The 144,179-nt window shown below is 41.7% G+C and overlaps 14 protein-coding genes across 14 annotated transcripts; 13 read left to right on the forward strand and 1 right to left on the reverse strand.

The window, feature by feature from the left end:
* Positions 1–1,994: 1,994 nt before the first annotated feature.
* Positions 1,995–3,918, forward strand: LOC138350939 (sperm acrosomal protein FSA-ACR.1-like). Its single transcript, XM_069302395.1, has 4 exons — positions 1,995–2,087; positions 2,510–2,623; positions 2,716–2,865; positions 3,811–3,918. Exons 1-4 carry the CDS (start codon positions 1,995–1,997, stop codon positions 3,916–3,918), a joined length of 465 nt encoding a protein of 154 aa, XP_069158496.1.
* Positions 3,919–4,485: 567 nt separating this feature from the next.
* LOC138350940 (sperm acrosomal protein FSA-ACR.1-like) lies at positions 4,486–6,130 on the forward strand. Its single transcript, XM_069302396.1, has 3 exons — positions 4,486–4,638; positions 5,263–5,492; positions 5,920–6,130. The coding sequence occupies exons 1-3, from the start codon at positions 4,486–4,488 to the stop codon at positions 6,128–6,130; spliced, it is 594 nt and encodes a 197-aa protein (XP_069158497.1).
* Positions 6,131–6,567: 437 nt separating this feature from the next.
* LOC138350941 (sperm acrosomal protein FSA-ACR.1-like) lies at positions 6,568–8,557 on the forward strand. The gene is made up of 3 exons (XM_069302398.1): positions 6,568–6,660; positions 6,753–6,926; positions 8,420–8,557. The coding sequence occupies exons 1-3, from the start codon at positions 6,568–6,570 to the stop codon at positions 8,555–8,557; spliced, it is 405 nt and encodes a 134-aa protein (XP_069158499.1).
* Positions 8,558–27,846: 19,289 nt separating this feature from the next.
* On the forward strand, positions 27,847–28,557 carry LOC138350942 (uncharacterized). The gene has a single exon (XM_069302399.1). It carries the CDS (start codon positions 27,847–27,849, stop codon positions 28,555–28,557), a length of 711 nt encoding a protein of 236 aa, XP_069158500.1.
* A 2,386-nt stretch (positions 28,558–30,943) lies between these two features.
* Positions 30,944–31,702, forward strand: LOC138350943 (uncharacterized). Its single transcript, XM_069302400.1, has one exon. The coding sequence runs from the start codon at positions 30,944–30,946 to the stop codon at positions 31,700–31,702; it is 759 nt and encodes a 252-aa protein (XP_069158501.1).
* A 2,576-nt stretch (positions 31,703–34,278) lies between these two features.
* LOC138350944 (uncharacterized) lies at positions 34,279–35,037 on the forward strand. Its single transcript, XM_069302402.1, has one exon. It carries the CDS (start codon positions 34,279–34,281, stop codon positions 35,035–35,037), a length of 759 nt encoding a protein of 252 aa, XP_069158503.1.
* A 1,988-nt stretch (positions 35,038–37,025) lies between these two features.
* LOC138350945 (alpha-(1,3)-fucosyltransferase FucT-like) lies at positions 37,026–37,448 on the forward strand. The gene has a single exon (XM_069302403.1). The coding sequence runs from the start codon at positions 37,026–37,028 to the stop codon at positions 37,446–37,448; it is 423 nt and encodes a 140-aa protein (XP_069158504.1).
* Positions 37,449–37,591: 143 nt separating this feature from the next.
* Positions 37,592–37,939, forward strand: LOC138350946 (uncharacterized). Its single transcript, XM_069302404.1, has one exon. It carries the CDS (start codon positions 37,592–37,594, stop codon positions 37,937–37,939), a length of 348 nt encoding a protein of 115 aa, XP_069158505.1.
* Positions 37,940–43,666: 5,727 nt separating this feature from the next.
* Positions 43,667–44,377, forward strand: LOC138350947 (uncharacterized). The gene has a single exon (XM_069302405.1). It carries the CDS (start codon positions 43,667–43,669, stop codon positions 44,375–44,377), a length of 711 nt encoding a protein of 236 aa, XP_069158506.1.
* Positions 44,378–46,763: 2,386 nt separating this feature from the next.
* Positions 46,764–47,438, forward strand: LOC138350948 (uncharacterized). The gene has a single exon (XM_069302406.1). The coding sequence runs from the start codon at positions 46,764–46,766 to the stop codon at positions 47,436–47,438; it is 675 nt and encodes a 224-aa protein (XP_069158507.1).
* Positions 47,439–49,426: 1,988 nt separating this feature from the next.
* LOC138350949 (alpha-(1,3)-fucosyltransferase FucT-like) lies at positions 49,427–49,849 on the forward strand. The gene has a single exon (XM_069302407.1). It carries the CDS (start codon positions 49,427–49,429, stop codon positions 49,847–49,849), a length of 423 nt encoding a protein of 140 aa, XP_069158508.1.
* A 143-nt stretch (positions 49,850–49,992) lies between these two features.
* Positions 49,993–50,340, forward strand: LOC138350950 (uncharacterized). Its single transcript, XM_069302408.1, has one exon. The coding sequence runs from the start codon at positions 49,993–49,995 to the stop codon at positions 50,338–50,340; it is 348 nt and encodes a 115-aa protein (XP_069158509.1).
* Positions 50,341–59,962: 9,622 nt separating this feature from the next.
* LOC138350951 (uncharacterized) lies at positions 59,963–60,322 on the forward strand. The gene has a single exon (XM_069302410.1). The coding sequence runs from the start codon at positions 59,963–59,965 to the stop codon at positions 60,320–60,322; it is 360 nt and encodes a 119-aa protein (XP_069158511.1).
* A 2,208-nt stretch (positions 60,323–62,530) lies between these two features.
* LOC138350952 (dynein heavy chain-like) lies at positions 62,531–66,599 on the reverse strand. The gene is made up of 2 exons (XM_069302411.1): positions 66,388–66,599; positions 62,531–62,756 (listed from the first exon to the last, which is right to left on the reverse strand). Exons 1-2 carry the CDS (start codon positions 66,597–66,599, stop codon positions 62,531–62,533), a joined length of 438 nt encoding a protein of 145 aa, XP_069158512.1.
* Between the last annotated feature and the right edge of the window lie 77,580 nt (positions 66,600–144,179).

The raw sequence follows: 144,179 nt of genomic DNA on the forward strand, positions 1-144,179 counted from the left end.
GGCGTTATTCCTGATATACTAAAAACAGCAGAGATAGCACCACTTCATAAAGGAGGAAATAAGGCAGAGGCAAAAAATTACAGACCGATAGCACTAACATCGCACATCATAAAAAATTTTGAGAGAGTGCTAAGAAGTAAGATCACAAAATACATGGAATCACAGCATCTCCATAACCCCGGACAACGTGGTTTCAGAACAGGGCGCTCTTGCCTGTCGCAGTTGCTGGATCACTATGATATGGCATTAGATGCTATGAAAGACAAAAAAAACGCTGATGTAATTTACACAGATTTCGCAAAAGCTTTTGATAAATGTGACCATAGTGTTATTGCACATAAAATGCGTTCAAAAGGAATTACCGGAAAAATAGGCAGATGGATCTACAATTTCCTGACCAACAGAACCCAATGTGTAATAGTCAACAAAATAAAATCCAGCCCATCAACCGTGAAGAGCTCAGTCCCCCAGGGTACTGTGCTTGCTCCAGTACTTTTTCTCATCCTCATATCGGACATAGACAAGAACACAACCTATAGCACTGTATCACCCTTTGCAGATGACACTAGGATCTTCATGAGAGTAGGCAACATAGAGGACACGGCAAACCTCCAGTCAGATGTAGATCAGGTCTTTCTATGGGCTACAGAAAATAATATGGTGTTTAACGAAGACGCACGTTCAACACGCTTCCACTACACATAAGGGACATAACTGGCCGACCCCTCACAGTGTTCAAGAGAGAACTGGATAAACACCTCCAAATTACCTGATCAACCAGTCTGTGACTCATACGTCAGGCTGCGAGCAGCCACGTCCAACAGCCTGGTTGATCAGTCCGGCAACCAGGAGGCCTGGTCGAGGACCGGGCCGCGGGGACGCTAAGCCCCGGAAGCACCTCAAGGTAACCTCAAGGTAAGGAGATGGTGTAGGGTTCTCAAATTATAGCTGAGATGCTACAGGGTACACAAGTTATAGCTGAGATGGTGTGGGGTACACAAGTTATAGCTGAGATGGTGCAGGGTACACAAGTTATAGATGAGATGATGCAGGGTACACAAATTATAGCTGAGATGGTGTAGGGTACATAAGTTACAGCTGAGAATGTGCAGGGTACACCAGTTATAGCTGAGATGCTGCTGGGTACACTAGTTATAGCTGAGATGGTGTAGGGTACACTAGTTCTAGCTGAGATGGTGCAGGATACACTAGTTATAGCTGAGATGGTGCAGGGTACACGGTATAGCTGAGATGGTGCAGGGTACACAAGATATAGCTGAGATGGTGCAGGGTACACAAGACATAGATGAGATGGTGCAGGGTACACAAGATATAGCTGAGATGGTGCAGGATACAAGTTATAGCTGAGATGGTGCAGGGTACACAAGAAATAGGTGAGATGGTGCAGGGTACACAAGTTATAGCTGAGATGGTGCAGGGTACACAAGTTATAGGCTGAGATGGTGCAGGGTACACAAGTTATATCTGAAATGCTGCAGGGTACACAAGATATAGCTGAGATAGTGCAGGGTACACAAGTTACAGATGAAATGGTGCAGGATACAAGTTATAGCTGAGATGGTGCATGGTACACAAGATATAGCTGAGTTGGTGCTGGGTACAAGTTATCGCAGAGATTGTGCAGGGTACACAAGTTATAGCTGAGATGGTACAGGGTATACATGTTATAGATGAGATGATGCAGGGTACACAAGTTATAGCTGAGATGGTGTAGGGTACACAAGTTATAGCTGAGATGGGGTAGGGTTCACAAATTATAGCTGAGATGCTACAGGTTACACAAGTTATAACTGAGATGGTGTAGGGTACACAAGTTATAGCTGAGATGGTGCCGGGTACACCAGTTATAGCTGAGATACTGCAGGGTACAGTAGTTTTAGCTGAGATGGTGTAGGGTACACTAGTTTTAGCTGAGATGGTGCAGGGTACACTAGTTATAGATGAGATGGTGCAGGGTACAAGTTATAGCTGAGATGGTGCAGGGTACACAAGATATAGATGAGATGGTGCAGGGCACACAAGACATAGCTGAGATGGTGAAGGGTACACAAGATATAGCTGAGATGGTGCAGGATACAAGTTATACCTGAGATGGTGCAGGGTACACAAGAAATAGCTGAGATGGTGCAGTGTACACAAGTTATAGCTGAAATGTTGCAGGGTACACAAGTTATAGCTGAAATGGTGTAGGGTACACAAGATATAGCTGAGATGGTGCAGGGTACACAAGTTATAGCTAAAATGGTGCAGGATACACATGTTATAGCTGAGATGATACTGGGTACATAAGTTAAAGCTGAAACTATGCAGGGTACACTAGGTATAGCTGAGATGGTGCAGGGTACACTAGTTATAGCTGAGATGCTGCAGGGTACACTAGTTATAGCTGAGATGGTGTAGGGTACACTAGTTATAGCTGAGATTATGCAGGGTACACTAGTTATAGCTGAGATGATGCAGGGTACAAGTTATAGCTTAAATGGTGCAGGGTAGACAAGATATAGTTGAGATGGTGCAGGGTACACAAGACATAGCTGAGATGGTGCAGGGTACACAAGATATAGCTGAGATGGTGCAGGGTACACAAGATATAGCTGAGATGGTGCAGGGTATAAGTTATAGCTGAGATTGTGCAGGGTATATAAATTATAGCTATGATGGTGCAGTGTATAAGTTATAGTTGATATGTTGCAGGGTACACATGTTATATCTGAGATGGTGCAGGATACACAAGATATAGCTGAGAAGGTGCAGGGAACACAAGTTATAGCTGAGATGATACAGGGTACACAAGTTATAGCTGAGATGGTGCAGGGTACACAAGTTATAGCTGAGATAGTGTCGGTACACAAGTTATAGCTGAGATGGTGCAGGGGGCACTAGTTATAGCTGAGATGCTGCAGAGTACACTAGTTATAGCTGAGTTGGTGTAGGGTACACTAGTTTTAGCTGAGATGGTGCAAGGTACACTATTTATAGCTGAGATAGTGAAGGGTTCAAGTTATAACTGAGATGGTGCAGGGTACACAAGATATAGCTGAGATGGTACAGGGTACACAAGACAGCTGAGATAATGCAGGGTACACAAGATACAGCTGAGATGGTGCGGGGTAAAAGTTATAGCTGAGATGGTGCAGGTGCACAATATATAGCTGAGATGGTGCAGGGTACACAACTTATAGCTAAGAAGGTGCAGGGTACACAAGTTGTAGCTGAAATGTTGCAGGTGCACAAGATATAGCTGAGATGGTGCAGGGCACACAAGTTATAGCTGAAATGGCGCAGGGTACAATTTATAGCTGAGAAGGTGCAGGTTACACAAGATATAGCTGAGATAGTGCAGGGTACACAAGATATAGCTGAGATGGTGCAGGTTGCTAGTTATAGCTCATATGGTGCAGGGTACACAAGTTATAGCTGAAATGGTGCAGGGCACTCAAGTCATAGCTGAGATAGTGCAGGGTACACTAGTTATAGCTGAAATGGTGCAGGGTACACTAGTTATAGCTGAGATAGTGTAGGGTACAGAAGTTATAGCTGAGATGCTACAGGGTACACAAGTTATAGCTGAGATGGTGAAGGGTACACAAGTTATAGCTTAGATGATGCAGGGTACACAATATATAGCTGAGATGGTGCAGGGTACACAAGTTTTAGCTGAGATGGTGTAGGGTACACAAGTTATAGCTGAGATGGTGCAGGGTACACTAGTTATAGCTGAGAAGGTGCAGGGTACACTTGTGATAGCTGAGATTGTGCAGGGTACAAGTTATAGTTGAGATTTTGCAGGGTACACAAGATGTAGCTGAGATGGTGCAAGGTAAACAAGACATAGCTGAGATGGTGCAGGGTACACAAGATATAGCTGAGATGGTGCAGGGTACAAGTTACAGCTGAGATGGTGCATGGTACACAAGATATAGCTGAGTTGGTGGAGGGTACAAGTTATCGCTGAGATTGTGCAGGGTACACAAGTTATGGCTGAGATGGTGCAGGGTACACAAAATATAGCTGAGATGGTACAGTGTACACATGTTATAGCTTAGATGATACAGGGTACATAGGTTAAAGCTGAGATGCTACAGGGAACATAAGTTATAGCTGAGATGGTGCAGGGTACACAATTTATAACTGAGATGGTGTAGGGTACACAAGTTATAGCTGAGATGGTGCAGGGTACGCAAGTAATAGCTGAGATGGTGCAGGGTACACAAGTTATAGCTGAGATAGTGTAGGTTAGATAAGTTATAGCTGAGATGATGCAGGGTACACTAGATATAGCTGAGATGCTGCAGGGTACACTAGTTATAGCTGAGTTGGTGTAGGGTACACTAGTTATAACTGAGATGGTGCAGGGTACACTATTTATAGCTGAGATGGTGCAGGATACAGAAGACATAGTTGAGATGGTGCAGGGTACACAAGACATAGCTGAGATGGTGCAGGGTACAAGTTATAGCAGAGATGGTGCAGGGTTCACAAGATATAACTGAGATGGTACAATGTACACAAGTTATAACTGAGATGGTGCAGGGTACACAATTTATAGCTGAAATGGTGCAGGGTGCACACGATATAGCTGAGATGTTGCAGGGTACACAAGTTATAGCTGAAATGGTGCAGGGTACAAGTTATAGCTGAGATGGTGCAGGGTACACAAGTTATAGCTGAAATGGTGCAGGATACACAAGATATAGCTGAGATGGTGCAGGGTACAAGTTATAGCTGAGATGGTGCAGGGTGCAAGTTATACCTGAGATGTTGCAGGGTACAGAAGTTATAGCTGAGATGGTGCAGGGCACAAGTTATAGCTGAGATGTTGCAGGGAACACAAGTTATAGCTGAGATTGTGCAGTGTACACATGTTATAGCTGAGATGATACAGGGTACATAAGTTAAAGCTGTGATGGTGTAGGGTAGACAAGTTATAGCTGAGATGGTGTAGGGTAGACAGGTTATAGCTGAGATGGTGCAGGGTATACTATTTATAGCTGAGATAGTGCAGGGTACATGTTATAGCTGAGATTGTGCTGGGTATACAAGTTATAGCTGAGATGGTGCAGGGTACACAAGTTATAGCTGAGATGCTGGAGGGTACACTAGTTATAGCTGAGTTGGTGTAGGGTACACTAGTTATGGCTGAAATGGTGCATGGTATACAAGATATAGCTGAGATGGTGCAGATTACAAGTTCTAGCTGAGATTGTGCAGGGTACACAATTTATAACTGAGATGGAGCAGGGTACACAAGTTATAGCTGAGATTGTTGAGTGTACACAAGTTATATCTGAGATGGTGCAGGATACACAAGATATAGATGAGAAGGTGCAGGGAACACAAGGTATAGCTGAGATGGTGCAGGGTACACAAGTTATAGCTGAGATGGTGTCGGGTACACAAGTTATAGCTGAGATGGTGCAGGGTTCACTAGTTATAGCTGAGATGCTGCAGGGTACACTAGTTATAGCTGAGTTGGTGTAGGGTACACTAGTTATAGCTGAGATGGTGCAGGGTACAGTATTTATAGCTGAGATAGTGCAAGGTTCAAGTTATAACTGAGATAGTGCAGGGTACACAAGATATAGCTGAGATGGTTCAGGGTACACAAGACATAGCTGAGATAATGCAGGGTACACAAGATATAGCTGAGATGGTGCAGGGTACAAGTTATAGCTGAGATGGTGCAGGGTGCATAAGATATAGCTGAGATTGTGCAAGGTACACAAGTTATAGTTGAGATGGTGCATGGTACACAAGTTATAGCTGAGATGGTGCAGGGTTCACAAGGTATAGGTGAAATGGTGAAGGGTGCATAAGATATAGCTGAGATGGTGCAGGGTACACAAGTTTATAGCTGAGATGGTGCAGGTTACACAAGATATAGCTGAGATGGTGCAGGGTACACAAGTTTATAGCTGAGATGGTGCAGGGTGCACAAGATATAGCTGAGATTGTGCAAGGTACACAAGTTATAGTTGAGATGGTGCATGGTACACAAGTTATAGCTGAGATGGTGCAGGGTACACTAGTTATAGCTGAGATAGTGCAGGGTACACTAGTTTTAGCTGAGATGGTGCAGGGTACACAAGTTATAGCTGAGATGGAGTAGGGTGCAAATTATAGCTGAGATGTTGCAGGGTACACGAGTTATAGCTGAGATGGTGCAGGGTACACAAGAAATAGCTGAGATGGTGCAGTGTACACAAGTTATAGCTGAAATGTTGCAGGGTACAAAAGTTATAGCTGAAATGGTGCAGGGTACACAAGATATAGCTGAGATGGTGCAGGGTACACAAGTTACAGCTGAAATGGTGCAGGATACACATGTTATAGCTGAGTTGATACAGGGTACATAAGTTAAAGCTGAGATTATGCAGGCTACACTAGTTATAGCTGAGATGGTGCAGGGTACACTAGTTATAGCTGAGATGCTGCAGGGTACACTAGTTATAGCTGAGATGGTGTAGGGTACACTAGTTATAGCTGAGATTATGCAGGGTACACTAGTTATAGCTGAGATGATGCAGGGTACAAGTTATAGCTGAAATGGTGCAGGGTAGACAAGATATAGTTGAGATGGTGCAGGGTACACAAGACATAGCTGAGATGGTGCAGAGTACACAAGATATAGCTGAGATGGTGCAGGGTACAAGTTATAGCTGAGATTGTGCAGGGTATATAAATTATAGCTATGATGGTGCAGTGTACAAGTTATACTTGATATGTTGCAGGGTACACAAGTTATATCTGAGATGGTGCAGGATACACAAGATATAGCTGAGAAGGTGCAGGGAACACAAGTTATAGCTGAGATGATACAGGGTACACAAGGTATAGCTGAGATGGTGCAGGATACACAAGATATAGCTGAGATGGTGCAGGGTACACAAGTTATAGCTGAGATGGTGCAGGGGGCACTAGTTATAGCTGAGATGCTGCAGAGTACACTAGTTATAGCTGAGTTGGTGTAGGGTACACTAGTTATAGCTGAGATGGTGCAAGGTACACTATTTATACCTGAGATAGTGAAGGGTTCAAGTTATAACTGAGATGGTGCAGGGTACACAAGATATAGCTGAGATGGTGCAGAGTACACAAGACATAGCTGAGATAATGCAGGGTACACAAGATACAGCTGAGATGGTGCAGGGTAAAAGTTATAGCTGAGATGGTACAGGGTGCACAAGATATAGCTGAGATGGTGCAGGGTACACAACTTATAGCTAAGATGGTGCAGGGTACACAAGTTATAGCTGAAATGTTGCAGGTGCACAAGATATAGCTGAGATGGTGCAGGGCACACAAGTTATAGCTGAAATAGCGCAGGGTACAATTTATAGCTGAGATGGTGCAGGTTAAACAGGATATAGCTGAGATAGTGCAGGGTACACAAGATATAGCTGAGATGGTGCAGGTTACAAGTTATAGCTCATATGGTGCAGGGTACACAAGTTATAGCTGAAATGGTGCAGGGCACTCAAGTTATAGCTGAGATAGTGCAGGGTACACTAGTTATAGCTGAAATGGTGCAGGGTACACTAGTTATAGCTGAGATAGTGTAGGGTACAGAAGTTATAGCTGAGAAGCTACAGGTAACACAAGTTATAGCTGAGATGGTGTAGGGTACACAAGTTATAGCTTAGATGATGCAGGGTACACAAGTTATAGCTGAGATGGTGCAGGGTACACAGGTTTTAGCTGAGATGGTGTAGGGTACACAAGTTATAGCTGAGATAGTGCAGGGTACACTAGTTATAGCTGAGATGGTGCAGGATACACTTGTGATAGCTAAGATTGTGCAGGGTACAAGTTATAGTTGAGATGGTGCAGGGTACACAAGATATAGCTGAGATGGTGCAAGGTAAACAAGACATAGCTGAGATGGTGCAGGGTACACAAGATATAGCTGAGATGGTGCAGGGTACAAGTTCCAGCTGAGATGGTGAATGGTTTACAAGATATAGCTGAGTTGGTGGGAGGGTACAAGTTATCGCTGAGATTGTGCAGGGTACACAAGTTGTGGCTGAGATGGTGCAGGGTACACAAGTTATAGCTGAGATGGTACAGGGTACACATGTTATAGCTTAGATGATACAGGGTACATAAGTTAAAGCTGAGATGCTACAGGGAACATAAGTTATAGCTGAGATGGTGCAGGGTACACAATTTATAACTGAGATGGTGTAGGGTACACAATTTATAGGTGAGATGGTGAAGGGTATGCAAGTAATAGCTGAGATGGTGCAGGGTACACATTGTTATAGCTGAGATGGTGTAGGTTAGACAAGTTATAGCTGAGATGATGCAGGGTACACTAGTTATAGCTGAGATGCTTCAGGGTACACTAGTTATAGCTGAGTTGGTGTAGGGTACACTAGTTGTAATTGAGATGGTGCAGGGTACACAAGTTATAGCTGAAATGGTGCAGGATACACAAGATATAGCTGAGATGGTGCAGGGTACACTAGTTATGGCTGAGATGGTGCATGGTATACAAGATATAGCTGAGATGGTGCAGGGTACAAGTTATAGCTGAGATTGTGCATGGTACACAATTTATAACTGAGATGGTGCAGGGTACACAAGTTATAGCTGAGATGTTGCAGTGTACACAAGTTATATCTGAGATGGTGCAGGATACACAAGATATAGATGAGAAGGTGCAGGGAACACAAGGTATAGCTGAGATGGTGCAGGGTACACAAGTTATAGCTGAGATGGTGTCGGGTACACAAGTTATAGCTGAGATGGTGCAGGGTTCACTAGTTATAGCTGAGATGCTGCAGGGTACACTAGTTATAGCTGAGTTGGTGTAGGGTACACTAGTTATAGCTGAGATGGTACAGGGTACACTATTTATAGCTGAGATAGTGCAAGGTTCATGTTATAACTGAGATGGTGCAGGGTACACAAGATATAGCTGAGATGGTTCAGGGTACACAAGACATAGCTGAGATAATGCAGGGTACACAAGATATAGCTGAGATGGTGCAGGGTACAAGGTATAGCTGAGATGGTGCAGGGTGCACAAGATATAGCTGAGAGTGTGCAAGGTACACAAGTTATAGCTGAGATGGTGCAGGGTACACAAGTTACAGCTGAGATGGTGCAGGGTACAAGTTATAGCTGAGATGGTGCAGGGTACACAAGTTATAGCTGAGATGGTGCAGGGTACATAAGTTATAGCTGAGATGGAGCAGGGTACATAAGTTATAGCTGAGATGGTGCAAGGTACACAATTTATAGCTGAGATGGTGTTGGGTTCATAAGTTATAGCTGAGATGGTGCAGTGTACATAAGTTATAGCTGAGATGGTGCAGGGTACACAAGTTATAGCTTAGATGGTGCAGGGTACACAAGATATAGCTGAGATGGTGCAGGGTACATAAGTTATAGCTGAGATGGTGCAGGGGACACAAGTTATAGCTGAGATAAAATAGGGTACACATGTTATAGCTGAGATGGTGCAGGGGACACAAGTTACAGCTGAGATAAAATAGGGTACACATGTTATAGCTGAGATGGTGCAGGGTACACAAGTTATAGCTGAAATGGTGCAGGACACAGAAGTTATAGTTGAGATGGTGCAGGGTACATTAGTTATAGCTGAGATAGTGCAGAGTTTACTAGTTATAGCTGTGATGGTGCAGGGTACACTAGTTATAGCTGAGATAGTGCAGGGTACACAAGTTATAGCTGCGATGGTGATCAAAATAGAGATTTTAAAAGTAGTTATTGTCCATGTATATAAGTTACTGGAGGCAAACCCTCAGCAGTTTAAATACCAACTAATGAAAATAGAACACTGCTTGGAAAACCTCACAAATCCAGCACCAAACATCATCCTGCTTGGGGACTTCAACTTACGGCACCTGAAATAGAAGCACCTGGCTAATACAGTAATATCAGAAAGAATACCAGGAAGTAGCCTAAATGAACAGGCACATGCAAATGACCTGCTGCGGATGTGCGACAGGTTTGCCTTAAACCAGCAAATAGTAGAACCAACTAGGACGGAGAACACGCTGGACCTCATTTTCACTAATAATGATGAATTGATCAGGAACATAATGATTACAACTACCTGTTACTCAGATCAAAACTTAATTGAATTATGACAACCATGGGAGTAGACCTTCAAAACCAGTCCAGATTCCCGGTGGAGGAGATTTCAGCAAATTCAACTTCAATAATAAACAGATAAACTGGGAGCAAATAAACCAGGACTTCACAGAAATAAACTGGGAAGAATAGCTAGAAAGTGCAAACCTGAACCAGTGCCTGGAAAAAATAAGCTCAGTAGCACTAGAAATTAGAAATATGTTCAAACCGCATACCTCTAAGAAAAAAGAGGAAGAGATGCAGATTGGAACGGGAACGTCGTTCGCTATATAGGCGAAGAATACGAAACGCGGAACAACTTGAGAGTCGCACCCTATCTCAAGAACGGCGAAGAAGGTTAGGTAGAGAAATATAAAGAATTGAACGGAAGCTACAAGAATCATACAAAACCCAGGAGAGGCAAAGAGAGCAAAAGGTCATCAGTGAAATAGAGAGAAATCCGAAATATTTTTTCTCCTATGCAAAATCAAGATCAAAAACCACATCTAGTATCGGGCCCCTGCGAAAGGGAGATGGAACTTTCACCGATGACAACAAAGAAATGAGCGAGCTACTGAGGAAGCAGTACGACTCTGTTTTCAGCGAGCCATTAAACACACTAAAGATTGATAACCCAAATGAATTTTTCATTGATATGATACCAACATCAAATCATAAATCACCTAAATTATTGGGATCGTCTCAAAGCCCTCCAAATGTACTCACTAGAAAGAAGACGAGAGAGATATCAAATAATATACACCTGGAAGATACTGGAGGGCCAAGTACCAAATCTACAAAGTAAAATAACAACGTACTAGAGTGAACGACATGGAAGAAAATGTAGAATAGAACCAATGAAGAGCAGAGGTGCCATAGGCACAATCAGAGAACACTGTATAAACATCAGAGGTCCGCGGTTGTTCAACGTCCTCCCAGCAAGCATAAGAAATATTGCCGGAACAACCGTGGACATTTTCAAGAGGAAACTAGATTTATTCCTCCAAGGAGTGCCGGACCAACCGGGCTGTGGTGGGTATGTGGGCCTGCGGGCCGCTCTAAGCAACAGCCTGGTGGACCAAACTCTCACAAGTCGAGCCTGGCCTCGGGCCGGGCTTGGGGAGTAGAAGAACTCCCAGAACCCCATCAACCAGGTACCAGGTATATATCAGACGTCACCCTATCCCCACTGGATTTTGAAGAAGCCATAAACAGTATGCCTATGCACTCTGCACCAGGCCCGGATTCTTGGAACTCCATATTCATAAAGAACTGTAAAAAACCACTATCGCAGGCCCTCCACATTCTGTGGAGACAAAGCCTAGATACTGGCGTTATTCCTGATATACTAAAAACAGCAGAGATAGCACCACTTCATAAAGGAGGAAATAAGGCAGAGGCAAAAAATTACAGACCGATAACTCTAACATCGCACATCATAAAAAATTTTGAGAGAGTGCTAAGAAGTAAGATCACAAAATACATGGAATCACAGCATCTCCATAACCCCGGACAACGTGGTTTCAGAACAGAACGTGGTCTCTTGCCTGTCGCAGTTGCTGGACCACTATGATATGGCATTAGATGCTATGAAAGAAAAACAAAACGCTGATGTAATTTACACAGATTTCGCAAAAGCTTTTGATAAATGTGACCATGGTGTTATTGCACATAAAATGCGTTCAAAAGGAATTACCGGAAAAATAGGCAGATGGATCTACAATTTCCTGACCAACAGAACCCAATGTGTAATAGTCAACAAAATAAAATCCAGCCCATCAACCGTGAAGAGCTCAGTCCCCCAGGGTACTGTGCTTGCTCCAGTACTTTTTCTCATCCTCATATCGGACATAGACAAGAACACAACCTATAGCACTGTATCATCCTTTGCAGATGACACTAGGATCTTCATGAGAGTAGGCAACATAGAGGACACGGCAAACCTCCAGTCAGATGTAGATCAGGTCTTTCTATGGGCTACAGAAAATAATATGGTGTTTAACGAAGATAAGTTCCAGCTCATGCGCTATGGAAAAAATGAAAATATAAAAACGCAAACCACGTACAAAACTCAGGCAAATCATAACATAGAACGAAAAGGCAATGTAAAGGATCTGGGTGTACTCATGTCGGAAGACCTTACCTTTAAAGAACACAATAAAGTAGCCGTCACAATTGCAAGAAAAATGACAGGTTGGATAACAAGAACTTTTCACACTAGAGATGCTATACCGATGATGATACTTTTCAAAACACTTGTGCTCTCTAGAGTGGAATACTGCTGCACAATGACAGTCCCTTTCAAAGCTGGAGAAATTGCTGACCTGGAGAGCGTGCGGAGGCTCTTTACTGCTAGAATCCACTCAGTAAAAAATCTACACTATTGGGACCGACTAAAGAGCCTAAAACTGTACTCCCTTGACCGCAGGCGGGAGAGGTACATAATAATTTACACGTGGAAAATATTAGAGGGGCTGGTCCCAAACCTGCACACAGAAATAACATCATATGAGACCAGAAAACATGGCAGGATGTGCAGAATACCCCCGTTGAAAAGCAGAGGTGCAACAGGTACTCTGAGAGAGAACTCTATCAACATCAGAGGCCCGAGACTGTTCAACACGCTTCCACTACACATAAGGGACATAACTGGCCGACCCCTCACAGTGTTCAAGAGAGAACTGGATAAACACCTCCAAAGGATACCTGATCAACCAGGCTGTGACTCATACGTCAGGCTGCGAGCAGCCACGTCCAACAGCCTGGTTGATCAGTCCGGCAACCAGGAGGCCTGGTCGACGACCGGGCCGCGGGGACGCTAAGCCCCGGAAGCACCTCAAGGTAACCTCAAGGTAAGGAGATGGTGTAGGGTTCACAAATTATAGCTGAGATGCTACAGGGTACACAAGTTATAGCTGAGATGGTGTGGGGTACACAAGTTATAGCTGAGATGGTGCAGGGTACACAAGTTAGAGATGAGATGATGCAGGGTACACAAATTATAGCTGAGATGGTGTAGGGTACACAAGTTAAAGCTGAGATTGTGCAGGGTACACCAGTTATAGCTGAGATGCTGCAGGGTACACAAGTTATAGCTGAGATGGTGTAGGGTACACAAGTTATAGCTGAGATGGGGTAGGGTTCACAAATTATAGCTGAGATGGTGTAGGGTACACAAGTTATAGCTGAGATAGGGTAGGGTTCACAAATTATAGCTGAGATGCTACAGGGTACACAAGTTATAACTGAGATGGTGTAGGGTACACAAGTTATAGCTGAGATGGTGCCGGGTACACCAGTTATAGCTGAGATGCTGCAGAGTACAGTAGTTTTAGCTGAGATGGTGTAGGGTACACTAGTTCTAGCTGAGATGGTGCAGGGTACACAAGATATAGATGAGATGGTGAAGGCACACAAGACATAGCTGAGATGGTGCAGGGTACACAATATATAGCTGAGATGGTGCAGGATACAACTTATAGCTGAGATGGTGCAGGGTACACAAGAAATAGCTGAGATGGTGCAGTGTACACAAGTTATAGCTGAAACGTTGCAGGGTACACAAGTTATAGCTGAAATGGTGCAGGGTACACAAGATATAGCTGAGATGGTGCAGGGTACACAAGTTATAGCTGAAATGGCGCAGGATACACATGTTATAGCTGAGATGATACAGGGTACATAAGTTAAAGCTGAGACTATGCAGGGTACACTAGTTATAGCTGAGATGATGCAGGGTACACTAGTTATAGCTGAGATGCTGCAGGGTACACTTGTTATAGCTGAGATGGTGTAGGGTACACTAGTTATAGCTGAGATTATGCAGGGTACACTAGTTATAGCTGAGATGATGCAGGGTACAAGTTATAGCTTAAATGGTGCAGGGTAGACAAGACATAGCTGAGATGGTGCAGGGTACACAAGATATAGCTGAGATGGTGCAGGGTACAAGTTATAGCTGAGATGGTGCAGGGTACAAGTTATAGCTGAGATTGTGCAGGGTATATAAATTATAGCTATGTTGGTGCAGTGTACAAGTTATAGTTGATATGTTGCAGGGTACACAAGTTATATCTGAGATGGTGCAGGATACACAAGATATAGCTGAGAAGGTGCAGGGAACACAAGTTATAGCTGAGATGATAAAGGGTACACAAGTTATAGCTGAGATGGTGCAGGGTACACAAGTTATAGCTGAGATGGTGTCGGGTACACAAGTTATAGCTGAGATGGTGCAGGGGGCACTAGTTATAGCTGAGATGCTGCAGAGTACACTAGTTATAGCTGAGTTGGTGTAGGATACACTAGGTATAGCTGAGATGGTGCAAGGTACACTAATTATAGCTGAGATAGTGAAGGGTTCAAGTTATAGCTGAGATTGTGCAGGGTATACAAATTATAGCTGTGATGGTGCAGTGTACAAGTTATAGTTGATATGTTGCAGGGTACACAAGTTATATCTGAGATGGTGCAGGATACACAAGATATAGCTGAGAAGGTGCAGGGAATATAAGTTATAGCTGAGATGATGCAGGGTACACAAGTTATAGCTGAGATGGTGCAAGGTACACAAGTTATAGCTGAGATAGTGTCGGGTACACAAGCTATAGCTGAGATGGTGGAGGGTGCACTAGTTATAGCTGAGATGCTGCAGAGTACACTAGTTATAGCTGAGTTGGTGTAGGGTACACTAGTTATAGCTGGGATGGTGCAAGGTACAGTATTTATAGCTGAGATAGTGAAGGGTTCAAGTTATAGCTGAGATGGTGCAGGGTACACAAGATATAGCTGAGATGGTGCAGGGTACACAAGACATAGTTGAGATATTGCAGGGTACACAAGATACAGCTGAGATGGTGCAGGGTACAAGTTATAGCTGAGATGGTGCAGAGTGCACAAGATATAGCTGAGATGGTGCAGGGTACACAAGTTATAGCTGAGATGGTGCAGGGTACACAAGGTATAGCTGAAATGTTGCAGGGTGCACAAGATATAGCTGAGAATGTGCAGGGTACACAAGTTATAGCTGAAATGGTGCAGGGTGCAATTTATAGCTGAGATGGTGCAGGTTATACAAGATATAGCTGAGATAGTGCAGGGTACACAAGATATAGCTGAGATGGTGCAGGGTTCAAGTTATAGCTCATATGGTGCAGGGTACATAAGTTATAGCTGAAATGGTGCAGGGTACACTAGGTATAGCTGAAATGGTGCAGGGTACAGTAGTTATAGCTGAAATAGTGTAGGATACAGAAGTTATAGCTGAGATGCTACAGGGTACACAAGTTATAGCTGAGATGGTGCATGGTACACGAGATATAGCTGAGATGGTGCAGGGTACAAGTTATAGCTGAGATTGTGCATTGTACACAAGTTATAGCTGAGATGGTGCAGGGTACAAGTTATAGCAGAGATGTTGCAGGGTACACAAGTTATATCTGAGATGGTGCAGGATACACAATATATAGCTGAGATGGTGCAGGGAACACAAGTTATAGCTGAAATGGTGCAGGGTACAAGTTAAAGCTGAGATGGTGCAGGGTACACAAGATATAGCTGAGATGGTGCAGGGTACAAGTTATAGCTGAGATGGTGCAGGGAGCAAGTTATAGCTGAGATGTTGCAAGGTACACAAGGTATAGCCTACATTGTGCAGGGTACAAATTATAGCTGAGATGGTGCAGGGTACACAAGATATAGCTGAGATGGTGCAGGGTACAAGTGATAGCTGAGATGGTGCTGGGTACACAAGTTATAGCTGAGATGGTGCAGGGAGCAAGTTATACCTGAGATGTTACAAGGTACACAAGTTATAGCCTACATTGTGCAGGGAACAAGTCATAGCTGAGATGGTGCAGGGTACACAAGGTATAGCTGAAATGGTGCAGGGTACACAAGTTATAACTGAAATGATGCAGGGTACACAAGATGTAGCTGAGATGGTGCAGGGTACACAATCTATAGCTGAAATGGTGCAAGGTACAAGTTATAGCTGAGATGGTGCAAGGTACACAAGATATAGCTGAGATTGTGCCGGGTACATGTTATAGCTGAGATGGTGCAGGGTACACAAGATATTGATGAGATGGTGCAGGGTACACAAGTTATATCTGAGATGGTGCAGGGTACACAAGATATAGCCGAGATGGTGCAGGGTACAAGTTATAGCTGAGAAGGTGCAGGGTACACAAGTTATAGCTGAAATGGTCCAGGGTACACAAGTTATAGCTGAGATGGTGCAGGGTACACTTGTTATAGTTGAGATGGTGTAAGGTACACGCGTTATAGCTGAGATAGTGTAGGGTTCACTAGTTATAGCTGAGATGGTGCAGAGTACACTAGTTATAGTTTAGATAGTGCAGGGTACACTAGTTATAGCTGAAATGGTGCAGGGTACATCAGTTATAGCTGAGATGGTGCAAGGTACACCAGTTATAGCTGAGATGGTGCAGGGTACACTAGTTATAGCTGAGATAGTGCAGGGTACACTAGTTATAGGTGAATTGGTGCAGGATACAATAGGTATTGCTGAGATGGTGCAGGGTACACTAGTTGTAGCTGAGATGGTGCAGGGTACAAGTTATAGCTGAGATGGTGCAGGTTACTCAAGTTACAGCTGAGATGGTGCAGGGTACACTATTTATAGCTGAGATGGTGCAGGGTAAACAATTTATAGCTGAGATGGTGCAGGGTACACTAGTTATAGGTATGGATCAATAGACCAGCAGGTACAAGAAACCGGAGCTGCAGTTAAAGCAGGAAACTCTGTAAATAGTTGTAGGCACTCAAATGGGTGTTCGACTTTACAAACAGAGATGCTAGCCATTCAAAAGGGTTTGGAACATGCACTTACTGAACACCGACAACATGTTATCATACATACAGACTCGAGAACTGTCATTGAAACCTTGCAAGAAGAACACATATGTGATAACATATATCTGATCACAAATGTCGTATCATTAATGCAAGCACTCAAACGTCAAGGCCGACGGGTTCTTATCAACTGGGTACCAAGTCATGTGGGAATAATAGGAAATGGTATTGCAGACGATGCTGCAAAACTTGCAACTAAGAGAAGAAATGTAGACATTTACATACCACAGAGTTTATCACAGATTAAGAAAGAAATTAGAAACAGAGCAATGCAAAAGATGTACAGTGACCACAACACAGCAGTTGCAACATCAGGATTTGCGGGTTGGTACAAGAATTCAACCAAGTACGAACAACTTAGTTTAATGAAAGGGAGCAGTAGAGCAACAGAAGTACACTTACATCGCATCAGGCCTTGATACCCATGTGCATGGGAAATAGGCTTACAGGTTCCTTAAGATGAGAGGAAATGTCAGCACTGTGGAGAAATGCCCGATAGACCACTGGAACATTATCTAACACAGTGCACAGTTACAAATCCATTAAGATTTCAACTTAGACTCAACAGAGCAGAAGAAGTTGTTAAACACATATGGCAAAATCTTACTGAAGCGACCTTACGAGACATAAATATTCATACTCCGCCCTAGTAAAACAGAAACAAGCAACACTTAGTGGGCCAGCCAGAGGCTTAGGGCCCGCGCAGAAATATTCCTGGAAAAAAACAAAAACAAAAAAAAGTTATAGCTGAGATGGTGCAGGGTACACTAGTTAAAGCTGAGATAGTACAGAGTACACAAGAGATCTTTCAACCATAAGTTTCCAGTCGAATCGGATCATTGATGTTACCATACCTGCCGTCTCTGAATGTCATGTCCCTGCTGGAGAAGTATAGTGCCTCCTTGCCCTGAGTCAGTGTTCCTCCTGTGGTGGTTGCATCATTAACGTGTGTTTGTAACCCAATTGGCGTGTTGCAGCTGACGTTGCTGTTGGACCTGCTGGACCGCTTCCCGCCCTTCAGCGTCAATGGCTTCTATGTCCTCTCTAAGGCCAGACTCGTCGACGTGAGTTGACTCCTTGTTCCAGTGTTCCTCAAGCTTTTTACCCCTATTGTCCCCTTTGTGTTCTTTTGTTCACTTTAATCATTAGAGGCGATTGCTTTACATAATGCAAACTAAAAAGACATTTTTACTTTGTTAATAATTATTCACTGTGAAGGTTGTACTTGATGTTTTGCTGTTGGTCTCAGTGTTTGTCTAGGTATGTGAGTGTTGGTTGACCAGACCACACACTAGAAGTGAAGGGACGACGACGTTTCGGTCCGACCTGGACCATTCTCAAGTCAACAATCGACTTGAGAATGGTGCTGAACGGACCGAAACGTCGTCGTCGTCCCTTCACCTTCTAGTGTGTGGTCTGGTCTACATTCTTCAGCCACGTTATTGTGACTCATCACCGGCACGTGAGTGTTGGTCTTATGTGTTCTCTCATGTATGTATCTCTTCTACTTCCTATGTGTCCTCGCGTGCATGTATCTGTTCTATTTCTTTCTTATGTCAATATTTTTTTGACTGCAGTCAATAAGTGCATTTTTATTTTATGCAATCCCCAATGGCGTAGTGGTAAGACGCTTGCCCGGCGTTTCGCAAGCGCTTTGTCCTGGGTTTGTATCCTGGCCGGGGAGGATTGACCGGGCGCCAATCCTCAACTGTAGCCTCTGTTTACCCAACAGTAAAATGAATACCTGGTTGTAAAACGGTTTGGCGGGTCGTTTTCCAGGGAACATAGGATTAAGGACCCGCCCGAAACGCTACGCGTGCTAGTGGCTGTACAACAATGTAACAACTCTTGTATATAAACAAAAATTAAAAATAAAAGTCTCCTCCACTTTCCCAGAAACTGAAAATTGTACCCAATAGATTAACAAGCCTGGCTAGGTAATTTTCTTTTGAAAGCCATCGAACTTGTGTACAAAATAAATCTATATGTGCAGCTCTTCTTTATCACTAAACAAAAAAAACTCAACAAGTCTCTCACAATTGCTGTGTGATTTAATTTTATTAATTTTTTTGTTAATAGCTATTGCGAATAATTCAAGAAGAACTAGACTTTATTTTTTGGAACTAAATAGTTCCATCATGTGCGGTGTATGGCCTTATGATGGTGGTGTATGGCCCTATGATGGTGGTGAATGACACAATGATGGTGGTGTATGGCCCTATGATGGTGGTGTATGACACAATGATGGTGATGTATGGCCCTATGATGGTGGTGTATGTCCCTATGATAGTGGTGTATGTCACAATGATGGTGGTGTATGACTCAATGGTGGTGGTGTATGACACAATGATGGTGGTGTATGTCACAATGATGGTGGTGTATGTCACAATGATGGTGGTGTATGTCACAATGATGGTGGTGTATGTCACAATGATGGAGGTGTATGTCACAATGATGGTGGTGTGTAACACAATGATTGTGGTGTATGGCCCTATGATAGATGATGGTGGTGTATGGCCCTATGATAAATGATGGTGGTGTATGACACAATGATGGTGGTGTATGGCACAATAATAGTGGTGTATGACGCAAAGATGGTGGCGTATGTCACAATGATAGTGGTGTATGACGCAATGATGGTGGCGTATGTCACAATGATAGTGGTGTATGACGCAATAATGATGGTGTATGTCACAATGATAGTGGTGTATGATGCAATGATGGTGGTGTATGACACAATGATAGTGGTGTATGACACAATGATGGTGGTGTATAGCACAATGATGGTGGTGTATGACACAATGATGGTCGTGTATGGCACAATGATAAAAGTGAATGACACAATGATGGTGGTGTATGGCACAATGATAACAGTGTATGACACAATGATGGTGGTGTATTGCACAATGATGATGGTGTAAGGCACAATGATGGTGGTGTATGACACAATGGTGGTGGTGTATGACACAATGATGGTGGTGTATGTCACCATGATGGTGGTGTATGGCAAAATGATGGTGGTGTATGGTACAATGATGGTGGTGTATGACACAATGATGGTGATGTATGGCACAATGATAGTGGTGTATGGCACAATGATGGCAGTGTATGACACAATGAGGGTGGGGTATGACACAATGATGGTGGTGTATGTAACAATGATGATAGTGCATGTCACAATGATGGTGGTGTATGTCACAATGATGGTGGTGTATGGAACAATGATAGTGGTGTATGGCACAATGATGGAGGAGTATGACACAATGATGGAGGTGTATGGCACAATGATGGTGGTGTATGGCACAATGATTGTGGTGTATGTCACAATGATGATGGTGTATGGCACAATGACGGTGGTGTATGAAACAATGATGGCAGTGTATGATACAATGATGGTGGTGTAAGGGACAATGATCGTGGAGTATGGCACAATGATAGTGGTGTATGTCACAGTGATGGTGGTGTATGGCACAATGATGGTGGTGTATGAAACAATGATGGCAGTGTATGATACAATGATGGTAGTGTAAGACACAATGATAGTGGTGTATGACACAATGATAGTGGTGTATAACACAATGATGGTGGTGTATGGCACAATGATGATAGAGTATGGCATAATGATGGTGGTGTATGGCACAATGATGGTGGTGTATGGCACAATGATGGTGGTGTATGGCACAATGATGGTGGTATATGGCACAATGATGGCAGTGTATGACAAAATGATAATGGTGTATGGCACAATGATGGTGGTGTATGGCAATATGATGGTGGTGTATTGCACAATGATTGTGGTGTATGATACAATGATGGCAGTGTATGACACAATGATGGTGGTGTATGGCACAATGATGGTGGTGTATGTCATAATGATGGTTGTGTATAACACAATGATGGTGGTGTATGACACAATGATGGTGGTGTATGACACAATGACGGTGGTGTATGACACAATGATGGTAGTGTATGACACAGTGATGGTAGTGTATGACACAATGGTGGTGGTGCATGTCACAATGATGGTGGTGTATGTCAAAATGATGGTGGTGTATGTCACAATGATGGTGGTGTATGTCACAATGATGGAGGTGTATGTCACAATGATGGTGGTGTGTAACACAATGATAGTGGTGTATGGCCCTACGATAGATGATGGTGGTGTATGGCCCTATGATAAATGATGGTGGTGTATGACACAATGATGGTGGTGTATGGCAAAATGATAGTGGTGTATGATGCAATGATGGTGGCGTATGTCACAATGATAGTGGTGTATGACGCAATGATCGTGGTGTATGACACAATGATAGTGGTGTATGACATAATGATGGTGAAGGACACAATGATAGTGGTGTATGACACAATGATGGTGGTGTATGACACAATGATGGTGGTGTATAGCACAATGATGGTGGTGTATGACACAATGATGGTCGTGTATGGCACAATGATAACAGTGTATGACACAATGATGGTGGTGTATGGCACAATGAAAACAGTATATGACACAATGATGGTGGTGTATTGCACAATGATGATGGTGTAAGGCACAATGATGGTGGTGTATGACACAATGATGGTGGTGTATGACACAATGATGGTGGTGTATGTCACAATGATGGTGGTGTATGGCACAATGATGGTGATGTATAGTACAATGATGGTGGTGTATGACACAATGATGGTGATGTATGGCACAATGATGGTGGTGTATGGCACAATGATGGCAGTGTATGACACAATGACGGTGGGGTGTGACACAATGATGGTGGTGTATAACACAATGATGGTGGTGTATGGCACAATGATGATGGAGTATGGCACAATGATGGAAGTGTATGACACAATGATGGAGGTGTATGGCACAATGATGGTGGTGTATGGCACAATGATGGTGGTATATGGCACAATGATGGCAGTGTATGTCACAATGATGGTGGTGTATGTAACAATGATGGTGGTGTATGGAACAATGATAGTGGTGTATGGCACAATGATGGAGGAGTATGACACAATGATGGAGGTGTATGACACAATGATGGTCGTGTATGGCACAATGATTGTGGTGTATGTCACAATGATGGTGGTGTATGACACAATGACGGTGGTGTATGAAACAATGATGGCAGTGTATGATACAATGATGGTGGTGTAAGGGACAATGATCGTGGAGTATGGCATAATGATAGTGGTGTATGTCACAGTTATGGTGGTGTATGGCACAATGATGGTGGTGTATGAAACAATGATGGCAGGGCATGATACAATGATGGTGGTGTATGACACAATGATAGTGGTGTATGACACAATGATGGTGGTGTATAACAAAATGATGGTGGTGTATGGCACAATGATGATGGAGTATGGCACAATGATGGTGGTGTATGGCACAATGATGGTGGTGTATGGCACAATGATGGTGGTGTATAACAAAATGATGGTGGTGTATGGCACAATGATGGTGGTGTATGGCACAATGATGGTGGTGTATGGCACAATGATAGTGGTATATGGCACAATGATGGCAGTGTATGACACAATGATAATGGTGTCTGGCACAATGATGGTAGTGTATGGCACAATGATGGTGGTGTATTGCACAATGATTGTGGTGTATGATACAATGATGGCAGTGTATGACACAATGATGGTGGTGTATGGCACAATGATGGTGGTGTATGTCATAATGATGGTTGTGTATAACACAATGATGGTGGTGTATGACACAATTATGGTGGTGTATGACACAATGACGGTGGTGTATGACACAATGATTGTAGTGTATGACACAGTGATGGTGGTGTATGACACAATGATCGTGGTGCATGTCACAATGATGGTGGTGTATGTCACAATGATGGTGGTGTATGTCACAATGATGGTGGTGTATGTCACAATGATGGAGGTGTATGTCACAATGATGGTGGTGTGTAACACAATGATTGTGGTGTATGGCCCTACGATAGATGATGGTGGTGTATGGCCCTATGATAAATGATGGTGGTGTATGACACAATGATGGTGGTGTATGGCAAAATGATAGTGGTGTATGCTGCAATGTTGGTGGCGTATGTCACAATGATAGTGGTGTATGACGCAATGATAGTGGTGTATGAAATAATGATGGTGTATGACACAATGATAGTGGTGTATGACACAATGATGGTGGTGTATGACACAATGATGGTGGTGTATAGCACAATGATAGTGGTGTATGACACAATGATGGTCGTGTATGGCACAATGATAACAGTGTATGACACAATGAATGTGGTGTATGGCACAATGATAACAGTGTATGACACAATGATGGTGGTGTATTGCACAATGATGATGGTGTAAGGCACAATGATGGTGGTGTATGACACAATGATGGTGGTGTATGACACAATGATGGTGGTGTATGTCACAATGATGGTGGTGTATGGCACAATGATGGTGGTGTATAGTACAATGATGGTGGTGTATGACACAATGATGGTGATGTATGGCACAATGATGGTGGTGTATGGCACAATGATGGCAGTGTATGACACAATGACGGTGGGGTATGGTACAATGATGGTGGTGTATAACACAATGATGGTGGTGTATGGCACAATGATGATGGAGTATGGCACAATGATGGAAGTGTATGACACAATGATGGAGGTGTATGGCACAATGATGGTGGTGTATGGCACAATGATGGTGGTATATGGCACAATGATGGCAGTGTATGTCACAATGATGGTGGTGTATGTCACAATGATGGTGGTGTATGGAACAATGATAGTGGTGTATGGCACAATGATAGAGGATTATGACACAATGATGGAGGTGTATGACACAATGATGATCGTGTATGGCACAATGATTGTGGTGTATGTCACAATGATGGTGGTGTATGACACAATGACGGAGGTGTACGAAACAATGATGGCAGTGTATGATACAATGATGGTGGTGTAAGGGACAATGATCGTGGAGTATGGAACAATGATAGTGGTGTATGTCACAGTGATGGTGGTGTATGGCACAATGATGGTGGTGTATGAAACAATGATGGCAGTGTATGATACAATGATATTGGTGTATGACACAATGATAGTGGTGTATGACACAATGATTGTGGTGTATAACACAATGATGGTGGTGTATGGCACAATGATGGTGGTGTATGGCACAATGATAGTGGTATATGGCACAATGATGGCAGTGTATGACACAATGATAATGGTGTATGGCACAATGATGGTGGTGTATGGCACAATGATGGTGGTGTATGACACAATGACGGTGGTGTATGACACAATGATGGTAGTGTATGACACAGAGATGGTGGTGTATGACACAATGATGGTGGTGTATGACACAATAATGGTGATGTATAATACAATGATGGCAGTGTATGATACAATGATGGTGGTGTATGGCACAATGATGGCACTGTAGGACACAATGATAGTGGTGTATAACACAATGATGGTGGTGTATGACAAAATGACGGTGGTGTATGACACAATGATGGTGGTGTATGACACAATGATGGTGGAGTATGACACAATGAGGGTGGTGTATGCCACAATGACGGTGGTGTATGACACAATGATTGTGGTGTATGACACAATGATCGTTGTGTATGACACAATGATGGTGGTGTATGACACAATGACGGAGGTATATGACACAATGACGATGATGTATGACACAATGATTGTGGTGTATGACACATTGACAGTGGTGTAAGACACAATGATAGTGGTGTATAACACAATGATGGTGGAGTATGGCACAATGATGGTGGTGTATAGCACAATGATGAAAGTGTATGACACAATGATGGAGGTGTATGGCACAATGATGGTGGTGTATGGCACAATGATGGTGGTGTATGGCACAATTATGGTGGTGTATGGCACAATAATGGTAGTGTATGACACAATTATGGCAGTTTATGACACAATGATGGTTGTGTATGACACAATGATGGCAGTATATGACACAATGATGGCAGTGTATGACACAATGATGGCAGTGTATGACACAATAATAGTGGTGTATGACAAAACGATGGTAGTGTATGACATAATAAGTATGGTGTATGACACATTGATAGTAGTGTATGACACTATGATAGTGCTGTATGACACAGTGATAGTAGTGTATGTCTCAATGATGGTGGTGTATGGCACAATGATGGTGGCGAATGACACAATGATGGTGGGTATGACACAATTATCGCAGTGTATAACACAATGATGGTGGTGTATGACACAATAATGGTTGTGTAGGGTACAATGATGGTGGTGTGTGACACAATGAGGGTGGAGTATGATACATTGATAGTGATGTATGACACAATGATTGCAGTGTTTGACACAAAGATGGTGGTGTATGGCACAATGATGGTGGTGTATGACACATTGACGGTGGTGTATGACACAATGATAGTGGTGAATGGCACAATGATGGTGGTGTATGACACAATGATGGCAGTGCATAGCACTTGACGGTGGTGAATGACACAATGATGGTGGTGTATGGCACAATGATGGTGGTGTATGACACAATGACGGTGGTGTATGACACAATGATGACAGTGAATGACACACTGATGGTGCTGTATGGCACAATGCTGGTTGTGTATGACACATTGACGGTGGTGTATGACACAATGATAGTGGTGAATGGCACAATGATGGTGGTGTATGGAACAAAGATGGTGGTGTGTGACACAATGATAGCAGTGTATGACACAATGATTTTGGTGTATAGCACAATGATGGTGATGTAAGAAACAATGACGATGGTGTATGTCACAATGATGGTGTTGTATGCCACAATGAAGGCAGTGTATGACACAATGATGGTGGTGTATAGCACAATGATGGTGGTGTATGACACAATAATGGTGTGTATGAAACAAGGATGGTGGTGTATGACACAATGACAGTGGTATATGACACAATGATAGTGGTGTATGACACAATGATTGTGGTGTATGACACAATGATGGTGGTGTATGACGCAATGTTTGTGGTGTATGACACAATGATAGTGGTGTATGACACAATGATGTTGGTGTATGACACAATGATGGCAGCATATGATACAATGATGGTGGTGTATGACACAATGATGGCAGTGTATGCAACGATGATGGCAGTGTATGACACAATGATTCTGGTGAATGACACAATTATTGTTGTGTATGACACAATGTCGGTGGTGAATGACACAATGATTGTGGTGCATGACACAATAATAGTGGTGTATGACACAATGATGGTGATATATGACACAATGACATTGGTGCATGACTCAATCATTGTGGTGTATGACACAATGATGGTGTATGACACAATGATGGTTGTGTATGACACAATGATAGTGATGTTAAACACAATGATGGCAGTGTATGACACAATGCAGGTGGTGTATGACACAATGCAGGTGGTGTATGGCACAATGATGGCAGTGTATGACACTATGATGGTGGTGTATGACACAATGATGATGGTGTATGACACAATGATGGTAGTGTATGACACAATGATGGTGGTGTATGACACAATGATGGAGGTGTATGACACATTGACGGTGGTGTATGACACATTGATAGTGGTGTAGGACAAAATGATGGTGTAGGACACAATGATGATGTATGACACAATGATGGTGGTGTATGACACAATGACGGTGGTGTATGACACAATGATGGTGGTGTATGACACAATGATGGTGGTGTATGACACAATGATGTTGGAGTATGACACAATGATAGTAATGTGTGACAGAATGATGACAGTATATGACACAATGATGGTGGTGTATGACACAATGATTACAGTGTATGACACAATAATGATGGTGTATGACACAATGATGGTTGTGTATGGCACAATGATTGTAGTGTATGACAAAATTACAGTGGTGTATGACACAATGATGGTGGGGTTCGACACAATGATGTTGGTGTATGACACAATGATGGTGGTGTATGACACAATAATGGTGGTGTATGACACAATGATGGCAGTGCATGACACTATGATGGTGGTGTATGACACAATGATGGTGGTGTATGACACAATGATGGTAGTGTATGACACAATGACGGTGGTGTATGACACAATGATGATGGTGTATGACACAATGACAGTGGTGTATGACACATTGATAGTGGTGTATGAAACAATGATGATGTATGACACAACGATGGTGGTGTATGACACAATGACGGTGGTGTATGACACAATGATGGTGGTGTATGACACAATGATTAGAGTGTATGACACAATGATGAAGGTGTATGACACAATGATAGTTGTGTATGGCACAATGATTGTAGTGTATGACACAATTACAGTGGTGTATGACATAATGATGGTGGTGATCGAGACAATGATGTTGGTGTATGACACAATGATGGTAGTGTATGATACATTGATAGCAGTGTATGACACAATGATGGTTGTGTATATCACAATGATAGTGGTGTATGACACAATGATGGTGGTGTATAACACAATGATAGTGGTGTATGACACAATGATAATGGTTTATGACACAATCATAGTAGTGTATGACACAATGATGGTGGTGTATGACACAATGATAGCAGTGTATGCCTCAATGATGGCAGTGTATGACACAATGATGGTGGTGTATGAAACAATGATGGAGGTGTATGGCACAATGAGGGTGATGTATGTCATAATAATGGTGGTGTATGGCACAATGATGTTGATGTATGACACAATGATGTTGGTGTAAGGCACATTGATGGTTGTGTATGACACAATGATGGTGGTGTATGAAACATTGATGGTGTATGATACAACTTTGGTGGTGTAAGACACAATGATGGCAGTGTATCACATAATGATGGTGTATGATACACTGATATTTGTGTATGGCACAATGATGACAGTGTATGACACAATGATAGTGGTGTATGACACAATGATAGTTGTGTATGACACAATGATGGAGGTGTATGACACAATGATAGCAGTGTATGACACAATGATGGTGTATGATACAATGATGGCAATGTATGATACAATGATTGTGGTGTATGACACAATGATGGTGGTTTATGACACAATGATGGTGGGCTATGGCACAATGATGGTGGTGTGTAGCACAATGATGGCAGTGTATGACACAATGATGGCAGTGAATGGCACAATAATGGCGGTGTATGACACAGTGATGGTGGGGTATGGCACAATAATGGCAGTGTATGACACAATGATGGCAGTGTATGACACAATGCTGGTTGTGTATGACACAATGATGGCAGTGTATGACACAATGATGGAAGTGTATGAAACAATGATGGCAGTTTATGACACAATAATAGTGGTGTATGACACAACGATAGTGGTGTATGACACAATTATGGTGGTGTATGACACAATAATAGTGGTGTATGACACAATGATGGTGGTGTATGACATAGTAATAGTAGTGTATGTCTCAATGATGGTGGTGTATGGCACAATGATTGTGGAGTATGACACAATGATGGTGGGTATGACACTATTATGGCAGTGTATAACACAATGATGGTGGTGTATGACACAGTAGTAGCATTGTATGACACAATGATGGTGGTGCGTGACACAATGATGGTGGTGTATGGCACAATGATGGTTGTGTGTGACACAATGAGGGAAGAGTATGACACAATGATAGTGGTGTATGGCACAATGACAGTGGTGTATGACACAATGATGGTGGTGTATGGCACAATGATGGTGGTGTATGACACAATGACAGTGGTGTATGACACAATGATTGCAGTGTATGACACAATGATGGTGGTGTATGGCACAATGATTGTTGTGTATGACAAAATGATGATGGTGTATGACACAATGGTGGTGGTGAATGGCACAATGATGGTGGTGTATGATACAATGATGGTGGTGTATGGCACAAAGATGGTGGTGTATGACACAATGATAGCAGTGTATGACAGAATGATTTTGGTGTATGACACTGTTACGGCCCTTTTGGGTCGCGACTGGGTTCTTTCTCTGATGTTAGTAGAGTTTAGGTATCCGGCCCCAAGCTAGTAGTGGCTTTCAAGGGGTGCGTTCAGTAACGCAAGTAAATTAAAGGGGAAGGGAGACAAAGGCACTAAACTTAAATATATAATTACCATCACCAATAAATAAATATATAAATTATCACACGGTGGGGGGGTATAAACACTATAATATACAATATGGTCTTCCTCTGAAGACGCGGAGTGTTCCACGGTGCTCAATGATGCTTAGCCCTTGGTCCTCTTCTTGTGGCCTCACGATGAATCCGTAGATTCTCTAGACGAGTCTACCCCGGCCACAGGCCAGCCAAATCACAGTCCCACTGGGTGCACCGTCGTGGAGGCCGTCAACCACAAATCCAACCTGTAGCTGGCAGGTTTCAATCAGCTCCGCTGGTTAGGCCACTCCACGACCGATACTAGGGTTGCGAGCCCTAGGCAGGAGCCTCGTGTGATTCCACAGATCACTCTCCTCACCACAACAAACCAGTGGCTAGTCTTCTCCACCAGTCAGCCCAGGGTACGACAATTCCTCAACTGCCACGTCACAGGCAGGCTAACACAACAGTGTTCATCCGGGGGGTGACTCACAGCTTCTGCAGCAAACACATGGAGGTCCTACGGCTGCCTTGGGTAGACTGCCCATCGTCCAATCCAGCAGTCCCAGGTCGACTCTGTGATCAAACACGCCATCAGTACTAATTACACTCTAGGGCACCTCACTTACAGGCTTAGACACAAACGCCCACCTATCCACTACATAGATGGCGTTGCTGCCTAAGTGTCACCTCACCAGAGGTCAGCAGCGGCTATGTTACGAGCTGATTAGGACGGGAAACCAGCCCCTGTGGCCGGTATATCCTGTCCTCACTAGATGGCGCTGTCCATTTGGAGGGGGTTTCGGGAGCTGACCCACAGATGGCGTGGTCGTCACAGCTTCGTGCTCGGACGCTGGGCTCGGGTCCGTAACAGGCACAATGATGGTGATGTAAGACACAATGATGGTAGTGTATGACACAATGATGGTGGTGTATGACACAATAATGGCATTGCATGATACAATGATGGTGGTGTATGATACAATGATGATGGTGTATGACACAATTGACAGTGGTATATGACACAATGACTGTAGTGTATGACACAATATTTGTGGTGTATGACACAATGATGGTAATGTATGACACAATGATGGTAATGTATGACACAATGATAATGGTGTATGACACAATGATGTTTGTGTATGACACAATAACGGTAGTGTATGACACAATGATGGTAGTGTATGACACAATGATGGTGGTGCGTGATACAATGATAGTGGTGTATGCCACAGCGATGGTGATGTGTAAAACAATGATGGCAGCATATGATACATTGATGTTGGTGTATGACACAATGATGGAAGTGTATGACACAATGATGGTGGTGTATGGCACAATGATGGTGGTGTATGACACAATGATGGTGGTGTATGACACAATGATGGTAGTGTATGACACAATGATGGTGGTGTATGACACAATGATGGTGGTGTATGACACAATGATGGTGGTGTATGACACAACGATAGTTGTGTATGAAACAATGATGGTAATATATAACACAATGATGGCAGTGTATGACACAATGATGGTGATGTATGGCACAATGATGGCAGTGTCTGACACTATGATTTTGGTGTATGACACAATGATGGTGGTTTATAACAAAATGATGGTGGTGTATGGCACAATGATGGTGGTGTGTGACACAATGAGGGTGGAGTATGTTACAATGATAGTGTTGTATGACACAATGATTGCAGTGTTTGACACAATGATAGTGGTGTATGGCACAATGATTGTGGTGTGTGACACAATGAGGGTGGAGTATGACACAATAATAGTGGTGTATGACACAATGATTGCAGTGCTTGACACAATGATAGTGGTGTATGACACAATGATGGTGGTGCATGACACAATGATGGTGGAGTATGACAAAATGATGGCAGTGTTTGACACAATGATGGTGGTGTATGGCACAATGATTGCTGTGTATGACAAAATGACGGTTGTGTATGACACAATGATGGTGGTGAATGGCACAATGATGGTGGTGTATGACACAATGATGGCACTGCATAGCACTATGACGGTGGTGAATGACACAATGATGGTGGTGTATGGCACAGAGATGGTGGTGTATGACACAATGATGGCAGTGCATAGCACTATGATGGTGCTGTATGACACGATGATTGCAGTGTATGGCACAATGATGATGGTGTATGTCACAATGATGGTGGTGTATTACACAATGATGGCAGTGTATGACACAATGATGATGGTGTATGACACAATGATGGTGGTGAATGACACCAATATGGCATTGTTTGACACAATGATGGTGGTGTATGACACAATAATGGTGGTGTATGACACAATGATGGTGGGGTATGGCACAATGATGGTGATGTATTTCACAATGGTTATCGTGTATGAAACAATGATGGCAGTGAATGGCACAATGATGGTGGTGTATGACACAATAATGGTGGCGTATGACAAAGTGATTGTAGTGGATGTCTCATTGATGGTGGTGTATGGCACAATGATGGTGGTGTATGACAAAATGATGGTGGGTATGACACAATTATGGCAGTGTATGACACAATGATGGTGGTGTATGGCACAAGGATATTTTTGTATGATACAATGATTGCAGTTTATGACACAACGATGGTGGTGTATGACACAATGATGGTGGTGTGTGACACAATGATGGTGGTGTACGGTACAAAGATGATGGTGTGTGACACAATGAGGATGGAGTATGACAAAGTCATAGTGGTGTATGAAACAATGATTGCAGTGTTTGACGCAATGATGATGGTGTATGATACAATGATAGCAATGTATGATACAATGATTGTGGTGTATGACACAATGATGGTGGTTTATGACATAATGATGGTGGGCTATGGCACAATGATGGTAGTGTATAGCACAAAATAGCAGTGTATGACAATGATGGCAGTGAATGGCACAATGATGGCGGTGTATGACACAGTGATTGTGGGGTATGACACAATAATGGCAGTGTATGACACAATGATGGCAGTGTATGACACAATGCTGGTTTTGTATGACACAATGATGGCAGTGTATGACACAATGCTGGTTGTGTATGACACAATGATGGCAGTGTATGACACAATGATGGAAGTGTATGAAACAATGATGGCAGTGTATGACACAATAATAGTGTTGTATGACACAATGATAGTGGTGTATGATACAATGATGGTGGTGTATGACACATTGATAGTTGTGTATGACACAATGATGGTAGTGTATGACATAGTGATAGTAGTGTATGTCTCAATGATGGTGGTGTATGGCACAATGATGGTGGTATATGACACAATGATTGTAGTGTATGACACAATGTTTGTGGTGTATGACACAATGATGGTAATGTATGACACAATGATAATGGTGTATGACACAATGACGGTAGTGTATGACACAATGATGGTAGTGTATGACACCATGATGGTGGTGCGTGATACAATGATGGTGGTGTATGACACAGCGATGTTGATGTGCAAAACAATGTTTTCAGCATATGATACTTTGATGTTGGTGTATGACACAACGATGGCAGTGTATGCCACATTGATAGCAGCGTATGACACAATGATTGCAGTGTTTGACACAATGATGGTGGTGTATGACACAATGATGGTGGTGTATGACACAATGATGGTGGTGTATGACACAACGATAGTTGTGTATGACACAATGATAGTGATCTATAACACAATGATGGCAGTGTATGACAAAATGATGGTGATGTATGACACAATGATGGCAGTGTCTGACACTATGATTTTGGTGTATGACACAATGATGGTGGTTTATAACACAATGATGGTGGTGTACGGCACAATGATGGTGGTGTGTGACACAATGAGGGTGGAGTGTGTTACAATGATAGTGTTGTATGACACAATGATTGCAGTGTTTGACACAATGATGTTGGTGTATGGCACAATGATTGTGGTGTGTGACACAATGAGGGTGGAGTATGACACAATAATAGTGGTGTATGACACAATGATTGCAGTGTATGACACAATGATGGTGGTGCATGACACAATGATGGTGGAGTATGACAAAATGATGGCAGTGTTTGACACAATGATGGTGGTGTATGGCACAATGATTGTGGTGTATGACAAAATGACGGTTGTGTATGACACAATGATGGTGGTGAATGGCACAATGATGGTGGTGTATGACACATTGATGGCAGTGCATAACACTATGACGGTGGTGAATGACACAATGAACGTGGTGTATCGCACAAAGATAATGGTGTATGACACAATGATGGCAGTGCATAGCACTATGATGGTGTTGTATGACACGATGATTGCAGTGTATGGCACAATGATGGTGGTGTATGTCACAATGATTATGGTGTATTACACAATGATGGCAGTGTATGACACAATGATGATGGGGTATGACACAATGATGGTCGTGAATGACACAATAATGGCATTGGTTGACACAATGATGGTGGTGTATGACACAATGATGGTGGTGTATGACACAATGATGGTGGGGTATGGCACAATGATGGTGATGTATTTCACAATGATTATCGTGTATGAAACAATGATGGCAGTGAATGGCACAATGATGGTGGTGTATGCCACAATGATGGTGGTGTATGGCACAATAATGTCAGTGTATGACACAATGATGGCAGTATATGACACAATGTTGGTTATGTATGACAAAATGATGGTGGTGTATGACACAATGATGGTAGTGTATGACACAATGATGGTGGTGTATGACACAATGATGGTGGTGTATGACACAATGATGGTGGTGTATGACACAACGATAGTTGTGTATGAAACAATGATGGTAATATATAACACAATGATGGCAGTGTATGACACAATGATGGTGATGTATGGCACAATGATGGCAGTGTCTGACACTATGATTTTGGTGTATGACACAATGATGGTGGTTTATAACAAAATGATGGTGGTGTGTGGCACAATGATGGTGGTGTGTGACACAATGAGGGTGGAGTATGTTACAATGATAGTGTTGTATGACACAATGATTGCAGTGTTTGACACAATGATAGTGGTGTATGGCACAATGATTGTGGTGTGTGACACAATGAGGGTGGAGTATGACACAATAATAGTGGTGTATGACACAATGATTGCAGTGCTTGACACAATGATAGTGGTGTATGACACAATGATGGTGGTGCATGACACAATGATGGTGGAGTATGACAAAATGATGGCAGTGTTTGACACAATGATGGTGGTGTATGGCACAATGATTGCTGTGTATGACAAAATGACGGTTGTGTATGACACAATGATGGTGGTGAATGGCACAATGATGGTGGTGTATGACACAATGATGGCACTGCATAGCACTATGACGGTGGTGAATGACACAATGATGGTGGTGTATGGCACAGAGATGGTGGTGTATGACACAATGATGGCAGTGCATAGCACTATGATGGTGCTGTATGACACGATGATTGCAGTGTATGGCACAATGATGATGGTGTATGTCACAATGATGGTGGTGTATTACACAATGATGGCAGTGTATGACACAATGATGATGGTGTATGACACAATGATGGTGGTGAATGACACCAATATGGCATTGTTTGACACAATGATGGTGGTGTATGACACAATAATGGTGGTGTATGACACAATGATGGTGGGGTATGGCACAATGATGGTGATGTATTTCACAATGGTTATCGTGTATGAAACAATGATGGCAGTGAATGGCACAATGATGGTGGTGTATGACACAATAATGGTGGCGTATGACAAAGTGATTGTAGTGGATGTCTCATTGATGGTGGTGTATGGCACAATGATGGTGGTGTATGACAAAATGATGGTGGGTATGACACAATTATGGCAGTGTATGACACAATGATGGTGGTGTATGGCACAAGGATATTTTTGTATGATACAATGATTGCAGTTTATGACACAACGATGGTGGTGTATGACACAATGATGGTGGTGTGTGACACAATGATGGTGGTGTACGGTACAATGATGATGGTGTGTGACACAATGAGGATGGAGTATGACAAAGTCATAGTGGTGTATGAAACAATGATTGCAGTGTTTGACGCAATGATGATGGTGTATGATACAATGATAGCAATGTATGATACAATGATTGTGGTGTATGACACAATGATGGTGGTTTATGACATAATGATGGTGGGCTATGGCACAATGATGGTAGTGTATAGCACAAAATAGCAGTGTATGACAATGATGGCAGTGAATGGCACAATGATGGCGGTGTATGACACAGTGATTGTGGGGTATGACACAATAATGGCAGTGTATGACACAATGATGGCAGTGTATGACACAATGCTGGTTTTGTATGACACAATGATGGCAGTGTATGACACAATGCTGGTTGTGTATGACACAATAATGGCAGTGTATGACACAATGATGGAAGTGTATGAAACAATGATGGCAGTGTATGACACAATAATAGTGTTGTATGACACAATGATAGTGGTGTATGATACAATGATGGTGGTGTATGACACATTGATAGTTGTGTATGACACAATGATGGTAGTGTATGACATAGTGATAGTAGTGTATGTCTCAATGATGGTGGTGTATGGCACAATGATGGTGGTATATGACACAATGATTGTAGTGTATGACACAATGTTTGTGGTGTATGACACAATGATGGTAATGTATGACACAATGATAATGGTGTATGACACAATGACGGTAGTGTATGACACAATGATGGTAGTGTATGACACCATGATGGTGGTGCGTGATACAATGATGGTGGTGTATGACACAGCGATGTTGATGTGCAAAACAATGTTTTCAGCATATGATACTTTGATGTTGGTGTATGACACAACGATGGCAGTGTATGCCACATTGATAGCAGCGTATGACACAATGATTGCAGTGTTTGACACAATGATGGTGGTGTATGACACAATGATGGTGGTGTATGACACAATGATGGTGGTGTATGACACAACGATAGTTGTGTATGACACAATGATAGTGATCTATAACACAATGATGGCAGTGTATGACAAAATGATGGTGATGTATGACACAATGATGGCAGTGTCTGACACTATGATTTTGGTGTATGACACAATGATGGTGGTTTATAACACAATGATGGTGGTGTACGGCACAATGATGGTGGTGTGTGACACAATGAGGGTGGAGTGTGTTACAATGATAGTGTTGTATGACACAATGATTGCAGTGTTTGACACAATGATGTTGGTGTATGGCACAATGATTGTGGTGTGTGACACAATGAGGGTGGAGTATGACACAATAATAGTGGTGTATGACACAATGATTGCAGTGTATGACACAATGATGGTGGTGCATGACACAATGATGGTGGAGTATGACAAAATGATGGCAGTGTTTGACACAATGATGGTGGTGTATGGCACAATGATTGTGGTGTATGACAAAATGACGGTTGTGTATGACACAATGATGGTGGTGAATGGCACAATGATGGTGGTGTATGACACATTGATGGCAGTGCATAACACTATGACGGTGGTGAATGACACAATGAACGTGGTGTATCGCACAAAGATAATGGTGTATGACACAATGATGGCAGTGCATAGCACTATGATGGTGTTGTATGACACGATGATTGCAGTGTATGGCACAATGATGGTGGTGTATGTCACAATGATTATGGTGTATTACACAATGATGGCAGTGTATGACACAATGATGATGGGGTATGACACAATGATGGTCGTGAATGACACAATAATGGCATTGGTTGACACAATGATGGTGGTGTATGACACAATGATGGTGGTGTATGACACAATGATGGTGGGGTATGGCACAATGATGGTGATGTATTTCACAATGATTATCGTGTATGAAACAATGATGGCAGTGAATGGCACAATGATGGTGGTGTATGCCACAATGATGGTGGTGTATGGCACAATAATGTCAGTGTATGACACAATGATGGCAGTATATGACACAATGATGGTTATGTATGACAAAATGATGGCAGTGTATGACACAATGAGGGCAGTGTATGACACAATGATGGCAGTGTATGACACAATGATAGGGGTGTATGACACATCATTGGTGATGAATGACACAATGATAGTGAAGTATGACACGTTGATAGTGGTGTATGACACAATGATGGTGGTGTATGACACAGTGATTGTAGTGGATGTCTCAATGATGGTGGTGTATGGCACAATGATGGTGGTGTATGACAAAATGATAGTGGGTATGACACAATTATGGCAGTGTATGACACAATGATGGTGGTGTATGGCACAATTATATTTTTGTATGATAAAATGATTGAAGTTTATGACACAACGATGGTGGTGTATGACACAATGATAGCAGTGTATGACACAATGATGGTGGTGTGTGACACAGTGATGGTGGTGTACGGCACAATGATGATGGTGTGTGACACAATGAGGATGGAGTATGACAAAGTCATAGTGGTGTATGAAACAATGATTGCGGTGTTTGACACAATGATGATGGTGTATAGCACAATGATAGTGGTGTATGACACAATGACCATGGTATATGACACAATGATAGCAGTGTATGACACAATGATGGTGTATGATACAATGATGGCAATGTATGATACAATGATTGTGGTGTATGACACAATGATGGTAGTTTATTACATAATGATGGTGGGCTATGGCACAATGATGGTGGTGTATAGCACAATGATGGCAGTGTATGACAATGATAGCAGTGAATGGCACAATGATGGCGGTGTATGACACAGTGATGGTGGGGTATGGCACAATAATGGCAGTGTATGACACAATGATGGCAGTGTATGAAACAATGCTGGAAGTGTATGAAACAATGATGGCAGTGTATGACACAATAATAGTGGTGTATGACACAAAGATAGTGGTGTATGACACAATGCTGGTGGTGTATGACACATTGATAGTTGTGTATGACACAATGATGGTGGTGTATGACACAATGATGGTGGTGTGTGACACAATGTTGGTGGTGTATGGCACAATGATGGTGGTGTGTGACACAATGAGGGTAGAGTATGACACAATGATAGTGGTGTATGACACAATGACAGTGGTGTATGACACAATGATGGTGTATGACACCATGACATTGGTGTATGACACAAGGATGGCAGGGTATGACACAATGATGGTGGTGTATGGCACAATGATTGTTTTGTATGACAAAATGATGGTGGTGAATGACACAATGGTGGTGGTGAATGGCACAATGATGGTGGTGTATGACACAATAATAGCGGTGTATGGCACAAAGATGGTGGTGTATGACACAATGATAGCAGTGTATGACATAATGATTTTGGTGTATGGCACAATGATGGTAGTGTATGGCACAATGATGGTGGTGTATTGCACAATGATTGTGGTGTATGATACAATGATGGCAGTGTATGACACAATGATGGTGGTGTATGGCACAATGATGGTGGTGTATGTCATAATGATGGTTGTGTATAACACAATGATGGTGGTGTATGACACAATTATGGTGGTGTATGACACAATGACGGTGGTGTATGACACAATGATTGTAGTGTATGACACAGTGATGGTGGTGTATGACACAATGATCGTGGTGCATGTCACAATGATGGTGGTGTATGTCACAATGATGGTGGTGTATGTCACAATGATGGTGGTGTATGTCACAATGATGGAGGTGTATGTCACAATGATGGTGGTGTGTAACACAATGATTGTGGTGTATGGCCCTATGATAGATGATGGTGGTGTATGGCCCTATGATAAATGATGGTGGTGTATGACACAATGATGGTGGTGTATGGCAAAATGATAGTGGTGTATGCTGCAATGTTGGTGGCGTATGTCACAATGATAGTGGTGTATGACGCAATGATAGTGGTGTATGAAATAATGATGGTGTATGACACAATGATAGTGGTGTATGACACAATGATGGTGGTGTATGACACAATGATGGTGGTGTATAGCACAATGATAGTGGTGTATGACACAATGATGGTCGTGTATGGCACAATGATAACAGTGTATGACACAATGAATGTGGTGTATGGCACAATGATAACAGTGTATGACACAATGATGGTGGTGTATTGCACAATGATGATGGTGTAAGGCACAATGATGGTGGTGTATGACACAATGATGGTGGTGAATGACACAATGATGGTGGTGTATGTCACAATGATGGTGGTGTATGGCACAATGATGGTGGTGTATAGTACAATGATGGTGGTGTATGACACAATGATGGTGATGTATGGCACAATGATGGTGGTGTATGGCACAATGATGGCAGTGTATGACACAATGACGGTGGGGTATGGTACAATGATGGTGGTGTATAACACAATGATGGTGGTGTATGGCACAATGATGATGGAGTATGGCACAATGATGGAAGTGTATGACACAATGATGGAGGTGTATGGCACAATGATGGTGGTGTATGGCACAATGATGGTGGTATATGGCACAATGATGGCAGTGTATGTCACAATGATGGTGGTGTATGTCACAATGATGGTGGTGTATGGAACAATGATAGTGGTGTATGGCACAATGATAGAGGATTATGACACAATGATGGAGGTGTATGACACAATGATGGTCGTGTATGGCACAATGATTGTGGTGTATGTCACAATGATAGTGGTGTATGTCACAGTGATGGTGGTGTATGGCACAATGATGGTGGTGTATGAAACAATGATGGCAGTGTATGATACAATGATATTGGTGTATGACACAATGATAGTGGTGTATGACACAATGATTGTGGTGTATAACACAATGATGGTGGTGTATGGCACAATGATGGTGGTGTATGGCACAATGATAGTGGTATATGGCACAATGATGGCAGTGTATGACACAATGATAATGGTGTATGGCACAATGATGGTGGTGTATGGCACAATGATGGTGGTGTATGACACAATGACGGTGGTGTATGACACAATGATGGTAGTGTATGACACAGAGATGGTGGTGTATGACACAATGATGGTGGTGCATGACACAATAATGGTGATGTATAATACAATGATGGCAGTGTATGATACAATGATGGTGGTGTATGGCACAATGATGGCACTGTAGGACACAATGATAGTGGTGTATAACACAATGATGGTGGTGTATGACAAAATGACGGTGGTGTATGACACAATGATGGTGGTGTATGACACAATGATGGTGGAGTATGACACAATGAGGGTGGTGTATGCCACAATGACGGTGGTGTATGACACAATGATTGTGGTGTATGACACAATGATCGTTGTGTATGACACAATGATGGTGGTGTATGACACAATGACGGAGGTATATGACACAATGACGATGATGTATGACACAATGATTGTGGTGTATGACACATTGACAGTGGTGTAAGACACAATGATAGTGGTGTATAACACAATGATGGTGGAGTATGGCACAATGATGGTGGTGTATAGGACAATGATGAAAGTGTATGACACAATGATGGAGGTGTATGGCACAATGATGGTGGTGTATGGCACAATGATGGTGGTGTATGGCACAATTATGGTGGTGTATGGCACAATAATGGTAGTGTATGACACAATTATGGCAGTTTATGACACAATGATGGTTGTGTATGACACAATGATGGCAGTATATGACACAATGATGGCAGTGTATGACACAATGATGGCAGTGTATGACACAATAATAGTGGTGTATGACAAAACGATGGTAGTGTATGACATAATAAGTATGGTGTATGACACATTGATAGTAGTGTATGACACTATGATAGTGCTGTATGACACAGTGATAGTAGTGTATGTCTCAATGATGGTGGTGTATGGCACAATGATGGTGGCGAATGACACAATGACGGTGGGTATGACACAATTATCGCAGTGTATAACACAATGATGGTGGTGTATGACACAATAATGGTTGTGTAGGGTACAATGATGGTGGTGTGTGACACAATGAGGGTGGAGTATGATACATTGATAGTGATGTATGACACAATGATTGCAGTGTTTGACACAAAGATGGTGGTGTATGGCACAATGATGGTGGTGTATGACACATTGACGGTGGTGTATGACACAATGATAGTGGTGAATGGCACAATGATGGTGGTGTATGACACAATGATGGCAGTGCATAGCACTTGACGGTGGTGAATGACACAATGATGGTGGTGTATGGCACAATGATGGTGGTGTATGACACAATGACGGTGGTGTATGACACAATGATGACAGTGAATGACACACTGATGGTGCTGTATGGCACAATGCTGGTTGTGTATGACACATTGACGGTGGTGTATGACACAATGATAGTGGTGAATGGCACAATGATGGTGGTGTATGGAACAAAGATGGTGGTGTGTGACACAATGATAGCAGTGTATGACACAATGATTTTGGTGTATAGCACAATGATGGTGATGTAAGAAACAATGACGATGGTGTATGTCACAATGATGGTGTTGTATGCCACAATGAAGGCAGTGTATGACACAATGATGGTGGTGTATAGCACAATGATGGTGGTGTATGACACAATAATGGTGTGTATGAAACAAGGATGGTGGTGTATGACACAATGACAGTGGTATATGACACAATGATAGTGGTGTATGACACAATGATAGTGGTGTATGACACAATGATGGTGGTGTATGACGCAATGTTTGTGGTGTATGACACAATGATAGTGGTGTATGACACAATGATGTTGGTGTATGACACAATGATGGCAGCATATGATACAATGATGGTGGTGTATGACACAATGATGGCAGTGTATGCAACGATGATGGCAGTGTATGACACAATGATTCTGGTGAATGACACAATGATTGTGGTGCATGACACAATAATAGTGGTGTATGACACAATGATGGTGATATATGACACAATGACATTGGTGCATGACTCAATCATTGTGGTGTATGACACAATGATGGTGTATGACACAATGATGGTTGTGTATGACACAATGATAGTGATGTTAAACACAATGATGGCAGTGTATGACACAATGCAGGTGGTGTATGACACAATGCAGGTGGTGTATGACACAATGATGGCAGTGTATGACACTATGATGGTGGTGTATGACACAATGATGGTGGTGTATGACACAATGATGGTAGTGTATGACACAATGATGGTGGTGTATGACACAATGATGGTGGTGTATGACACATTGACGGTGGTGTATGACACATTGATAGTGGTGTAGGACAAAATGATGGTGTAGGACACAATGATGATGTATGACACAATGATGGTGGTGTATGACACAATGACGGTGGTGTATGACACAATGATGGTGGTGTATGACACAATGATGGTGGTGTATGACACAATGATGTTGGAGTATGACACAATGATAGTAATGTGTGACAGAATGATGACAGTATATGACACAATGATGGTGGTGTATGACACAATGATTACAGTGTATGACACAATAATGATGGTGTATGACACAATGATGGTTGTGTATGGCACAATGATTGTAGTGTATGACAAAATTACAGTGGTGTATGACACAATGATGGTGGGGTTCGACACAATGATGTTGGTGTATGACACAATGATGGTGGTGTATGACACAATAATGGTGGTGTATGACACAATGATGGCAGTGCATGACACTATGATGGTGGTGTATGACACAATGATGGTGGTGTATGACACAATGATGGTAGTGTATGACACAATGACGGTGGTGTATGACACAATGATGATGGTGTATGACACAATGACAGTGGTGTATGACACATTGATAGTGGTGTATGAAACAATGATGATGTATGACACAACGATGGTGGTGTATGACACAATGACGGTGGTGTATGACACAATGATGGTGGTGTATGACACAATGATTAGAGTGTATGACACAATGATGAAGGTGTATGACACAATGATAGTTGTGTATGGCACAATGATTGTAGTGTATGACACAATTACAGTGGTGTATGACATAATGATGGTGGTGATCGAGACAATGATGTTGGTGTATGACACAATGATGGTAGTGTATGATACATTGATAGCAGTGTATGACACAATGATGGTTGTGTATATCACAATGATAGTGGTGTATGAAACAATGATGGTGGTGTATAACACAATGATAGTGGTGTATGACACAATGATAATGGTTTATGACACAATCATAGTAGTGTATGACACAATGATGGTGGTGTATGACACAATGATAGCAGTGTATGCCTCAATGATGGCAGTGTATGACACAATGATGGTGGTGTATGAAACAATGATGGAGGTGTATGGCACAATGAGGGTGATGTATGTCATAATAATGGTGGTGTATGGCACAATGATGTTGATGTATGACACAATGATGTTGGTGTAAGGCACATTGATGGTTGTGTATGACACAATGATGGTGGTGTATGAAACATTGATGGTGTATGATACAACTTTGGTGGTGTAAGACACAATGATGGCAGTGTATCACATAATGATGGTGTATGATACACTGATATTTGTGTATGGCACAATGATGACAGTGTATGACACAATGATAGTGGTGTATGACACAATGATAGTTGTGTATGACACAATGATGGAGGTGTATGACACAATGATAGCAGTGTATGACACAATGATGGTGTATGATACAATGATGGCAATGTATGATACAATGATTGTGGTGTATGACACAATGATGGTGGTTTATGACACAATGATGGTGGGCTATGGCACAATGATGGTGGTGTGTAGCACAATGATGGCAGTGTATGACACAATGATGGCAGTGAATGGCACAATAATGGCGGTGTATGACACAGTGATGGTGGGGTATGGCACAATAATGGCAGTGTATGACACAATGATGGCAGTGTATGACACAATGCTGGTTGTGTATGACACAATGATGGCAGTGTATGACACAATGATGGAAGTGTATGAAACAATGATGGCAGTTTATGACACAATAATAGTGGTGTATGACACAACGATAGTGGTGTATGACACAATTATGGTGGTGTATGACACAATAATAGTGGTGTATGACACAATGATGGTGGTGTATGACATAGTAATAGTAGTGTATGTCTCAATGATGGTGGTGTATGGCACAATGATTGTGGAGTATGACACAATGATGGTGGGTATGACACTATTATGGCAGTGTATAACACAATGATGGTGGTGTATGACACAGTAGTAGCATTGTATGACACAATGATGGTGGTGCGTGACACAATGATGGTGGTGTATGGCACAATGATGGTTGTGTGTGACACAATGAGGGAAGAGTATGACACAATGATAGTGGTGTATGGCACAATGACAGTGGTGTATGACACAATGATGGTGGTGTATGGCACAATGATGGTGGTGTATGACACAATGACAGTGGTGTATGACACAATGATTGCAGTGTATGACACAATGATGGTGGTGTATGGCACAATGATTGTTGTGTATGACAAAATGATGATGGTGTATGACACAATGGTGGTGGTGAATGGCACAATGATGGTGGTGTATGATACAATGATGGTGGTGTATGGCACAAAGATGGTGGTGTATGACACAATGATAGCAGTGTATGACAGAATGATTTTGGTGTATGACACTGTTACGGCCCTTTTGGGTCGCGACTGGGTTCTTTCTCTGATGTTAGTAGAGTTTAGGTATCCGGCCCCAAGCTAGTAGTGGCTTTCAAGGGGTGCGTTCAGTAACGCAAGTAAATTAAAGGGGAAGGGAGACAAAGGCACTAAACTTAAATATATAATTACCATCACCAATAAATAAATATATAAATTATCACACGGTGGGGGGGTATAAACACTATAATATACAATATGGTCTTCCTCTGAAGACGCGGAGTGTTCCACGGTGCTCAATGATGCTTAGCCCTTGGTCCTCTTCTTGTGGCCTCACGATGAATCCGTAGATTCTCTAGACGAGTCTACCCCGGCCACAGGCCAGCCAAATCACAGTCCCACTGGGTGCACCGTCGTGGAGGCCGTCAACCACAAATCCAACCTGTAGCTGGCAGGTTTCAATCAGCTCCGCTGGTTAGGCCACTCCACGACCGATACTAGGGTTGCGAGCCCTAGGCAGGAGCCTCGTGTGATTCCACAGATCACTCTCCTCACCACAACAAACCAGTGGCTAGTCTTCTCCACCAGTCAGCCCAGGGTACGACAATTCCTCAACTGCCACGTCACAGGCAGGCTAACACAACAGTGTTCATCCGGGGGGTGACTCACAGCTTCTGCAGCAAACACATGGAGGTCCTACGGCTGCCTTGGGTAGACTGCCCATCGTCCAATCCAGCAGTCCCAGGTCGACTCTGTGATCAAACACGCCATCAGTACTAATTACACTCTAGGGCACCTCACTTACAGGCTTAGACACAAACGCCCACCTATCCACTACATAGATGGCGTTGCTGCCTAAGTGTCACCTCACCAGAGGTCAGCAGCGGCTATGTTACGAGCTGATTAGGACGGGAAACCAGCCCCTGTGGCCGGTATATCCTGTCCTCACTAGATGGCGCTGTCCATTTGGAGGGGGTTTCGGGAGCTGACCCACAGATGGCGTGGTCGTCACAGCTTCGTGCTCGGACGCTGGGCTCGGGTCCGTAACAGGCACAATGATGGTGATGTAAGACACAATGATGGTAGTGTATGACACAATGATGGTGGTGTATGACACAATAATGGCATTGCATGATACAATGATGGTGGTGTATGATACAATGATGATGGTGTATGACACAATTGACAGTGGTATATGACACAATGACTGTAGTGTATGACACAATATTTGTGGTGTATGACACAATGATGGTAATGTATGACACAATGATGGTAATGTATGACACAATGATAATGGTGTATGACACAATGATGTTTGTGTATGACACAATAACGGTAGTGTATGACACAATGATGGTAGTGTATGACACAATGATGGTGGTGCGTGATACAATGATAGTGGTGTATGCCACAGCGATGGTGATGTGTAAAACAATGATGGCAGCATATGATACATTGATGTTGGTGTATGACACAATGATGGAAGTGTATGACACAATGATGGTGGTGTATGGCACAATGATGGTGGTGTATGACACAATGATGGTGGTGTATGACACAATGATGGTGGTGTATGACACAATGATGGTGGTGTATGACACAATGATGGTGGTGTATGACACAATGATGGTGGTGTATGACACAACGATAGTTGTGTATGAAACAATGATGGTAATATATAACACAATGATGGCAGTGTATGACACAATGATGGTGATGTATGGCACAATGATGGCAGTGTCTGACACTATGATTTTGGTGTATGACACAATGATGGTGGTTTATAACAAAATGATGGTGGTGTATGGCACAATGATGGTGGTGTGTGACACAATGAGGGTGGAGTATGTTACAATGATAGTGTTGTATGACACAATGATTGCAGTGTTTGACACAATGATAGTGGTGTATGGCACAATGATTGTGGTGTGTGACACAATGAGGGTGGAGTATGACACAATAATAGTGGTGTATGACACAATGATTGCAGTGCTTGACACAATGATAGTGGTGTATGACACAATGATGGTGGTGCATGACACAATGATGGTGGAGTATGACAAAATGATGGCAGTGTTTGACACAATGATGGTGGTGTATGGCACAATGATTGCTGTGTATGACAAAATGACGGTTGTGTATGACACAATGATGGTGGTGAATGGCACAATGATGGTGGTGTATGACACAATGATGGCAGTGCATAGCACTATGATGGTGCTGTATGACACGATGATTGCAGTGTATGGCACAATGATGATGGTGTATGTCACAATGATGGTGGTGTATTACACAATGATGGCAGTGTATGACACAATGATGATGGTGTATGACACAATGATGGTGGTGAATGACACCAATATGGCATTGTTTGACACAATGATGGTGGTGTATGACACAATAATGGTGGTGTATGACACAATGATGGTGGGGTATGGCACAATGATGGTGATGTATTTCACAATGGTTATCGTGTATGAAACAATGATGGCAGTGAATGGCACAATGATGGTGGTGTATGACACAATAATGGTGGCGTATGACAAAGTGATTGTAGTGGATGTCTCATTGATGGTGGTGTATGGCACAATGATGGTGGTGTATGACAAAATGATGGTGGGTATGACACAATTATGGCAGTGTATGACACAATGATGGTGGTGTATGGCACAAGGATATTTTTGTATGATACAATGATTGCAGTTTATGACACAACGATGGTGGTGTATGACACAATGATGGTGGTGTGTGACACAATGATGGTGGTGTACGGTACAATGATGATGGTGTGTGACACAATGAGGATGGAGTATGTCAAAGTCATAGTGGTGTATGAAACAATGATTGCAGTGTTTGACGCAATGATGATGGTGTATGATACAATGATAGCAATGTATGATACAATGATTGTGGTGTATGACACAATGATGGTGGTTTATGACATAATGATGGTGGGCTATGGCACAATGATGGTAGTGTATAGCACAAAATAGCAGTGTATGACAATGATGGCAGTGAATGGCACAATGATGGCGGTGTATGACACAGTGATTGTGGGGTATGACACAATAATGGCAGTGTATGACACAATGATGGCAGTGTATGACACAATGCTGGTTTTGTATGACACAATGATGGCAGTGTATGACACAATGCTGGTTGTGTATGACACAATGATGGCAGTGTATGACACAATGATGGAAGTGTATGAAACAATGATGGCAGTGTATGACACAATAATAGTGTTGTATGACACAATGATAGTGGTGTATGATACAATGATGGTGGTGTATGACACATTGATAGTTGTGTATGACACAATGATGGTAGTGTATGACATAGTGATAGTAGTGTATGTCTCAATGATGGTGGTGTATGGCACAATGATGGTGGTATATGACACAATGATTGTAGTGTATGACACAATGTTTGTGGTGTATGACACAATGATGGTAATGTATGACACAATGATAATGGTGTATGACACAATGACGGTAGTGTATGACACAATGATGGTAGTGTATGACACCATGATGGTGGTGCGTGATACAATGATGGTGGTGTATGACACAGCGATGTTGATGTGCAAAACAATGTTTTCAGCATATGATACTTTGATGTTGGTGTATGACACAACGATGGCAGTGTATGCCACATTGATAGCAGCGTATGACACAATGATTGCAGTGTTTGACACAATGATGGTGGTGTATGACACAATGATGGTGGTGTATGACACAATGATGGTGGTGTATGACACAACGATAGTTGTGTATGACACAATGATAGTGATCTATAACACAATGATGGCAGTGTATGACAAAATGATGGTGATGTATGACACAATGATAACAGTGTCTGACACTATGATTTTGGTGTATGACACAATGATGGTGGTTTATAACACAATGATGGTGGTGTACGGCACAATGATGGTGGTGTGTGACACAATGAGGGTGGAGTGTGTTACAATGATAGTGTTGTATGACACAATGATTGCAGTGTTTGACACAATGATGTTGGTGTATGGCACAATGATTGTGGTGTGTGACACAATGAGGGTGGAGTATGACACAATAATAGTGGTGTATGACACAATGATTGCAGTGTATGACACAATGATGGTGGTGCATGACACAATGATGGTGGAGTATGACAAAATGATGGCAGTGTTTGACACAATGATGGTGGTGTATGGCACAATGATTGTGGTGTATGACAAAATGACGGTTGTGTATGACACAATGATGGTGGTGAATGGCACAATGATGGTGGTGTATGACACATTGATGGCAGTGCATAACACTATGACGGTGGTGAATGACACAATGAACGTGGTGTATCGCACAAAGATAATGGTGTATGACACAATGATGGCAGTGCATAGCACTATGATGGTGTTGTATGACACGATGATTGCAGTGTATGGCACAATGATGGTGGTGTATGTCACAATGATTATGGTGTATTACACAATGATGGCAGTGTATGACACAATGATGATGGGGTATGACACAATGATGGTCGTGAATGACACAATAATGGCATTGGTTGACACAATGATGGTGGTGTATGACACAATGATGGTGGTGTATGACACAATGATGGTGGGGTATGGCACAATGATGGTGATGTATTTCACAATGATTATCGTGTATGAAACAATGATGGCAGTGAATGGCACAATGATGGTGGTGTATGCCACAATGATGGTGGTGTATGGCACAATAATGTCAGTGTATGACACAATGATGGCAGTATATGACACAATGATGGTTATGTATGACAAAATGATGGCAGTGTATGACACAATGAGGGCAGTGTATGACACAATGATGGCAGTGTATGACACAATGATAGGGGTGTATGACACATCATTGGTGATGAATGACACAATGATAGTGAAGTATGACACGTTGATAGTGGTGTATGACACAATGATGGTGGTGTATGACACAGTGATTGTAGTGGATGTCTCAATGATGGTGGTGTATGGCACAATGATGGTGGTGTATGACAAAATGATAGTGGGTATGACACAATTATGGCAGTGTATGACACAATGATGGTGGTGTATGGCACAATTATATTTTTGTATGATAAAATGATTGAAGTTTATGACACAACGATGGTGGTGTATGACACAATGATAGCAGTGTATGACACAATGATGGTGGTGTGTGACACAGTGATGGTGGTGTACGGCACAATGATGATGGTGTGTGACACAATGAGGATGGAGTATGACAAAGTCATAGTGGTGTATGAAACAATGATTGCGGTGTTTGACACAATGATGATGGTGTATAGCACAATGATAGTGGTGTATGACACAATGACCATGGTATATGACACAATGATAGCAGTGTATGACACAATGATGGTGTATGATACAATGATGGCAATGTATGATACAATGATTGTGGTGTATGACACAATGATGGTAGTTTATTACATAATGATGGTGGGCTATGGCACAATGATGGTGGTGTATAGCACAATGATGGCAGTGTATGACAATGATGGCAGTGAATGGCACAATGATGGCGGTGTATGACACAGTGATGGTGGGGTATGGCACAATAATGGCAGTGTATGACACAATGATGGCAGTGTATGAAACAATGCTGGTTGTGTATGACACAATGATGGCAGTGTATGACACAATGTTGGAAGTGTATGAAACAATGATGGCAGTGTATGACACAATAATAGTGGTGTATGACACAAAGATAGTGGTGTATGACACAATGCTGGTGGTGTATGACACATTGATAGTTGTGTATGACACAATGATGGTGGTGTATGATATAGTGATAGTAGTGTATGTCTCAATGATGGTGGTGTATGGCACAATGATGGTGGGTATGACACTATTATGGCAGTGTACAACACAATGATGGTGGTGTATGACACAATGATGGTGGTGTGTGACACAATGTTGGTGGTGTATGGCACAATGATGGTGGTGTGTGACACAATGAGGGTAGAGTATGACACAATGATAGTGGTGTATGACACAATGACAGTGGTGTATGACACAATGATGGTGTATGACACCATGACATTGGTGTATGACACAAGGATGGCAGGGTATGACACAATGATGGTGGTGTATGGCACAATGATTGTTTTGTATGACAAAATGATGGTGGTGAATGACACAATGGTGGTGGTGAATGGCACAATGATGGTGGTGTATGACACAATAATAGCGGTGTATGGCACAAAGATGGTGGTGTATGACACAATGATAGCAGTGTATGACACAATGATTTTTGTGTATGGCACAATGATGGTGATGTAAGACACAATGATGGTAGTGTATGACACAATGATGGTGGTGTATGACACAATAATGGCATTGCATGACACAATGATTTTGGTGTATGATACAATGATGATGGTGTATGACATTATGACGGTGGTATATGACAATGATTGTAGTGTATAACACAAAGTTTGTGGTGTATGACACAATGATGGTAATGTATGACACAATGATAATGGTGTATGGCACAATGATGGTGGTGTATGACACAATGACGCTTGTGTATGACACAATGACGGTAGTGTATGACACAATGATGGTAGTGAATGACATAATGATGGTGGTCCATGATACAAAGATGGTGGTGTATGACACAATGATAGCGGTGTATGGCACAAAGATGGTGGTGTATGACACAATGATAGCAGTGTATGACACAATGATTTTGGTGTATGGCACTATGATGGTGATGTAAGACACAATGATGGTAGTGTATGACACAATGATGGTGGTGTATGACACAATAATGGCATTGCATGACACAATGATTTTGGTGTATGATACAATGATGATGGTGTATGACACAATGACGGTGGTATATGACACAAAGATTGTAGTGTATAACACAAAGTTTGTGGTGTATGACACAATGATGGTAATGTATGACACAATGATAATGGTGTATGGCACAATGATGGTGGTGTATGACACAATGACGTTTGTGTATGACACAATGACGGTAGTGTATGACACAGTGATGTTGATGTGTAAAACAATGATGGCAGCATATGATACATTGATGTTCGTGTATGACACAACGACGGCAGTGTATGACACAATGATGGTGGTGTATGGCACAATGATGGTGGTGTATGACACAATGATGGTGGTGTATGACACAATGGTGGTGGTGTATGACACAATGATGGTGGTGTATGACACAATGATGGTGGTGTATGACACAACGATAGTTGTGTATGACACAATGATGGTGATATATAACACAATGATGGCAGTGTATGACAAAATGATGGTGATGTATGACACAATGATGGTAGTGTCTGACACTATGATTTTGGTGTATGACACAATGATAGTGGTTTATAACACAGTGATGGTAGTGTACGGCACAATGACGGTGGTGTGTGACACAATGAGGGTGGAGTATGTTACAATGATAGTGTTCTATGACACAATGATTGCAGTGTTTGACACAATGTTGGTGGTGTATGGCACAATGATTGTGGTGTGTGACACAATGAGGGTGGAGTATGACACAATAATAGTGGTGCATGACACAATGATTGCAGTGTTTGACACAATGATGGTGGTGTATGGCACAATGATTGTGGTGTGTGACACAATGAGGGTGGAGTATGACACAATAATAGTGGTGCATGACACAATGATTGCCGTGTTTGACACAATGATAGTGGTGTATGACACAACGATGGTGGTGCATGACACAATGATGGTGGAGTATGACAAAATGATGGCAGTGTTTGACACAATGATGGTGGTGTATGGCACAATGATTGTTGTGTATGACAAAATGACGGTTGTGTATGACACAATGATGGTGGTGAATGGCACAATGATGGTGGTGCATGACACAATGATTGCAGTGTTTGACACAATGATGGTGGTGAATGGCACAAAGATGGTGGTATATGACACAATGATGGCAGTGCATAGCACTATGATGGTGTTGTATGACACGATGATTGCAGTGTATGGCACAATGATGGTGGTGTATGTCACAATGATGGTGGTGTATTACACAATGATGGCAGTGTATGACACAATGATGATGGTGTATGACACAATGATGGTGGGGAATGACACAATAATGGCATTGTTTGACACAATGATTGTGGTGTATGACACAATTATGGTGGTGTATGACACAATGATGGTGGGGTATGACACAATGATGGTGGTGTATGACACAATGATGGTGGGGTATGACACAATGATGGTGGTGTATTTCACAATGATTATTGTGTATGAAACAATGATGGCAGTGAATGGCACAATGATGGTGGTATATGACACAATGATGACAGTGTATGACACAATGTTGGTTGTGTATGACAGAATGATGGCAGTGTATGACACAATGAGGGCAGTGTATGACACAATGATGGCAGTGTATGACACAATGATAGTGGTGTATGACACAAAGATGGAGGTGTATGACACAGTGATTGTAGTGGATGTCTCAATGATGGTGGTTTATGGCACAATGATGGTGGTGTATGACAAAATGATAGTGGGTATGACACAATTATGGCAGTGTATGACACAATGATGGTGGTGTATGGCACAATGATATTTTTGTATGATACATTGATTGCAGTTTATGACACAACAATGGTGGTGTATGACACAATGATAGCAGTGTATGACACAATGATGATGGTGTGTGACACAATGAGGATGGAGTATGACAAAATCATAGTGGTGTATGAAAAAATGATTGCAGTGTTTGACACAATGATGATGGTGTATGGCACAATGATAGTGGTGTATGACAGAATGATCGTGGTGTCTGGCACAATGATGGTTGTGTATGGCACAATGATGGTGGTATATGACAAAATGATGGTAGTGAATGGCACAATGATGGTGGAGTATGACACAATGATGGCAGTGCATAGCACTATGAAGGTGGTAAATAACTCAATGATGGTGGTGTATGGCACAAAGATTTTGATGTATGACACAATGATGGTGATGTAAGACATATTGACGATGGTGTATGACACAATGATGGTGTTGTGTGACACAATGATGGATGTGTATAACACAATGATGGTGGTGTATGGAACAATGATGGTGGTGTATGGCACAATGATGGCAGTGTATGACACAATGATGGTTGTGTATGGCACAATGATGGCAGTGTATGACACAATGATGGTTGTGTATGACACAATGATAGTGGTGTATGACACAATAATGACAGTGTATGACACAATGATGGTGGTGTATGACACAATGATGGTGGTGTATGACACAATGATGGTAGTGTATGACACAATGTTTGTGGTGTATGACACAAAGATGGTGGTGTGTGACACAATGATGGTGGTGTTTGGCACAAAAATGGCAGTGTATGACACAATGATGTCAGTGTATGACACAATGATGGTTGTGTATGACACAATGATGGCAGTGTATGACACAATGATGGATGTGTATGACACAATGATGGCAGGGTATGACATAATTAAAGTGGTGTATGACACAACGATGGTGATGTATGACACAATGATGTTAGTGAATGACACATTGATAGTGGTGTATGTACAATGATGGTGGTGTATGACACAGTGATAGTAGTGTATGTCTCAATGATGGTGGTGTATGACATAATGATGGTGGTGTATGACACATCGATAGTAGTGTATGTCTCAATGATTGTGGTGTATGGCACAATGATGGTGGTGTATGACACAATGATGGCAATTTATGAGACAACGATAGTGGTGTATGACACAATCATGGCAGTGTATGACATAATTATTATGGTGTATGGCACAATGATGGTGTTGTATGATACAATGATGGCAATTTATGAGACAACGAAAGTGGTGTATGACACAATGATGGTGGTGCATGACACAATTATAGCAGTGTATGAGACAATGATGGTGGTGTATGACACAATGATAGTGGTGTACGGTACAATGATGGTGATGTGAGACACAATGAGGGTGGAGTATGACACAATGATAGTGGTGTATGACACAATGATTGCAGTGTTTGACACAATGATGATGGTGTATGGCACAATGCTAGTGGTGTATGTCACAATGACGGTGGTGTATGACACAATGACGGCAGTGTATGACACAATGATGGTAGTGGATGGCACAATGATGGTTGTGTATGACACAATGATGGTGGTGTATGGCACAATGATGGATGTGTATAACACAATGATGGTGGTGTATGGCACAATGATGGTGGTGTATGGCACAATGATGGCAGTGTATGACACAATGATGGTTGTGTATGACACAATGATGGTGGTGTATGACACAATGAGGGCAGTGTACGACACAATGATGGTGGTGTATGACACAATGATGGTGGTGTATGCCACAATGATTGTGATATATGACACAATGACAGTGGAGTATGACACAATGATGGTAGTGTATGACACAATGATAGTGGTGCATGACACAATGATGGTGATGTATGAAACAATGATAGCAATGTATGCCACAATGATGGCAGTGTATGACACAATGATGGCAGTGCATGACACAATGATGGTTGTGTATGAAACAATGATGGTGGTGTATGACACAATGATGGTGGTGTATGACACAATCATAGTGGTGTATGACACAATGGCAGTGCATGACACAATGATGGTGGTGTGTGGCACTATGATGGTATTTTTATGACACAATGATGGTAATGTATGACACAATGATGGTGGTATATGACACAATGATAGTGGTGTATGACGCATTGATGGTGGTGTATGACACAATGACTTTGGTGTATGCCACAATGATGGTGGTGTATGCCACAATGATGGTGGTGTATGACACAACGATGGTGGTGTATGACACAATGGTAGTGATATATAACACAATGATGGCAGTGTATGACACAATGATGGTGGTGTATGACACAATGATGGTAGTGTATGACACAATGATAATGGTGTATGACACAATGATGGTGGTGTATGACACAATGATGTTGGTGTATGACACAATGACGGTGGGGTATGACTCAATGATGGTAGTGTATGACACAATGAATGTGGTGTATGACACAATGATGGTGGTGTATGACACAATGATGGTGGTGTATGACACAATGATGGTGGTGTATGACACAACGATGGTGGTGTATGACACAATGATAGTGATATATAACACAATGATAGTGATATATAACACAATGATGGCAGTGTATGACACAATGATGGTGGTGTATGGCACAATGATGGTGGTGTATGACAGAATTATGGTGGTGTATGACACAATGATAATGGTGTATGACACAATGATGGTGGTGTAAGACACAATGATGTTGGTGTATGACACAATGACAGTGCTGTATGACACAATGATGGTAGTGTATGACACAATAAATGTGGTGTATGACACAATGATGGTAGTGTATGACACAATGAATGTGGTGTATGACACAATGATGGTGGGTTATGCCACAATGATGGCAATGTATGACACAATGATGGCAGTGCATGACACAATGATGGTGGTGTATGGCACAATGATGGTAGTGTATGACACAATGATAGTGTATGAAACAATGATATTGGTGTATTACACAATGATGGTGGTGTATGACACAATAATGGTGGTGTATGACACAATGATGGTGGTGAATGACACAATGACGGTGGTGTTTGACACAAAGATGGTAGTGTATGACACAATAATGGTAGTGTATGACACAACGATGGTGCTGTATGACACAATGATGGTGATATATACCACTATGATGGCAGTGTATGACACAATGATGGTAGTGAATGACACTATGATTGTGGTGTTTGACACAATGATGGTGGTATATAACACAATGATCGTGGTGAACGGCACAATGATAGTGGTGTGTGACACAATGAGGGTGGAGTATAACACAATGATAGTGGTGTATGACACAATGATTGCAGTGTTTGACACACTGATTTTTGTGTATGGCAGATTGATGGTGGTGAATGACACAATGATGGTGTTGTGTGACACAATGATGGATGTGTATAATACAATGATGGTGGTATATGGCACAATGATTGTTGTGTATCGCACAATGAATGCTGGGTATGACACAATGATCGCTGTGTTTGACACAATGATCGTGGTGTATGTCACAATAATGGCAGTGTATGACACAATGATAGTGGTGTATGACACAATGATGGTGGTGTATGACACAATGAAGGTGGTGTATAACACAATGACGGTGGTATATGGCACAATGATGGTGGTGTATGACACAACGATGGTGGTGTATGACACAATGATGGCAGTGTATGACACAATGATGGTGGTGTATGACACAATGATGGTGGTGTATGACACAATGATAATGGTGTATGACACAATGATGGTGGTGTATGACACAATGATGTTGGTGTATGACACAATGACGGTGGAGTATGACTCAGTGATGGTAGTGTATGACACAATGAATGTGGTGTATGACACAATGATGGTGGTGTATGACAATGATGGTGGTGTATGACACAATGATAGTGGTGTATGACACAATGCTGGTGGTGTATGACACAATGATGGTGGTGTATGACACAATGACGGTGGTGTATGACACAATGAAGGTGGTGTATGACACAATGATGGTGGTGTATGACACAACGATGGTGGTGTATGACACAATGATTGTGGGTGTGACACAATTATGGCAGTGTATGACACAATGATGGTGGTGTATGGCACAATGATGGTGTTGTGTGATACAATGATGGCAGTTTATGACACAACGATCGTGGTGTATGACACAATGATGGCAGTTTATGACACAACGATCGTGGTGTATGACACAATTATGGTGGTGTATGACACAATGATAGCAGTGTATGACACAATGATGGTGGTGTATGACACAATGATTGTGGTGTATGGCACAATGATGGTGGTGTGTGACACAATGAGGGTGGAGTATGACACAATGATAGTGGAGTATGACGCAATGTTAGTGGTGTATGACACAATGATGGCAGTGTATGACACAATGATTTTGGTGTATGGCACAATGATGGTGATGTAAGACACAATGATAGTGGTGTATGACTCAATGATGGTGGTGTATGGCACAATGATGGTGGTGTGTGACACAATGAGGGTGGAGTATGACACAATGAAGGCAGTGTATGATAAAATGATGGTGGTGTTTGGCACAATGATGGTGGTGTGTGACACAATGAGGGTGGAGTATGACACAATGAGAGTGGAGTATGACACAATGATTGCAGTGCTTGACACAATGATGATGGTGTATGGCACAATGATAATGGTGTATGACACAATGACAGTTGTGTATAACACAATGATGGCAGTGTATGACACAATGATGGTGGTGTATGGCACAATGATGGTTGTGTATGACACAATGAAGGTGGTATATGACACAATGATGGTAGTGAATGGCACAATGATGGTGGTGTATGACACAATGATGGCAGTGTATGACACAATGATTTTGGTGTATGACACAATGATAGTGATGTAAGAAACAATGACGATAGAGTATGACACAATGATGGTGTTGTGCGACACAATGATGGATGTGTATAACACAATGATGGTGGTGTATGGCACAATGATGGTGGGGTATGGCACAATGATGGCAGTGTATGACACAATGATGGTTGTGTATAATACAATGATGGTGGTGTATGACACAATAATTGCAGTGTAGGACACAATGATAGTGGTGTATGGCACAATGATGGTGGTCTATGCCACAATGATGGTGATGTATGACACAATGACGGTGGTATATGGCACAATGATGGTAGTGTATGACACAATGTTTGTGGTGTATGACACAATGATGGTGGTGTATGACACAATGATGGTGGTGTATGACACAATGATGGTGGTGTATGACACAACGATGGTGGTGTATGACACAATGATAGTGATATATAACACAATGATGGCAGTGAATGACACAATGATGGTGGTGTATGGCACAATGATGGTGGTGTATGACAGAATGATGGTGGTGTATGACACAATGATAATGGTGTATGACACAATGATGTTGGTGTATGACACAATGACAGTGGTGTATGACACAATGATGGTAGTGTATGACACAATAAATGTGGTGTATGACACAATGATGGTAGTGTATGACACAATGAATGTGGTGTATGACACAATGATGGTGGGTTATGCCACAACGATGGCAATGTATGACACAATGATGGCAGTGCATGACACAATGATGGTGGTGTATGGCACAATGATGGTGGTGTACGACACAATGATAGTGTATGACACAATGATGGTGGTGTATGACACAATGTTGGTGGTGTATGACACAATGATGGTGGTGTATGACACAATGATGGTGGTGTATGACACAATGACGGTGGTGTATGCCACAAAGATGGTAGTGTATGACACAATGATGGTAGTGTATGACACAACGATGGTGCTGTATGAGACAATGATGGTAATATATACCACTATGATGGCAGTGTATGACACAATGATGGTGGTGCATGACACAATGATGGTAGTGAATGACACTATGATAGTGGTGTTTGACACAATGATGGTGGTGTATAACACAATGATCATGGTGAACGGCACAATGATAGTGGTGTGTGACAAAATGAGGGTGGAGTATAACACAATGATAGTGGTGTATGACACAATGATTGCAGTGTTTGACACAATGATTTTTGTGTATGGCACAATGATGGTGGTGTATGACACAATGATTTTTGTGTATGGCACAATGATGGTGGTGTATGACACAATGATGGTGTTGTGTGACACAATGATGGATGTGTATAATACAATGATGGTGGTATATGGCACAATGATGGTGGTGTATGGCACAATGAAGGCAGTGTATGACACAATGATCGTTGTGTATGACACAATGATCGTGGTGTATGTCACAATAATGGCAGTGTATGACACAATGATAGTGATGTATGACACAATGATGGTGGTGTATGACACAATGAAGGTGGTGTATAACACAATGACGGTGGTATATGGCACAATGATGGTGGTGTATGACACAATGATGGTGGTGTATGATACAATGATGGCAGTTTATGACACAACGATCGTGGTGAATGACACAATGGTTGTGGGTGTGACACAATTAGGCAGTGTATGACACAATGATGGTGGTTTATGGCACAATGATGGTGTTGTGTGATACAATGATGGCAGTTTCTGACACAACGATCGTGGTGTATGACACAATGATGGCAGTTTATGACACAACGATCGTGGTGTATGACACAATTATGGTGGTGTATGACACAATGATGGTGTTGTGTGATACAATGATGGCAGTTTATGACACAACGATCGTGGTATATGGCACAATGATGGTGGTGTATGACACAATGATGGTGTTGTGTGATACAATGATGGCAGTTTATGACACAACGATCGTGGTGTATGACACAATGATAGCAGTTTATGACACAACGATCGTGGTGTATGACGCAATGGTTGTGGGTGTGACACAATTATGGCAGTGTATGACACAATGATGGTGGTGTATGGCACAATGATGGTGTTGTGTGATACAATGATGGCAGTTTCTGACACAACGATCGTGGTGTATGACACAATGATGGCAGTTTATGACACAACGATCGTGGTGTATGACACAATTATGGTGGTGTATGACACAATGATGGTGGTGTATGACAAAATGATTGTGGTGTATGGCACAATGATGGTGGTGTGTGACACAATGAGGGTGGAGTATGACACAATGATACTGGAGTATGACGCAATGATAGTGGTGTATGACACAATGATGGCAGTGTATGACACAATGATTTTGGTGTATGGCACAATGATGGTGATGTAAGACACAATGATTGTGGTGTATGACACAATGATGGTGGTGTATGGCACAATGATGGTGGTGTGTGACACAATGAGGGTGGAGTATGACACAATGAAGGCAGTGTATGACAAAATGATGGTGGTATATGGCACAATGATGGTGGTGTGTGACACAATGAGGGTGGAGTATGACACAATGAGAGTGTAGTATGACTCAATGATTGCAGTGCTTGACACAATGATGATGGTGTATGGCACAATGATAATGGTGTATGACACAATGACAGTGGTGTATAACACAATAATGGCAGTGTATGACACAATGATGGTGGTGTATGGCACAATGATGGTTGTGTATGACAAAATGAAGGTGGTATATGACTCAATGATGGTAGTGAATGACACAATGATGGTGGTGTATGACACAATGATGGCAGTGTATGACACAATGATTTTGGTGTATGGCACAATGATAGTGATGTAAGAAACAATGACGATAGAGTATGACAGAATGATGGTGTTGTGCGACACAATGATGGATGTGTATAACACAATGATGGTGGTGTATGGCACAATGATGGTGGTGTATGGCACTGATGGCAGTGTATGACACAACGATGGTTGTGTATAACACAATGATGGTGGTGTATGACACAATAATTGCAGTGTAGGACACAATGATAGTGGTGTATGACACAATGACGGTGGTGTATGCCACAATGATGGTGATGTATGACACAATGACGGTGGTATATGGCACAATGATGGTAGTGTATGACACAATGTTTGTGGTGTACGACACAATGATGGTGGTGTATGACACAATGATAATGGTGTATGACACAATGATGGTGGTGTATGACACAGTAATGTTGGTGTATGACACAATGACAGTGGAGTATGACACAATGATGGTAGTGTATGACACAATGATGGTGGTGTATGACTCAAAGATAGTGGTGCATGACACAATGATGGTGATGTATGACACAATGATATCAGTGTATGCCACAATGATGGCAGTGTATGACACAATATTGGCAGTGCATGCCACAATGATGGTTGTGAATGGCACAATGATGGTGGTGTATGACACAATGATGGGGTGTATGACACAATCATAGTAGTGAATGACACAATGATGGCAGTGCATGACACAATGATGGTGGTGTATGGCACTATGATGGTGGTTTTATGACAAAATGATCATGGTGTATGACACAATGATGGTGGTGTATGACACAATGATAGTGGTGTATGACGCAATGATGGTGGTGTATGACACAATGACGGTGGTGTATGACACAATGATGGTGGTGTATGACACAATGATGGTGATATATGGCACAACGTTGGTGGTGTATGACGCAATGATAGTGATATATATCACAATGATGGCAGTGTATGACACAATGATGGTGGTGTATGACACAATGATGGTGTATGACACAATGATAATGATGTATGACACAATGATGGTGGTGTATGACACAATGATGTTGGTGTATGACACAATGACGGTGGTGTATGACTCAATTATGGTAGTGTATGACACAATGCATGTGGTGTATGACACAATGATGGTGGTGTATGACACAATGATAGTGGTGTATGACACAATGACGGTGGTGTATGACACAATGATGGTGGTGTATGACACAATGATGGTGGTGTATGACACAACGATGGTGGTGTATGACACAATGATAGTGATATATAACACAATGATGGCAGTGTATGGCACAATGATGGTGGTGTATGACACAATGATGATGGTGTATGACGCAATGATGGTGGTGTATGACAAAATGACGGTGGAGTATGACACAATGACGGTGGTGTATGACACAATGATGGTGGTGTATGACACAACGATGGTGGTGTATGACAATGACAGTGATATATTACACAATGATGGCAGTGTATGGCACAATGATGGCAGTGTATGGCACAATGATGGTGCTGTATGACACAATGATGGTGGTGTATGACACAATGATAACGGTGTATGACACAAGGATGGTGGTGTATGACACAAGGATGTTGGTGTATGACAAAATGATGGTGGTGTATGACACAATGATGGTAGTGTATGACACAATGATGGTGGTGTATGACACAACGATGGTGCTGTATGACACAATGATGAATATATATACCACTATGATGACAGTGTATGACACAATGATGGTGGTGTATGACACAATGATGGCAGTGAATGACACTATGATAGTGGTGTTTGACACAATGATTGCAGTGTTTGACACAATGATTTTTGTGTATGGCACAATGATGGTGGTGTATGACACAATGATGGTGTTGTGTGACACAATGATGGTTGTGTATAATACAATGATGGTGGTATATGGCACAATGATGGTGGTGTATGGCACAATGAAGGCAGTGTATGACACAATGATCGTTGTGTATGACACAATGATGGTGGTGTATGACACATTGATGGTGGTGTATGACACAATGAAGGTGCTGTATGACACAATGACGGTGGTATATGGCACAATGATGATAGTGTACGACACAATGTTTGTGGTGTATGACACAATGATGGAGGTGAATGACACAATGATAATTATGTATGACAAAATGATGGTGGTGTATGACACAGTGATAGTAGTGTACGTCTCAATGATAGTTGTGTATGACACAATGAAGGTGGTATTTGACAAAGTGATAGTAGTGTATGTTTCAATAATGGTGGTGTATGGCACAATGATGGTGGTGTATGACACAATGATTGTGGGTGTGACACAATTATGGCAGTGTATGACACAATGATGGTGGTGTATGTCACAATGATGGTGTTGTGTGATACAATGATGGCAGTTTTTGACACAACGATCGTGGTGTATGACACAATGATAGTGGTGTATGACACAATGATAGCAGTGTGTGACACAATGATGGTGGTGTATGACAAAATGATGGTGGTGTATGGCACAATGATGGTGGTGTGTGACACAATGAGGGTGGAGTATGACACAATGAAGGCAGTGTATGACACAATGATGGTGGTGTATGACACAATGATGGTGGTGTATGGCACAATGATGGTGGTGTGTGACACAATGAGAGTAGAGTATGACACAATGAGAGTGGAGTATGACACAATGAGAGTGGAATATGACACAATAATTGAAGTGCTTGACACAATGATCATGGTCTATGGCACAATGATAGTGGTGTATGACACAATGACAGTGGTGTATGACACAATGATGGCAGTGAATGACACAATGAAAATGGTATATGACACAATGATGGTAGTGAATGGCACAATGATGGTGGTGTATGACACAATGATGGCAGTGTATGACACAATGATTTTAGTGTATGGCACAATGATGGTGATGTAAGAAACAATGACGATGATGTATGACACAATGTTGTGTATGGCACAAAGATAGTGGTGTATTACACAATGATGGCAGTGTATGACACAATGATTTTGGTGTATGGCACAATGATAGTGATGTAAGACACAATGACGATGGTGTATGACACAATGATGGTGTTGTGTGAAACAATGATGGATGTGTATAACACAATGATGGTGGTGTTTGGCACAATGATGGTGGTGTATGGCACAATGATGGCAGTGTATGACACAATGATGGTTGTGTAAGACACAATGATGGTGGTGTATGACACAATATTGGCAGTGTATGACATAATGATGGTGGTGTATGACACAATGATGGTGGTGTATGACACAATGATGGTTGTGTATGACACAATGACGGTGGTGTATGACACAATGACGGTGGTATATGACATAATGATGGTAGTGTATGACATAATGTTTTTGGTGTATTACACAATGATGGTGGTGTGTGACACAATGGTGGTGGTGTATGACACAATAATGGCAGTGTATGACACAATGATGGCAGTGTATGACACAATGATGGTTGTTTATGACACAATGATGGTGTTGTGTGACACAATGATGGATGTGTATAAATCAATAATGGTGTTGTATGACACAATGACGGTGGTATATGACACAATGATGGTAGTGTATGACCCACTGTTTGTGGTGTATGACACAATGATGGTGGTGCATGACACAATGATGGTGATGTATGACACAATGATAGCAGTGTATGCCACAATGATGGCAGTGTATGACAAAATGATGGCAGTGCATGACACAATGATGGTTGTGTATGGCACAATGATGGTGGTGTATGACACAATGATGGTGGTGTATGACACAATCATAGTGGTGTATGACACAATGATGACAGTGCATGACACAATGATGGTGGTGTATGGCACTATGATGGGGGTTTTATGACACAATGAATGTGGTGTATGACACAATGATGGTGTAAGACACAATGATGGTGGTGTATGATACAATGATGGTGGTGTATGACACAATGATAGTGACATATAACACAATGATAGCAGTGTATGACACAATGATGGTGGTGTATGACCCAATGATGGTGGTGTATGGGACACAATGATGGTGGTGTATGACACAATGATAATGGTGTATGACACAATGATCGTGTATGACACAATGATGTTGGTGTATGACACAATGACGTTGGTGTATGACACAATGAATGTGGTGTATGACACAACGATGGTGGTGTATGACACAATGATGGTGGTGTATGACACAATGATAGTGGTGTATGACACAATGATGGTGTTGTATGACACAATGATGGTGGTGTATGACACAATGACAGTGTTGTATGACACAATGATGGTGGTGTATGACACATTGATGGTTGAGTATGACACAATGATGGTGGTGTATGACACAATGATAATGGAGTATGACACAATGATGGTGGTGTATGACACAATGATGTTGGTGAATGACACAATGACGTTGGTGTATGACACAATGATGGCAGTGTATGACACAATGAATGTGGTGTATGACACAATGATGGCAGTGTATGACACAATGAATGTGGTGTATGACACAATGATGTTGGTGTATGACACAATGATGGTGGTGTATGACACAATGATAGTGGTGTATGACACAATGATGGTGTTGTATGACACAATGATGGTGGTGTATGACACAATGGCAGTGTTGTATGACACAATGATGGTGGTGTATGACACAATGATGGTTGAGTATGACACAATAATGATGGTGTATGACACAATGATAATGGTGTATGACACAATGATGGTGGTGTATGACACAATGATGTTGGTGTATGACACAATGACGGTGGTGTATGCCACAATGATGGTAGTGTATGACACAATGAATGTGGTGTATGACACAATAATGGTAGTGTATGCCACAATGTTGGCAATGAATGACACAATGATGGCAGTGCATGACACAATGAAGGTGGTGTATGGCACAATGATGGTGGTGTATGACACAATGATAGTGTATGACACAATGATGGTGGTGTATGACACAATGAATGTGGTGTATGACACAATGATGGTGGTGTATGAGACAATGATGGTGGTGTTTGACACAATGATGGTGGTGTATGACACAATGACGGTGGTGTATGACACAATGATAGTAGTGTATGACACAATGATAGTAGTGTATGACACAACGATGGTGCTGTATGACACAACGATGGTGATATATACCACAATGATGGCAGTGTATGACACAATGATGGTGGTGTATGACACAATGATGGTGGTGTATGACACAATGAATGTGGTGTATGACACAATGACGGTGGTATATGGCACAATGATGGAAGTGTAGGACACAATGTTTGTGGTGTATGACACAATGATGGAGGTGTATGACTCCATGATAATGGTGTATGACACAATGATGGTGGTGTATGACACATTGATAGTGGCGTATGACACAATGATGGTGGTGTATGACACAATGATGGTGGTGTATGACACAATGATGGTTGTGTATGACACAATGACAGTGGTGTATGACACAATGACGGTGGTATATGACACAATGATAGTAGTGTATGACATAATGTTTTTGGTGTATTACACAATGATGGTGGTGTGTGACACAATGATGGTGGTGTATGACACAATAAGGGCAGTGTATGACACAATGATGGCAGTGTATGACACAATGATTGTTGTTTATGACACAATGATGGTGTTGTTTGACACAATGATGGATGTGTATAAATCAATGATGGTGTTGTATGACACAATGACGGTGGTATATGACACAATGATGGTGGTGTATGACACAATGATGGTGGTGTATGACACAATGATGGTAGTGTATGACACACTGTTTGTGGTGTATGACACAATGATGGTGGTGCATGACACAATGATGGTGATGTATGACACAATGATAGCAGTGTATGCCAAAATGATGGCAGTGTATGACAAAATGATGGCAGTGCATGACACAATGATGGTTGTGTATGGCACAATGATGGTGGTGTATGACACAATGATGGTGGTGTATGACACAATCAAAGTGGTGTATGACACAATGATGGCAGTGCATGACACAATGATGGTGGTGTATGGCTCTATGATGGGAGTTTTATGACACAATGATGGTGGTGTATGACACAATGATGGTGTAAGACACAATGATGGTGGTGTATGATGCAATGATGGTGGTGTATGACACAATGATAGTGACATATAACACAATGATAGCAGTGTATGACACAATGATGGTGGTGTATGACCCAATGATGGTGGTGTATGACACAATGATGGTGGTGTATGACACAATGATAATGGTGTATGACACAACGATGGTGTATGACACAATGATGTTGGTGTATGACACAATGACGTTGGTGTATGACACAATGATGGCAGTGTATGACACAATGAATGTGGTGTATGACACAATGAATGTGGTGTATGACACAATGATGGTGGTGTATGACCCAATGATGGTGGTGTATGACACAATGATGGTGGTGTATGACACAATGATAATGGTGTAAGACACAATGATGGTGTATGACACAATGATGTTGGTGTATGACACAATGACGTTGGTGTATGGCACAATGATGGCAGTGTATGACACAATGAATGTGGTGTATGACACAACGATGGTGGTGTATGACACAATGATGGTGGTGTATGACACAATGATAGTGGTGTATGACACAATGATAGTTGAGTATGACACAATGATGGTGGTGTATGATACAATGACAGTGTTGTATGACACAATGATGGTGGTGTATGACACAATGATGTTGGTGAATGACACAATGACGTTGGTGTATGACACAATGATGGCAGTGTATGACACAATGAATGTGGTGTATGACAAAATGATGGTGGTGTATGACACAATGATGGTGGTGTATGACACAATGATAGTGGTGTATGACACAATGATGGTGTTGTATGACACAATGATGGTGGTGTATGACACAATGACAGTGTTGTATGACACAATGATGGTGGTGTATGACACAATGATTGTTGAGTATGACACAACGGTGGTGGTGTATGACACAATGATAGTGATATATAACACAATGATAACATTGTATGACACAATGCTGGTGGTGAATGACACAATGATGGTGGTGTATGACACAATAATGGTGGTGTATGACACAATGAAAATGGTGTATGACACAATGATGGTGGTGTATGACACAATGATGTTGGTGTATGACACAATGACGGTGGTGTATGACACAATGATGGTAGTGTATGACACAATGAATGTGGTGTATGACACAATAATGGTAGTGTATGCCACAATGATGGCAATGTATGACACAATGATGGCAGTGTATGACACAATGATGGCAGTGTATGACACATTGAAGGTTGTTTATGACACAATGATTGTGGTGTATGTCACAATAATGGCAGTGTATTACACAATGATGGAGGTGTATGACACAATGATGGTGGTGTATGACACAATGATAGTGGTGTATGACACAAAGACGGTGGTATATGGCACAATGATGGTAGTGTACAACACAATGTTTGTGGTGTATGACACAATGATAAAGGTGTATGACACAAAAATAATGATGTAAAACACAATGATAATGGTGTATGACACAGTGATGTTGGTGTATGAAACAATGACGGTGGAGCATGACACAATGATGGTAGTGTATGACACAATGATAATGGTGTATGACTCAATGATAGTGGTGTATTGCACAATGATGGTGATGTATGAAACAGTGATGTTGGTGTATGACACAATGACGGTGGAGTATGACACAATGATGGTAGTGTATGACACAATGATAATGGTGTATGACTCAATGATAGTGGTGTATGACACAATGATGGCAGTGTATGCCACAATGATGGCAGTGTATGACACAATGATGGCAGTGCATGACACAATGATTGTGGTGTATGGCACAATGATGGTGTTGCATGACACAATGATGGTGGTGTATGACACAATCTTGGTGGTGTAAGACACAATGATGGCAGTGCATGACACAAGGATAGTGGTGTATGGCACTATGATGGTTGTGTATGACACAATGATGGTGGTGTATGACACAATGATGGTGGTGTATGACACAATGATTGTGGTGTTTGACACAATGACGGTGGTGTATGACACAATGATTGTGGTGTATGACACAATGATGGTGGTGTATGTCACAACGATGGTGGTGTATGACACAACGATGGCGTATGACACAATGATGTTGGTGTATGACACAATGACGTTGGTGTATGACACAATGATGGCAGTGTATGACACAATGAATGTGGTGTATGACACAATGAATGTGGTGTATGACACAATGATGGTGGTGTATGACCCAATGATGGTGGTGTATGACACAATAATGGTGGTGTATGACACAATGATAATGGTGTATGACACAATGATGGTGTATGACACAATGATGTTGGTGTATGACACAATGACGTTGGTGTATGACACAATGATGGCAGTGTATGACACAATGAATCTGGTGTATGACACAATGAATGTGGTGTATGACACAATGAATGTGGTGTATGACACAATGATGGTGGTGTATGACCCAATGATGGTGGTGTATGACACAATGATGGTGGTGTATGACACAATGATAATGGTGTATAATACAATGATGGTGTATGACACAATGATGTTGGTGTATGACACAATGACGTTGGTGTATGGCACAATGATGGCAGTGTATGACACAATGAATGTGGTGTATGACACAACGATGGTGGTGTATGACACAATGATGGTGGTGTATGACACAATGATAGTGGTGTATGACACAATGATGGTTGAGTATGACACAATGATGGTGGTGTATGACACAATGACAGTGTTGTATGACACAATGATGGTTGAGTATGACACAATGATGGTGGTGTATGACACAATGACAGTGTTGTATGACACAATGATGGTGGTGTATGACACAATGATGTTGGTGAATGACACAATGACGTTGCTGTATGACACAATGATGGCAGTGTATGACACAATGAATGTGGTGTATGACACAATGATGGTGGTGTATGACACAATGATGGTGGTGTATGACACAATGATAGTGGTGTATGACACAATGATGGTGTTGTATGACACAATGATGGTGGTGTATGACACAATGACAGTGTTGTATGACACAATGATGGTGGTGTATGACACAATGATGGTTGAGTATGACACAACGGTGGTGGTGTATGACACAATGATAGTGATATATAACACAATGATAACAGTGTATGACACAATGCTGGTGGTGTATGACACAATGATGGTGGTGTATGACACAATAATGGTGGTGTATGACACAATGATAATGGTGTATGACACAATGATGGTGGTGTATGACACAATAATGTTGGTGTATGACACAATGACGGTGGTGTATGACACAATGATGGTAGTGTATGACACAATGAATGTGGTGTATGACACAATAATGGTAGTGTATGCCACAATGATGGCAATGTATGACACAATGATGGCAGTGTATGACACAATGATGGCAGTGTATGACACAATGAAGGTTGTGTATGACACAATGATTGTGGTGTATGTCACAATAATGGCAGTGTATTACACAATGATGGAGGTGTATGACACAATGATGGTGGTGTATGACACAATGATAGTGGTGTATGACACAAAGACGGTGGTATATGGCACAATGATGGTAGTGTACGACACAATGTTTGTGGTGTATGACACAATGATAAAGGTGTATGACACAATGATAATGGTGTATGACACAATGATAATGGTGTATGACACAGTGATGTTGGTGTATGAAACAATGACGGTGGAGCATGACACAATGATGGTAGTGTATGACACAATGATGGTGGTGTATGACTCAATGATAGTGGTGTATTGCACAATGATGGTGATGTATGAAACAGTGAAGTTGGTGTATGACACAATGGCGGTGGAGTATGACACAATGATGGTAGTGTATGACACAATGATAATGGTGTATGACTCAATGATAGTGGTGTATGACACAATGATGGCAGTGTATGCCACAATGATGGCAGTGTATGACACAATGATGGCAGTGCATGACACAATGATTGTGGTGTACGGCACAATGATGGTGTTGTATGACACAATGATGGTGGTGTATGACACAATCTTGGTGGTGTATGACACAATGATGGCAGTGCATGACACAATGATAGTGGTGTATGGCACTATGATGGTTGTGTATGACACAATGATGGTGGTGTATGACACAATGATGGTGGTGTATGACACAATGATTGTGGTGTTTGACACAATGACGGTGGTGTATGACACAATGATTGTGGTGTATGACACAATGATGGTGGTGTATGACACAACGATGGTGGTGTATGACACAACGATGGCGTATGACACAATGATGTTGGTGTATGACACAATGACGTTGGTGTATGACACAATGATGGCAGTGTATGACACAATGAATGTGGTGTATGACACAATGAATGTGGTGTATGACACAATGATGGTGGTGTATGACCCAATGATGGTGGTGTATGACACAATAATGGTGGTGTATGACACAATGATAATGGTGTATGACACAATGATGGTGTATGACACAATGATGTTGGTGTATGACACAATGACGTTGGTGTATGACACAATGATGGCAGTGTATGACACAATGAATCTGGTGTATGACACAATGAATGTGGTGTATGACACAATGAATGTGGTGTATGACACAATGATGGTGGTGTATGACCCAATGATGGTGGTGTATGACACAATGATGGTGGTGTATGACACAATGATAATGGTGTATAATACAATGATGGTGTATGACACAATGATGTTGGTGTATGACACAATGACGTTGGTGTATGGCACAATGATGGCAGTGTATGACACAATGAATGTGGTGTATGACACAACGATGGTGGTGTATGACACAATGATGGTGGTGTATGACACAATGATAGTGGTGTATGACACAATGATGGTTGAGTATGACACAATGATGGTGGTGTATGACACAATGACAGTGTTGTATGACACAATGATGGTTGAGTATGACACAATGATGGTGGTGTATGACACAATGACAGTGTTGTATGACACAATGATGGTGGTGTATGACACAATGATGTTGGTGAATGACACAATGACGTTGCTGTATGACACAATGATGGCAGTGTATGACACAATGAATGTGGTGTATGACACAATGATGGTGGTGTATGACACAATGATGGTGGTGTATGACACAATGATAGTGGTGTATGACACAATGATGGTGTTGTATGACACAATGATGGTGGTGTATGACACAATGACAGTGTTGTATGACACAATGATGGTGGTGTATGACACAAAGATGGTTGAGTATGACACAACGGTGGTGGTGTATGACACAATGATAGTGACATATAACACAATGATAACAGTGTATGACACAATGCTGGTGGTGTATGACACAATGATGGTGGTGTATGACACAATAATGGTGGTGTATGACACAATGATAATGGTGTATGACACAATGATGGTGGTGTATGACACAATAATGTTGGTGTATGACACAATGACGGTGGTGTATGACACAATGATGGTAGTGTATGACACAATGAATGTGGTGTATGACACAATAATGGTAGTGTATGCCACAATGATGGCAATGTATGACACAATGATGGCAGTGTATGACACAATGATGGCAGTGTATGACACATTGAAGGTTGTGTATGAGACAATGATTGTGGTGTATGTCACAATAATGGCAGTGTATTACACAATGATGGAGGTGTATGACACAATGATGGTGGTGTATGACACAATGATAGTGGTGTATGACACAAAGACGGTGGAATATGGCACAATGATGGTAGTGTACGACACAATGTTTGTGGTGTATGACACAATGATAAAGGTGTATGACACAATGATAATGGTGTATGACACAATGATAATGGTGTATGACACAGTGATGTTGGTGTATGAAACAATGACGGTGGAGCATGACACAATGATGGTAGTGTATGACACAATGATGGTGGTGTATGACTCAATGATAGTGGTGTATTGCACAATGATGGTGATGTATGAAACAGTGATGTTGGTGTATGACACAATGGCGGTGGAGTATGACACAATGATGGTAGTGTATGACACAATGATAATGGTGTATGACTCAATGATAGTGGTGTATGACACAATGATGGCAGTGTATGCCACAATGATGGCAGTGTATGACACAATGATGGCAGTGCATGACACAATGATTGTGGTGTACGGCACAATGATGGTGTTGTATGACACAATGATGGTGGTGTATGACACAATCTTGGTGGTGTATGACACAATGATGGCAGTGCATGACACAATGATAGTGGTGTATGGCACTATGATGGTTGTGTATGACACAATGATGGTGGTGTATGACACAATGATGGTAGTGTATGACTCAATGATAGTGGTGTATGACACAATGATGGCAGTGTATGACATAATGATGGCAGTGTATGACACAATGATGGCAGTGCATGACACAATGATGGTGGTGTATGACACAATGATGGTGTATGACACAATGATGGTAGTGTATGACACAATGATGGTGGTGTATGACACAATGATGGTGGTGTATGACACAATGATGGTGGTGTATGACACAATGACGGTGATGTATGACACAATGATGGTAGTGAATGACACAATGATGGTAGTGTATGACACAACGATGGTGCTGTATGACACAATGTTGGTGATATATACCACAAGGATGGCAGTGTATGACACAATGATGGTGGTGTATGACACAATGATGGCAGTGAATGACACTATGATAGTGGTGTATGACACAATGATGGTGGTGTATAACACAATGATCATGATGTACGGCACAATGATGGTGTTGTGTGACTCAATGAGGGTGGAGTATGACACAATGATAGTGGTGTATGACACAATGATTGCAGTGTTTGACACAATGATGGTTGTGTATGGCACAATGATGGTGGTGTATGACACAATGATGGTGTTGTGTGACACAATGATGGATGTGTATAACACAATGATTGTGGCGTATGGCACAATGATGGTCGTGTATGGCACAATGAAGGCAGTGTATGACACAATGATGGAGGTGTATGACACAATGATGGTGGTGTATGACACAATGATAGTGGTGTATGACACAGACGGTGGTATATGGCACAATGATGGTAGTGCACGACACAATGTTTGTGGTGTATGACACAATCATAAAGGTGTATGACACAATGATAATGGTGTATGACACAATGATAATGGTGTATGACACAGTGATGTTGGTGTATGAAACAATGACGGTGGAGCATGACACAATGATGGTAGTGTATGACACAATGAAGGTGGTGTATGACTCAATGATAGTGGTGTATGGCACAATGATGGTGATGTATGAAACAGTGATGTTGGTGTATGACACAATGACGGTGGAGTATGACACAATGATGGTAGTGTATGGCACAATGATAATGGTGTATGACTCAATGATAGTGGTGTATGACACAATGATGGCAGTGTATGCCACAATGATGGCAGTGTATGACACAATGATGGCAGTGCATGACACAATGATTGTGGTGTACGGCACAATGATGGTGTTGTATGACACAATGATAGTGGTGTATGACACAATCTTGGTTGTGTATGACACAACGATGGTGGTGTATGACACAATGATAGTGATATATAACACAATGATGGCAGTGTATGAAACAATGATGGTGGTGTATGACACAATGATGGTGGTGTAAGACACAATGATGGTGGTGTTTGACACAATGATGGTGGTGTATGACACAACGATGTTGGTGTATGACACAATGACGGTGGTGTATGCCACAATGATAATGGTGTATGACACAATGATGGTGGTGTATGACACAATGATGGTGGTGTATGACACAATGATAGTGATATACAACACGATGATGGCAGTGTATGACACAATGATGGCAGTGTATGACACAATGATGGCAGTGCATGACACAATGATGGTGGTGTATGACACAATGATGGTGTATGACACAATGATGGTGGTGTATGACATAATGATGGTGGTGTATGACACAATGATGGTGGTGTATTACACAATGATGGTGGTGTATGACACAATGACGGTGATGTATGACACAATGATGGTAGTGAATGACACAATGATGGTAGCATATGACACAACGATGGTGCTGTATGACACAATGTTGGTGATATATACCACAAGGATGGCAGTGTATGACACAATGATGGTGGTATATGACACAATGATGGGAGTGAATGACACTTTGATAGTGGTGTATGACACAATGATGGTGGTGTATAACACAATGATCATGGTGTACGGCACAATGATGGTGTTGTGTGACTCAATGAGGGTGGAGTATGACACAATGATAGTGGTGTATGACACAATGATTGCAGCGTTTGACACAATGATGGTTGTGTATGGCACAATGATGGTGGTGTATGACACAATGATGGTGTTGTGTGACACAATGATGGATGTGTATAACACAATGATTGTGGTGTATGGCACAATGATGGTGGTGTATGGCACAATGAAGGCAGTGTATGACACAATGAAGGTTGTGTATGACACAATGATTGTGGTGTATGTCACAATAATAGCAGTGTATGACACAATGATAGAGGTGTATGATACAATGATGGTGGTGTATGACACAATGATAGTGGTGTATGACACAAAGACGGTGGTATATGGCACAATGATGGTAGTGTACGACACAATGTTTGTGGTGTATGACACAATGATAAAGGTGTATGACACAATGATAACGGTGTATGACACAATGATAATGGTGTATGACACAGTGATGTTGGTGTATGAAATAATGACGGTGGAGCATGACACAATGATGGTAGTGTATGACACAATGATGGTGGTGTATGACTCAATGATAGTGGTGTATGGCACAATGATGGTGATGTATGAAACAGTGATGTTGGTGTATGACACAATGAAGGTGGAGTATGACACAATGATGGCAGTGTATAACACAATGATAATGGTGTATGACTCAATGATAGTGGTGTATGACACAATGAAGGCAGTGTACGCCACAATGATGGTGTTGTATGACACAATGATGGTGGTGTATGACACAATCTTGGTGGTGTATGAAACAATGATGGCAGTGCATGACACAATGATAGTGGTGTATGGCACTATGATGGTTGTGTATGACACAATGATGGTGGTGTATGACACAATGATGGTGGTGTATGACAAAATGATGGTGGTGTATGACACAATGACGGAGGTGTATGACACAATGATGGTGGTGTATGACACAATGATGTTGGTGTATGACACAATGACGGAGGTGTATGACACAATGATGGTGGTGTATGACACAATGATGGTGGTGTATGACACAACGATGGTGGTGTATGACACAATGATAGTGATATACAACACAATGATGGCAGTGTATGACACAATGATGGTGGTGTATGACACAATGATGGTGGTGTATGACACAGTATTGTTGGTGTATGACACAATGACAGTGGAGGATGACACAATGATGGTAGTGTATGACACAATGATGGTGGTGTGTGACTCAATGATAGTGGTGCATGACACAATGATAGTGATGTATGACACAATGATAGCAGTGTATGCCACAATGATGGCAGTGTATGACACAATGATGGCAGTGCATGACACAATGATGGTTGTGTATGGCACAATGATGGTGGTGTATGACACAATGATGGTGGTGTATGACACAATCATAGTGGTGTATGACACAATGATGGCAGTGCATGACACAATGATTGTTGGGTATGGCACTGTGATGGTGGTTTTATGACACAATGATGATGGTGTATGACACAATGATGGTGGTGAATGACACAATGATGGGCGGTGTATGACGCAATGATGGTGGTGTATGACACATTGACAGTGGTGTATGACACAATGATGGTGGTGTATGACACAACGATGGTGGTGTATGACACAATGATAGTGATATACAACACGATGATGGCAGTGTTTGACACAATGATGGCAGTGTATGACACAATGATGGCAGTGCATGACACAATGATGGTGGTGTATGACACAATGATGGTGTATGACACAATGATGGTGTGTATGACATAATGATGGTGGTGTATGACACAATGATGGTGGTGTATGACACAATGATGGTGGTGTATGACACAATGACGGTGATGTATGACACAATGATGGTAGTGAATGACACAATGATGGTAGCATATGACACAACGATGGTGCTGTATGACACAATGTTGGTGATATATACCACAAGGATGGCAGTGTATGACACAATGATGGTGGTATATGACACAATGATGGCAGTGAATGACACTTTGATAGTGGTGTATGACACAATGATGGTGGTGTATAACACAATGATCATGGTGTACGGCACAATGATGGTGTTGTGTGACTCAATGAGGGTGGAGTATGACACAATGATAGTGGTGTATGACACAATGATTGCAGTGTTTGACACAATGATGGTTGTGTATGGCACAATGATTGCAGTGTTTGACACAATGATGGTTGTGTATGGCACAATGATGGTGGTGTATGATACAATGATGGTGTTGTGTGACACAATGATGGATGTGTATAACACAATGATTGTGGTGTATGGCACAATGATGGTGGTGTATGGCACAATGAAGGCAGTGTATGACACAATGAAGGTTGTGTATGACACAATGATTGTGGTGTATGTCACAATAATAGCAGTGTATGACACAATGATAGAGGTGTATGATACAATGATGGTGGTGTATGACACAATGATAGTGGTGTATGACACAAAGACGGTGGTATATGGCACAATGATGGTAGTGTACGACACAATGTTTGTGGTGTATGACACAATGATAAAGGTGTATGACACAATGATAATGGTGTATGACACAATGATAATGGTGTATGACACAGTGATGTTGGTGTATGAAATAATGACGGTCGAGCATGACACAATGATGGTAGTGTATGACACAATGATGGTGGTGTATGACTCAATGATAGTGGTGTATGGCACAATGATGGTGATGTAAGAAACAGTGATGTTGGTGTATGACACAATGACGGTGGAGTATGACACAATGATGGCAGTGTATAACACAATGATAATGGTGTATGACTCAATGATAGTGGTGTATGACACAATGAAGGCAGTGTATGCCACAATGATGGTGTTGTATGACACAATGATGGTGGTGTATGACACAATCTTGGTGGTGTATGACACAATGATGGCAGTGCATGACACAATGATAGTGGTGTATGGCACTATGATGGTTGTGTATGACACAATGATAATGGTGTATGACACAATGATGGTGGTGTATGACACAATGATGGTGGTGTATGACACAATGACGGAGGTGTATGACACAATGATGGTGGTGTATGACACAATGATGTTGGTGTATGACACAATGACGGAGGTGTATGACACAATGATGGTGGTGTATGACACAATGATGGTGGTGTATGACACAACGATGGTGGTGTATGACACAATGATAGTGATATACAACACAATGATGGCAGTGTATGACACAATGATGGTGGTGTATGACACAATGATGGTGGTGTATGACACAGTATTGTTGGTGTATGACACAATGACAGTGGAGGATGACACAATGATGGTAGTGTATGACACAATGATGGTGGTGTGTGACTCAATGATAGTGGTGCATGACACAATGATGGTGATGTATGACACAATGATAGCAGTGTATGCCACAATGATGGCAGTGTATGACACAATGATGGCAGTGCATGACACAATGATGGTTGTGTATGGCACAATGATGGTGGTGTATGACACAATGATGGTGGTGTATGACACAATCATTGTGGTGTATGACACAATGATGGCAGTGCATGACACAATGATTGTTGGGTATGGCACTATGATGGTGGTTTTATGACACAATGATGATGGTGTATGACACAATGATGGTGGTGAATGACACAATGATGGGTGGTGTATGACGCAATGATGGTGGTGTATGACACATTGACAGTGGTGTATGACACAATGATGGTGGTGTATGACACAATGATAGTGGTGTATGACACAACGATGGTGGTGTATGACACAATGATAGTGACATATAACACAATGATGGCAGTGTATGGCACAATGATGGTGGTGTATGACACAATGATAGCACTGTATGGCACAATGATGGTGGTGTATGGCACAATGAAGGCAGTGTATGACACAATGAAGGTTGTGTATGACACAATGATTGTGGTGTATGTCACAATAATGGCAGTGTATGACACAATGATGGAGGTGTATGACACAATGATGGTGGTGTATGACACAATGATAGTGGTGTATGACACAAAGACGGTGGTATATGGCACAATGATGGTAGTGTATGACACAATGTTTGTGGTGTATGACGCAATGATAATGGTGTATGACACAATGATAATGGTGTAGGACACAGTGATGTTGGTGTATGAAACAATGACGGTGGAGCATGACACAATGATGGTAGTGTATGACACAATGATGGTGGTGTATGACTCAATGATAGTGGTGTATGGCACAATGATGGTGATGTATGAAACAGTGATGTTGGTGTATGACACAATGACGGTGGAGTATGACACAATGATGGCAGTGCATGACACAATGATTGTGGTGTACGGCACAATGATGGTGTTGTATGACACAATGATGGTGGTGTATGACACAATGATAGTGGTGTATGACACAATGATAGTGGTGTATGGCACTATGATGGTTGTGTATGACACAATGATAGTGGTGTATGACATATTGATGGTGGTGTATGACACAATGATGGTGGTGTATGACACAATGACGGTGGTGTATGACACAATGATGGTGGTGTATGACACAATGAGGTGGTGTATAACACAACGATGGTGGTGTATGACACAATGATAGTGATATACAACACAATGATGGCAGTGTATGACACAATGATGGTGGTGTATGACACAATGATGGTGGTGTATGACGCAATGATAGTGGTGTATGACACAATGATGGTGGTGTATGACACAATGATAGTGATATATAACACAATGATGGCAGTATATGAAACAATGATGGTGGTGTATGACACAATGATGGTGGTGTATGACACAATGATGGTGGTGTTTGGCACAATGATGGTGGTGTATGACACAACGATGTTAGTGTATGTTACAATGATAATGGTGTATGACACAATGATGGTGGTGAATGACACAACGATGGTGGTGTATGACACAATGATAGTGATATACAACACGATGATGGCAGTGTATGACACAATGATGGCAGTGTATGACACAATGATGGCAGTGCATGACACAATGATGGTGGTGTATGACACAATGATGGTGGTGTATGGCACAATGATGGTGGTGTATGACACAATGATGGTGGTGTATGACACAATGACGGTGATGTATGACACAATGATGGTAGTGAATGACACAATGATGGTAGTGTATGACACAACGATGGTGCTGTATGACACAATGTTGGTGATATATACCACAAGGATGGCAGTGTATGACACAATGATGGTGGTATATGAAACAATGATGGCAGTGAATGACACTATGATAGTGGTGTAAGACACAATGATGGTGGTGTATAACACAATGATCATGGTGTACGGCACAATGATGGTGTTGTGTGACTCAATGAGGGTGGAGTATGACACAATGATAGTGGTGTACGACACAATGATTGCAGTGTTTGACACAATGATGGTTGTGTATGGCACAATGATGGTGGTGTATGACACAATGATGGTGTTGTGTGACACAATGATGGATGTGTATAACACAATGATTGTGGTGTATGGCACAATGATGGTGGTGAATGGCACAATGAAGGCAGTGTATGACACAATGAAGGTTGTGTATGACACAATGATTGTGGTGTATGTCACAATAATGGCAGTGTATGACACAATGATAGAGGTGTATGACACAATGATGGTGGTGTATGACACAATGATAGTGGTGTATTACACAAAGACGGTGGTATATGGCACAATGATGGTAGTGTACGACACAATGTTTGTGGTGTATGACACAATGATAAAGGTGTATGACACAATGATAATGGTGTATGACACAATGATAATGGTGTATGACACAATGACGGTGGTGTATGACACAATGATGGTAGTGTATGACACAATGAATGTGGTGTATGACACAATAATGGTAGTGTATGCCACAATGATGGCAATGTATGACACAATGATGGCAGTGTATGACACAATGATGGCAGTGTATGACACAATGAAGGTTGTGTATGACACAATGATTGTGGTGTATGTCACAATAATGGCAGTGTATTACACAATGATGGAGGTGTATGACACAATGATGGTGGTGTATGACACAATGATAGTGGTGTATGACACAAAGACGGTGGTATATGGCACAATGATGGTAGTGTACGACACAATGTTTGTGGTGTATGACACAATGATAAAGGTGTATGACACAATGATAATGGTGTATGACACAATGATAATGGTGTATGACACAGTGATGTTGGTGTATGAAACAATGACGTTGGAGCATGACACAATGATGGTAGTGTATGACACAATGATGCTAGTGTATGACACAATGATGGTGGTGTATGACTCAATGATAGTGGTGTATTGCACAATGATGGTGATGTATGAAACAGTGATGTTGGTGTATGACACAATGACGGTGGAGTATGACACAATGATGGTAGTGTATGACACAATGATAATGGTGTATGACTCAATGAGAGTGGTGTATGACACAATGATGGCAGTGTATGACACAATGATGGCAGTGCATGACACAATGATTGTGGTGTACGGCACAATGATGGTGTTGTATGACACAATGATGGTGGTGTATGACACAATCTTGGTGGTGTATGACACAATGATGGCAGTGCATGACACAATGATAGTGGTGTATGGCACTATGATGGTTGTGTATGACACAATGATGGTGGTGTATGACACAATGATGGTGGTGTATGACACAATGATTGTGGTGTTTGAGACAAAGAACGGTGGTGTATGACACAATGATTGTGGTGTATGAAACAATGATGGTGGTGTATGACACAACGATGGTGGTGTATGACACAATGATAGTGATATACAACACAATGATGGCAGTGTATGACACAATGATGGTGGTGTATGACACAATGATTGTGGTGTATGACACAGTATTGTTGGTGTATGACACAATGACAGTGGAGGATAACACAATGATGGTAGTGTATGACACAATGATGGTTGTGTGTGACTCAATGATAGTGGTGCATGACACAATGATGGTTGTGTATGGCACAATGATAGTGGTGTATGACACAATGATAGTGGTGTATGACACAATCATAGTGGTGTATGACGCAATTATGGCAGTGCATGACACAATGATGGTGGTGTATGGCACTATTATGGTTGTGTATGACACAATAATGGTGGTGTATGACACAATTATGGTGGTGTATGACACAATGATGGTGGTGTATGACACAATGATAGTGGTGTATGACACAATGACAGTGGTGTATGACACAATGATGGTGGTGTATGACACAATGATGGTGGTGTATGACACAACGATGGTGGTGTATGACACAATGATAGTGATATATAACACAATGATGGCAGTGTATGACACAATGATGGTGGTGTATGACACAATGATGGTGGTGTATGACACAATGATGGTGGTGTTTGACACAATGATGGTGGTGTACGACACAACGATGTTGGTGTATGACACAATGACGGTGGTGTATGCCACAATGATAATGGTGTATGACACAATGATGGTGGTGTATGACACAACGATGGTGGTGTATGACACAATGATAGTGATATACAACATGATGATGGCAGTGTATGACATAATGATGGCAGTGTATGACACAATGATGGCAGTGCATGACACAATGATGGTGGTGTATGACACAATGATGGTGTATGACACAATGATGGTAGTGTATGACACAATGATGGTGGTGTATGACACAATGATGGTGGTGTATGACACAATGATGGTGGTGTAAGACACAATGACGGTGATGTATGACACAATGATGGTAGTGAATGACACAATGATGGTAGTGTATGACACAACGATGGTGCTGTATGACACAATGTTGGTGATATATACCACAAGGATGGCAGTGTATGACACAATGATGGTGGTGTATGACACAATGATGGCAGTGAATGACACTATGATAGTGGTGTATGACACAATGATGGTGGTGTATAACACAATGATCATGATGTACGGCACAATGGTATTGTGTGACTCAATGAGGGTGGAGTATGACACAATGATAGTGGTGTATGACACAATGATTGCAGTGTTTGACACAATGATGGTTGTGTATGGCACAATGATGGTGGTGTATGACACAATGATGGTGTTGTGTGACACAATGATGGATGTGTATAACACAATGATTGTGGTGTATGGCACAATGATGGTGGTGTATGGCACAATGAAGGCAGTGTATGACACAATGAAGGATGTGTATGACACAATGATTGTGGTGTATGTCACAATAATGGCAGTGTATGACACAATCATAGAGGTGTATGACACAATGATGGTGGTGTATGACACAATGATAGTGGTGTATTACACAAAGACGGTGGTATATGGCACAATGATGGTAGTGTACGACACAATGTTTGTGGTGTATGACACAATGATAAAGGTGTATGACACAATGATAATGGTGTATGACACAATGATAATGGTGTATGACACAATGACGGTGGTGTATGACACAATGATGGTAGTGTATGACACAATGAATGTGGTGTATGACACAATAATGGTAGTGTATGCCACAATGAAGGCAATGTATGACACAATGATGGCAGTGTATGACACAATGATGGCAGTGTATGACACAATGAAGGTTGTGTATGACACAATGATTGTGGTGTATGTCACAATAATGGCAGTGTATTACACAATGATGGAGGTGTATGACACAATGATGGTGGTGTATGACACAATGATAGTGGTGTATGACACAAAGACGGTGGTATATGGCACAATGATGGTAGTGTACGACACAATGTTTGTGGTGTATGACACAATGATAAAGGTGTATGACACAATGATAATGGTGTATGACACAATGATAATGGTGTATGACACAGTGATGTTGGTGTATGAAACAATGACGTTGGAGCATGACACAATGATGGTAGTGTATGACACAATGATGGTAGTGTATGACACAATGATGGTGGTGTATGACTCAATGATAGTGGTGTATTGCACAATGATGGTGATGTATGAAACAGTGATGTTGGTGTATGACACAATGACGGTGGAGTATGACACAATGATGGTAGTGTATGACACAATGATAATGGTGTATGACTCAATGAGAGTAGTGTATGACACAATGATGGCAGTGTATGACACAATGATGGCAGTGCATGACACAATGATTGTGGTGTACGGCACAATGATGGTGTTGTATGACACAATGATGGTGGTGTATGACACAATCTTGGTGGTGTATGACACAATGATGGCAGTGCATGACACAATGATAGTGGTGTATGGCACTATGATGGTTGTGTATGACACAATGATGGTGGTGTATGACACAATGATGGTGGTGTATGACACAATGATTGTGGTGTTTGAGACAAAGAACGGTGGTGTATGACACAATGATTGTGGTGTATGACACAATGATGGTGGTGTATGACACAACGATGGTGGTGTATGACACAATGATAGTGATATACAACACAATGATGGCAGTGTATGACACAATGATGGTGGTGTATGACACAATGATTGTGGTGTATGACACAGTATTGTTGGTGTATGACACAATGACAGTGGAGGATAACACAATGATGGTAGTGTATGACACAATGATGGTTGTGTGTGACTCAATGATAGTGGTGCATGACACAATGATGGTTGTGTATGGCACAATGATAGTGGTGTATGACACAATGATAGTGGTGTATGACACAATCATAGTGGTGTATGACGCAATTATGGCAGTGCATGACACAATGATGGTGGTGTATGGCACTATTATGGTTGTGTATGACACAATAATGGTGGTGTATGACACAATTATGGTGGTGTATGACACAATGATGGTGGTGTATGACACAATGATAGTGGTGTATGACACAATGACAGTGGTGTATGACACAATGATGGTGGTGTATGACACAATGATGGTGGTGTATGACACAACAATGGTGGTGTATGACACAATGATAGTGATATATAACACAATGATGGCAGTGTATGACACAATGATGGTGGTGTATGACACAATGATGGTGTATGACACAATGATGGTGGTGTTTGACACAATGATGGTGGTGTACGACACAACGATGTTGGTGTATGACAAAATGACGGTGGTGTATGCCACAATGATAATGGTGTATGACACAATGATGGTGGTGTATGACACAACGATGGTGGTGTATGACACAATGATAGTGATATACAACATGATGATGGCAGTGTATGACATAATGATGGCAGTGTATGACACAATGATGGCAGTGCATGACACAATGATGGTGGTGTATGACACAATGATGGTGTATGACACAATGATGGTAGTGTATGACACAATGATGGTGGTGTATGACACAATGATGGTGGTGTATGACACAATGATGGTGGTGTAAGACACAATGACGGTGATGTATGACACAATGATGGTAGTGAATGACACAATGATGGTAGTGTATGACACAACGATGGTGCTGTATGACACAATGTTGGTGATATATACCACAAGGATGGCAGTGTATGACACAATGATGGTGGTGTATGACACAATGATGGCAGTGAATGACACTATGATAGTGGTGTATGACACAATGATGGTGGTGTATAACACAATGATCATGATGTACGGCACAATGATGGTGTTGTGTGACTCAATGAGGGTGGAGTATGACACAATGATAGTGGTGTATGACACAATGATTGCAGTGTTTGACACAATGATGGTTGTGTATGGCACAATGATGGTGGTGTATGACACAATGATGGTGTTGTGTGACACAATGATGGATGTGTATAACACAATGATTGTGGCGTATGGCACAATGATGGTCGTGTATGGCACAATGAAGGCAGTGTATGACACAATGAAGGTTGTGTATGACACAATGATTGTGGTGTATGTCACAATAATGGCAGTGTATGACACAATGATAGAGGTGTATGACACAATGATGGTGGTGTATGACACAATGATAGTGGTGTATGACACAGACGGTGGTATATGGCACAATGATGGTAGTGTACGACACAATGTTTGTGGTGTATGACACAATGATAAAGGTGTATGACACAATGATAATGGTGTATGACACAATGATAATGGTGTATGACACAGTGATGTTAGTGTATGAAACAATGACGGTGGAGCATGACACAATGATGGTAGTGTATGACACAATGAAGGTGGTGTATGACTCAATGATAGTGGTGTATGGCACAATGATGGTGATGTATGAAACAGTGATGTTGGTGTATGACACAATGACGGTGGAGTATGACACAATGATGGAAGTGTATGACACAATGATAATGGTGTATGACTCAATGATAGTGGTGTATGACACAATGATGGCAGTGTATGCCACAATGATGGCAGTGTATGACACAATGATGGCAGTGCATGACACAATGATTGTGGTGTACGGCACAATGATGGTGTTGTATGACACAATGATATTGGTGTATGACACAATCTTGGTTGTGTATGACACAACGATGGTGGTGTATGACACAATGATAGTGATATATAACACAATGATGGCAGTGTATGAAACAATGATGGTGGTGTATGACACAATGATGGTGGTGTAAGACACAATGATGGTGGTGTTTGACACAATGATTGTGGTGTATGACACAACGATGTTGGTGTATGACACAATGACGGTGGTGTATGCTACAATGATAATGGTGTATGACAAAATGATGGTGGTGTATGACACAACGATGGTGGTGTATGACACAATGATAGTGATATACAACACGATGATGGCAGTGTATGACACAATGATGGCAGTGTATGACACAATGATGGCAGTGCATGACACAATGATGGTGGTGTATGACACAATGATGGTGTATGACACAATGATGGTGGTGTATGACACAATGATGGTGGTGTATGACACAATGATGGTGGTGTATGACACAATGATGGTGGTGTATGACACAATGACGGTGATGTATGACACAATGATGGTAGTGAATGACACAATGATGGTAGCGTATGACACAACGATGGTGCTGTATGACACAATGTTGGTGATATATACCACAAGGATGGCAGTGTATGACACAATGATGGTGGTATATGACACAATGATGGCAGTGAATGACACTATGATAGTGGTGTATGACACAATGATGGTGGTGTATAACACAATGATCATGGTGTACGGCACAATGATGGTGTTGTGTGACTCAATGAGGGTGGAGTATGACACAATGATAGTGGTGTATGACACAATGATTGCAGTGTTTGACACAATGATGGTTGTGTATGGCACAATGATGGTGGTGTATGACACAATGATGGTGTTGTGTGACACAATGATGGATGTGTATAACACAATGATTGTGGTGTATGGCACAATGATGGTGGTGTATGGCACAATGAAGGCAGTGTATGACACAATGAAGGTTGTGTATGACACAATGATTGTGGTGTATGTCACAATAATGGCAGTGTATGACACAATGATAGAGGTGTATGATACAATGATGGTGGTGTATGACACAATGATAGTGGTGTATGACACAAAGACGGTGGTATATGGCACAATGATGGTAGTGTACGACACAATGTTTGTGGTGTATGACACAATGATAAAGGTGTATGACACAATGATAATGGTGTATGACACAATGATAATGGTGTATGACACAGTGATATTGGTGTATGAAATAATGACGGTGGAGCATGACACAATGATGGTAGTGTATGACACAATGATGGTGGTGTATGACTCAATGATAGTGGTGTATGGCACAATGATGGTGATGTATGAAACAGTGATGTTGGTGTATGACACAATGACGGTGGAGTATGACACAATGATGGCAGTGTATAACACAATGATAATGGTGTATGACTCAATGATAGTGGTGTATGACACAATGAAGGCAGTGTATGCCACAATGATGGTGTTGTATGACACAATGATGGTGGTGTATGACACAATCTTGGTGGTGTATGACACAATGATGGCAGTGCATGACACAATGATAGTGGTGTATGGCACTATGATGGTTGTGTATGACACAATGATGGTGGTGTATGACACAATGATGGTGGTGTATGACACAATGATGGTGGTGTATGACACAATGACGGAGGTGTATGACACAATGATGGTGGTGTATGACACAATGATGTTGGTGTATGACACAATGACGGAGGTGTATGACACAATGATGGTGGTGTATGACACAATGATGATGGTGTATGACACAACGATGGTGGTGTATGACACAATGATAGTGATATACAACACAATGATGGCAGTGTATGACACAATGATGGTGGTGTATGACACAATGATGGTGGTGTATGACACAGTATTGTTGGTGTATGACACAATGACAGTGGAGGATGACACAATGATGGTAGTGTATGACACAATGATGGTGGTGTGTGACTCAATGATAGTGGTGCAAGACACAATGATGGTGATGTATGACACAATGATAGCAGTGTATGCCACAATGATGGCAGTGTATGACACAATGATGGCAGTGCATGACACAATGATGGTTGTGTATGGCACAATGATGGTGGTGTATGACACAATGATGGTGGTGTATGACACAATCATAGTGGTGTATGACACAATGATGGCAGTGCATGACACAATGATGGTTGGGTATGGCACTATGATGGTTGTTTTATGACACAATGATGATGGTGTATGACACAATGATGGTGGTGAATGACACAATGATGGATGGAGTATGACGCAATGATGGTGGTGTATGACACATTGACAGTGGTGTATGACACAATGATGGTGGTGTATGACACAATGATAGTGGTGTATGACACAACGATGGTGGTGTATGACACAATGATAGTGACATATAACACAATGATGGCAGTGTATGGCACAATGATGGTGGTGTATGACACAATGATAGCAGTGTATGGCACAATGATGGTGGTGTATGGCACAATGAAGGCAGTGTATGACACAATGAAGGTTGTGTATGACACAATGATTGTGGTGTATGTCACAATAATGGCAGTGTATGACACAATGATGGAGGTGTATGACACAATGATGGTGGTGTATGACACAATGATAGTGGTGTATGACACAAAGACGGTGGTATATGGCACAATGATGGTAGTGTACGACACAATGTTTGTGGTGTATGACGCAATGATAATGGTGTATGACACAATGATAATGGTGTATGACACAGTGATGTTGGTGTATGAAACAATGACGGTGGAGCATGACACAATGATGGTGGTGTATGACACAATGATGGAGGTGTATGACTCAATGATAGTGGTGTATGGCACAATGATGGTGATGTATGAAACAGTGATGTTGGTGTATGACACAATGACGGTGGAGTATGACACAATGATGGCAGTGCATGACACAATGATTGTGGTGTACGGCACAATGATGGTGTTGTATGACACAATGATGGTGGTGTATGACACAATCTTGGTGGTGTATGACACAATGATGGCAGTGCATGACACAATGATAGTGGTGTATGGCACAATGATGGTTGTGTATGACACAATGATAGTGGTGTATGACACAACGATGTTGGTGTATGACACAATGACGGTGGTGTATGCTACAATGATAATGGTGTATGACACAATGATGGTGGTGAATGACACAACGATGGTGGTGTATGACACAATGATAGTGATATACAACACGATGATGGCAGTGTATGAAACAATGATGGCAGTGTATGACACAATGATGGCAGTGCATGACACAATGATGGTGGTGTATGACACAATGATGGTGGTGTATGACACAATGATGGTGGTGTATGACACAGTATTGTTGGTGTATGACACAATGACAGTGGAGGATGACACAATGATGGTAGTGTATGACACAATGATGGTGGTGTGTGACTCAATGATAGTGGTGCATGACACAATGATGGTGATGTATGACACAATGATAGCAGTGTATGCCACAATGATAGCAGTGTATGACACAATGATGGCAGTGCATGACACAATGATGGTTGTGTATGGCACAATGATGGTGGTGTATGACACAATGATGGTGGTGTATGACACAATCATAGTGGTGTATGACACAGTGATGGCAGTGCATGACACAATGATGGTTGGGTATGGCACTATGATGGTGGTTTTATGACACAATGATGATTGTGTATGACAGAATGATGGTGGTGAATGACACAATGATGGGTGGTGTATGATGCAATGATGGTGGTGTATGACACAATGATGGTGGTGTATGACACAATGATGGTGGTGTATGACACAACGATGGTGGTGTATGACACAATGATAGTGATATATAACACAATGATGGCAGTGTATGACACAATGATGGTGGTGTATGACACAATGATGGTGTATGACACAATGATGGTGGTGTTTGACACAATGATGGTGGTGTACGACACAACGATGTTGGTGTATGACAAAATGACGGTGGTGTATGCCACAATGATAATGGTGTATGACACAATGATGGTGGTGTATGACACAACGATGGTGGTGTATGACACAATGATAGTGATATACAACATGATGATGGCAGTGTATGACATAATGATGGCAGTGTATGACACAATGATGGCAGTGCATGACACAATGATGGTGGTGTATGACACAATGATGGTGTATGACACAATGATGGTAGTGTATGACACAATGATGGTGGTGTATGACACAATGATGGTGGTGTATGACACAATGATGGTGGTGTAAGACACAATGACGGTGATGTATGACACAATGATGGTAGTGAATGACACAATGATGGTAGTGTATGACACAACGATGGTGCTGTATGACACAATGTTGGTGATATATACCACAAGGATGGCAGTGTATGACACAATGATGGTGGTGTATGACACAATGATGGCAGTGAATGACACTATGATAGTGGTGTATGACACAATGATGGTGGTGTATAACACAATGATCATGATGTACGGCACAATGATGGTGTTGTGTGACTCAATGAGGGTGGAGTATGACACAATGATAGTGGTGTATGACACAATGATTGCAGTGTTTGACACAATGATGGTTGTGTATGGCACAATGATGGTGGTGTATGACACAATGATGGTGTTGTGTGACACAATGATGGATGTGTATAACACAATGATTGTGGCGTATGGCACAATGATGGTCGTGTATGGCACAATGAAGGAAGTGTATGACACAATGAAGGTTGTGTATGACACAATGATTGTGGTGTATGTCACAATAATGGCAGTGTATGACACAATGATAGAGGTGTATGACACAATGATGGTGGTGTATGACACAATGATAGTGGTGTATGACACAGACGGTGGTATATGGCACAATGATGGTAGTGTACGACACAATGTTTGTGGTGTATGACACAATGATAAAGGTGTATGACACAATGATAATGGTGTATGACACAATGATAATGGTGTATGACACAGTGATGTTAGTGTATGAAACAATGACGGTGGAGCATGACACAATGATGGTAGTGTATGACACAATGAAGGTGGTGTATGACTCAATGATAGTGGTGTATGGCACAATGATGGTGATGTATGAAACAGTGATGTTGGTGTATGACACAATGACGGTGGAGTATGACACAATGATGGAAGTGTATGACACAATGATAATGGTGTATGACTCAATGATAGTGGTGTATGACACAATGATGGCAGTGTATGCCACAATGATGGCAGTGTATGACACAATGATGGCAGTGCATGACACAATGATTGTGGTGTACGGCACAATGATGGTGTTGTATGACACAATGATATTGGTGTATGACACAATCTTGGTTGTGTATGACACAACGATGGTGGTGTATGACACAATGATAGTGATATATAACACAATGATGGCAGTGTATGAAACAATGATGGTGGTGTATGACACAATGATGGTGGTGTAAGACACAATGATGGTGGTGTTTGACACAATGATTGTGGTGTATGACACAACGATGTTGGTGTATGACACAATGACGGTGGTGTATGCTACAATGATAATGGTGTATGACAAAATGATGGTGGTGTATGACACAACGATGGTGGTGTATGACACAATGATAGTGATATACAACACGATGATGGCAGTGTATGACACAATGATGGCAGTGTATGACACAATGATGGCAGTGCATGACACAATGATGGTGGTGTATGACACAATGATGGTGTATGACACAATGATGGTGGTGTATGACACAATGATGGTGGTGTATGACACAATGATGGTGGTGTATGACACAATGATGGTGGTGTATGACACAATGACGGTGATGTATGACACAATGATGGTAGTGAATGACACAATGATGGTAGCGTATGACACAACGATGGTGCTGTATGACACAATGTTGGTGATATATACCACAAGGATGGCAGTGTATGACACAATGATGGTGGTATATGACACAATGATGGCAGTGAATGACACTATGATAGTGGTGTATGACACAATGATGGTGGTGTATAACACAATGATCATGGTGTACGGCACAATGATGGTGTTGTGTGACTCAATGAGGGTGGAGTATGACACAATGATAGTGGTGTATGACACAATGATTGCAGTGTTTGACACAATGATGGTTGTGTATGGCACAATGATGGTGGTGTATGACACAATGATGGTGTTGTGTGACACAATGATGGATGTGTATAACACAATGATTGTGGTGTATGGCACAATGATGGTGGTGTATGGCACAATGAAGGCAGTGTATGACACAATGAAGGTTGTGTATGACACAATGATTGTGGTGTATGTCACAATAATGGCAGTGTATGACACAATGATAGAGGTGTATGATACAATGATGGTGGTGTATGACACAATGATAGTGGTGTATGACACAAAGACGGTGGTATATGGCACAATGATGGTAGTGTACGACACAATGTTTGTGGTGTATGACACAATGATAAAGGTGTATGACACAATGATAATGGTGTATGACACAATGATAATGGTGTATGACACAGTGATATTGGTGTATGAAATAATGACGGTGGAGCATGACACAATGATGGTAGTGTATGACACAATGATGGTGGTGTATGACTCAATGATAGTGGTGTATGGCACAATGATGGTGATGTATGAAACAGTGATGTTGGTGTATGACACAATGACGGTGGAGTATGACACAATGATGGCAGTGTATAACACAATGATAATGGTGTATGACTCAATGATAGTGGTGTATGACACAATGAAGGCAGTGTATGCCACAATGATGGTGTTGTATGACACAATGATGGTGGTGTATGACACAATCTTGGTGGTGTATGACACAATGATGGCAGTGCATGACACAATGATAGTGGTGTATGGCACTATGATGGTTGTGTATGACACAATGATGGTGGTGTATGACACAATGATGGTGGTGTATGACACAATGATGGTGGTGTATGACACAATGACGGAGGTGTATGACACAATTATGGTGGTGTATGACACAATGATGTTGGTGTATGACACAATGACGGAGGTGTATGACACAATGATGGTGGTGTATGACACAATGATGATGGTGTATGACACAACGATGGTGGTGTATGACACAATGATAGTGATATACAACACAATGATGGCAGTGTATGACACAATGATGGTGGTGTATGACACAATGATGGTGGTGTATGACACAGTATTGTTGGTGTATGACACAATGACAGTGGAGGATGACACAATGATGGTAGTGTATGACACAATGATGGTGGTGTGTGACTCAATGATAGTGGTGCAAGACACAATGATGGTGATGTATGACACAATGATAGCAGTGTATGCCACAATGATGGCAGTGTATGACACAATGATGGCAGTGCATGACACAATGATGGTTGTGTATGGCACAATGATGGTGGTGTATGACACAATGATGGTGGTGTATGACACAATCATAGTGGTGTATGACACAATGATGGCAGTGCATGACACAATGATGGTTGGGTATGGCACTATGATGGTTGTTTTATGACACAATGATGATGGTGTATGACACAATGATGGTGGTGAATGACACAATGATGGATGGAGTATGACGCAATGATGGTGGTGTATGACACATTGACAGTGGTGTATGACACAATGATGGTGGTGTATGACACAATGATAGTGGTGTATGACACAACGATGGTGGTGTATGACACAATGATAGTGACATATAACACAATGATGGCAGTGTATGGCACAATGATGGTGGTGTATGACACAATGATAGCAGTGTATGGCACAATGATGGTGGTGTATGGCACAATGAAGGCAGTGTATGACACAATGAAGGTTGTGTATGACACAATGATTGTGGTGTATGTCACAATAATGGCAGTGTATGACACAATGATGGAGGTGTATGACACAATGATGGTGGTGTATGACACAATGATAGTGGTGTATGACACAAAGACGGTGGTATATGGCACAATGATGGTAGTGTACGACACAATGTTTGTGGTGTATGACGCAATGATAATGGTGTATGACACAATGATAATGGTGTATGACACAGTGATGTTGGTGTATGAAACAATGACGGTGGAGCATGACACAATGATGGTGGTGTATGACACAATGATGGAGGTGTATGACTCAATGATAGTGGTGTATGGCACAATGATGGTGATGTATGAAACAGTGATGTTGGTGTATGACACAATGACGGTGGAGTATGACACAATGATGGCAGTGCATGACACAATGATTGTGGTGTACGGCACAATGATGGTGTTGTATGACACAATGATGGTGGTGTATGACACAATCTTGGTGGTGTATGACACAATGATGGCAGTGCATGACACAATGATAGTGGTGTATGGCACTATGATGGTTGTGTATGACACAATGATAGTGGTGTATGACACAACGATGTTGGTGTATGACACAATGACGGTGGTGTATGCTACAATGATAATGGTGTATGACACAATGATGGTGGTGAATGACACAACGATGGTGGTGTATGACACAATGATAGTGATATACAACACGATGATGGCAGTGTATGAAACAATGATGGCAGTGTATGACACAATGATGGCAGTGCATGACACAATGATGGTGGTGTATGACACAATGATGGTGGTGTATGACACAATGATGGTGGTGTATGACACAGTATTGTTGGTGTATGACACAATGACAGTGGAGGATGACACAATGATGGTAGTGTATGACACAATGATGGTGGTGTGTGACTCAATGATAGTGGTGCATGACACAATGATGGTGATGTATGACACAATGATAGCAGTGTATGCCACAATGATAGCAGTGTATGACACAATGATGGCAGTGCATGACACAATGATGGTTGTGTATGGCACAATGATGGTGGTGTATGACACAATGATGGTGGTGTATGACACAATCATAGTGGTGTATGACACAGTGATGGCAGTGCATGACACAATGATGGTTGGGTATGGCACTATGATGGTGGTTTTATGACACAATGATGATTGTGTATGACAGAATGATGGTGGTGAATGACACAATGATGGGTGGTGTATGATGCAATGATGGTGGAGTATGACACAATGATGGTGGTGTATGACACAATGATGGTGGTGTATGACACAAAGATGGTGGTGTATGACACAATGATAGTGACATATAACACAATGATGGCAGTGTATGGCACAATGATGGTGGTGTATGACACAATGATAACAGTGTATGACACAATGATGGTGGTGTATGACACAATGATGGTGGTGTACGGCATAATGATGGTGGTGTGTGACACAATGAGGGTGGAGTCTGACACAATGATAGTGGAGTATGACAAAAGGATTGCAGTGCTTGACACTATGATGATGGTGAATGGCACATTGATAGTGGTGTTTGACACAATGACAGTGGTGTATGACACAATGATGGCAGTGTTTGACACAATGATGGTGGTGTATTGCACAATGATGGTTGTTTATGACACAATAAAGGTGGTATGTGACACAATGATGGTAGTGAATGGCACAATGATGGTGGTGTATGACACAATGATGGCAGTGTATGACACAATGATTTTGGTGTATGGCACAATGATGGTGATGTAAGACACAATGACGATAGAATATTACCCAATGATGGTGTTGTGTGACACAATGATGGATGTGTATAACACAATGATGGTTGTGTATGGCACAATGATGGTTGTGTATGGCACAATGATGGCAGTGTATGACACAATGATGGTTGTGTATGACACAATGATGGTGGTGTATGACACAATAATGGCAGTGTACGACACAATGATGGTGGTGTATGACACAATGATGGTGGTGTATGACACAATGATGGTGGTGTATGACACAATGAGGGTGGTATATGACACAATGATGGTAGTGTATGACACAATGTTTGTGGTGTATGACACAATGATGGTGGTGTATGACACAATGATAATGGTGTATGACACAATGATGGTGGTGTATAACACAGTAATGTTGGTGTATGACACAATGACAGTGGAGTATGACACAATGATGGAAGTGTATGACACAATGATGGTGGTGTATGACTCAATGATAGTGGTGTATGACACAATGATGGTGATGTATGACACAAAGATGGTGGTGTATGACACAATGATAGTGACATATAACACAATGATGGCAGTGTATGGCACAATGATGGTGGTGTATGACACAATGATAACAGTGTATGACACAATGATGGTGGTGTATGACACAATGATGGTGGTGTACGGCATAATGATGGTGGTGTGTGACACAATGAGGGTGGAGTCTGACACAATGATAGTGGAGTATGACAAAAGGATTGCAGTGCTTGACACTATGATGATGGTGAATGGCACATTGATAGTGGTGTTTGACACAATGACAGTGGTGTATGACACAATGATGGCAGTGTTTGACACAATGATGGTGGTGTATTGCACAATGATGGTTGTTTATGACACAATAAAGGTGGTATGTGACACAATGATGGTAGTGAATGGCACAATGATGGTGGTGTATGACACAATGATGGCAGTGTATGACACAATGATTTTGGTGTATGGCACAATGATGGTGATGTAAGACACAATGACGATAGAATATTACCCAATGATGGTGTTGTGTGACACAATGATGGATGTGTATAACACAATGATGGTTGTGTATGGCACAATGATGGTTGTGTATGGCACAATGATGGCAGTGTATGACACAATGATGGTTGTGTATGACACAATGATGGTGGTGTATGACACAATAATGGCAGTGTACGACACAATGATGGTGGTGTATGACACAATGATGGTGGTGTATGACACAATGATGGTGGTGTATGACACAATGAGGGTGGTATATGACACAATGATGGTAGTGTATGACACAATGTTTGTGGTGTATGACACAATGATGGTGGTGTATGACACAATGATAATGGTGTATGACACAATGATGGTGGTGTATAACACAGTAATGTTGGTGTATGACACAATGACAGTGGAGTATGACACAATGATGGAAGTGTATGACACAATGATGGTGGTGTATGACTCAATGATAGTGGTGTATGACACAATGATGGTGATGTATGACACAATGATAGCAGTGTATGCCACAATGATGGCAGTTTATGACACAATGATGGCAGTGCATGACACAATGATGGTTGTGTATGACACAATGATAGTGGTGTATGACACAATGATAGTGGTGTATGACACAATCATAGTGGTGTATGAAACAATGACAGTGCATGACACAATGATGGTGGTGTATGGCACTACTATGGTGGTGTATGACACAATAATGGTGGTGTATGACACAATGATGGTGGTGTATGACACAATGATGGTGGTGTATGACACAATGATTGTGGTGTATGACACAATGATGGTGGTGTATGACACAACGATGGTGGTGTATGACACAATGATAGTGATATATAACACAATGATGGCAGTGTATGACACAATGATGGTGGTGTATGACACAGTGATGGTGATGTATGACACAATGATGGTGGTGTTTGACACAATGATGGTGGTGTATGACACAATGATGGTGGTGTATGACACAATGATGGTGGTGTATGCCACAATGATAATGGTGTATGACACAATGATGGTGGTGTATGACACAACGATGGTGGTGTATGACACAATGATAGTGATATACAACACGATGATGGCAGTGTATGACACAATGATGGTGGTCTATGACACAATGATGACAGTGTATGGCACTATGATGGTGGTGTATGACACAATGATGGTGGTGTATGACACAATAATCTTGATGTATGACACAATGACGGTGGTATATGACACAATGATGGTGATATATAACACAATGATTGTTGTGGATGACACAATGACGGTGGTATATGACTCAATGATAATGATGTATGACACAATGATGGTGGTGTATAACACAGTAATGTTAGTGTTTGACACAATGATGGAAGTGTATGACACAATGATGGTGGTGTATGACTCAATGATAATGGTGTATGACACAATGATGGTGATGTATGACACAATGATAGCAGTGTATGCCACAATGATGGCAGTGTATGACACAATGATGGCAGTGCATGACACAATGATGGTTGTGTATGGCACAATGATGGTGGTGTATGACACAATGATGGTGGTGTATGACACAATCATAGTGGTGTATGACACAATGATGGCAGTGCATGACACAATGATGGTGGTGTATGGCACTATGATGGTTGTGTATGACACAATAATGGTGGTGTATGCCACAATGATGGTGGTGTATAACACAGTAATGTTGGTGTATGACACAATGACAGTGGAGTATGACACAATGATGGAAGTGTATGACACAATGATGGTGGTGTATGACTCAATGATAGAGGTGTATGACACAATGATGGTGATGTATGACACAATGATAGCAGTGTATGCCACAATGATGGCAGTTTATGACACAATGATGGCAGTGCATGACACAATGATGGTTGTGTATGACACAATGATAGTGGTGTATGACACAATGATAGTGGTGTATGACACAATCATAGTGGTGTATGAAACAATGATGACAGTGCATGACACAATGATGGTGGTGTATGGCACTACTATGGTGGTGTATGACACAATAATGGTGGTGTATGACACAATGATGGTGGTGTATGACACAATGATGGTGGTGTATGACACAATGATTGTGGTGTATGACACAATGATGGTGGTGTATGACACAACGATGGTGGTGTATGACACAATGATAGTGATATATAACACAATGATGGCAGTGTATGACACAATGATGGTGGTGTATGACACAGTGATGGTGATGTATGACACAATGATGGTGGTGTTTGACACAATGATGGTGGTGTATGACACAATGATGGTGGTGTATGACACAATGATGGTGGTGTATGCCACAATGATAATGGTGTATGACACAATGATGGTGGTGTATGACACAACGATGGTGGTGTATGACACAATGATAGTGATATACAACACGATGATGGCAGTGTATGACACAATGATGGTGGTCTATGACACAATGATGACAGTGTATGGCACTATGATGGTGGTGTATGACACAATGATGGTGGTGTATGACACAATAATCTTGATGTATGACACAATGACGGTGGTATATGACACAATGATGGTGATATATAACACAATGATTGTTGTGGATGACACAATGACGGTGGTATATGACTCAATGATAATGATGTATGACACAATGATGGTGGTGTATAACACAGTAATGTTAGTGTTTGACACAATGATGGAAGTGTATGACACAATGATGGTGGTGTATGACTCAATGATAGTGGTGTATGACACAATGATGGTGATGTATGACACAATGATAGCAGTGTATGCCACAATGATGGCAGTGTATGACACAATGATGGCAGTGCATAACACAATGATGGTTGTGTATGGCACAATGATGGTGGTGTATGACACAATGATGGTGGTGTATGACACAATCATAGTGGTGTATGACACAATGATGGCAGTGCATGACACAATGATGGTGGTGTATGGCACTATGATGGTTGTGTATGACACAATAATGGTGGTGTATGCCACAATGATGGTGGTGTATGACACAATGATGGTGGTGTATGACACAATGATGGTGGTGTATGGCACAATGACGGTGGTGTATGACACAATGATGGTGGTGTATGACACAATGATGGTGGTGTATGACACAACGATGGTGGTGTATGACACAATGATAGTGATATATAACACAATGATGGCAGTGTATGACACAATGATGGGTGGTGTATGACACAATGATGGGGGTGTATGACACAGTATTGTTGGTGTATGACACTATGACAGTGGAGTATGACACAATGATGGTAGTGTATGACACAATGATGGTGGTGTGTGACTCAATGATAGTGGTGCATGACACAATGATGGTGATGTATGACACAATGATAGCAGTGTATGCCACAATGATGGCAGTGTATGACACAATGATGGCAGTGCATGACACAATGATGGTTGTGTATGGCACTATGATGGTGGTTTTATGACACAATGATGGTGGTGTATGACACAATGATGGTGGTGTTTGACACAATGATGGTGTATGACGCAATGATGGTGGTGTTTGACACAATGACAGTGGTGTATGACACAATGATGGTGGTGTATGACACAATGATGGTGGTGTATGACACAACGATGGTGGTGTATGACACAATGATAGTGACATATGACACAATGATGGCAGTGTATGACACAATGATAGCAGTGTATGACACAATGATGGTGGTGTATGACACAATGATGGTGGTGTACGGCACAATGATGGTGGTGTGTGACACAATGAGGGTGGAGTATGACACAATGATAGTGGAGTATGACACAATGATTGCAGTGCTTGACACAATGATGATGGTGTATGGCACATTGATAGTGGTGTCTGACACAATGACAGTGGTGTATGACACAATGATGGAAGTGTATGACACAATGATGGTGGTGTATTGCACAATGATGGTTGTGTATGACACAATAAAGGTGGTATGTGACACAATGATGGTAGTGAATGGCACAATGATGGTGGTGTATGACACAATGATGGCAGTGTATGACACAATGATTTTAGTGTATGGCACAATGATGGTGATGTAAGACACAATGACGATAGAGTATGACACAATGATGGTGTTGTGTGACACAATGATGGTGTTGTGTGACACAATGATGGATGTGTATAACACAATGATGGTGGTGTATGGCACAATGATGGTAGTGTATGGCACAATGATGGCAGTGTATGACACAATGATTGTTGTGTATGACACAATGATGGTGGTGTATGACACAATAATGGCAGTGTACGACACAATGATGGTGGTGTATGACACAATGATGGTGGTGTATGACACAATGATGGTGGTGTATGACACAATGAGGGTGGTATATGACACAATGATGGTAGTGTATGACACAATGTTTGTGGTGTATGACACAATGATGGTTTTGTATGACACAATGATAATGGTGTATGACACAATGATGGTGGTGTATAACACAGTAATGTTGGTGTATGACACAATGACAGTAGAGTATGACACAATGATGGAAGTGTATGACACAATGATGGTGGTGTATGACTCAATGATAGTGGTGTATGACACAATGATGGTGATGTATGACACAATGGTAGCAGTGTATGCCACAGTGATGGCAGTGTATGACACAATGATGGCAGTGCATGACACAATGATGGTTGTGTATGTGGGACATTTGGGGCTTGAATCAAATTATTTAAATATTAATGTATAAATTAAATTACGAAGGACCACCCGCTTTTATAGTAAAGAGGGAAACTGAGAAATTATGATCATTAGATAATTCCTAGATGAACCAGTAACTATGGATAAAATACTAGAGAATATGATCATAGAAATAATTAATGAGCTGTATAATTAAATGAATCAAACCTTCAAACACCTACATTGGGGGGTTATTGCTGGAACTCAGTCCGTCCCGGAACTAGTGTGGTTCGTTCACTAATCCAAGATATAATAATCTAATCCTATGAATTATTGAGAAACCAATGTCATTACCATTAATGGGAACATAGATTATGAGTATAATAATGATAATCACAATAAACACATGTTAATCCAAAAAGAGTTCTGCATGTAAATAATTCCAAATAATTAATAAAGGAATACAAAGGAATCTTAGCTTAATGACGATTCCTTTGTGTAAGTCACGATGCTTCCTCTGACTCTCCTGGGCTCGGCTGGATGACGAGTGGGATGGATTAACATGGGAGAGGACAGCGGGGAGAATTCTTCTCACGTGCTGCAAAATAAATGTTTACAGTAGCAACTAATGAAACTACTGAATCTCTATGTTCAAGAAATTAATATTAATAGGAGATAAAGGGTAATAACCTGTGGTTTGGTGTTGGTATACGTCGTCACGACAAATCACCCAGCTACAATTCTACACCTTACACGATGCATCAAATAAGGATAAGATACTTAGCTAATATGGGCACTGTGTAAGTTTTAAGATTGCCGAAATTCGCGTCCCAGGCTCTGGCTTCACCTATCCTGGATAATGGCGCGCTTCACTGGACGGTCACGTGTAGTCAAAGAACCAGATTAAAAAGGTTCCCTATATTACACTGACACCAGTCGAAGATATTGTCTGCAAGGTTTTTCACGCCTCACAGTGGCGACTTTCTTCTGGAGGATGGATAACGTTTACCCTGATGACTGGGCAATGGCGTCTCCTCGTGAGCACGACGCGAACAGGTCCGCTCGAGAGCTTCCACACACGTGTACTGGCTTGCTCTCCTTTCCCGCTCCGCGTCTCGCGTTCATTAGACAAATTATTGTCATGAATATTAGTATTTCTCGCATTTGTGCTTGAAATGTTCGAGACAGGACGGGTTTATTATTTAGAAGAGGGAAATATTATTATTTGCCAGTTCAGTGATAGTAAATATATAATGGAGAGGAATTAATGTCTCTCCATGGCATTCACTTGTGACGTTAATTTTTATTACTAGATAACTGCTATGACTCTAAAGCTCTATTCGGCTTTTAGTTGGAGGTCAATTTATCTGTAATTAATTATCACACAGAACGCTTTGGTTATAGAGAATCAAATTCAATTCTCAGATACATTGGATATAATGTGTTTATTGTAATGAAATCTGACGCAATACTGGCGTCGGGTGACGTGAGAATTCTAGCCTATTGCACAGATGAAATTATTAGTACATGTGAATTCTACGTTGTGTTAATTTTACTTACTACAAAGATTAGTAGAATTAGTAATAATTAATGAGAAGACAACAGTGTTGTATTCGGTGTTGGAAATTTCCAACATAACTCCGGGGGGAGGATTCTAGGGTCGTAGTGTACTGTGGAGTACTGACCTATCCCGAAGTTGGTATTAATATTAGTATATTAGTATGTGAATATGTTAGTATGTTAGTACACACATAACGAACGTCCCGGATTTATCAAGGACTTACAAGAAACTTGAGTCTTGCTATTTACATGTCAAATGGAACATGTTACTTATAGCCTACACAATAATTAAAGAATTGCTCTTAGTTAAGAACTATAGTAGGCTTGTAGTTTCCCTTAGTGGAAACATGTATTAAATATTGAAACATTAAATCATTAAGTTATCGGTAATCAGGAACTCTCCAAAGCTCACAATAAACTCAACAACTAGGGTCGCAGTGACATGTAATGGTGTATTACGTAGCTGCTGAATCATAGGTAAACTCAGAATAAGTTCCTAAGAACTGATAACACTATTGTATGATTATACAGTAAAGTATTATTAGTCATTTAAGATCAAGGAGACTATGACATTACAGCAATGTCACTGTCTAGGGTCGCTGTGACTTGTAACTATTGAGTTACTAGACAATAACTTCACGCAGCATCATGATCACCCCAAATTCAAATGAGGAAATTGAATTTAATGTGCACTGCCGTGCAGTAGTCATTCTGACTGATGGTACAAATATTTTGCTAACTAGCTAAAATAATAGAAAAGTAGAGAACTGAAAAGTTTATTCATTAAAATCAAGGAAAATTCTGAGTCGACAGTGAGATTAGTAGCCTAGTCATTCTGACTTATGAGCTAATTAAATGGCAGCTCATAGGCTTGACACTGTAAACTGTTTAGTACGAAATCACCTTTACAGGAAATGGAGTTTATTAAATCAGTCTCTATAAGTATAGTCAACTGCAATTAATGGTGAGTACAGATTAGGCTAGTACTCAGTTGACACTAACTAAAGTCCCTAAACCTACCTAAATAAATGGTTTGAATTTCTAACCTACCTAAGTAAGGGACTAAGCTAATTGTGAGCAAAATGTACTCGAATTAACATTGTGAGCAGTATTGAGCTCATTAACAGGTCGAGCTATATTGAACTCGTGAACATGGTGAGCTACAGTGAGCTCGTTAGCAGTGCTAACAGGGTGAGTTCAGTGAACTCGTCAACAGTGTTGACAGGGTGAGCTGCAGTGAGCTCGTTAGCAGTGCTAACAGCGTGAGTTGCAGTGAACTCGTCAACAGTGTTGACAGGGTGAGCTACAGTGAGCTCGTTAGCAGTGCTAACAGGGTGAGCTACAGTGAGCTCGTTAACAGTGTTAACAGGGTGAGTTCAGTGAACTCGAATTAATGAGGTAAAGTTTTGCATCATTCAATTATCATGACGAGCAGTGCTCGTGGCATGGGGAACATTAAAGCGTTCGATTGTCATGGCGAGCAATATTAAGCTCGTATACACATGGGGAACAAGCACTCATATTATTACGTTAATTCTAAGGTGAGCTATATTAAGCTCATGAAGCATGTTAATTAACAATGCTGATGTTTAACGATAATGCATTAAACATATTAGTTCTCTGTAAATTCGCTTACGTATTAGTAAGTTTGCAAGTTTGTTCGTGCTGCGCTCCTACACTAAATAAGCAGAAACGAAAAAAAACAACTCAAACAAATTAATGCAAGTATTTATCACTAACTCTTAGTGCAGAAAACATGGTATTAAGGTTTTCTTGGCAAACCTTTAAGCGCAAGTATAGTGGACCAGTGGTCCTAGTGAATTTATTACTAAATTCAGGAAATGCCAGTGGCATTGAGTGCTAGATTCTCTAGCCTAACATTATTAATTACCTAGGGAGTACTAGATTCTCTAGCCTAACATTACAATTTACCTAGGAAGACTGAGTGTGGTCAATTACTACTTGTCGAGAATAATTCTAGGTCTGCAGTGAATTCAATGGTTGGTCGCTGTGACTTGTACTTGTTTGAGTACGGACCATTGGTTTTCACTGAGAGCTATGAAACATCTCGGCGAGTATCAATTGCACTACATTCAATCTGAGTTTATTACTGAGCTGCGTTTCTCCTTTTAGCTTGCTGCTGGAGAATTGATTTACTGCTGACTAATTTATTATTGTTGGCAGGTTTAGGCTTGTTCACATTCAGAACTTTACCAGTAAGTAAGTAGCCACCTGCAGATTGGAGCATATTCATTCCCAATCGTTTAACATGTCCAGTTATGAACTGGTAATAGTAGTCGGCTCCTACTAGTACATCTACATTGTTAAGGCGGTCAGACGTTAACTTGTTGTCAGCCAAATTAATTTCACGTTCCTGCAGGAAGTGGGCTGTGTACCCCAGACCCTTAATATTTAAGTCTAAAGGTATTTGATCTACAACAATGGCTTGGACTGTCTTGGCATGACTACCTAGTCGTACAAGCGGTAGAACTACTGAGTATTCATGGGTTCCTCGATTTATCATGAACCCTGACAAGTTTAATTTTACCTGTCCTATTGGTTGTAAATTAAGTGCCTCTGCTGCCCTTTGAGTAATGAAAGTTCTCTGGGAACCTTGATCAAATAGTCCACGTATGGTGATCTGGGCTCCTCGGTTCTTCACTTGAAGTTGGGCAGTAGGCAAAGCAGCATCCACTTGAGATGCTTGTGAAGTTACGCTGTACACATCTCGCACCTTGCAGCACTGTACTGGTGTAGATTCTCGACGTCCTATTCTATTGATGGCACAATGATGGTGGTGTATGACACAATGATGGCAGTGTATGACACAATGATTTTGGTGTATGGCACAATGATGGTGATGTAAGACACAATGACGATAGAGTATTACACAATGATGGTGTTGTGTGTCACAATGATGGTGTTGTGTGACACAATGATGGATGTGTATAACACAATGATGGTGGTGTATGGCACAATGATGGTAGTGTATGGCACAATGATGGCAGTGTATGACACAATGATGGTTGTGTATGACACAATGATGGTGGTGTATGACACAATAATGGCAGTGTACGACACAATGATGGTGGTGTATGACACAATGATGGTGGTGTATGACACAATGATGGTGGTGTATGACACAATGAGGGTGGTATATGACACAATGATGGTAGTGTATGACACAATGTGGTGTATGACACAATGATGGTGGTGTATGGCACAATGATAATGGTGTATGACACAATGATGGTGGTGTATAACACAGTAATGTTGGATTATGACACAATGACAGTGGAGTATGACACAATGATGGAAGTGTATGACACAATGATGGTAGTGTATGACTCAATGATAGTGGTATATGACACAAAGATGGTGATGTATGACACAATGATAGCAGTGTATGCCACAATGATGGCAGTGTATGACACAATGATGGCAGTGCATGACACAATGATGGTGTATGGCACTATTATGGTGGTGTATGACACAAAAAAGGTGGTGTATGACACAATGATGGTGGTGTATGACACAATGATGGTGGTGTATGACACAATGATAGTGGTGCATGACACAATGACGGTGGTGTATGACACAATGATGGTGGTGTATGACACAATGATGGTGGTGTATGACACAACGATGGTGGTGTATGACACAATGATAGTGATATATAACACAATGATGGCAGTGTATGACACAATGATGGTGTTGTATGACACAATGATGGTGGTGTATGACACAAAGATGGTGGTGTTTGACACAATGATGGTGGTGTATGACACAATGATGGTGGTGTATGACACAATGACGGTGGTGTATGCCACAATGATAATGGTGTATGACACAATGATGGTGGTGTATGACACAACGAAGGTGGTGTATGACACAATGATAGTGATATACAACACGATGATGGCAGTGTATGACACAATGATGGTGGTGTATGACACAATGATGACAGTGTATGGCACTATGATGGTGGTGTATGACACAATGATGGTGGTGCATGACACAATAATCTTGATGTATGACACAATGACGGTGGTATATGACACAATGATGGTGATATATAACACAATGATTGTTGTGTATGACACAATGACGGTGGTATATGACTCAATGATAATGGTGTATGACACAATGATGGTGGTGTATAACACAGTAATGTTGGTGTATGACACAATGATGGAAGTGTATGACACAATGATGGTGGTGTATGACTCAATGATAGTGGTGTATGACACAATGATGGTTGTGTATGACACAATGATGGTGGTGTATGACACAATAATGACAGTGTACGACACAATGATGGTGGTGTATGACACAATGATGGTGGTGTATGACACAATGATGGTGGTGTATGACACAATGAGGGTGGTATATGACACAATGATGGTAGTGTATGACACAATGTGGTGTATGACACAATGATGGTGGTGTATGACACAATGATAATGGTGTATGACACAATGATGGTGGTGTATAACACAGTAATGTTGGAGTATGACACAATGACAGTGGAGTATGACACAATGATGGAAGTGTATGACACAATGATGGTAGTGTATGACTCAATGATAGTGGTATATGACACAAAGATGGTGATGTATGACACAATGATAGCAGTGTATGCCACAATGATGGCAGCGTATGACACAATGTTGGCAGTGCATGACACAATGATGGTGTATGGCACTATTATGGTGGTGTATGACACAAAAAAGGTGGTGTATGACACAATGATGGTGGTGTATGACACAATGATGGTGGTGTATGACACAATGATAGTGGTGCATGACACAATGACGGTGGTGTATGACACAATGATGGTGGTGTATGACACAATGATGGTGGTGTATGACACAACGATGGTGGTGTATGACACAATGATAGTGATATATAACACAATGATGGCAGTGTATGACACAATGATGGTGTTGTATGACACAATGATGGTGGTGTATGACACAAAGATGGTGGTGTTTGACACAATGATGGTGGTGTATGACACAATGATGGTGGTGTATGACACAATGACGGTGGTGTATGCCACAATGATAATGGTGTATGACACAATGATGGTGGTGTATGACACAACGAAGGTGGTGTATGACACAATGATAGTGATATACAACACGATGATGGCAGTGTATGACACAATGATGGTGGTGTATGACACAATGATGACAGTGTATGGCACTATGATGGTGGTGTATGACACAATGATGGTGGTGCATGACACAATAATCTTGATGTATGACACAATTACGGTGGTATATGACACAATGATGGTGATATATAACACAATGATTGTTGTGTATGACACAATGACGGTGGTATATGACTCAATGATAATGGTGTATGACACAATGATGGTGGTGTATAACACAGTAATGTTGGTGTATGACACAATGATGGAAGTGTATGACACAATGATGGTGGTGTATGACTCAATGATAGTGGTGTATGACACAATGATGGTGATGTATGACACAATGATAGCAGTGTATGCCACAATGATGGCAGTGTATGACACAATGATGGTGGTGAATGACACAATGATGGTGGTGTATGACACAATCATAGTGGTGTATAACACAATGATGGCAGTGCATGATACAATGATGGTGGTGTATGGCACTATGATGGTTGTGTATGACACAATAATGGTGGTGTATGACACAATGATGGTGGTGTATGACACAATGATGGTGGTGTATGACACAATGATGGTGGTGTATGACACAATGACGGTGGTGTATGACACAATGATGGTGGTGTATGACACAATGATGGTGGTGTATGACACAACGATGGTGGAGTATGACACAATGATAGTGATATATAACACAATGATGGCAGTGTATGACACAATGATAGTGGTGTATGACACAATGATGGGGGTGTATGACACAGTATTGTTGGTGTATGACACTATGACAGTGGAGTATGACACAATGGTGGTAGTGTATGACACAATGATGGTGGTGTGTGACTCAATGATAGTGGTGCATGACACAATAATGGTGATGTATGACACAATGATAGCAGTGTATGCCACAATGATGGAAGTGTATGACACAATGATGGCAGTGCATGACAAAATAATGGTTGTGTATGGCACTATGATGGTGGTTTTATGACACAATGATGGTGGTGTATGACACAATGATGGTGGTGTATGACACAATGATGGTGGTGTATGACGCAATGATGGTGGTGTATGACACAATGACAGTGGTGTATGACACAATGATGGTGGTGTATGACACAACGATTGTGGTGTATGACACAATGATAGTGACATATAACACAATGACGGCAGTGTATGACACAATGATGGTGATGTATGACACAATGATGGTGGTGTATGACACAATGATGGTGATGTACGGCACAATGATGGTGGTGTGTGACACAATGAGGGTGGAGTATGACACAATGATAGTGGAGTATGACACAATGATTGCAGTGCTTGACACAATGATGATGGTGTATGGCACCTTGATAGTGGTGTCTGACACAATGACAGTGGTGTATGACACAATGATGGCAGTGTATGACACAATGATGGTGGTGTATTGCACAATGATGGTTGTGTATGACACAATAAAGGTGGTATGTGACACAATGGTGGTAGTGAATGGCACAATGATGGTGGTGTATGACACAATGATGGCAGTGTATGACACAATGATTTTAGTGTATGGCACAATGATGGTGATGTAAGACACAATGACGATAGAGTATGACACAATGATGGTGTTGTGTGACGTGTATAACACAATGATGGTGGTGTATGGCACAATGATGGTAGTGTATGGCACAATGATGGCAGTGTATGACACAATGATTGTTGTGTATGACACAATGATGGTGGTGTATGACACAATAATGGCAGTGTACGACACAATGATGGTGGTGTATGACACAATGATGGTGGTGTATGACACAATGATGGTGGTGTATGACACAATGAGGGTGGTATATGACACAATGATGGTAGTGTGTGACACAATGTTTGTGGTGTATGACACAATGATGGTGGTGCATGACACAATGATAATGGTGTATGACACAATGATGGTGGTGTATAACACAGTAATGTTGGTGTATGACACAATGACAGTAGAGTATGACACAATGATGGATGTGTATGACACAATGATGGTGGTGTATGACTCAATGATAGTGGTGTATGACACAATGATGGTGATGTATGACACAATGATAGCAGTGTATGCCACAATGATGGCAATGTATGACACAATGATGGCAGTGCATGACACAATGATGGTTGTGTATGGCACAATGATGGTGGTGTATGACACAATGATGGTGGTGTATGACACAATCATAGTGGTGCATGACACAATGATGGCAGTGCATGACACAATGATGGTGGTGTATGGCACTATGATGGTTGTGTATGACACAATAATGGTGGTGAATGACACAATGATGGTGGTGTATGACACAATGATGGCAGTGTATGACACAATGATGGAGGTGTATGACACAACGATAGTGGTGTATGACACAATGATAGTGATATATAACACAATGATGGCAGTGTATGACACAATGATGGTGATGTATGACACAACGATAGTGGTGTATGACACAATGATAGTGATATAGTGATATATAACACAATGATGGCAGTGTATGACACAATGATGGTGGTGTATGACACAATGGTGGGGGTGTATGACACAGTATTGTTGGTCTATGACACTATGACAGTGGAGTATGACACAATGATGGTAGTGTATGACACAATGATGGTGGTGTGTGACTCAATGATAGTGGTGCATGACACAATGACGGTGATGTATGACACAATGAGAGCAGTGTATGCCACAATGATGGCAGTGTATGACACAATGATGGCAGTGCATGACACAATGATGGTTGTGTATGGCACAATGATGGTGGTGTATGACACAATGATGGTGGTGTATGACACAATTATAGTGGTGTATGACACAATGATGGCAGTGCATGACACAATGATGGTTGTGTATGGCACAATGATGGTGGTTTTATGACACAATGATGGTGGTGTATGACACAATGATGGTGGTGTATGACACTGATGGTGGTGTATGACGCAATGATGGTGGTGTATGACACAATGACAGTGGTGTATGACACAATGATGGTGGTGTATAACACAATGATGGTGTTGTATGACACAACGATGGTGGTGTATGACACAATGATAGTGACATATAACACAATGATGGCAGTGTATGACACAATGATGGTGGTGTATGACACAATGATAGCAGTGTATGACACAATGATGGTGGTGTATGACACAATGATGGTGGTGTACGGCACAATGATGGTGGTGTGTGACACAATGAGGGTGGAGTATGACACAATGATAGTGGAGTATGACACAATGATTGCAGTGCTTGACACAATGATGATGGTGTATGGCACATTGATAGTGGTGTTTGACACAATGACAGTGGTGTATGACACAATGATGGCAGTGTATGACACAATGATGGTGGTGTATTGCACAATGATGGTTGTGTATGACACAATAAAGGTGGTATGTGACACAATGATGGTAGTGAATGGCACAATGATGGTGGTGTATGACACAATGATGGCAGTGCATGACACAATGATTTTAGTGTATGGCACAATGATAGTGATGTAAGACACAATGACGATAGAGTATGACACAATGATGGTGTTGTGTGACACAATGATGGATGTGTATAACACAATGATGGTGGTGTATAGCACAATGATGGTAGTGTATGGCACAATGATGGCAGTGTATGACACAATGATTGTTGTGTATGACACAATGATGGTGGTGTATGACACAATAATGGCAGTGTCCGACACAATGATGGTGGTGTATGACACAATGATGGTGGTGTATGACACAATGATGGTGGTGTATGACACAATGAGGGTGGTATATGACACAATGATGGTAGTGTATGACACAATGTTTGTAATGTATGACACAATGATGGTGGTGTATGACACAATGATAATGGTGTATGACACAATGATGGTGGTGTATAACACAGTAATGTTGGTGTATGACACAATGACAGTGGAGTATGACACAATGATGGAAGTGTATGACACAATGATAGTGGTGTATGACACAATGATGGTGATGTATGACACAATGATAGCATTGTATGCCACAATGATGGCAGTGTATGACACAATGATGGCAGTGCATGACGCAATGATGGTTGTGGATGGCACAATGACGGTGGTGTATGACACAATGATGGTGGTGTATGACACAATGATGGTGGTGTATGACACAACGATGGTGGTGTATGACACAATGATAGTGATATATAACACAATGATGGCAGTGTATGATACAATGATGGTGTTGTATGACACAATGATGGTGGTGTATGACACAAAGATGGTGGTGTTTGACACAATGATGGTGGTGTATGACACAATGATGGTGGTGTATGACACAATGACGGTGGTGTATGCCACAATGATAATGGTGTATGACACAATGATGGTGGTGTATGACACAACGAAGGTGGTGTATGACACAATGATAGTGATATACAACACGATGATGGCAGTGTATGACACAATGATGGTGGTGTATGACACAATGATGACAGTGTATGGCACTATGATGGTGGTGTATGACACAATGATGGTGGTGTATGACACAATAATCTGGATGTATGACACAATGACGGTGGTATATGACACAATGATGGTGATATATAACACAATGATTGTTGTGTATGACACAATGATGGTGGTATATGACTCAATGATAATGGTGTATGACACAATGATGGTGGTGTATAACACAGTAATGTTGGTGTATGACACAATGATGGAAGTGTATGACACAATGATGGTGGTGTATGACTCAATGATAGTGGTGTATGACACAATGATGGTGATGTATGACACAATGATAGCAGTGTATGCCACAATGATGGCAGTGTATGACACAATGATGGCAGTGTATGACACAATGATAGTTGTGTATGACACAATGATGGTGGTGAATGACACAATGATGGTGGTGTATGACACAATCATAGTGGTGTATAACACAATGATGGCAGTGCATGACACAATGATGGTGGTGTATGGCACTATGATGGTTGTGTATGACACAATAATGGTGGTGTATGACACAATGATGGTGGTGTATGACACAATGATGGTAGTGTATGACACAATGATGGTGGTGTATGACACAATGACGGTGGTGTTTGACACAATGATGGTGGTGTATGACACAATGATGGTGGTGTATGACACAACGATGGTGGAGTATGACACAATGATAGTGATATATAACACAATGATGGCAGTGTATGACACAATGATAGTGGTGTATGACACAATGATGGGGGTGTATGACACAGTATTGTTGGTGTATGACACTATGACAGTGGAGTATGACACAATGGTGGTAGTGTATGACACAATGATGGTGGTGTGTGACTCAATGATAGTGGTGCATGACACAATAATGGTGATGTATGACACAATGATAGCAGTGTATGCCACAATGATGGAAGTGTATGACACAATGATGGCAGTGCATGACAAAATAATGGTTGTGTATGGCACTATGATGGTGGTTTTATGACACAATGATGGTGGTGTATGACACAATGATGGTGGTGTATGACACAATGATGGTGGTGTATGACGCAATGATGGTGGTGTATGACACAATGACAGTGGTGTATGACACAATGATGGTGGTGTATGACACAACGATTGTGGTGTATGACACAATGATAGTGACATATAACACAATGACGGCAGTGTATGACACAATGATGGTGATGTATGACACAATGATGGTGGTGTATGACACAATGATGGTGATGTACGGCACAATGATGGTGGTGTGTGACACAATGAGGGTGGAGTATGACACAATGATAGTGGAGTATGACACAATGATTGCAGTGCTTGACACAATGATGATGGTGTATGGCACCTTGATAGTGGTGTCTGACACAATGACAGTGGTGTATGACACAATGATGGCAGTGTATGACACAATGATGGTGGTGTATTGCACAATGATGGTTGTGTATGACACAATAAAGGTGGTATGTGACACAATGGTGGTAGTGAATGGCACAATGATGGTGGTGTATGACACAATGATGGCAGTGTATGACACAATGATTTTAGTGTATGGCACAATGATGGTGATGTAAGACACAATGACGATAGAGTATGACACAATGATGGTGTTGTGTGACGTGTATAACACAATGATGGTGGTGTATGGCACAATGATGGTAGTGTATGGCACAATGATGGCAGTGTATGACACAATGATTGTTGTGTATGACACAATGATGGTGGTGTATGACACAATAATGGCAGTGTACGACACAATGATGGTGGTGTATGACACAATGATGGTGGTGTATGACACAATGATGGTGGTGTATGACACAATGAGGGTGGTATATGACACAATGATGGTAGTGTGTGACACAATGTTTGTGGTGTATGACACAATGATGGTGGTGCATGACACAATGATAATGGTGTATGACACAATGATGGTGGTGTATAACACAGTAATGTTGGTGTATGACACAATGACAGTAGAGTATGACACAATGATGGATGTGTATGACACAATGATGGTGGTGTATGACTCAATGATAGTGGTGTATGACACAATGATGGTGATGTATGACACAATGATAGCAGTGTATGCCACAATGATGGCAATGTATGACACAATGATGGCAGTGCATGACACAATGATGGTTGTGTATGGCACAATGATGGTGGTGTATGACACAATGATGGTGGTGTATGACACAATCATAGTGGTGCATGACACAATGATGGCAGTGCATGACACAATGATGGTGGTGTATGGCACTATGATGGTTGTGTATGACACAATAATGGTGGTGAATGACACAATGATGGTGGTGTATGACACAATGATGGCAGTGTATGACACAATGATGGAGGTGTATGACACAACGATAGTGGTGTATGACACAATGATAGTGATATATAACACAATGATGGCAGTGTATGACACAATGATGGTGATGTATGACACAACGATAGTGGTGTATGACACAATGATAGTGATATAGTGATATATAACACAATGATGGCAGTGTATGACACAATGATGGTGGTGTATGACACAATGGTGGGGGTGTATGACACAGTATTGTTGGTCTATGACACTATGACAGTGGAGTATGACACAATGATGGTAGTGTATGACACAATGATGGTGGTGTGTGACTCAATGATAGTGGTGCATGACACAATGACGGTGATGTATGACACAATGAGAGCAGTGTATGCCACAATGATGGCAGTGTATGACACAATGATGGCAGTGCATGACACAATGATGGTTGTGTATGGCACAATGATGGTGGTGTATGACACAATGATGGTGGTGTATGACACAATTATAGTGGTGTATGACACAATGATGGCAGTGCATGACACAATGATGGTTGTGTATGGCACAATGATGGTGGTTTTATGACACAATGATGGTGGTGTATGACACAATGATGGTGGTGTATGACACTGATGGTGGTGTATGACGCAATGATGGTGGTGTATGACACAATGACAGTGGTGTATGACACAATGATGGTGGTGTATAACACAATGATGGTGTTGTATGACACAACGATGGTGGTGTATGACACAATGATAGTGACATATAACACAATGATGGCAGTGTATGACACAATGATGGTGGTGTATGACACAATGATAGCAGTGTATGACACAATGATGGTGGTGTATGACACAATGATGGTGGTGTACGGCACAATGATGGTGGTGTGTGACACAATGAGGGTGGAGTATGACACAATGATAGTGGAGTATGACACAATGATTGCAGTGCTTGACACAATGATGATGGTGTATGGCACATTGATAGTGGTGTTTGACACAATGACAGTGGTGTATGACACAATGATGGCAGTGTATGACACAATGATGGTGGTGTATTGCACAATGATGGTTGTGTATGACACAATAAAGGTGGTATGTGACACAATGATGGTAGTGAATGGCACAATGATGGTGGTGTATGACACAATGATGGCAGTGCATGACACAATGATTTTAGTGTATGGCACAATGATAGTGATGTAAGACACAATGACGATAGAGTATGACACAATGATGGTGTTGTGTGACACAATGATGGATGTGTATAACACAATGATGGTGGTGTATAGCACAATGATGGTAGTGTATGGCACAATGATGGCAGTGTATGACACAATGATTGTTGTGTATGACACAATGATGGTGGTGTATGACACAATAATGGCAGTGTCCGACACAATGATGGTGGTGTATGACACAATGATGGTGGTGTATGACACAATGATGGTGGTGTATGACACAATGAGGGTGGTATATGACACAATGATGGTAGTGTATGACACAATGTTTGTAATGTATGACACAATGATGGTGGTGTATGACACAATGATAATGGTGTATGACACAATGATGGTGGTGTATAACACAGTAATGTTGGTGTATGACACAATGACAGTGGAGTATGACACAATGATGGAAGTGTATGACACAATGATGGTGGTGTATGACTCAATGATAGTGGTGTATGACACAATGATGGTGATGTATGACACAATGATAGCATTGTATGCCACAATGATGGCAGTGTATGACACAATGATGGCAGTGCATGACGCAATGATGGTTGTGGATGGCACAATGACGGTGGTGTATGACACAATGATGGTGGTGTATGACACAATGATGGTGGTGTATGACACAACGATGGTGGTGTATGACACAATGATAGTGATATATAACACAATGATGGCAGTGTATGATACAATGATGGTGTTGTATGACACAATGATGGTGGTGTATGACACAAAGATGGTGGTGTTTGACACAATGATGGTGGTGTATGACACAATGATGGTGGTGTATGACACAATGACGGTGGTGTATGCCACAATGATAATGGTGTATGACACAATGATGGTGGTGTATGACACAACGAAGGTGGTGTATGACACAATGATAGTGATATACAACACGATGATGGCAGTGTATGACACAATGATGGTGGTGTATGACACAATGATGACAGTGTATGGCACTATGATGGTGGTGTATGACACAATGATGGTGGTGTATGACACAATAATCTGGATGTATGACACAATGACGGTGGTATATGACACAATGATGGTGATATATAACACAATGATTGTTGTGTATGACACAATGATGGTGGTATATGACTCAATGATAATGGTGTATGACACAATGATGGTGGTGTATAACACAGTAATGTTGGTGTATGACACAATGATGGAAGTGTATGACACAATGATGGTGGTGTATGACTCAATGATAGTGGTGTATGACACAATGATGGTGATGTATGACACAATGATAGCAGTGTATGCCACAATGATGGCAGTGTATGACACAATGATGGCAGTGTATGACACAATGATAGTTGTGTATGACACAATGATGGTGGTGAATGACACAATGATGGTGGTGTATGACACAATCATAGTGGTGTATAACACAATGATGGCAGTGCATGACACAATGATGGTGGTGTATGGCACTATGATGGTTGTGTATGACACAATAATGGTGGTGTATGACACAATGATGGTGGTGTATGACACAATGATGGTAGTGTATGACACAATGATGGTGGTGTATGACACAATGACGGTGGTGTTTGACACAATGATGGTGGTGTATGACACAATGATGGTGGTGTATGACACAACGATGGTGGAGTATGACACAATGATTGTGATATATAACACAATGATGGCAGTGTATGACACAATGATAGTGGTGTATGACACAATGATGGGGGTGTATGACACAGTATTGTTGGTGTATGACACTATGACAGTGGAGTATGACACAATGGTGGTAGTGTATGACACAATGATGTTGGTGTGTGACTCAATGATAGTGGTGCATGACACAATAATGGTGATGTATGACACAATGATAGCAGTGTATGCCACAATGATGGAAGTGTATGACACAATGATGGCAGTGCATGACACAATAATGGTTGTGTATGGCACTATGATGGTGGTTTTATGACACAATGATGTTGGTGTATGACACAATGATGGTGGTGTATGACACAATGATGGTGTATGACGCAATGATGGTGGTGTATGACACAATGACAGTGGTGTATGACACAATGATGGTGGTGTATGACACAACGATTGTGGTGTATGACACAATGATAGTGACATATAACACAATGACGGCAGTGTATGACACAATGATGGTGATGTATGACACAATGATAGCAGTGTATGACACAATGATGGTGGTGTATGACACAATGATGGTGATGTACGGCACAATGATGGTGGTGTGTGACACAATGAGGGTGGAGTAAGACACAATGATAGTGGAGTATGACACAATGATTGCAGTGCTTGACACAATGATGATGGTGTATGGCACCTTGATAGTGGAGTCTGACACAATGACAGTGGTGTATGACACAATGATGGCAGTGTATGACACAATGATGGTGGTGTATTGCACAATGATGGTTGTGTATGACACAATAAAGGTGGTATGTGACACAATGGTGGTAGTGAATGGCACAATGATGGTGGTGTATGACACAATGATGGCAGTGTATGACACAATGATTTTAGTGTATGGCACAATGATGGTGATGTAAGACACAATGACGATAGAGTACGACACAATGATGGTGTTGTGTGACGTGTATAACACAATGATGGTGGTGTATGGCACAATGATGGTAGTGTATGGCACAATGATGGCAGTGTATGACACAATGATTGTTGTGTATGACACAATGATGGTGGTGTATGACACAATAATGGCAGTGTACGACACAATGATGGTGGTGTATGACACAATGATGGTGGTGTATGACACAATGATGGTGGTGTATGACACAATGAGGGTGGTATATGACACAATGATGGTAGTGTGTGACACAATGTTTGTGGTGTATGACACAATGATGATGGTGCATGACACAATGATAATGGTGTATGACACAATGATGGTGGTGTATAACACAGTAATGTTGGTGTATGACACAATGACAGTAGAGTATGACACAATGATGGATGTGTATGACACAATGATGGTGGTGTATGACTCAATGATAGTGGTGTATGCCACAATGATGGCAATGTATGACACAATGATGGCAGTGCATGACACAATGATGGTTGTGTATGGCACAATGATGGTGGTGTATGACACAATGATGGTGGTGTATGACACAATCATAGTAGTGCATGACACAATGATGGCAGTGCATGACACAATGATGGTGGTGTATGGCACTATGATGGTTGTGTATGACACAATAATGGTGGTGAATGACACAATGATGGTGGTGTATGACACAATGATGGCAGTGTATGACACAATGATGGAGGTGTATGACACAACGATAGTGGTGTATGACACAATGATAGTGATATATAACACAATGATGGCAGTGTATGACACAATGATGGTGGTGTATGACACAACGATAGTGGTGTATGACACAATGATAGTGATATAGTGATATATAACACAATGATGGCAGTGTATGACACAATGATGGTGGTGTATGACACAATGATGGGGGTGTATGACACAGTATTGTTGGTCTATGACACTATGACAGTGGAGTATGACACAATGATGGTAGTGTATGACACAATGATGGTGGTGTGTGACTCAATGATAGTGGTGCATGACACAATGATGGTGATGTATGACACAATGAGAGCAGTGTATGCCACAATGATGGCAGTGTATGACACAATGATGGCAGTGCATGACACAATGATGGTTGTGTATGGCACAATGATGGTGGTGTATGACACAATGATGGTGGTGTATGACACAATTATAGTGGTGTATGACACAATGATGGCAGTGCATGACACAATGATGGTTGTGTATGGCACAATGATGGTGGTTTTATGACACAATGATAGTGGTGTATGACACAATGATAGTGGTGTATGACACTGATGGTGGTGTATGACGCAATGATGGTGGTGTATGACACAATGACAGTGGTGTATGACACAATGATGGTGGTGTATGACACAATGATGGTGGTGTATGACACAACGATGGTGGTGTATGACACAATGATAGTGACATATAACACAATGATGGCAGTGTATGACACAATGATGGTGGTGTATGACACAATGATAGCAGTGTATGACACAATGATGGTGGTGTATGACACAATGATGGTGGTGTACGGCACAATGATGGTGGTGTGTGACACAATGAGGGTGGAGTATGACACAATGATAGTGGAGTATGACACAATGATTGCAGTGCTTGACACAATGATGATGGTGTATGGCACATTGATAGTGGTGTTTGACACAATGACAGTGGTGTATGACACAATGATGGCAGTGTATGACACAATGATGGTGGTGTATTGCACAATGATGGTTGTGTATGACACAATAAAGGTGGTATGTGACACAATGATAGTAGTGAATGGCACAATGATGGTGGTGTATGACACAATGATGGCAGTGCATGACACAATGATTTTAGTGTATGGCACAATGATAGTGATGTAAGACACAATGACGATAGAGTATGACACAATGATGGTGTTGTGTGACACAATGATGGATGTGTATAACACAATGATGGTGGTGTATGGCACAATGATGGTAGTGTATGGCACAATGATGGCAGTGTATGACACAATGATTGTTGTGTATGACACAATGATGGTGGTGTATGACACAATAATATCAGTGTACGACACAATGATAGTGGTGTATGACACAATGATGGTGGTGTATGACACAATGATGGTGGTGTATGACACAATGAGGGTGGTATATGACACAATGATGGTAGTGTATGACACAATGTTTGTGGTGTATGACACAATGATGGTAGTGTATGACACAATGATAATGGTGTATGACACAATGATGGTGGTGTAAAACACAGTAATGTTGGTGTATGACACAATGACAGTGGAGTATGACACAATGATGGAAGTGTATGACACAATGATGGTGGTGTATGACTCAATGATAGTGGTGTATGACACAATGATGGTGATGTATGACACAATGATAGCAGTGTATGCCACAATGATGGCGGTGTATGACACAATGATGGCAGTGCATGACGCAATGATGGTTGTGGATGGCACAATGATAGTGGTGTATGACACAATGATAGTGGTGTATGACACAATCATAGTGGTGTATGACACAATGATGGCAGTGCATGACACAATGATGGTGGTGTATAGCACTATGATGTTGGTGTATGACACAATAATGGTGGTGTATGACACAATGATGGTGGTGTATGACACAATGATGGTGGTGTATGACACAGTGATAGTGGTGTATGACACAATGACGGTGGTGTATGACACAATGATGGTGGTGTATGACACAATGATGGTGGTGTATGACACAACGATGGTGGTGTATGACACAATGATAGGTATATATAACACAATGATGTCAGTGTATGACACAATGATGGTGGTGTATGACACAAAATTTGGTGGTGTATGACACAATGATGGTGGTGTATGACACAATGATAATGGTGTATGACACAATGATGGTGGTGTGTGACACAAGGATATTGGTGTATGACACATTGACGTTGGTGTATGACACAATGATGGTAGTGTATGACACAATGAATGTGGTGTATGACACAATGATAATAGTGTATGACACAATGATGGTGGTGTATGACACAATGATAATGGTGTATGACACAATGATGGTAGTGTATGACACAATGATGTTGGTGTATGACACAATGATGGTGGTGTATGACACAATGATGGTAGTGTATGACACAAAGAATGTGGTGTATGACACAATGATGGCAGTGTATGACACAATGATAGCAGTGCATGACACAATGATGGTGGTGTATGACACAATGATAGTGGTGTATGACACAATGATGGTGGTGTATGACACAATGATTGTGGTGTATGGCACAATGACGGTGATGTATGACACAATGATGGTAGTGAATGACACAATGATGGTAGTGTATGACACAACGATGGTGTTGTATGACACAATGAGGGTGATATATACCACAATGATGGCAGTGTATGACACAATGATGGTGGTGTATGACACAATGATGGCAGTGAATGACACTATGATAGTGGTGTATGACACAATGATGGTGGTGTATAACACAATGATCATGGTGTACGCCACAATGATGGTGTTGTGCGACTCAATGAGGGTGGAGTATAACACAATGATAGTGGTGTATGACACAATGATTGCAGTGTTTGACTCAATGATGGTTGTGTATGGCACAATGATGGTGGCGTATGACACAATGATGGTGTTGTGTGACACAATGATGGATGTGTATAACACAATGATTGTGGTGTATGGCACAATTATGGTGGTGTATAGCACAATGAAGGCAGTGTTTGACACAATGAAGGTTGTGTATGACACAATGATTGTGGTGTATGACACAATGATGGTGGTGTATGACACAATGATGGTGGTGTATGACACAAAGACGGTGGTATATGGCACAATGATGGTAGTGTACGACACAATGTTTGTGGTGTATGACACAATGATAAAGGTGTATGACACAATGATAATGGTGTATGACACAATGATGGTGGTGTATGACACAGTGATGTTGGTGTATGAAACAATGACGGTGGAGCATGACACAATGATGGTAGTGTATGACACAATGATGGTGGTGTATGACTCAATGATAGTGGTGTATGGCACAATGATGGTGATGTATGACACAGTGATGTTAGTGTATGACATAATGACGGTGGAGTATGACAGAATGATGGTAGTGTATGACACAATGATAATGGTGTATGACTCAATGATAGTGGTGTATGACACAATGATGGCAGTGTATGCCACAATGATGGCAGTGTATGACACAATGATGGCATTGCATGACACAATGATGGTGGTGTATGGCACAATGATAGTGTGGTATGACACAATGATGGTGGTGTATGACACAATCTTGGTGGTGTATGACACAATGATGGCAGTGCATGACACAATGATGGTGGTGTATGGCACTATGATGGTGGTGTATGACACAATGATGGTGGTGTATGACACAATCATAGTGGTGTATGACACAATGATTGCAGTGCATTACACAATGATGGTGGTGTATGTCACTATGATGGTGGTGGATGACACAATAATGGTGGTGTATGACACAATGATGGTGGTGTATGACACAATGATGGTGGTGTATGACACAATGATGGTGGTTTATGACACAATGACGGTGGTGAATGACACAATGATGGTGGTGTATGACACAACGATGGTGGTGTATGACACAATGAAAGTGATATATAACACAATGATGGTAGTGTATGACACAATGATGGTGGTGTATGACACAATGATGGTGGTGTATGACACAGTATTGTTGGTGTATGACACAATGACAGTGGAGTATGACACAATGATGGTAGTGTATGACACAATGATGGTGGTGTGTAACTCATTGATAGTGGTGCATGACACAATGATGGTGATGTATGACACAATGATAGCAGTGTATGCCACAATGATGGCAGTGTATGACACAATGATGGCAGTGCATGACACAATGATGGTTGTGTATGTCACAATGATAGTGGTGTATGACACAATGATAGTGGTGTATGACACAATCATAGTGGTGTATGACACAATGATGGCAGTGCATGACACAATGATGGTGGTGTATAGCACTATGATGTTGGTGTATGACACAATAATGGTGGTGTATGACACAATGATGGTGGTGTATGACACAATGATGGTGGTGTATGACACAGTGATAATGGTGTATGACACAATGACGGTGGTGTATGACACAATGATGGTGGTGTATGACACAATGATGGTGGTGTATGACACAACGATGGTAGTGTATGACACAATGATAGGTATATATAACACAATGATGGCAGTGTATGACACAATGATGGTGGTGTATGACACAATGATGGTGGTGTATGACTTAATGATGGTGGTGTATGACACAAGGATATTGGTGTATGACACATTGACGTTGGTGTATGACACAATGATGGTAGTGTATATCACAATGTTTGTGGTGTATGACACAATGATAAAGGTGTATGACACAATGATAATGGTGTATGACACAATGATGGTGGTGTATGACACAGTGATGTTGGTGTATGAAACAATGACGGTGGAGCATGACACAATGATGGTAGTGTATGACACAATGATGGTGGTGTATGAATCAATGATAGTGGTGTATGGCACAATGATGGTGATGTATGACACAGTGATGTTGGTGTATGACATAATGACGGTGGAGTATGACACAATGATGGTAGTGTATGACACAATGATAATGGTGTATGACTCAATGATAGTGGTGTATGACACAATGATGGCAGTGTATGCCACAATGATGGCAGTGTATGACACAATGATGGCATTGCATGACACAATGATGGTGGTGTATGGCACAATGATGGTGTTGTATGACACAATGATAATGGTGTATGACACAATCTTGGTGGTGTATGACACAATGATGGCAGTGCATGACACAATGATGGTGGTGTATGGCAGTATGATGGTGGTGTATGACACAATGATGGTGGTGTGTGACACAATCATAGTGGTGTATGACACAATGATTTCAGTGCATTACACAATGATGGTGGTGTATGTCACTATGATGGTGGTGTATGACACAATAATAGTGGTGTATGACACAATGATGGTGGTGTATGACACAATGATGGTGGTGTATGACACAATGATGGTGGTTTATGACACAATGACGGTGGTGTATGACACAATGATGGTGGTGTATGACACAACGATGGTGGTGTATGACACAATGATAGTGATATATAACACAATGATGGTAGTGTATGACACAATGATGGTGGTGTATGACACAATGATGGTGGTGTATGACACAGTATTGTTGGTGTATGACACAATGACAGTGGAGTATGGCACAATGATGGTAGTGTATGACACAATGATGGTGGTGTGTGACTCATTGATAGTGGTGCATGACACAATGATGGTGATGTATGACACAATGATAGCAGTGTATGCCACAACGATGGCAGTGTATGACACAATGATGGCAGTGCATGACACAATGATGGTTGTGTATGGCACAATGATAGTGGTGTATGACACAATGATATTGGTGTATGACACAATCATAGTGGTGTATGACACAATGATGGCAGTGCATGACACAATGATGGTGGTGTATAGCACTATGATGTTGGTGTATGACACAATAATGGTGGTGTATAACACAATGATGGTGGTGTATGACACAATGATAGTGGTGTATGACACAGTGATAGTGGTGTATGACACAATGACGGTGGTGTATGACACAATGATGGTGGTGTATGACACAATTATGGTGGTGTATGACACAACGATGGTAGTGTATGGCACAATGATAGGTATATATAACACAATGATGGCAGTGTATGACACAATGATGGTGGTGTATGACACAATGATGGTGGTGTATGACACAATGATGGTGGTGTATGACACAATGATGGTGGTGTATGACACAAGGATATTGGTGTATGACACATTGACGTTTGTGTATGACACAATGATGGTAGTGTATGACACAATGAATGTGGTGTATGACACAATGATAATGGTGTATGACACAATGATGGTGGTGTATGACACAATGATAATGGTGTATGACACAATGATGGTAGTATATGACACAATGATGTTGGAGTATGACACAATGACGGTGGTGTATGACACAATGATGGTAGTGTATGACACAAAGAATGTGGTGTATGACACAATGATGGCAGTGTATGACACAATGATGGCAGTGCATGACACAATGATGGTGGTGTATGACACAATGATGTTGGTGTATGACATAATGACGGTGGAGTATGACACAATGATGGTAGTGAATGACACAATGATGGTAGTGTATGACACAACGATGGTGCTGTATGACACAATGAGGGTGATATATACCACAATGATGGCAGTGTATGACACAATGATGGTGGTGTATGACACAATGATGGCAGTGAATGACACTATGATAGTGGTGTATGACACAATGATGGTGGTGTATAACACAATGACCATGGTGTACGGCACAATGATGGTGTTGTGTGACTCAATGAGGGTGAAGCATAACATAATGATAGTGGTGTATAACACAATGATTGCAGTGTTTGACACAATGATGGTTGTGTTTGGCACAATGATGGTAGCGTAAGACACAATGATGGTGTTGTGTGACACAATGATGGATGTGTATAACACAATGATTGTGGTGTATGGCACAATGATGGTGGTGTATGGCACAATGAAGGCAGTGTTTGACACAATGAAGGTTGTGTATGACACAATGATTGTGGTGTATGTCACAATAATGGCAGTGTATGACACAATGATGGTGGTGTATGACATAATGATGGTGGTGTATGACACAATGATGGTGGTGTATGACACAAAGACGGTGGTATATGGCACAATGATTGTTGTGTACGACACAATGTTTGTGGTGTATGACACAATGATAAAGGTGTATGACACAATGATAATGGTGTATGACACAATGATGGTGGTGTATGACACAGTGATGTTGGTGTATGAAACAATGACGGTGGAGCATGACACAATGATGGTAGTGTATGACACAATGATGGTGGTGTATGACTCAATGATAGTGGTGTATGGCACAATGATGGTGATGTATGACACAGTGATGTTGGTGTATGACATAATGACGGTGGAGTATGACACAATGATGGTAGTGCATGACACAATGATAATGGTGTATGACTCAATGATAGTGGTGTGTGACACAATGATGGCAGTGTATGCCACAATGATGGCAGTGTATGACACAATGATGGCAGTGCATGACACAATGATGGTGGTGTATGGCACAATGATGGTGTTGTATGACACAATGATGGTGGTGTATGACACAATCTTGGTGGTGTATGACACAATGATGGCAGTGCATGACACAATGATGGTGGTGTATGGCACTATGATGGGGGTGTATGACACAATGATGGTGGTGTATGACACAATCATAGTGGTGTATGACACAATGATTGCAGTGCATGACACAATGATTGTGGTGTATGGCACTATGATGGTGGTGTATGACACAATAATGGTGGTGTATGACACAATGATGGTGGTGTATGACACAATGATGGTGGTGTATGACACAATGATGGTGGTGTATGACACAATGATGGTGGTGTATGACACAACGATGGTGGTGTATGACACAACGATGGTGGTGTATGACACAATGATAGTGATATATAACACAATGATGGCAGTGTATGACACAATGATGGTGTTGTATGACACAATGATGGTGGTGTATGACACAGTATTGTTGGTGTATGACACAATGACAGTGGAGTATGACACAATGATGGTAGTGTATGACACAATGATAGTGGTGCATGACACAATGATGGTGATGTATGACACAATGATAGCAGTGTATGCCACAATGATGGCAGTGTATGACACAATGATGGCAGTGCATGACACAATGATGGATGTGTATGGCACAATGATGGTGGTGTATGACACAATGATAATGGTGTATGACACAATCATAGTGGTGTATGACACAATGATGGCAGTGCAAGACACAATGATGGCAGTGCATGACACAATGATGTTTGTGCATGGCACTATGATGGTGGTTTTATGACACAATGATGGTGGTTTTATGACACAATGATGGTGGTGTATGACACAATGATGGTGGTGTATGACACAATGATGGTGGTGTATGACGCAATGATGGTGGTGTATGACACAATGACAGTGGTGTATGACACAATGATGGTGGTGTATGACACAATGATGGTGGTGTATGACACAACGATGGTGGTTTATGACACAATGATAGTGACATATAACACAATGATGGCAGTGTATGAAACAATGATGGTGGTGTATGACCCAATGATGGTGGTGTATGACACAATGATGGTGGTGTATGACACAATGATAATGGTATATGACACAATGATGGTGGTGTATGACACAATGATGTTGGTGTATGACACAATGACAGTGGAGTATGACACAATGATGGTAGTGTATGACATAATGAATGTGGTGTATGACACAATGATGGCGGTGTATGACACAATGATGGTGGTGTATGACACAATGATAGTGGTGTATGACACAATGATGGTGGTGTATGACACAATGATAGTGGTGTATGACACAATGACAGTGGTGTATGACACAATGATGGTGGTGTATGACACAATGGTGGTTGAGTATGACACAACGATGGTGGTGTATGACACAATGATAGTGATAAATAACACAATGATGGCAGTGTATGACACAATGATGGTGGTGTATGACACAATGATGGTGATGTATGACGCAATGATGGTGGTGTACGACACAATGATGGTGGTGTATGACACAATGATAATGGTGTATGACACAATGATGTTGAAGTATGACACAATGACGGTGGTGTATGACACAATGATGGTAGTGTATGACACAATGAATGTGGTGTATGACACAATGATGGTGGTGTATGACACAATAATTGTGGTGTATGACACAATAATTGTGGTGTATGACACAATGATAATAGTGTATGACACAATCATGGTGGTGTATGACACAATGATGTTGGTGTATGACACAATGACAGTGGTGTATGACACAATGATGGTAGTGTATGACACAATGAATGTGGTGTATGACACAATGATGGTAGTGCATGACACAATGATGGTGGTGTATAGCACAATGATGGTGGTATATGGCACAATGATGGTAGTGTACGACACAATGTTTGTGGTGTATGACACAATGATGGAGGTGTATGACACAATGTTAATGGTGTATGACACAATGATGGTGGTGTAAGACACATTGATAGTGGTGTATAACACAATGATGGTGGTGTATGACACAGTGATAGTAGTGTATGTCTCAATGATAGTGGTGTATGACACAATGATGGTGGTGTATGACAAAGTGATAGTAGTGTATGTTTCAATGATGGTGGTATATGGCACAGTGATAATGGTGTATGACACAATGATTGTGGGTGTGACACAATTATGGCAGTGTATGACACAATGATGGTGGTGTATGGCACAATGAAGGTGTTGTGTGATACAATGATGGCAGTTTATGACACAACGATCATGGTGTATGACACAATGATGGTGGTGTATGACACAATGATAGTAGTGTATGACACAATGATGGTGGTGTATGACACAATGATGGTGGTGTACGGCACAATGATGGTGTTTTTTTATTTATTTATTTATTTTTTTTTATTATTATTTTCTACCACAGACGTGGCCACACATTTACAATGCTAACCAGCATATATACATTTTCTTCTGTCCTCCATGGACAGGGTTAGAGAAGAGTTAAACATATAGTTCAAGGGTTTATTGAACACTCAACCACAGAAGGTGATTCGGTGCTTTTAAAATGCTAAGCTAACCTACATACGTAAATACATTGATACACAGATTTACGTATGCCCTACATAAAGTATTAGATGTGTCTTTTACATAGTATCATTAATGTACATTCACAAAGGTGAAATGTAATTCTGATCAGCTTCCATATATGCTTTATACCCATACATATACATACACACACACACATACACACACACATGCTTCACATACATTTGTCTCATTTACCCTGACAGGGTGAGGTAGCTGATAAAGAACTAGTGTGCAATTAAGCACTTAATCACTGAAGGTGATGAAGGTGCTTTTACAAGCTCAAGTTATATAGTTACATCACATACATACATTGTATGATTGATACATTACATGGTCAATTTTGGATACAAGTCCAATATATCATCAAGTGTTCCAGTACTCATATAGTAGCTACAGAGTTCAGCATACCTTAGGCCAGGAGGGCGAAAGTCAGTCAGTATTGGACACTCTACAATATAATGTTCAAGAGAGTGCATGTTTTCTCTTTCACAAAGTTGACACATTGTGTACTCGACATTTGGGTTTTGAGAAAGCTGCCAGATACGTCTAAATCCCAGGCGTATTCTGGCCACTATAACATCACATTGCCGGGTTCTTGTTCTATTAGTCCCATATGTGAATGTCTCCTCACGATATCTATCATAATATTTAATGCTACAACTTTCAGGTCTTTGAGAATTTGTTAGGTCGGTGAGAGTAGTGACACCCAGAAAATAGTCAGTGATATTCGAATAAATGTTTTAGCTGCCAAAGAAAACAGATTTGAGATTAAATTCCTATGGATACCATCACATGTTGGCATCTCAAGGCATGACACTGTTGATATGCTTGCTAAGTCAGCCTGCAGAAAACCAGTGGTAGAAATTGATATGGGTGCTTCATTAGCAGTGACAAAGAGAATTCTTAAACAAATATCTAATGAAAATGATGGTGGTGTGTGACACAATGAGGGTGGAGTATGACACAATGATAGTGGAGTATGACACAATGATTGCAGTGCTTGACACAATGATGATGGTGTATGGCACAAAGATAGTGGTGTTTGACACAATGACAGTGGTGTATGACACAATGATGGCAGTGTATGACACAATGATGGTGGTGTATTGCACAATGATGGTTGTGTATGACACAATAAAGGTGGTATATGACACAATGATAGTAGTGAATGGCACAATGATGGTGGTGTATGACACAATGATGGCAGTGTATGACACAATGATTTTGGTGTATGGCACAATGATGGTGATGTAAGACACAATGACGATAGAGTATGACACAATGATGGTGTTGTGTGACACAATGATGGATGTGTATAACACAATGATGGTGGTGTATGGCACAATGATGGTGGTGTATGGCACAATGATAACAGTGTATGACACAATGATGGTTATGTATGACACAATGATGGTGGTGTATGACACAATAATGGCAGTGTACGACACAATGATGGTGGTGTATGACACAATGATGGTGGTGTATGACACAATAATGGCAGTGTACGACACAATGATGGTGGTGTATGACACAATATTGGTGGTGTATGACACAATGATGGTGGTGTATGGCACAATGATGGTGGTGTATGGCACAATGATGGCAGTGTATGACACAATGATGGTTATGTATGACACAATGATGGTGGTGTATGACACAATAATGGCAGTGTACGACACAATGATGGTGGTGTATGACACAATGATGGTGGTGTATGACACAATAATGGCAGTGTACGACACAATGATGGTGGTGTATGACACAATGATGGTTGTGTATGACACAATGATGGTGGTGTATGACACAATGAGGGTGGTATATGACACAATGATGGTAGTGTATGACACAATGTTTGTGGTGTATGACACAATGATGGTGGTGTATGACACAATGATAATGGTGTATGACACAATGATGGTGGTGTATAACACAGTAATGTTGGGGTATAACACAATGACAGTGGAGTATGACACAATGATGGAAGTGTATGACACAATGATGGTGGTGTATGACTCAATGATAGTGGTGTATGACACAATGATGGTAATGTATGACACAATGATAGCAGTGTAAGCCACAATGATGCAGTGTATGACACAATGATGGCAGTGCATGACACAATGATGGTTGTGTATGGCACAATGATGGTGGTGTATGACACAATGATGGTGGTGTATGACACAATCATAGTGGTGTATGACACTGTTACGGACCCGAGCCCAGCGTCCGAGCACGGAGCAATGACGACCGCGCCATCTGTGGGTCAGCTCCCGAAACCACCTCCAAATGGACGACGCCACCTGGTGAGGACGAGGTATACTGGCCACAAGGGCTAGTTTCCAGTCCTGATCAGCTCATAATACAGCCGCTGCTGACCTCTGGTGAGGTGGAGCTTAGACAGCAACGCCATCTATGGAGTGGATACGTTGGGCGTTTGTGTCTAAGCCTGTAAGTGAGGTACCCTAGAGTGTCCCTATTACTGATGACGTGTCTGATTACAGAGTCGACCTGGGACTGCTGTAATGGAAGTTGGATGAGTCTACCCAAGGCAGCCGTCTCGTCTCCAAGTATTTGCTGCAGCAGCTGTGAGTCGCCCCCGGATGAACACTGTGGTGTTAGCCTGCCTGTGACGTGGCAGTTGAGGGATTGTCGTACCCGGGACTGACTGGTGGAGACGCTTAACCACTGGGGTGTTGTGGCAAGGAGAGTGGTCTGTGGGATCACACGAGGCTCCTGACTAGGGCTCGCTGCCCTAGTATCGGTCGTGGAGTGGCCTAACCAGCGCTGCTGATTGGAACCTGCCAGCTACCGGCTGGACTTGTGGTTGATGGCCTCCACGACGGTGCCCCCAGTGGAACTGTGATTTGGCTGGCCTGTAGCCAGGGTAGACTCAAGAGAATCAAAGGATTCGTCGTGAGGCCACAAGAGGACCAAGAGCTTAGCACCGTTGAGCACCGTGAACGTCCAGAGTCTTCAGAATAAGACTACGTTGTACATTCTAGTGTTTATACCTCCCCGTGTAATCTTTTATATATTATATATGGTGACGGTAATAATTATATTAAGTTTTTTGCCTTTGTCTCCCTTCCCCTTTAATTTACTTGCGTTACTGATCACATCCCTTGAAAGCCACTACTAGCTTGGGGCTGGATACCCAACCTCCCTGGCGTAATCCCTGTAAATAATTCCCCCTGTGTGTGACTATTAGGACGTTATACATCCTGTGCGGTGCTCAGTGATTAAGTGCAATATTGCGTAGTGCGGTGCTCGGTGTGATTACGTGCAACATTGTATAGCGAAGTGTTCGCTGTGATTAAGTGCAATATTGTGTAGTGCGGTGCCCAGTGATTACGTGCAATATTGGCAAGTGAGGCGCTAGGTGCGATAAAGTGCAATATTGACGTGGAACAGTGCTCGGTGCGTTAAGTGCTAAAAGTGAAGCGGTGTGTTAAGTGCTAGTGTTCCATCTCAGTGACAATTGCAGAAAAATCGACCATCGACGATCTGGACGATGTTCAGGCTTTTCTGAACAAGGAGGACTGTCTTGCCAGATTAAAATATCTGGGGAAACAGGAACTCGTACTAGTTAGTGCCTACCTGGAGATCAAGATACGAGCCAGTGATTCCCGTGTGGAGGTCTTGTCCAAGGTTCACAAGCATTTGAAGGCCGAGGAGAAACAGGAAGGCGAGGCGCATAGTATAAAAGAAGGTGACGAAATAGCTTCCACTGAAAAGGAAGATAAGGGCAGTGACATTGACAGCGATGCAGGTGAGCTGAATATTAGCTTACTTACAGTAAAAATGCGTGCCTTGGAAATAAATCGTGAGATAGAATGGAAGAAATTAGAAATGGAAAGAGAGAGACAAGAAAAAGAATTAGAGATGAGGCGTTTAGAATTAGAACGAGAAAAAGAAAGAGAAGAACGAGAAAGAAAAAGGGAAGAACGAGAAAGAGAAGAACGACAAAGAGAAAGAGAAAGAGAAGAGCGAGAAAAAGAAAGAGAAGAGAAACGAGAAAGAGAAGAAAGAGAAAGATAAGAGAAACGAGAAAGAGAAGAACGAGAAAGAGAAAGAGAAGAACTAGACAGGCAAGAACGACGAGACAGAGAGGAAAGAGAGAGACAACATGAGCTGGAAGTATTGCGGTTAGGCGGTGGGAGGCAAAGAATGGACACAAGCATTTTCGATCCGGTGAGGAACATCAAAGTGGTCCCAAAATTCAATGAGAAGGAAGTGTCGAAATTCTTCGCGGCCATCGAGAAAGTCGCAGCCTCGTTGGAGTGGCCAAAGGAGAATTGGGCCATCATGATACAGTCAGTTTTGACTGGGAAGGCCCAAATTGCCTACTCCACGTTGTCCCTTGACGACTCCGGCGATTATGACAAGGTGAAGAAGGTAGTGCTCATGGCTTACCAATTGGTACCCGAGGCTTACAGGCAAAAGTTCAGGAACCTGAAAAAGATCTCAGAGCACACTTTCACCGAATTCGCCACAATCAAGGAGCGGCTTTTCCAAGAATGGTGTACCTCTCGGAAGGTGGAGACCAAAGAAGACCTCGAGCAGCTCATACTGTTAGAGGACTTCAAAGACTGTCTGTCTGGAGATCTAAAGACGTATCTAGAGGAACAGCAGGTAGAGACCTTGAGTGCGGCAGCCACCATGGCTGAGGAATACATCCTGACGCATAGGCCTTCTGGTAAGTACGTCCCGAGGAATTACCCACGCCGGTTTGACAAACCTCGTCATGACGACGAGGAGACCCCCGTCCCACAAAGCGCTAAGAAGACGCCCCCAAGTAGCCCTCGAAGGACCAGTCCTAGCAGTCCGAAACATCGGAGTCCGAGGAGGAATATGGCGTGTTGGACTTGTGGGCAGAAAGGGCATGTAGCTGCTATGTGCCGAGGCAGAAGAGGTAGCGGCCCACGTAGGGAGGTGATGTTAGTGAGCTGTGTGACACCACCAGAGGGAACCCCGTCCCTGATGACTAGTCAGGAAGAATCCAGATTGTTTTCCCCTCACACTTCAAGCGGGTATGTATCGAGTGGTAATACTGGTAGATCTGTTGTAGTGCTCAGAGATAGTGGAGCAGCCCAGTCCCTGATCGTGAGTAGCTCGTTACCCGAGGGAGTGAGTGTGGATAGGGGACAAAAGGTTGTCCTAGTCGGGTTTCCTAGGACGCAGTATGTCGCCCCCTTAGTGCCGGTATATCTCGACTCGCCTTACTTCAGCGGCACATGTGCATTGGCAGTAGTCGATACCCTCCCTATAGCTGGGATTGACGTGGTACTAGCCAACGACTTGGTGACAGATTGGAGCAACAATCATCCCAAGGTTGCGGACGAGTCAGCCGGAACAGCAAGGTCTGAGGTAACAGCAGGCAGTGGTAATATCCAGGTACAGACAGACCTGGAAATAGATAACATGTTTAATCCTTCCTCTCGCCTACAGATTGACAGTATTCTAGCAGAGTCTCCTGATTCTTCTCCCGACGAGAAACATGCGGTTACGATGGCAGAGGCAACTGAGCATGGAGAGAGGTCTCGTGTGCAAGCACCCACGGATACCAAAGAGTCTGGAGCGAAGGCGCATGTGTACTTGCGGTATGGCAAGGTACAGCGTTCATTGAACCAGCCAGAGATTCCCTAGTCGTCGGAGGTATGTGAGGTATGTGTGAAGGTTCTAGAGCCCTCTTCGGTCCAAACCAAGCTAATGGATATAGCTGGCTATGGACATTTCAGGCTCATGAAACTTATCCCTGAGTTAACCAAATGTTTCTTAGCGGTATTTTGTTTTATTCTCGTGTGTGCTCTCAGTAAGGACCAGTGGACGACCCAACGGATGATGGCTCCCATGAACATCGTGAAGAAATCCCAGGGATTGGAGATTTGCACTGCGAGTGTTGCAGTCAAAGGAGGGACCTGGAAGGTGATGGTAGATACAGGAGGTACGAGATATGATAATATGAGTGACTGTTTCCGACAGGTTGACACCACCCGCGTGATTGCTGAGCCTAGATGCAGCGTTATACGGAACGTTGGTCGACATGACGGTGGCAGAGCAGACACCATCTGCAGTGTACAAGCAGCTCTGTTGGAACTAGGTGTGGGCCTAGTAGGCGAGTATGCAGTAAGTATTGACTTACCCGCTGTCGCTGTCGCTCTAAATTACCTGACCCCTGTATTCCAGGTTCCCGTCTCCCTGAAGGACCGCCGGACCGGTACCAGAAATACCGTCTGTGACCAGCCATCATCGGTGCCACGACACAGGGAAGTGTCAAGTCGCCCCAGATCGTGTCTATACCGATCCTTACTCGAGAGATGTGAGATTATGCTCTGGATTAACATCTCGGTGGAGGTGTGGGAAGTTGCAACAGGCAGGTCATTGCCTAATATCTTCAAGTTTCATCTGTGCCAGAGTTTCCCGTTCGGACAGTTCTGTGGACAGGACATCCTCGCCACTCCAGTTCGTAATGTACGTGAGTCCGTGTGGAGTTGAATCCACGTACTAATTTGGTTTGTGTTTTTCTTTATAGAACCCCAAACCAAATTCTTTTTGGTGGGGAGGTGTTACGGACCCGAGCCCAGCGTTCGAGCACGGAGCAGTGACGACCGCGCCATCTGTGGGTCAGCTCCCGAAACCACCTCCAAATGGACGACGCCACCTGGTGAGGACGAGGTATACTGGCCACAAGGGCTAGTTTCCAGTCCTGATCAGCTCATAATACAGCCGCTGCTGACCTCTGGTGAGGTGGAGCTTAGACAGCAACGCCATCTATGGAGTGGATACGTCGGACGTTTGTGTCTAAGCCTGTAAGTGAGGTACCCTAGAGTGTCCCTATTACTGATGACGTGTCTGATTACAGAGTCGACCTGGGACTGCTGTAATGGAAGTTGGATGAGTCTACCCAAGGCAGCCGTCTCATCTCCAAGTATTTGCTGCAGCAGCTGTGAGTCGCCCCCCGGATGAACACTGTGGTGTTAGCCTGCCTGTGACGTGGCAGTTGAGGGATTGTCGTACCCGGGACTTACTGGTGGAGACGCTTAACCACTGGGGTGTTGTGGCAAGGAGAGTGGTCTGTGGGATCACACGAGGCTCCTGACTAGGGCTCGCTACCCTAGTATCGGTCGTGGAGTGGCCTAACCAGCGCTGCTGATTGGAACCTGCCAGCTACTGGCTGGACTTGTGGTTGATGGCCTCCACGACGGTGCCCCCAGTGGAACTGTGATTTGGCTGGCCTGTGGCCAGGGTAGAATCAAGAGAATCGAAGGATTCGTCGTGAGGCCACAAGAGGACCAAGAGCTTAGCACCGTTGAGCACCATGAACGTCCAGAGTCTTCTTCTGAAGACTACGTTGTACATTCTAGTATTTATACCTCCCCCGTGTAATCTTTTATATATTATTTATGGTGATGGTAATAATTATATTAAGTTTTTTGCCTTTGTCTCCCTTCCCCTTTAATTTACTTGCGTTACTGATCACATCCCTTGAAAGCCACTACTAGCTTGGGGCCGGATACCCAACCTCTAACAACATCAGAGAAAGAACCCGGTTGCGACCCGAGATGGCCGTAACAGACACAATGATGGCAGTGCATGACACAATGATGGTGGTGTATGGCACTATGATGGTGGTGTGTGACACAATGAGGGTGGAGTATGACACAATGATAGTGATATATAACACAATGATGGCAGTGTATGACACAATGATGGTGGTGTATGACACAATGATGGTGGTGTATGACACAATGATGGTGGTGTATGACACAATGATAATGGTGTATGACACAAGGATGTTGGTGTATGACACATTGACGGTGGTGTATAACACAATGATAGTGTATGACACAATGAATGTGGTGTATGACACAATGAATGTGGTGTATGACACAATGATGGTGGTGTATGACACAATGATGGTGGTGTATGACACAATGATAATGGTGTATGACACAATGATGGTGGTGTATGACACAATCATGTTGGTGTATGACACAATGACAGTGGTGTATGACACAATGATGGTAGTGTGAGACACAATGAATGTGGTGTATGACTCAATGGCAGTGTATGACACAATGATGGCAGTGCATGACACAATGATGGTAGTGCATGGCACATTGATGGTGGTGTATGACACAATGATGGTGTATGACACAATGATGGTGGTGTATGACACAATGATAATGGTGTATGACACAAGGATGTTGGTGTATGACACATTGACGGTGGTGTATAACACAATGATAGTGTATGACACAATGAATGTGGTGTATGACACAATGAATGTGGTGTATGACACAATGATGGTGGTGTATGACACAATGATGGTGGTGTATGACACAATGATAATGGTGTATGACACAATGATGGTGGTGTATGACACAATCATGTTGGTGTATGACACAATGACAGTGGTGTATGACACAATGATGGTAGTGTGAGACACAATGAATGTGGTGTATGACTCAATGGCAGTGTATGACACAATGATGGCAGTGCATGACACAATGATGGTAGTGCATGGCACATTGATGGTGGTGTATGACACAATGATGGTGTATGACACAATGATGGTGGTGTATGACACAATGATGGTGGTGTATGACACAATGATGGTGGTGTATGACACAATGATGGTGGTGTATGGCACAATGACGGTGATGTATGACACAATGATGGTAGTGAATGACACAATGATGGTAGTGTATGACACAACGATGGTGCTGTATGACACAATGATGGTGATATATACCACAATGATGGTAGTGTATGACACAATGATGGTGGTGTATGACACAATGATGGCAGTGAATGACACTATGATAGTGGTGTATGACACAATGATGGTGGTGTATAAAACAATGATCATGGTGTACGGCACAATGATAGTGGTGTGTGACTCAATGAGGGTGGAGTATGACACAATGATAGTGGTGTATGACACAATTATTGCAGTGTTTGACACAATGATGGTTGTGTATGGCACAATGATGGTGGTGTATGACACAATGATGGTGTTGTGTGACACAATGATGGATGTGTATAACAATGATTGTGGTGTATGACACAATGATGGTGGTGTATGACACAATGACGGTGATGTATGACACAATGATGGTAGTGAATGACACAATGATGGTAGTGTATGACACAACGATGGTGCTGTATGACACAATGAGTGTGATATATACCACAAAGATGGCAGTGTATGACACAATGATGGTGGTGTATGACACAATGATGGCAGTGAATGACACTATGATAGTGGTGTATGACACAATGATGGTGGTGTATAACACAATGATCATGGTGTACGGCACAATGATGGTGGTGTGTGACTCAATGAGGGTGGAGTATGACACAATGATAGTGGTGGATGACACAATTATTGCAGTGTTTGACACAATGATGGTTGTGTATGGCACAATGATGGTGGTGTATGACACAATGATGGTGTTGTGTGACACAATGATGGATGTGTATAACACAATGATTGTGGTGTATGGCACAATGATGGTGGTGTATGGCACAATGAAGGTAGTGTATGACACAATGATGGCTGTGTATGACACAATGATTGTGGTGTATGTCACAATAATGGCAGTGTATGACACAATGATGGTGGTGTATGACACAATGATGGTGGTGTATGACACAATGATGGTGGTGTATGACACCACCATCATTGGTGTCATACCCCAAGATTACACGGGGGAGGTGTTTATACCTCCCCCGTGTAATCTTTTATATATTATTTATGGTGACGGTAATAATTATATTAAGTTTTTTGCCTTTGTCTCCCTTCCCCTTTAATTTACTTGCGTTACTGATCACATCCCTTGAAAGCCACTACTAGCTTGGGGCCGGATACCCAACCTCTAACAACATCAGAGAAAGAACCCGGTTGCGACCCGAGATGGCCGTAACAGACACAATGATGGCAGTGCATGACACAATGATGGTGGTGTATGGCACTATGATGGAGGTGTGTGACACAATGAGGGTGGAGTATGACACAATGATAGTGGAGTATGACACAATGATTGCAGTGCTTGACACAATGATGATGGTGTATGGCACAAAGATAGTGGTGTTTGACACAATGACAGTGGTGTATGACACAATGATGGTGATGAATGGCACAATGATGGTGGTGTGTGACACAATGAGGGTGGAGTATGACACAATGATAGTGGAGTATGACACAATGATTGCAGTGCTTGACACAATGATGATGGTGTATTGCACAAAGATAGTGGTGTTTGACACAATGACAGTGGTGTATGACACAATGATGGCAGTGTATGACACAATGATGGTGGTGTATTGCACAATGATGGTTGTGTATGACACAATAGAGGTGGTATATGACACAATGATGGTAGTGAATGGCACAATGATGGTGGTGTATGACACAATGATGGCAGTGTATGACACAATGATTTTAATGTATGGCACAATGATGGTGATGTAAGACACAATGACGATAGAGTATGACACAATGATGGTGTTGTGTGACACAATGATGGATGTGTATAACACAATGATGGTAATGTATGGCACAATGATGGTGGTGTATGGCACAATGATGGCAGTGTATGACACAATGATGGTTGTGTATGACACAATGATGGCGGTGTATGACACAATATTGGCAGTGTACGACACAATGATGGTGGTGTATGACACAATGATGGTGGTGTATGACACAATGATGGTGGTGTATGACACAATGAGGGTGGTATAAGACACAATGATGGTAGTGTATGAAACAATGTTTGTGGTGTATGACACAATGATGGTGGTGTATGACACCATGATAATGGTGTATGACACAATGATGGTGGTGTATAACACAGTAATGTTGGTGTATAACACAATGACAGTGGAGTATGACACAATGATGGTGGTGTATGGCGCAATGATGGTGGTGTATGACACAATGACGGTGATGTATGACACAATGATGGTAGTGAATGACACAATGATGGTAGTGTATGACACAACGATGGTGCTGTATGACACAATGATGGTGATATATACCACAATGATGGTAGTGTATGACACAATGATGGTGGTGTATGACACAATGATGGCAGTGAATGACACTATGATAGTGGTGTATGACACAATGATGGTGGTGTATAAAACAATGATCATGGTGTACGGCACAATGATAGTGGTGTGTGACTCAATGAGGGTGGAGTATGACACAATGATAGTGGTGTATGACACAATTATTGCAGTGTTTGACACAATGATGGTTGTGTATGGCACAATGATGGTGGTGTATGACACAATGATGGTGTTGTGTGACACAATGATGGATGTGTATAACAATGATTGTGGTGTATGACACAATGATGGTGGTGTATGACACAATGACGGTGATGTATGACACAATGATGGTAGTGAATGACACAATGATGGTAGTGTATGACACAACGATGGTGCTGTATGACACAATGAGTGTGATATATACCACAAAGATGGCAGTGTATGACACAATGATGGTGGTGTATGACACAATGATGGCAGTGAATGACACTATGATAGTGGTGTATGACACAATGATGGTGGTGTATAACACAATGATCATGGTGTACGGCACAATGATGGTGGTGTGTGACTCAATGAGGGTGGAGTATGACACAATGATAGTGGTGTATGACACAATTATTGCAGTGTTTGACACAATGATGGTTGTGTATGGCACAATGATGGTGGTGTATGACACAATGATGGTGTTGTGTGACACAATGATGGATGTGTATAACACAATGATTGTGGTGTATGGCACAATGATGGTGGTGTATGGCACAATGAAGGTAGTGTATGACACAATGATGGCTGTGTATGACACAATGATTGTGGTGTATGTCACAATAATGGCAGTGTATGACACAATGATGGTGGTGTATGACACAATGATGGTGGTGTATGACACAATGATGGTGGTGTATGACACCACCATCATTGGTGTCATACCCCAAGATTACACGGGGGAGGTGTTTATACCTCCCCCGTGTAATCTTTTATATATTATTTATGGTGACGGTAATAATTATATTAAGTTTTTTGCCTTTGTCTCCCTTCCCCTTTAATTTACTTGCGTTACTGATCACATCCCTTGAAAGCCACTACTAGCTTGGGGCCGGATACCCAACCTCTAACAACATCAGAGAAAGAACCCGGTTGCGACCCGAGATGGCCGTAACAGACACAATGATGGCAGTGCATGACACAATGATGGTGGTGTATGGCACTATGATGGTGGTGTGTGACACAATGAGGGTGGAGTATGACACAATGATAGTGGAGTATGACACAATGATTGCAGTGCTTGACACAATGATGATGGTGTATGGCACAAAGATAGTGGTGTTTGACACAATGACAGTGGTGTATGACACAATGATGGTGGTGAATGGCACAATGATGGTGGGGTGTGACACAATGAGGGTGGAGTATGACACAATGATAGTGGAGTATGACACAATGATTGCAGTGCTTGACACAATGATGATGGTGTATTGCACAAAGATAGTGGTGTTTGACACAATGACAGTGGTGTATGACACAATGATGGCAGTGTATGACACAATGATGGTGGTGTATTGCACAATGATGGTTGTGTATGACACAATAGAGGTGGTATATGACACAATGATGGTAGTGAATGGCACAATGATGGTGGTGTATGACACAATGATGGCAGTGTATGACACAATGATTTTAATGTATGGCACAATGATGGTGATGTAAGACACAATGACGATAGAGTATGACACAATGATGGTGTTGTGTGACACAATGATGGATGTGTATAACACAATGATGGTAATGTATGGCACAATGATGGTGGTGTATGGCACAATGATGGCAGTGTATGACACAATGATGGTTGTGTATGACACAATGATGGCGGTGTATGACACAATATTGGCAGTGTACGACACAATGATGGTGGTGTATGACACAATGATGGTGGTGTATGACACAATGATGGTGGTGTATGACACAATGAGGGTGGTATAAGACACAATGATGGTAGTGTATGAAACAATGTTTGTGGTGTATGACACAATGATGGTGGTGTATGACACAATGATAATGGTGTATGACACAATGATGGTGGTGTATAACACAGTAATGTTGGTGTATAACACAATGACAGTGGAGTATGACACAATGATGGTGGTGTATGGCGCAATGATGGTGGTGTATGACACAATGACGGTGATGTATGACACAATGATGGTAGTGAATGACACAATGATGGTAGTGTTTGACACAACGATGGTGCTGTATGACACAATGATGGTGATATATACCACAATGATGGTAGTGTATGACACAATGATGGTGGTGTATGACACAATGATGGCAGTGAATGACACTATGATAGTGGTGTATGACACAATGATGGTGGTGTATAAAACAATGATCATGGTGTACGGCACAATGATAGTGGTGTGTGACTCAATGAGGGTGGAGTATGACACAATGATAGTGGTGTATGACACAATTATTGCAGTGTTTGACACAATGATGGTTGTGTATGGCACAATGATGGTGGTGTATGACACAATGATGGTGTTGTGTGACACAATGATGGATGTGTATAACAATGATTGTGGTGTATGACACAATGATGGTGGTGTATGACACAATGACGGTGATGTATGACACAATGATGGTAGTGAATGACACAATGATGGTAGTGTATGACACAACGATGGTGCTGTATGACACAATGAGTGTGATATATACCACAAAGATGGCAGTGTGTGACACAATGATGGTGGTGTATGACACAATGATGGCAGTGAATGACACTATGATAGTGGTGTATG

The sequence above is a fragment of the Procambarus clarkii genome, chromosome 48 (assembly GCF_040958095.1).
Source record: "Procambarus clarkii isolate CNS0578487 chromosome 48, FALCON_Pclarkii_2.0, whole genome shotgun sequence".
Taxonomy (NCBI): Eukaryota; Metazoa; Arthropoda; class Malacostraca; order Decapoda; family Cambaridae; genus Procambarus; species Procambarus clarkii.

What these genes read in the sequence shown, in the direction of transcription:
- LOC138350948 (XM_069302406.1), top strand. Translation starts at nt 46,764, where the DNA reads ATGATTGCAGTGCTTGACACAATGATAGTGGTGTATGACACAATGATG.
- LOC138350947 (XM_069302405.1), top strand. Translation starts at nt 43,667, where the DNA reads ATGATGGCAGTGTATCACATAATGATGGTGTATGATACACTGATATTT.
- LOC138350942 (XM_069302399.1), top strand. Translation starts at nt 27,847, where the DNA reads ATGATGGCAGTGTATCACATAATGATGGTGTATGATACACTGATATTT.
- LOC138350940 (XM_069302396.1), top strand. Translation starts at nt 4,486, where the DNA reads ATGGTGCAGGGTTCACAAGATATAACTGAGATGGTACAATGTACACAA. An exon ending in CACAAGTTATAGCTGAAATG is followed by an intron (nt 4,639 to 5,262) that starts GTGCAGGGTACA and finishes GAGATGGAGCAG; the next exon opens with GGTACACAAGTTATAGCTGA. An exon ending in GGTACACTAGTTATAGCTGA is followed by an intron (nt 5,493 to 5,919) that starts GTTGGTGTAGGG and finishes GAGATGGTGCAG; the next exon opens with GGTACACAAGTTTATAGCTG.
- LOC138350941 (XM_069302398.1), top strand. Translation starts at nt 6,568, where the DNA reads ATGGTGCAGGGTAGACAAGATATAGTTGAGATGGTGCAGGGTACACAA. An exon ending in CACAAGATATAGCTGAGATG is followed by an intron (nt 6,661 to 6,752) that starts GTGCAGGGTACA and finishes GATATGTTGCAG; the next exon opens with GGTACACAAGTTATATCTGA. An exon ending in CACAAGTTATAGCTGAGATG is followed by an intron (nt 6,927 to 8,419) that starts GTGCAGGGGGCA and finishes GAGATGGTGCAG; the next exon opens with GGTACACAAGTTATAGCTGA.
- LOC138350939 (XM_069302395.1), top strand. Translation starts at nt 1,995, where the DNA reads ATGGTGCAGGGTACACAAGATATAGATGAGATGGTGCAGGGCACACAA. An exon ending in CACAAGATATAGCTGAGATG is followed by an intron (nt 2,088 to 2,509) that starts GTGCAGGATACA and finishes TAAATGGTGCAG; the next exon opens with GGTAGACAAGATATAGTTGA. An exon ending in TTATAGCTGAGATAGTGTCG is followed by an intron (nt 2,866 to 3,810) that starts GTACACAAGTTA and finishes GAGATTTTGCAG; the next exon opens with GGTACACAAGATGTAGCTGA.
- LOC138350943 (XM_069302400.1), top strand. Translation starts at nt 30,944, where the DNA reads ATGATTGCAGTGCTTGACACAATGATAGTGGTGTATGACACAATGATG.
- LOC138350949 (XM_069302407.1), top strand. Translation starts at nt 49,427, where the DNA reads ATGATTATCGTGTATGAAACAATGATGGCAGTGAATGGCACAATGATG.
- LOC138350946 (XM_069302404.1), top strand. Translation starts at nt 37,592, where the DNA reads ATGATGATGGTGTGTGACACAATGAGGATGGAGTATGACAAAGTCATA.
- LOC138350945 (XM_069302403.1), top strand. Translation starts at nt 37,026, where the DNA reads ATGATTATCGTGTATGAAACAATGATGGCAGTGAATGGCACAATGATG.
- LOC138350951 (XM_069302410.1), top strand. Translation starts at nt 59,963, where the DNA reads ATGATGGTGTTGTGTGATACAATGATGGCAGTTTCTGACACAACGATC.
- LOC138350944 (XM_069302402.1), top strand. Translation starts at nt 34,279, where the DNA reads ATGATTGCAGTGCTTGACACAATGATAGTGGTGTATGACACAATGATG.
- LOC138350950 (XM_069302408.1), top strand. Translation starts at nt 49,993, where the DNA reads ATGATGATGGTGTGTGACACAATGAGGATGGAGTATGACAAAGTCATA.
- LOC138350952 (XM_069302411.1), bottom strand. Translation starts at nt 66,599, where the DNA reads ATGTCATACACTACTATCATTGTGTCATATACCACCGTCATTGTGTCA. An exon ending in TCATACACCTCCATCATTGT is followed by an intron (nt 62,757 to 66,387) that starts GTCATACACCAC and finishes TGTGTCATACAG; the next exon opens with CACCATCGTTGTGTCATACA.